General features: G+C 42.6%; 2 protein-coding genes across 2 annotated transcripts; both read right to left on the reverse strand.

Annotated features, from left to right (window-relative positions):
• Positions 1-3,591: 3,591 nt before the first annotated feature.
• Positions 3,592-78,507, reverse strand: FAM149A (family with sequence similarity 149 member A). The gene is made up of 14 exons (XM_060246432.1): positions 78,112-78,507; positions 37,059-37,169; positions 35,490-35,622; positions 33,559-33,701; positions 33,216-33,341; positions 31,961-32,137; positions 31,366-31,556; positions 30,758-30,912; positions 23,295-23,398; positions 16,391-16,615; positions 15,215-15,335; positions 11,312-11,440; positions 8,184-8,262; positions 3,592-6,189 (listed from the first exon to the last, which is right to left on the reverse strand). The coding sequence occupies exons 1-14, from the start codon at positions 78,498-78,500 to the stop codon at positions 6,116-6,118; spliced, it is 2,157 nt and encodes a 718-aa protein (XP_060102415.1). The 5' UTR covers positions 78,501-78,507; the 3' UTR covers positions 3,592-6,115.
• Positions 78,508-86,961: 8,454 nt separating this feature from the next.
• Positions 86,962-103,708, reverse strand: TLR3 (toll like receptor 3). Its single transcript, XM_060246433.1, has 5 exons — positions 103,552-103,708; positions 94,681-95,125; positions 92,523-92,714; positions 89,633-91,476; positions 86,962-87,774 (listed from the first exon to the last, which is right to left on the reverse strand). Exons 2-5 carry the CDS (start codon positions 95,119-95,121, stop codon positions 87,546-87,548), a joined length of 2,706 nt encoding a protein of 901 aa, XP_060102416.1. The 5' UTR covers positions 95,122-95,125; positions 103,552-103,708; the 3' UTR covers positions 86,962-87,545.
• Between the last annotated feature and the right edge of the window lie 40,471 nt (positions 103,709-144,179).

Below are 144,179 nucleotides of genomic sequence, written 5' to 3' on the forward strand. Positions count from 1 at the left end.
TGTCTTATTTTGGATACAGCATAAGGTGAGAGAGAGGAGTTATTGGTTTGCAGCCAACTTATGGGGAGCCCAGGAAGGGACTTTCAAGGCAAGTGAGAAGCTGAGAGGGGGGTTGCCATTGCCTTCTTCTGCATTGTCTTCCTTGATTGCGTCCCTTCAAAGTACCAACCCAGGTTAGCTTCTGAGATCTGATGAGATTAGGCCTTCTCTTTCCATGATTATTATGGTGGTGGTGGAAAGTGCTATCAAGTCACAGCCAACTTTTCAAGATGACAGACTAATAGAAGTGGTTTCCCATTGCCTGCCTGGACTAAAACCCTGGACTACCTTAGTGGTCTCCCATCCAAAAACTAATCCAAGCTGAGCTGAGATCTGAAGAGATTGGACTAACATGATTATTATAGGTACTCCTAAATTTCCCTAAGTAGGAATGAAAGCAACTGGGGGTAGGAAAAAATTTAGTGGAAGATTAAAAGAATTCATTTTCCCCAGCAGGGGTCTTCCCCTTTACATTAAAGCCCCACGTTGTCACTCCTGTGATCTTTCTAGGATTTCTAGCATACCTTCAGGACCACCTCTCCGTTTTTGAACCCTGTAGGTCTTTAAGATCAGCAACTCAACATCTTCTGGTGGTCCCTAGCCTCAGAGATGCCCAACTAGGCTTTGAAGATCAGGGCCCCACTCCAGTTCCACAGGACTTTGTAGCTCTTCACCAGGCCTTTAGTTGAGGCAGTGGATGTCACCTGCTGTTAGGATTCCCCCTGTTTCATTCCAGCAATCAGGATCTGTATGAGCTGGATCAATAGGTCATTACTATCGAGGCAGCATTTTTTAAGCCTAGTTTAAATTTGGTTCTAATATCTTTGCATTTTTTGCCGTTCTATATTGAAACTATAATGTTTTTAACCACTTTGTTTGGTTTCTGATGTAACCCACCCTGAGTCTGCTCTGCGGGGAAAGCGGGATATAAGCAAAATAAATAAATAAATCTGTAAAAAATAATCATGGAACTACATGAAACCAGTAATGCAAAGAATACAATGGTAGCCCAAGGAAGGACTATGTCTCAGTAGTTAAGTATCCTTTTGGCATGCAGAAGGGCCCAGGTTCAATCCACAGCATCTCCAGTTGAAAAGATCTTATAGTAAGTGGTATAAAGATCTCACCCCTACAGACCCCTACAGAACCACTTGCCAGTAGACTAGACAATACTGAATTTGATAGATCAATGGTCTGACTCCGTAGCTTTGGGTCCCCACTGGGGAGGAAAGTAGCATATAAATGCTTACATAAATGAGCAAAGTGTCAGGAACAAGTCCCTGTCAAGTATAGCTGGGGATGGCACTATTACCTGTTTGCTGGGATGATTAGCTTTGCTTATTAGCAACTCATCATTTTTAAGATGTACTAACTCCATATTACAGGGGTGGCCAATGGTAGCTCTCCAGATGTTTTTTGCCTACAACTCCCATCAGCCCCAGCCAGTATGGCCAATAGCTGGGCCTGATGAGAGTTGTAGGCAAAAAACATCTGCAGAGCTACCATTGGCCACCCCTGCCATATTACATGTGTATTCACAACTACTAACATCCTTTGTATTTCTTAAACATTCAGTGCTTTGTGTGTAGTGGGATGTTTCCAGTTTGTAGGTGAAAAGGGAGCGCAGGGAGACAGCTCTAATCTGGTCTCTCTGGGCAACACTGATATGGGTCAACTGAACTGGGATGAGTCTGTGGAATGTGACTTTGATAAAAGCAACACTGAGGCCTTAGAAAAGACTTTATAATAACTAATTCAAATGACTTTGGTGGGCATGGGAAAAGGGGAAGCCGTTATTTCAGGCGATATAATTATGGGGAGATCAATCACCCATGTTAGTCTGTCAAGACACAGTCTTGCACTTGCATGCTGATAATGGTTGCTATCCAATCAGGGCAATTTTTGATGGCAGGGACTCCTTTGCATATTAAGCCACACCCCCTTATGTACCCAATCCTCCTGGAGCTTACAGTAAACCCTGTACTAAGAGCCCTGTAAGCTCTTGGAGGATTTGCTACATCAAGGGTGTGTGACCTGATATGCAAAGGAGTTCCTGATACAAAATAAGCCCTGGATCTATTAATAAAGCTTCTTCTGCATATACTCAATGAGTCTTATGATAGTATCTGAGCAAAACCTTACATAAAGGGTCAAAACACAGGTAGAAACATTGGTTCATGCTGTATAGGATTCTCTTCCAACTTGAAAAGCCAAAGCTAGCACTAGGTTGTACCTATGGCCTTCTGGGAAGAAAAAGCCATCCAATAGAAACATAAAATGGAAACCAGCTAACTGGCAACATAAAAAAGCTGTACTTGATGAGTGGCATGTTTTCAATTGAATGGAGCACCATATGCAGGTTGCAAACAAGAAGCCTTAAGATTATGGTCTGAATTTCCCACCCTGCTTTTTTTTTTAAAAAAAAATGTGTAGCCTCATGAAGAGTTTTGAAGAACACAAAAAATTGCATACTGTATTGCTCTTGGTCTTAGTAAAAAGTATTATATAGGGATGAACCCATAAACGAACCCTGGTTTGAGCACAAACCGTGCTGGTTTGTGGTTTCCGAACCTGGCATTCAGGAGAACATGCCTTCCACAAACCCTCCATGGAAGTAGCTCAACTAGAATGAGCTCTCAGAGAGCTCCAAAGGCTTTTATAGGCCTTCAGAGCCCATTTGTGGGTGGGGCCTGCCCATATAAAGACATATAAGACCTATAAAAATCTTCAGAACTCACTGCAAGCTCAGTCGAGTTGGACCATCCAACTACTAGACTGAACTCCCAGAGTGAGCTCCAAAGGCCTATAAAGGTTCAGTTGAGCCAACCTGACCTGGAGGTGAAATTCATATTTCTCTCTTTTTCCCACAGACTTATAGTAAAGTAGAAAGTGATTATTATGAAATGCACAAATTATTGCTGTTGAAGCCAAGCTGCTCACTGAATCCAAAGTTAAACCTGCCTTTTTATTGTTTTCATTTTTTCCTGTTGTGAAAAGTCTCCTCCTAGCCAAGCTTTGATGTCTCCTGTCCTTACTTCCACAATATTACCCCAGAATCCTTCACACATGTTGTACATCCCTTCTTCCCACCCTCACACTCCAAACAAGGATTTAAGTCAATAATTACTTGCTCTGAAAATGCAGTTTTTGCAGAAAACAGTAAGCCTGGTTGCAATGGTGCTGCAAAAGAACTAGACTGGCACTTGGCTTATTATTTTTTCAGCTTACGTAACACATACAGGTCAGGAAATCAAACCCTGTCCTTTCCCTCAGGTACTGCCTGGCTCCTCTACAGTGCCCTGAGAAGGAGTGTTAAGTGTTTTTACAGGACACACTGTGAAGAGCCAGAAGGAGTAGCAGCAGCTTTCAGAGCTAATAAATTGCCCAATATTGCCCAACTGTTTATTTCACATCAGGAATGATAAAGGCTGTTCTCAAGGTTCTCTAATTTACCAGTTCAATTTCCATCTTATTAGAAGAGCTGGATGAATCTATCTGAACAGAAGTAGGTGTTCAAGTTAATTTTTTTAAGAATGCACCTGAGAATTTGTGCATACTGAAATGTTTATTTTAAATGTACAACATTGGCAACCATTTTAGATAAGTTATTTTGTTCAGCAACTTGAAGACAGACTGATGCCTATCAACAGTGATAACATTCCAAGTCCCACCTCCCACTTGATAAAGCGTACTACAAACTTTGGAATTTGAGCTGTAGACAGCAACAGAATGTGAAAAAAACATACTGGTTTGAGATAGTGGCTTGGATTCTCTGAAAAATGTCTCCTGATTGAAAGGATTTTCATCAATGGAATGGGACCCTCACCTCCTCCTCTAAATGCAGTTAAAAATGCACCCCAAAATACTACATTTGGGGGAGAGGGGACGCCCGGGAACAGAATGTGTATGTGAGAGGGGGATTCAGACTCTGCAGTGGAACAAGAGAATCAACAAAATTTACCCCTGCCTTTCCATTGGTGAAATTTAACACTGGATCCAAACCTAGAATTTCTCAACCTTACTAGGTTGCTGTGAACACAGGATGTGTCAAGCCCATAAAATACTTGAGCTCCTTGGAGAAGTTCTAAATAGTTATCAAAGTCTTCTTGTCCTCTGTGTGTGTGTGTGTATACACCTATTACACAGAGAAAATGAATGGGACTTTTGCATTGTTGACCCATAGTTCTTTAAGAAAAGCAACGGCTTGGCTGAGTGATCTACTGAAGTCTCTAATGTTATGAAAACAGCAAATATATCAAAATAAAAGTCTTGGTATGAAATGATGCTTTGGCTTCTGAAGCAAACATTTTAATCAGTTTGCTAAAACAACAGATTAAAAGATCCGATTGTATTAGCATGTGTTATTTTTAAAAGTTCAGGAAGATAAAAATCCCATATCTATTATGCATAATCCAGAAAATGGGCTCAGTTCCTGACAGTTTATGCAACAATTCTGCTAGATGGAGCAGTCTTCTTTTCCAGTGAATGATTCTACTGGAGCTGCTTTAGAGCACTTGGTATGCTAGCTACTGGCAAAGAGTGAATTCTGGATCTCTAATCACACTTCAAGGAGGTGATGTCAAGGAAAAAGAAAAGCCAGGTTAAGAGGTAAGACAATACTTTTAAAACAAAGGAGTGGGCATAAATAGAAAAATTAGGTAAGAACTTGAAATCTTCACATAATCAATATTCATGACAGTCAAAACACTGGTAATGCACGGACAACTCGAGGGAAGTGTAAACCAAGGATGTTTACAAAATTATCCCCATCTAAATTCCTCCATGGATGCTTGTGTTCTAAAACACTTCACTGTGTTTGCAAAATAGTACTTTAGCAACACACTGGTCTTCTGTTTTTGATTTCATGACTGGATTTATGACACATGAGCTGCAACTCCAAGAGTGCTTCCCTGGGAGTAAGGCCCACTGAATAAATCTGGACTTATTCCAAGTAGACCTGTTTAGGATTGCTTCCACATGCACACACATTTTTGATGCAGTTGTCAGTTGGTGCCTTTCTTGTATAATGCATAAACCCTGTAAAAAAAGGGAAAGAAACATCTACATGTTCTTGTTTTCCCTGGTGGACAAAATGGCAGCCTGAAGGATGTTTTAGATTACAAAAAGGTTGGCAGGGGAGGGAGAGGAAAGAATTAAATCCCTTCCTTTCTCTGTGTCAAAGTCCAACATGGCTGCAACCCAAAGATTTAAAAAACAGCAGGAAAACCTGCCACAGAGATATCATTACAGTTTGGCCCTTTAGTTTCACTTTCATTCTTTTTTTCATCCCAATCTTGGATATCATAAAGGAGTGTTCAAAAGTCTCCTAAAGACTGATTTTCAAGTCCTCTGCCCAGCATGTGAGGCAGAGCTGGTGCAAGATTGTTAGATACGACACAGGGCACAAAGAAGGTAAACGGGGCATATCCAAAGGCACTCTGTGTAATTTTTATATCCGTCAGTCAGGTTCTTCCCTGAGCTTGGTCAATAAAATCAGGGATTACAAACTCCTTGGCTCCTGAGGGACAGCAGTTTGCTAATCTCTTTCATGCAGATTAGTGCAAGCACTGCAGAGAATCCTGGAGTCTTAAAATCAGTCTTTGGAGGCTTTGCCTGACCTTTTGAAAAAAAATTGGATGAAAAGCAGTGAAACAGTTGACTTTCATGCAATCTGCTTAGTATTTAACTGAAAGATGAAACATGAATAGCCCAAGTTTTGAGGGGGAGACCGAAGCTAATGGGAAATTTTGGCTCAGTTTTTGTTTTTACTTGCATTTGTCCACAAAGAAAGCAGATCCAGGAAAGCACTTTCCTATAGAAGCTAGCATATGCCCTTAGAAAGCAAATATCACTAACATTTATTCTGCATTTCAGACATTAGCTTGCTGCCTCCATTTGCTTTTGTTAATGTTCATTTAGAAGACGTTTTTGGTGACACAATGTTCAATACAAGGCCGTATGCAGAGACAATACTAATTTACAGAACTGCATGACTCGTTCTTCATCCTTCTTTACGCTAAAGCTGGACATTGTAGTTTCCCACCAAGTACTGATCAGCCCGTTGTCATCTGCCACATTAGGAAGCAACCTGAAATCTCCTCCTAGAGATGGATGAATTTCTCTGAAATGACTTTACATGGAATTGTGAACCTGTAAGCAAAAAACAGTATTGGATGTCCAGTGATACATTTCATTTAAGCATTTAAGAATTATGCTGAAATTCTCTCCACAGACAACCTTGTTTTCAGCCTTGGCCTGAACATTTGCTCATGCACTTTCTTTTCCTCCCAATGCCTTGCTTGCTGCTTTTTATAAGCTACTGCCTCCTAGCCACTTCCTCCTTGACTGTCCACTTTTCAAGTCATCATCTGTTCATTCCCAGATCCCACAGCCACTCTATCTCCCCCTGCTCCCCAGGTTCTCTGTCTTCAGCGTCCCTGGCTATCCAGGGTATCATTGTTTACCCTTTATGGTCTTGTTGTCCTTAGCCCTTTGTGAAAGTTTTCCCAGACTTTACCCGGAAAGCTTATACCCAGAATTAAACTTCGTTGGTTTTACAGATGCCACTGGGCTTAAACTTTGTTTTACTCCTTCAGATCAACACGGTTACCTATATGGACCTAGTTTTCAAAGTTATGAATAAAAATGTATCGTTTGTTCACTTTTTCCTTTAAAAAACACTTTCCAATATACATTTTATTGCAGCTGAGGACAACACGCTTGCACTATGAAGTATACAATCATGCATGACAGAGATTATGAACTATTAGTAGCAACACAGAATTTTGCAGAGAAATAGAAGCACAAAGCTCTTTGTCAGTGCTTTCCATTCAGAAGGCAGCCCTCTGGTGGTGCTTTGGTAGCACCACAGGGACATTTCTACAACTCTGCAAACACCTGTGATCAGAACAGAACTCAGGGCGTTTTCGCACTCACCTTCAGCCGGCGCGACCCCCCTCTTCACCGCGCAGGATCTGCACGGATTTCGCACTAAATGCCGCGGAGCAGCCAGAAGAGCCGGAAACTCCCGTCGCAAAAGCCGCGACGGAAACTGCTTTTTGGCGGTTTACGTTTGAGCGGCTTTTGCGCCGGGAGTTTCCGGCTCTTCCGGCTGCTCCGCGGCATTTAGTGCGAAATCCGCGCAGATCCTGTGCGGTGAAGATGGGGGTCGCGCCGGCTGAAGGTGAGTGCGAAAACGCCCTCTGTGATTTTACAAACAGCCCATCCATGAACAGCCTTTTACTACATCTTACTGCAGAAGTGTACCTATGCAAAAGGACACACACTATTGTAAGTGAAACTATACCCAGATTATTTCAGCCCAAAGGGTAACGAAGGCTATCATGCAATCTCAAGCAGAGTTACTCCAGTCTAAACCTACTAATTTCTTTTTTTATTTTTATTTTATGAAAGTGAGAGTACAGAAAAGGGAAGAAAAGAAAAAAAAAAGGTTATACAACATAATTACATTTTTCAAATACAATTACATAGTACAGAGAACATTTTCACTTTAATTCCCTTCATTATAATTTTTAAGGCATTATCTATAAAGTACAATTGTTCTTATTTCTGCAAGCTCATCAAAACAGTAGCTGCATTCAGATGTCATGCCAGGCACAGGCACTACCTGACTGCCATCCTTGCATATTTCCTTTCCCCTCTTCCTCATGCATAAAACACAAGGGAAAATATGTGTTATCTGTTTTATTGTATTTTATGGTTTTAGCTTGTAGTTTTTACTTGGTTTAACTCTTGTTGTGATCCACCCTGAGTCTGCTTGCGGGAAAGGGTGGAATACAAATTAACAACAACAAAAAATACTGTCACTTGAGAAGACCCCCAGTCTGAATGCAGACACTTGGACAAAATGGAGCTTGCTTCCTCCCATACGCTAGAGATCTAAATCCTCATTTAAACCCATTTGAGATTCCCAGTTTGTGGGAAGACAACAGCCTCCAGCTTGCTCAGGCACTAGCAAACAATCCATACCTATGTCGGCTGTGAACAAGCAGAAATTTTCTGTGACATCTGAATGCAGCTGCTATGAAAGGCATTGTTTTATTTTTCACTCAGGCCAGTTTAGCACTTAGATGGAGATGCTCTCTCTCTCCCTCTTTTGATAAAACAAGATAAAAGAATCTTACCTGTCTGTACTCCTTGACCTGTCCATATATGATTAGCAAAATCCATAGAAGTCAATGACCTTTTATGAGATGCATCTAACTGAAAGAAGTACATAAGAGAAGCCATGTTGGATTAGGCCAATGGCCCATCCTGTCCAACACACTGTCACACAGAGGCCAAAAAAAATTATACACACACACACACACACACACACTGTGGCTAATAGCCACTGATGGACCTCTGCTCCATATTTTTATCTAACCCCCTCTTGAAGCTGGCTATGCTTGTAGCCGCCACCACCTCCTGTGGCAGTGAATTCCACATGTTAATCACCCTTTGGGTGAAGAAGTACTACCTTTTATCCGTTTTAACCCGACTGCTCAGCAATTTCATGGAATGCCCACGAGTTCTTGCATTGTGAGAAAGGGAGAAAAGTACTTCTTTCTCTACTTTCTCCATCCCATGCATAACCTTGTAAACCTCTATCATGTCACCCCGCAGTCGACATTTCTCCAAGCTAAAGAGCCCCAAGCGTTTTAACCTTTCTTCAGATGTGAGCTCTACGAGCTTTATGTGTTTTATGTAATTCATATGTATTTTAAGTATTTTATTGTATAATTATAATTACTAATGTATTTTAATATATTTAAATTGATTTTGTTGGTTTTATGTTGTAAGCCGCCCTGAGCCCGCCTCGGTGGGGTAGGGCGGGATATAAATCGAATTAAATAAATAAATAAAATAAAAATAAATTCATAGGGAAAGTGTTCCAACCCTTTAATCATTCTAGTTGCCCTTTTCTGCACTTTTTCCAATGCTATAATATCCTTTTTGAGGTGTGGTGACCAGAATTGTACACAGTATTCCAAATGAGACCGCACCATCGATTTATACGGGGGAATTAAGATACTGGTTGATTTGTTTTCAATTCCCTTCCTAATAATTCCCAGCATGGCGTTGGCCTTTTTTATTGCAATCGCACACTGTCTTGACATTTTCAGTGAGTTATATACCACGACCCCAAGATCTCTCTCTTGGTCAGTCTCTGCCAGTTCACACCCCATCAACTTGTATTTGTAGCTGGGATTTTTGGCCCCAATGTGCATTACTTTGCACTTGGCCACACTAAACCTCATCTGCCACGTTGACACCCACTCACCCAGCCTCAACAGATCCCTTTGGAGTGCCTCACAATCCTCTCTGGTTTTCACCACCCTGAACAATTTAGTGTCATCTGCAAACTTGGCCACTTCACTGCTTACTCCCAACTCCAAATCATTTATGAACAAGTTAAAGAGCATGGGACCCAGTACTGAGCCTGCGGCACCCCACTGCTTACCATCCTCCACTGCGAAGACTGCCCATTTATACTCATTCTCTGCTTCCTATTAATTAGCCAGTTTTTGATCCACAAGAGGACCTGTCCTTTTACTCCATGACTCTCAAGCTTACTAAGGAGCCTTTGATGAGGAACTTTATCAAAAGCTTTCTGGAAGTCAAGGTAAACAACATCTATTGGGTCTCCTTTGTCCACATGTTTGTTCACCCCCTCAAAGAAATGTAACAGGTTAGTGAGGCAAGATCTTCCCTTACAGAACCCATGCTGAGTCTTCCTCAATAACTCGTGTTCATCCATGTGCCTACTCATTCTGTCCTTGATAATGGTTTCTACCAACTTTCCCGGTATTGAAGTCAGACTGACTGGCCTGTAATTTCCCGGATCTCCTCTGGAACCCTTTTTAAAGATGGGGGTGACATTTGCTACCTTCCAGTCCTCAGGAACAGAGGCAGATTTCAATGAAAGATTACATATTTTTGTCAGAAGATCCACAAGTTCAACTTTGAGTTCTTTCAGAACTCTTGGATGTATGCCATCCGGACTTGGTGACTTATTAGTTTTTAATTTGTCAATCAATTGTAGGACCTCCTCTCTTGTCACCTCAGTCTGACTCAGGTCTTTCAACACCCCTTCCAAAATTAGTGGTTCTGGAGCAGGCAAACACTTCTCATCTTCCACAGTGAAGACAGAAGCAAAAAATGCATTCAGCTTCTCAGCTGTTTCCCTATCCTCCTTCACTAATCCTTTTACCCCTTGGTCATCCAAGGGCCCCACTGCCTCCCTGGCTGGTTTCCTGCTTCTAATATATTTGAAGAAATTTTTATTGTTGGTCTTTATGTTTTTTGCAATATGCTCCTCATAGTCCCTTTTTGCCTGCCTGATCACAGTCTTGCATTTGATTTGCCACAGCCTATGTTCCCTTTTATTAATCTCATTTGGACTAGCTTTCCACCTCTTAAAGGAGTCCTTTAATACAGATTTTTATTCCTTTACAAACAAATAAATCAAGGCTAGACATTGACCAGGACATGAACCATGAGCTAGGGGGATCTAACTATTCCATAAGGAGGGCTAGAGATTAGTCAAAACCACTTCCAAGGGTAGGAACAAATGTGTAGCTTCACCTATTGTGTAATTAACTTGTGGTCTTTACTGCTACAGAAAATAAGGATGGTCACTGGTTTAGTTGGCTTTAAAAGCAAAATGGCTTCCATGGAAGACAGCTCCAACAGCAGGTATGAGCCAGAATGACATGCGCAGTGGTAGTTACCCTCTGAATGCCAGTGCTGGGACAGACTTGGGTCTCTGGGCCCTTCTTGTAGGCCTTCTAGGGTAATCTGGGTGAAACAGAGTACTGCACTAGGTGCTTTTTATATTGTTACATTCCTAATCAATACTGGGGAGATTGAGCTGGCAGTCATATTGACAGCAGCTTTTGAGGCAATGTGAAAGCAACCCAAAGCAGGAATAATCAGAGTCCGGCTCAGGTCTATTCAATGGGGCTTACTCCCAGAAAAGTATTCTCAGGACTGTACTGTGCAACTAGTAGGCCAGGGAAATGGTTTTGAAACTGAAGCCATGGATTAAAACCACAGTATATTGTAGAAGACATAGCTTAACTATAACGCATGCTTCCAAATTAGGCTTTTGATACTACAGTCTGTGGAAGAAGAAACAGCCTCTTTGACCCTAAGCCAGCAGGACCAGTCACACAAGAATATACTGGTACTAGAGTGGTTTCTTCCATACTTGTCCTCATTTTTGCAGGGGAGGGGGGTATCTGAAGTTTGCAGGCTTTCAAGAACTTACCCGGAATGTGTGAGTGGTATTGGGTCTTGAAAACTGATCAAGTACTACAGTGCGCTCTCTAAGCGGCTGTCGTTCAGTAGCATCAGGTACTGCACTGGATATTCTGCTGGGAGGGTATCTTCTTCTGTGCTGAAAAGACAGAAGAAGAATCACATCACCAGACACTCTGTTGAGAACAATAAAATAACCATGCTTTAGTTTTTAATGGATTTACTTGAAAAAGAGAGCTAACTTTCAGATACACTACTTAAAATACATGGCAATGAAATCCCACATGTTATATAAAGCAGAAAAGGAACAGTGAAGTTAGAACTCCTATTCAAGAATAAAGGTGAGTACGAGGTGCAATTCAGTACAGATTTTCTTTATTTCACCTCATTTATACCTCCACCTTGCTCCCCCCAGTGCAAACTCAAAGTGGCTTACACTGTTCTCCTCTTCTCTATTTTAGCTTCACAGCAAACTCTGTGCTCCTGTCAACATCCTGGTTGACCTCTAGAATGAATACATTACCCTGGCAGTTACACAATCACTCCCAGGCAACCTCTATCAGGTGTTAAGAGCCCAGGTAGCCCCCTGGTTTTACTGAGGAATGGGCAATGAAAAGAGGGAGATGACTACAGCAACAGCAGAGGAAGACTCAGGCCAAATCTGAGTCATGGGCAAAAGCTTACCTTAAAGCATATTCTGTGGCAGTGACGGTGGCAAAGAAACAACATATTTCTGCCACCATTGCATTTGCATTTACACAGTGTAGGCCAGTGGAGATATTCTGGTGGTCAGAGGCCTATTTGGCCTGCAGAAGGTGAACTGCTTGGTGGCCCTCTGTGACTATTTTGCTCAGTACTTTGCAGATAAAATCCCTCACATCCATTCCAACTCGGGCTCTAAATTAGCAGTGACAGGGCTGGATAGCACAAAGGATGCCAACTTGCCCAACTGTGTGGATATATCTCAGTATATTTAGTCTGACGTTGTGGACAGGATCCTTGGAAGTTTGAAGCCTACAACTTATTCGTATGACCTTTGCCCTTCCTGTGTATTTAAATCTGCTTCTGAGGGTAGCTGACTGGGTTTGAGTAGTAGTTATGGGGGTAGTCACCTCTGCCTTAAAAGAGGCTGTGGTGTGTCCACTTCTAAAGAAGCTTACCCTAGAGAGCCAGCTTGATGTGATGGTTAAAGAGCAGCAAACTCTAATCTGAAGAACTGGGTTTGATTCCCCGCTCCTCCTCCACATGAAGCCAGCTGGATGACCTTGGGTCAGTCACAGTTCTCTCAGAGTTGTTCTCTCAAGAGTTCTTGAAAGAGCCCTCTCAGCTCCACCTACCTCACAGGGTGTCTGTTGTGGAAGGAAGGCAATTGTAAGCTGCGCCAAAACTCCTTCAGGTAGTGAAGAATGGGTATAAAACTCTTCTTCCTTGACCCAGGAAATCTCAATAATTATGAAATAGTCTCAAAAGTTCCATTTTTTAGAAAGGTGATTGAACGCAAGGTGGCTGGACAACTCCAAGCCTTCCTGGATCAGGCAAATTGTTCAGATCCATTCCAATATGGTTTCAGGCCCAGTTATGGGACTGAAACAGCACTGGTCACGTTGATGGATGATTTGTGCTGGGAGAAGAACAGAGGGAGTGCAACTCTGTTGATTCTCCTGAATTTCTCAGTGTTTTTTTACACCATAAATCACAGTTTCTTTCTGGACCACCTATCTGGACTGGGATTGGGAAGCACCATTCTGAGACAGTTCTACCTCAAGGATAGGTATCAAAAAGTGGTGCGGTGGGGGCTGCTGTTCTGCCCCTTGGTCTTTGGCCTAAAGCAGGCATGTCGAACTCATCTGTTATGAGGGAAGGATCTTCACCTTGTCAGGCCAGGCAATGTTTCTCCTCAGGAAGATTCCTCTGTCCCCTTTTGTTGCTGTCTTATGCCATTGGGTGAAGACTTTTCTGTTTCATTTAGCATTCCCTTAATGATCTCTCCTTCTTAACTAATGTTTTTGTCTCTTGTATGTATTGGTAACTTTTTTGTATCTAATTTTTACTGTTTTTAAAAATCTTTTAAAAATTGTTTTAATTATAGACATTTGGAAGGGGGCTGACTTTTATAGTTTTATAATGTAACTTTATCATGTATGTTTGAATTATTAACAGCCTTGGTGGTCCTTGTAAGGGTGAAAAAGCAGGGCTACAAATGTTGTAAAAAAATGAACTAAATAAATGCTGTGAAATGGGTTCAGCTGTGTGTGACTGGCTCAAGTTACCAGCAAGTTTCTATGACAGAATGGGGTGTGTGTGTTTAGAACCTGGGTTTCCCAGATCCTAGTCCAACACTCTAATGACTATACCACATCAGCTCTAGTGAAATGCACTACACTGTAAGCTGAGTGAGCTCCTGGTAGATCTTTAACCATTTTTGCTGTTATGCTAAAAGCATTGCAGAGAGGTACAGGACTTGGTAAATACCGTATATTGCTGAAGTCCAACACAGATGATCATAATCTAAATTCACCCACATGTCAGAAGCAGAAAGGGAAGTAAAATGAAGAAGAAATCTTGCTAATTGCTGGCAACTGTAGGATTAGGCCAAAGATGGCTAGAGAATAGACAGATGTCCACTGGTGAACAACCAGCCTGCCACCTGTTTGTCACTGATTTTTTGGAACGAACACTGAACTGCAATAGATCCTTGCCATTCACAGGGAGCCATTCTTAGGATCACTGTGAATGGTGAAATCTGCAGGTACTAAGAGGCAGGGATTACCTGCATCCCAGTAATGAACAAAACAGTCAGTATCCCACAAAATTTAACAAGGCAATGATTACCATGAGGGTGCAGTGGGAGTAAAAAAACCCCAGCCTGATGACCACATCACGGATTATGAATAAGTGAAAATGAGCATCAGAAAAACAGACAAAGGGTGAGGATCTACTCTATCTACACATTTGTATTCCACCACTCAAAAAAGTAAACTATGGTATCCCATTTCTAGCTAGCTAACACCAGAGTATTCCTAATGTTCTGGGGAGAAGTCAGTGGGGAAACTGTCTTTTTCAGCATATGTTTTTTACTTTCCAGTAAACTTATAAACTTCATATAATAATAATCATAAGTGGTCATTCTTCTCCTTATGCACTTTTTGTTGTGCCATTGAACAGTGTGAAATGGCAAGCAGTCTCATTAATTGTGGGGAGGGGGTTTGCAGTTAATGGGCAGCCAACTTCTTATATCTGCTGTGTCCAAACTGAATAGCCTCATATCTACAATTCTAAGATTTGGTGATACAAAACCAGCACAGGAAGTGTGGACTACTACATTATCCCCCCTCCCCCTAGTAAATTAAATCGGAAGAAAAAAAACCAACAAGCTGCTATATCAAAGTACATGCAAGAGGCACAGAAGTGAAATTGCTAAAATAAAAGGGAACAGGATCTGATGCAGGAATTGCAAGTCAAAACAGGAAGCTCTCAGTGCAGCTGTAAACTGAAAGAAGTTCCTTTAAAAGTTACAGAAATATGCAGGTTACTGAAGAAAATAACTTTTTGAAATATCTGTTTCTTGTCCTTTGTTACAACCACCTTTTCAGTTACTGAACAAACCTGTGAAGTAGATTGAGCAGAGAAATAGTGACCTGTGTAAGAACATCCATTCAACTTCAAAACTGAACAGAGATTTGAACCTTGAGCCCTATCCTAAGCACAGTTATGCTGAACTCAATGGGCTTACATGGGTGTAAGTATTTAGGATGTTGCTGCTAGTCACCCAGGTCTAAGTCTAGTGCTCTAACCACTGCACAACCCTGAGGGATTCAGTTATTTATGATCAAACAGACTGACTGACGATTCTTTTTGTATTTCAGCTAAAGATACAATGCTATTTTAAAAAGTGAAGGACTGTATCTCTTACAAAGCCTTGCCGGGATCCTGGAACGGAAAGATATTGATCAACAACTTCTGAACTTATTGGTGGCAACTTGTTCCGTGTTGTAGGTGGAAGGGGAAAGGAAACGCGATCTAAGGCTGTGCACCTGAGGAAAATCCACATGAATAAACACAATTATGCATTTTTAATTCCTTCAACTACTGCAGGAGTTGTTGTTCTTAATTTAATTTTACATGGACAATGAAATATCTGTAATGCATATCTGCAAGATGCCCATTTACAAATTGACAGTGCTCCTGAAAACATTGCTTACTGCTTACAAGGCCAGATCCACAGCTCACATTGGTATGGGATATGTATATTTATTTTCCTTTAATTCTCATGTAAAAAAAATAAGGTAAAGGTAGTCCTCTGTGCAAGCACCAGTCGTTTTCGACTCTGGGGTGACGTTGCTTTCACAAAGTTTTCATGGCAGACTTTTTTACGGGGTGGTTTGCCATTGCCTTCCCCAGTCATCTACACTTTCCCCGCAGCAAGCAGGGTACTCATTTTACCGACCTTGGAAGGATGGAAGGCTGAGTCAACCTGGAGCCAGCTACCTGAACCAGCTTCCGCTGGAATTGAACTCAGGCTATGAGCAGAGGGCTCTGACTGCAGTACTGCAGCTTTACCACTCTGCGCCACGGGGCTCTTAATTCTCATGTAAAGCCTTTCAAAAAGCTAACAATTAGTTCTCTAATCATGTTCAATAAGGCACCAAACCAGAACTGTATATAATATGAGCTTCATCAAACCAAATCTTTGTATTTTGGACTGGCATGCTGTTTTGATCTCTTTGAAGGACTGCTATGCTGTTTGTTTTTTTCTGTCCTGTAGCTCATTGCCCTGTTAGCTTCCTTGAGTGTAAAGCAATAAGGCAGGATATAAATATTCTAAATAAATAAACAGTACTTCAACAGTGCTAGAATGGCTGAATTCTGTAGCTGGTATTACCCCCTTCTGGCTTCTAAAATTTTTACCAGGCTTTGCAGACTTACTTTCAAGGCTTACATGGCAGTTTTAAGAATAACACAACATAACATAAAAACAGGTGCCATAAACACGATAATTAAATAGTGAAATAGCCGTGATAAAGCCACATTGCTAAGCTAAGTAAGCTGCTAAGATCACAGCAGCAACAAAGAGAAAACAATGTCTTACAGTTTTGTCCCCCTAAGAACTTCATCGCTGTAAACATTGGAGGTTTTTGAGCGCAATGGATCAGGGATGATAGATGGCAGCCTACGATGGCCTGGCGTTTTCCTAGAGGATCCCTGCAACACCCGAGAAGACGAAAGAACACTGCTGTCAGTAATCCGCCCCAGCCGATTTCTTGCTGAGTTAACACTGGGACCTGTTGGTTGTAGCTTATCTTCTTGCTCGATCCTGAAAAAGAGAGGGAGTTTCATAAAGCTGGTTGCCACTTATACAGGACTTGTTTACCACCTCCCCCAAAACAGAATATGCTGCATTGATATGTTTTAAAGAAAATAGAAGTTTGCATAGGCAAAATTACAAACGTAGCATGAGACTGAGGACCCCGAGTTCATAAAGCATCTATGAAATCACCTAGCATAGGGGTGTCAAACTCATATGTTATGAGGGCTGGATCTGACATAAATGAGATAAACGAGTTGCTTGCCTGTATCTGATGATCTTCGAGTGGTCATCTGTGCATTCACACCCATGGGATAAGGCGCCTGCATTGGTACATTAAAAAATCTGAGATTTTCGCGCCCTGCTCCCAGTGGGCCTGCGCAGAACTCCTACTGCGTGTGCCCACTGGGTGGGGCTCGGACATCTCGCCAGTTCCTTCTAACCGCTGTCCAGGCAGACCAACAGCAGTGGGGAAGGAGGGCGGGAGGTGTGAATGCACAGATGACCACTTGAAGATCATCAGTTACAGGCAAGCAACCTGTTTATCTTCTTTGTGGTCTTCACACCCATGGGAAAATAGCAAGCAGACCTACCTGGAGGAGGGAGCTGGAGGCCAGACTGAAGAAGCCGCTTGCAAGATCAGATGTTCCAACTGCACCCTCTGGTGGCAATGGACGTTCAGGACATAGTGCCTCATGAAGACATGTGGCGAAACCCATGTTGCTGCCTTACAGATGTCATTCAAGGAAGCACCCCTGAGAAAGGCCGTGGATGTGGCCAATGCTCTAGTAGAGTGTCCTCTGATAGGGCCTGGCAACGGTCTCTTAGCTAGAAGATAGCAAAGTTTAATTGCCTCAGTCAGCCACTTAGTCAGTCAGACAACCTCTGCGCAGAGATCTTCTGACCCTTCTGTGGTGTGAACAAATGAGGGTCACTCCTGTAAGTCCTGGTTCGACTTAGGAAGAATAAGAGAGCACGTTTCACATCCAGGGAGTGCAACCGTCTCTCTTCAGAGGAAGAGGGGTTTGGAAACAAGGTAGGTAACTCGATCTCCGAGTTCAAGTGAAAGTCTGACATGACCTTGGGAAGGAAGGTAACATCCAGCACAAGAGAGACTCCATCCTCGTGAAATCTCAAATAAGGACGATCACAACGTAGCGCCATGAGACCCCAACTCTTCTAGAAGAGGTAATGGCGATGAGAAAGGCAATCTTCCAAGACAGCAAGTTCAATGGACAAGTTGCCATGGGCTCAAAAGGTCGTCCTGAGAGTTTATCCAAAACTAGAGGTAGGACCCAAGGTTCAAAAGGGTGCCTTATCGGGGGGTGAAGGTGCAACAACCCCTTCAAGAAGCGTTTTGTCTGTGGGTGCGCAAACACGGAGCAGTTGCCAATGGTCTCGTGATTGGCAGATATGGCAGCCAGATACACACGAAGCGATGAGTGGTTAAGGCCAGAGTCCACTAAGGAAAGCAAAAAGTCAAAAATCAAGGGTAACCCTGCACTCACCGGGTTTGCAGTGCTAGCCCTAGCAGAGTTCTGAAACCTAGTCCACTTATAAGCATAGGCCCTACATGTGGACGGCTTCCGACTATTTAATAGCACGTGTCGGGCCATTGCTGACAGGTTTTCCTGCTGATTCTCCATGCTGTCAATTTGAGGTGGGGAACATTGTGATGTAACAACAAGCCCCCCTGGACCGACAGGAGGTCAGGTTCCGCTGGGAAGAGATGAAAAGCCCCTTGGCTAGTTCCAGAACGATAGGGAACCAACTCTGACGGGGCCACCATGGCGTTATCAGAATGTAATCTGGGCTCTCCTTCAAGATCTTATTGACTACCCTGGTCAGCAGAGGAAGAGGGGGGAACAGGTACACGAAATGTTTGTTCCAAGGGAACAGGAGACCGTCTCCCAGAGAGTCCAGATCCCCTCCACTTCTGGAGCAGAACAGAGGACATTTCCGATTCTGTGGAGTGGGGAAGACATCCACCTGAGGTTGAACCCAACAGCTGAAGACCGGAGTCAGATAGGTCTGGTTGATTTCCCTTTCGTGCACCTGTGCCGCTCCCCTGCTGAAGGAGTCCGCCTGCACATTAAGTTCCCCTGGTAGATAGGATGCCACCAGGAAGGACTGGAGGGAGATGCACTCTTCTCAAATGTCAAGAGCTAGGGCACAGAGCTTCCTGGACACAGTCCCCCCCCCTTGTCTGTTCATGTAGCTGAGGGCTGTTGTGTTGTCTTTTATGATCGCTAAAACCCTGTTATCGATGAGAGGCCTGAAAGATCTGAGGGCATACTGAATCGCCAGCAGCAATAAGAAGTTGATGTGATTGCAAGCAAAGGAAGGGGGCCATGGGCCTCCGACACAAAGGCCCTCCACATGAGCTCCCCATCCCCATAGAGACGCATCTGTCGTGATGGTGACTACTTGTGAGGGAAGGTGGAATGGGGCTCCTTGAAGCAGGTTTGTATCCTTTCTCCACCAGTTCAAAGACCTCAGGACCGTGTGGGCGATCTGTAGGACTGTCGCAGGTGAGTCTGTGGAGTTGCAAAAGTGTTGCAGGAACCAAAGCTGAAGTGTTCTCATGCAAAGCTTTGCAAAAAAGAAGAACACTGGTCGTCGCTGCCATAAACCCTAGTAGATGCTGGATTTGTAGGGCTGTGCCCTTCTTGTTCAATTGTAGAAATTCCAATAGAGACACGATGTCTGCTCTCTGTCTGTGAAGGAAGGCCTTGTGGAGAGTGGTGTCCAAGACTGCACAAATGAACTGCACTCTCTGCACTGGTAGTAATTGAGACTTCTTTTGGTTGACTCACAGGCCCAGTGTGGCTGGGAGATTCAGAGTCATCTCTAAATGGTGGCAGAAGAGAGCCTCCGAATCTGCTACAACCAACCAGTTGTTGATGTTTGGAAAAATGACGACGCCCTGTAGACAGAGGTAGGCCACAATCACCACCATGGTCTTGGTAAACACCCTCGGGGCCATTGAAAGGCCAAAGGGGAATGCTTAGTATTAGAAGTGGTCTGCTCCAATAGTAAAACGGAGGTATTTCCTGTGCTCTGAGTGGATGGTAATATGGAAATATGCATCCTGTAAGTTCAGCATGGCCATCCAGTCTCCCTGCTGGATTAGAGGAAGGATGCTCTGCAAAGTTGACATGCAGAATTTTTGGTAAGCGATAGAGTCGTTCAAGTCCCGTAGGTTCATAATGGGCCTTATGCCCCCGTCCTTCTTGGGAACTGCAAAATATCAGGAGTAGAACCCGTGACCCTTCTGAGAAAGAACTCTTTCTATCGCTTGCTTGCACAACAGATTCTGCACCTCTTCCAAGAGGGCCGGGAAAGGAGGTGTCATTACAAACTTTGAGGAAGTTGGGAGTTGAGTGAACTCTATCACATACCCTTCCTTTATGATAAATAGCACCCAACGATCTGCCACACTGGTAGGAAAGGGAACAAGCACATTGATCCAGAAGAAAGGGGAGAGGGGCAAGGATAGCCAACGCTACATAGTCAAAGGCCCTGCTTGGGGTTACGAGACCCCTTAGCCCTGGGCTGTTGGGTAGACGCTGAAGAGAACTTGCCCTTAGAGTCAAATGCTGACTTGTTGCCAGGATAAGAGGAATGCGGCTTCCAAGATTGGCTGGAATGATCTCTTATTCCAGGGTTTATGCCAGAGCTTGGGCTTGGAGGATCTGGTAGTTGATGGTAACCCTAAGTTGCGAGAAGTCTTAATACTCTTGTCCATTTCCTGCAAGACAGAGTTCGTAGTAGAACTGAACTATCCTTCACCTTCAAAGGGGAGGTTCTCCACATAAGCCCTGGTGTCCAGTTGCAGAGTCGTGGCGCGAAGCCAAGCATGGCGGTGTACAGTAATGGCCGAGGTAAGTGTTTTGGAGGCCATATCCACCATGTGTTTGGATGCTGCAAGTTGTTGCTTGGTCAAGAGCATACCTTCCTTCTGAAGCTTCCATATTTGGGCACATTTGTCATCCGGAATCCCTGAAATGTGGTCAGAGAGCTGTTCCCACAGGGAGTAATGATATCTTGCTATGCAAGCTGCATAATTAGAAATCTTGATTCCCAGGGCTCCAGCAGAGTAGAATTTTCTGCCCGCATTGTCAATTTTTCTATCCTCCTTGTCAGGAGGGATGGAGTGTATCTTTCTGGATTCTGAGGACAACCGGACCACTACCAAATTAGGCTTAGGGTGGGTGAATAGAAACTCAGCTCCCTTTTCCTGGATACGATACATGTGGTCAAGCCTGCGTGAAGAGACAAGAGTGGAGGCCAGCTTTGCCCAGGGTTCTTTGACTGTGTGAAGGACTACCTTGGTGACCGGCAAAGCCATAGCAGTAGAAGTGTCACGCTGCATTATGTCAAACACCGTACCGTCGACTGTTGGTTGCAGTTGAATGATAGACAAGGAGAGTGTCTGGGACATCCTCTTCACCAAGTCTCCATATGATTTCAGGTACTCAGAAGGAGAAATTGGAAGGTCAGCTGAAATCTGCAGGTCTGGAGAAGGTTCGGCTGGTGATTTTTCAACTGATTCATTGGCCTCGGACTCGACATCAGGAGAAGTTCTTCCATTGTCCGAGTGCTCAGAGAAGTGTGGTGTGAGTGATCTGTCTGACTACGGTGATGGGGGGGATGGCTCCATCCTTTTGCACGGACGGGGTTCTTCCCTTTTCTTGTCTACAGAAGCTTGAGGTGGTACCGACACTGTTGCCAATAGTTTGCATCAGGGCGTGGAACGATACGACACACGCGACCTGCAAGAAGTCTCTGAGCACTGGTCGCAATCAGGCAACTCTCTCGGCGGATACCAGGCATATGTCAGGTTGCATGGGTAACCACTGTACAGATAAGCCGATTGGCGCTGATCCCAATTCGGGGGCGGTAGCAGCTGTCAAAAGGATGAGCAATCGACATCGCTGTCGATAGGGTGGTCCTTCGGTGTTTTATCTGGCATTGATGGCTGCAGAGCCTCCTGTTCGGATTGCAAGTCTCTGTTGCTGGGTCCTCGAGATCCCAAGCGCGAAGAAGAGGTGCGCTGCATGAGATTGATCTCCTGGTCCGAACCGCACAATGGAGTACGCTGAGTGAGCCGCTTTGGCATCGGGGAGCTTCTCTGACTGGATGGTGTGCAGGATGGTGGAGGTCCCCATCGAAGCCAACGCCGAGCCCTTCAGGGTTGGTGAAGAAATGCGGCTGGTAGGAATGCACTCCCTGCGATTAGCTTTGTCCTTCTTGTGCTTCTTTGGCTTATCCGGTATAGATCCCTTCTCTTCCCTGACTTTCTTGGCAGATGTCGAGGATTCCAACCGAGATGCCGAGCCCACATGTTTAGGGGGGGCGAACGACATCAGAAGGCAACTGGCTCGAAGAGTCTCTATCAGTTACCAGGGTCGTGATCGATGCCGATGTCAAGGGCGTGGTCGATAGCGCCGTCGACGCCAAGGGCGTGGAAGACATCTTGCTCGGTGTGAGGGCTGATTCCATCAGGGCAACCTAAAGACATGCCACTCAATTCATTCTGGTTTGCTTAGAAAACTTGACACAGTGCTGACAAAAGTCCACACGATGACTTTCTCCAAGGCAAACAAGAAACAGCGAGTGTCCATCCGGAGGGGCAATCTTGTTGCCACAATGCGTACAGCATTTAAAGAACCCCCAACACTTTTCCATAGCCGAAAGCATGGGGAAGACGAAAAGGGAGGGAGGAGATCCTGGGGGGTAACTAACTAACTACTAAACTAACTAACTAACTCTCTCTCTCTCTTTTTTAGGAATGAAGAACCGGGAAAGGGGGAAAACACTTAGAAATTTCTAAGAAGGGTAAGTACCAACCAGAGCAATGAAGAAATGAACTGTTCGACGCGGCGGTCAGAAGAGAACTGGCGGGATGTCCAAACCCTGCCCAGTGGGCATGCGCAGTAGGAGCTCTGCGCAGGCCCACCGGGAGAAGGGTACGAAAATCCAGGGCTTTTTAACATACTGATCGAGAATGGCCCAGGCGCCTTATCCCATGGGTGTGAAACATAGAGACCATGAAGAAGATCTTGTTGGGCTGGGCCTTGTCAGGTTGGGCCAAGCCATGTCAGGCCGAGCCATGTGTGTACCTATTTAAGATTAGGTAGCAGAGATATAAATTTTACAAAGAACACAAACACAAATATATATTTTCAAAAACTTAAAACATGCTTAAAGCGTTAGCACTCATTGGTCTCAAAGATGCTTTCTTTGTATTTCTCCCATGGGATTCAGGGAAGCGGGCAAAGGAAGCTCTAACTCTTTCCTTCCTTCCCCAGGGGACTGGGGTGGGGGAACCTCAGCCAATAGAAAGTAGAGAGGCTTGGCTCAGTAGCTGTGCTGTGCAATTGAGAGAGCCTGGCAAAGCAAGCTATGCCTCCCCAATGGAGGAGCCTCAGCCAATGGAGAAAATAGAGGTTTTGCTCTGTAACTCCTGTGCAATTGAGCAAGCCTTGCAAAGCAAGCTGTTATTCAGAAGGAAGCGAGAGGGAGAAGGAAGCAGATGACAGCCAGTTACTCGGGGGCCTGATAGGAGCCCTCCGGGGGGCCTGATTCGGCCCCCAAACTGCATGTTTGACACCCCAATCTAGCAGAATAATTTTTCTTTGTTGCAAAAGTGAAGTATGATCTCATAAGTCTTTCTAATACTCACTGAGTCTTTTCTGCTAAGCCAGAGTGCCTCTGTTGCAGTGGTTTAGCTTGAATTGTCATAACACCATTCAAATCGCTGTACAAATTGCTAGGAAAACGATGTAGCTGACAAAAAAAAATACAACCAACTGTATTAACTCTTGCAGAGTCATGGCAGAATGCTGCCAAATACTGGTGAAAACCAACACAGCTTAAAGATTATGCATGAAAGAATCCAATATGAATTTTGAAGGGAATTCCAACCCACATGAAAAACTTGTGCAAAAAAGTGGTTTAACATCAACACTCTTTGAAGAGCTAGAATGCACACCGCAATTAATGTTTAAAGAAAAATCCACCTCTATATAAATATCCACATGAACATTTCTTAATGGTTGAGGCATTTTACAAATAACCAGTATTTTAAGATTTTACTGACCTGACAAGTCCAGTTTGCACAGTACTTTCGTAATATAGTTGTTGTTACAAAATTTCCCCTATGCTTGGCTAGAAGGTACATTACACAAGTCACCTGGATCTCAGAGGTGCTTCCTACACATGCCACAGATAAAACTGTGATCCTGGCATAGGAAGTACCTATGTCATCTTTGTGTACTATGGTGTAGTGGTTAGAGTATCAGACTAGGATCTGGGAGACCCAGGTGTGAATTCCCACTCTGCCATGAGAGTTTGCTGGGTGACCTTGGACCTGTCACATGCTCTTAGCCTAACCTGCCTCACAGGGTTGTTGTGAAGCTCAAATACATAAGAGAATTATGTGAGCTGCTTTAGGATCCTTGCTGAGGAGAAAAGTAGGTATAAATTAAGTAAATAAATATCATGGGGGATGCCCGTGGAAAAGCAGTTTTGTGGTGGCTACCATATTGTAAGGATAAAACACAAAGTAGTTACGCCAATCACCCACCATATGTTAAATGAACCCCCATTTTATGAAAACATATATAGAAGTGTTCCAAGGGTTTTAGCAAAGGTCACTGAAGTTATTTCTCCTTATCTTTTAAATCAAACGCTGTACAGCCTGGGGCAAGGCGTGCAATCCACTCGCTCATACATTCTCCACTGCTCTTTTAAAATACAAGTTTGTGATACATTGTATGAAATACCATTAAGGAACTGCAGGGTGTTACATTTCTGTTATGTTAGCTACACAAACATATCTAAATAATTCCCCAATAAACCAGGAAAAGCTTCCATTAATTGCGGAGATTCATCTGTATGGGTTCTTGCAAGACCAGCTGCCGTTATTACAAATCAAGTCCCTGACCCATCTCCCCATGCATCCACAGTTACAAATTGCTTTCTTTGCCCACTGAGGCACGCTGACTCCTTCGGACGTCCAGAGTGTAGTGGCGAATGAAGGTATGTGATGTTGCCCACGTGGCTACTCTACAGACATCTTGCAACAGAACCCCTCTAAGAAAGGCCGTGGAAGAGGCCACCGCCCTAGCGGAGTGCGCTCTCACAGGACTCTCACAGGACTACAATCCATTTTGATAAGTGCTGGGAGGAGATGCCCTGTCCGAGCATATTGGATGTGTACAAAACAAACAGTGAGGTAGATTTCCTGGACCCCTTGGTGGGATGCAGGTAAAAAGAGAGCGCCCTGCGTATGTCTAGTGTATGTAGACGACATTCCTCAGTAGTCGTAGGGTTAGGGTAAAAGGTGGGCAAGTTGATGTATGCAGACAGGTGGAACTCGGACACCACCTTAGGAAGGAAGTCCAAATCAGGAATCAAGCAGACTCCATTCTGTGAGAAGGAGATGTGAGGTGGGTCGCAACGAAGAGCTCTAAGCTCCCCTACTCTCCTGGAAGAGGTAATTGTGACTAGGAACGCAGTTTTCCACACCAAGAGATGAGGAGAAGCATTCGCCACAGGTTCGAATGGAGGCAATGTGAGGCGGTAAAGAACCAGTGAGAGGTCCCAAGGGGTGGTCAGTGCATGGGGCCAAGGCGTGCAAGACCCTTCAGGAATTTCTTGACGGATGGGTGGGCAAAAACAGATAACCCATCAACTAAATTGTGACCCGCTGAGATAGCTGCTAGGTACACAGGAAGGGAGGAAAGAGCTAGTCCTCTGTCCAGCAGAGAAAGGAGGAAGCTGAACACCAGTAACAACAGCGTGTCTTTCAAGGATGCCGGCAGAGTGTCTATGCTTCAGGAAGGCTCTCCATTTGTACTCATAGGAGCGCCTGGTCACTGGACGCCTACTGTTCAAGAGGACGTGGTCAATACGCTCCCGAATGGACATCACCAAAGCTGCCACACTGTGAGCTTCAGGTGCAGAACACTGTGGTGAAGAAGGCGACCCCCGTGAGCCACCAAGAGGTCTGGTTCCAGTGGGAACTGAAGGAAGTGCTGGCCGGACAACTGCAGGAGGACTGGAAACCATGACTGACGCGGACACCATGGTGCGATCAAGATCCCGGTAGGTCTCCGTACATGGGCCTTTGCGACTACCCTGGTCAGCAAGGGTAACGGAGGGAAAAGGAAGAGATACTTCCCATGCCATGGGTAGAGTAGTCTGTCCTGTAGAGATAGGGGGTCGTATCTCTGGAGCAAAAGTTCAGGCACTTCGTATTGCTCTTGGTAGCGAAGACATCTATGTCCGGTCGGCGCCACTCTTTGAAGAGTGGACCGAGATACTTCCAGTTGAGCTCCCACTTATGGAAGGATGAGCTCCCCCTGCTCAGGGCATCCGCTGTAGTATTCTGAATACCCAGTAAGTGTGTCATCACTGGGAGAATGTTCCAGCAAAGGCAGTCTTCCCAAATGCTGAGGGCTAACTGACAGAGTGTGCGGGAAACCGCACGCCCGTTTGTTCATGTAGTAAAGGGCGGTGGTATTGTCCGTCAGGAGGGATACCACCCAGCTGTGAAGGAGATATTGAAACGAATGCAGGGCATACCAGATCACAAGTAGCTCCAAGTAGTTGATGTGATGACTCTGACAGTGGGGCTCCCAGGGATCGCCAACACAGAGGTCGTTCAGGTGAGCCCCCCAACCCCACATTGAGGCATCTGTCGTTACCACTGCGGCTGGGGCTGGCCGTTGGAAGGAAGCACCTTTGAGTAAGTTGTGAATCTGTTCCCACCAGGTGAGGGAGTTTAGCACATAGAGTGGGAGCGTCAGACAGCGAGACTGTAGATGTCGAGTCAGCTGGAAGACCCTGACAAACTAAAGTTGCAGAGGTCACATGTGAAGGCAGGCGTGGAGGAGGACAGCCATGGTAGCTGCCATCAGCCCCAGGAGCCATTGTATTTACAGTGCTGACGCTTCGCCCTGTCCCCGAATCGTGGAGATGAGGTCGATCAGTGCATCCACGCGTTCCTGCAGGAGGAAGGCTCTGCAAAGGTGGGTGTCCAGGATGGCTCCTATGAACTGTACTCTCTTTGATGAAGTGAGGTAAGATTTCAGAGTGTTGACCTGGAGCTCCAGGTTTCAGAGGAGCTGTAGAATGGTGTCCAGATGTGACTGCCGTGTGTCCGCTGTCTTGGCCACTACCAGTCAATAGTCTATGTAGGGAAATATGAGAATCCTCTGCAGACAAGGGTAAGCTGCAATGACTACCATTGTCTTTGTAAAGATTCAGGGGGCGGTTGAAATTCCGAAGGGAAGCAAGGTGTATTGGAAGCATTGATTCCCAATGGCAAAAACGGAGGTACTGCCAGAAATGGGGATGAATAGTAATGTGGAAGTACGCATCCTTCAGGTCCAGGGTTGCCATTCCCATCTTTTGCCCTAGGAGAGGAAGGATGTGTTGCAGAGATGTCATGCGGAACTTCTCGTAGATAATGAACTCGTTCAAGGCCTGTAGGTCAAGAATGGGCCGGAGGTCCCCATCTCTCTTGGGGACAATAAAATAACGGGAGTAGAATCCATACAGGGAGTTTGGGGAGACCGGTTCTATGGCCTGTTTTGATAAGAGATTTGTAACTTTCTGCAGGAGGACTTCTGAAGGAGGTATTGCTATGAGACGTGATGGTAGAGGTTGTTGGATGAACTCAATACAATAATCGTGCTCTATGATGAACAGAACCAAGTTGTCGGTGGTGATGTTTCTCCATGCAGTTAAGTACTGGTACAGGCAGGTGGGGGAGGGTGGTGGTATTGGGAGAGAGCCAGAGGCCCTGCTTGGGCGTTTTGCCTCCCTTACGTCTGCTTTGGTGGTGTTGTTGCGGGGAGTCCACCATCCCACTTGGGAATCATGAAGTACCTGGAATAGAACCCCTGGCCCTTGAGATGATCGGGAACGGGTTCTATTGCTCGCTTGCTGAGCAGATTTTGAACTTCCTCCAGCAAAACCACTGTAGGGTGTGTGATCACCAATCTGGGATACAAAGGGTGCTGAACAAATTCTATTGCATGACCCTCCTGTATGATGGACAAGACCCACTTGTTGGTGGTAATCTGCCGCCACGCTTGCAAGAAACTGTGGAGGCGGGTGGGCCCAGAGGAAGCCGGGGGGGGGGGGAAGGGGATTTGGCATGGTAGAGCTTCTTAAGCCATTGTTTGGACCATGGGTGACACTTGCCAGGGCGAGAGGAAGATGAAGGTACTCCCAAGTTATGAGACATCTTGATACTCCTGTCCATTTCCTGTAGAACCACGTCCGTAGTGGAGCTGAATAGACCTTCATCTTCAAAAGGAAGATCCTCAACCCAGGATTTTGTGTCTAACTGGAGAGCGGTGAAGCCAAGAGTGACAACGCAACATAACGGACGAGGTAAGAGTTTTAGCTGCAGTCTCCACTGTATGTTTGGAAGCCTGCAGCTGTTGTTTTGACAGGAGCATTCCCTCCCTCTGAGCCTTCTTGGCCAAAGTGCGCTTATCCTCAGGCAGAGAAGCCAGGAGCGATGAAAGCTACTCCCATAGGGAATACTGGTATCTTGCCATGCAGGCAGAATAATTAGAAATTTTAACACCCAGAGTGCCCGCAGAATAGAAGCGCCTGCCAAACGTATTATTCCTCTTTCCCTCTTTATCTGGAGGTGGGGCATGGGTCTTCTTAGTTTTAGAGGAGGACAACACTACTACAGAGTTGGGGCGTGGATGGTTGAAAAGGAACTCTGCACCCTGTTCCTGGATCCTATACATGTGATCCATATGCTTGGACAAGATAGGGCTTGAGGCAGGCATGGACCAAGGATCCTTGATGGCTTGCAAGATGACCTTAGTAATGGGAAGGGCTACTGCTGTCGAAGTGTCCTTCTGCATGATGTCAAAGACTGTGTCATCAATGAGGCTGGACCACAAGCAAAGACAAGGAATTGGCTATCCTTTTAATGAGTTCCCCATAGGACTTCAAATCTTCCGAAGAAGAAATTGGAAGGTCCTCGGCTATTCTGGATTCTGGGGACGATCCCTCCTGCTGATGGCCCGACTGCTCTTCCCCATCGTCATCGGAGGTCGATGGTGAAGAAGATGCGCTCTCAGCCAATGGTAAACTGGGGCGTCAATGGCAAGCCTAGTCGAGGAGGTTTTCTCGACGCCAGGACCACTGGAGTGTGCCGGCTTCCTGACCAACCTGGGGGTCGAAGTCGGCATTGATGACTCTCGGCGACCTGGTGGAGAGTGTGCCGAGACTCTAGAGTGCTGCGAAGCCTCCGAGTGCTGATCACAATCGGGGTTCTGAAGAGGGTACCAAATGTATGTTGAATGATAGGGATAGCCCCCAAACGGGTAAGCCCACGGTCGCGGGTCCCAGTTGGGCAGAGGATGAGGATGTCTAAAAGGGTCCGAAGGCTCCCCGAATCTCTTGGGCTGGATCTGCCAACCGTTCTATAGGGTCGACCTCCTGGTTGGAGCTGGAGAGAGAGGTCTGCGGAACATCCGTCGAACTCAAGGGGCTCTTAGGTCGAATCAGTGAAGCGAGGATTTTCTCCCAAGGCTCCTCCAAAACGATTCCCAGGTCCTTTGGTGGTGGAGAAGGGGTCTGCCTGTCTTGGTGTCTTTTTTTCTCCTTGTGCTTCCTGGGCTCAGCAGAGTGTGAGCCCCGGGCCCCTTCGGCCTTCTTGGCTGTGGTCGATGGTTCCGAATGGAATGCCAAGCCCGCACGCTTGTGGGGGCAGTTGGCTCCCTGGAATGGTTGGGTCAGTTGGCTCAACAATGAGGCCGGAACCGATATCAATGCCAGGGCGGCCATTGAAGTGCTTGTCGACTCCAATGTCGACATCTGCAGTGCGAGAGCCGATTTTACCAGCGCTGCCGAAAATCTCACTGCTCAGTTTTTCCTAGTCTGCTTGGAAAATGTTGAGCAGTGATGGCAGGATTCCACCCGACCTTCCCCAAGGCACAGCAGACAAAGAGAATGTCCATCCAGAGGAGGGATCTTGCTCCCACACTTAAGGCACCGCTTAAAAAACCCCCAACGCTTTTCCATAGATAGGGATGGCAGGAGAAGGGCAGGGGGAAAAACCCCGAAGGGGTAAAACAACAGTCTCTAATTTTTATATATATATAACAGGTGAAAAAACGAAGAGAAACCCGGAGAAGGAAAAAAGGTAAATAACTTCCGACCGGAGTGATGAAAAACAAGTCTAACCGATGCAGCAGTAAAGAAGCAACTGGCAAGATATTCACGCACACCAGGTGGGCATGCGCACTGGGGCTGTTACTCATGCCTACCGGGGTCGGGCAGCGAAAAATCCTGGACTTTGGCATTACCGATCTGGGATCGGCACTGGCACTTCATCCCATGAGTGTGAAGCACAGAGACCACGAAGAAGATGTGCTGCTTCCGTAAGCACTGTGTGAAGTCGTGCAGCACGATTTTTCCGCATCTGTTTGGAAAATTTCACACAGTGTGTTCAAGTCTCTGGGCGGTATTCCTCTCCCAGGCAAAGTAGGCAAAGGACATGGCCGTCGGGAAGAGGGAATTTGCTGCTGTACTTCTTGCAGCACTTGAAGCAACCCCACAATTTTTCCATGCACCCTTGAAGGAAAGATAAGGGGGCTTCCCCCCCCCCCCCCGGGGAGGAAGCAAAACTAAACTCACGCACTCACAGTGTCCGTGTTCTTTTGCAGGTAACGTTGAACGAAGAGAAAACAATGATGGAGGAAAAAAGGCAATGAAGGTAAGTACCAATGAGAACGGTAAGGAAGATTCTATCCATGTGGCGGTCAGAAAGGAACTGGTGGGGTCCTCGTGCCCATCCCACTGGGCATGTGTGGTGGGGGCCGTGCATGCCCGGTGGGAGGGGCGTGAAAAACCTTGTTTCTAGGCTTTGAAGTACCAATCAGGATCATTGCAGGCACACTATATCCCATCAGTGTGAAGCACAGAGTACATGAAGATTAGGGGTGAATGGAGATGGAGCTTGCAAGAAAGAGACTCTATGGGTGGCAGCCCAAGAAGACAGGGGAATACAACCGATCTAATGCCAGAAAAGGATGTCTACTGCTAGTGGGGAAAAGCTGAATTTCAAATTCTGGACTACCAGGACTCTAGTTGGAATTTATTTACCTGTGATGGGACAAAGTGTAAGCCAAAAGATGCCACTCGAGCCTCTGACCCTCTTGATGGAGGTACGCTTGATGTATCTACGGTAACACGAGGGACAGACAGATGTGGCAATTTATTTCCAATAGCTTTCAGTTTCTCCATCTGTTTGTCATTCTCTAGACAATCATTAAAAAAAATTGAATCAAACATACATATGAACTAGCAGTGATGTGCAACATTACAGTTATTCAAATATGTCCAATCTAAATACAATGCTGGCTCCTTGCAAAGCAAATTCAGTCTCAGGATTTCATGTTCCCTTCTCCATCCCAACCTACAAAGCAATTTCTCTTTCATATCCCAATTTTAACCATGATTTTCTGTTGCATATGTACCAATGCAAACCAGTAGGGCTAATGCAAGCCATCGTTCCCAGCATGATGTTTGCACAGGACAACAGCAATGCAACAGAAGCAAGGCCAGAGACTGATTCGGAAGTATATTTTAGCACAAACTAGCTATACATTTCTCAACCACAGTTAGAATGGTTTGAATTTCTAGCCATGAACAGAAATTAATAGCTTTAAACAATATTTCTAAAGCGCTTTCCACAGAAACATTCCAATTACCTGCAATAGCTGATTCCCAGCTTTTTCTTATTAGTTCTTCCAGTACTTCAATCACACTCTTCCAGACGTGATCAAATATCTCTGCACTGACAGTATCTTTGATGCAGGCATTGGGGGAAACTGGAGGAATGCCACGCTTCGTCCTCTTCTGAGCACGCCGAGATTTCTTTTGCTCCAAACTCTCATCATCACTAGTTCAAGCAAACTGAAGCTTTATTAACAAACATTATCTGTTCTTTATTAATAGTTCATTAACTTGTATCGTCTACTGGATTTGCTTAAAACTGACCAGCTGTTTCACATCTAAATTCTAATGAGATGTAGAGATCTTTCATATATTAAAATACTTATATCTAATGCTCCCTCTAAGCTGTAGTGTCTTGTGAGCATAAAACTGTACTCAATACGCGTAGCATATGTTTTTCTGTTTACATGTTATCACTGACACTGGGTTTCATTTCACCACTTTGTAAGTGGCACACATGTATGGTGCTGCTTTGTAATATAGAAATCAGCTAGTACACAGAAGCCTGTTCTTTCCCTAAAGTTCTTAATCATTTTTATTATGCTATTTTTTAAAAAATTGAGTACTTACAGTTCCTTGTTGTCAAATGCAAGATACTCTTCAATTTTCCCCTCTGCATCATAGATTTCTTCTTCCAAAAATGAATACACAGATGACTCAGCTACAGGAATCCCTGATGAATCAGCGCTGAATGCCTTGTGCCCTGGAGATGCTGCGGGGATCAGTTTAGAGCCCGAAATGCATAACCTAAAAACATTTTCCAGACACAAGAAAAAGCGCCTTATTACAACTGAATGAAAAGTTCTTCAGAATGAGCTACTTATGTTACAATTTGGAATATGTTGGGAGAAACATGAGTTCCCTCACTATGCATTTGTTAGATCCAGGTGGGCAGCCATGCTGGCCTGAAGCAATAAAACAAAGTTGGAGACTAGTGGCACCTTTAAGGCCAACAAAGTTTTATTCAAAGCGTGAGCTTTCATGTGCCAAGCACACGTCCTCAGACAGAATGAAACAGAAACAGAATCTTACATACCTCGCATATATAGAAGCTGGGTAGTAAATTGTCATGCAGAATAGTGAAGATGTTTTTAAAAGAGTAAAACAATAAGAAGCTTAGTTATATTGCTATACTGGTAGAACTGCTACGCTTGCAGTTGTCCATAATTGGACCTCCCTGCCTACAACATCCTTCTCTCTTTCAAGGCCAGTTTCAAGAATGTGATAATTAGATAATCCTGGGAACTTGTGTTCAGTTCTGTAACTAGATAGGAGGGGGGAAGCAGAAGTCATCATCTTCTAGAGGGTTCCATCAAGTGATCTCCTTGATTGGGTTTGGGAGATCACCTGATGCCAGATGGCCAAAGATTATTATTAAGCCATAGAAAAGAGACATGCTAACTTAATCATTCGACTGGGTCGTGACTCAGGCTCTGCTAAGCTGCATTGAAATGGACTGCTACATAGATAATGTGTAAGCCTCTGAAAGGTGTGCCACCTAATACCTGGTATTAAAGTATTAGATAGCAAAGTTAGCTTTTCCTACTTTCTTGCAGGATAGTAGAGACTTTGTTGCCTAGTGATATCTTATTTCATAAATATTAAATAAACTTTAATATGTTTTATATATATATGGTTCCTTGTGTGCAGATAACCTTGAGGACCCAGAGCTCTGAGCACTGCATGCTTTCTCAAGGGGGTAGTGGCTCAGAGGGACCCAGCATGGGTCCTTGACATAGTTCTATATAAAAATACATATTACTTTCAAACATCATATATAAAGAATATGAATTAAGTGACAGATCACACTGAAGGGTCAACATACTCTTTCATACTGCTGGTCATTTCACTCAAACTAGGTAAGGATCTGGAACATACAGAGTTGGCATTTCTTCTCTGGTAGTGCTGAAAGCCTTCATCATTAGGAAGAATGAGCTGTTTTCCCAAGATCCTGCAAAAGATCAAATTAAGAATTGCTACTGAAATGGTCACTAGAATTTCAAACACTAAAATTCAGTTTGGTGGCTACAACAGACATCATACAATGTTCACTGCTTAAGCTAATGAATAAAAAAGCAAACTGTATACATGTTTGAGAAAAATAGCTCTAGAAAGAAACAGCCCAAACATCAAGACAGATAAAATAATCAAAGTATATAAAGACTTGCCTTAGGTGAAGAGATCTGTTGGTCCAATCTTTACATTCTGCCCTCAGATTCTCAGTTTGGGAACTCACTTTGCCTTCGAACAGCATTTCATCCACATCCCAAAATAACTGATGCACTCTTTGTGTGTTAGCTTTATCAAATTCCTAAGAATGTTAAGATTGTCATTTCTATACGTATTCAAAACTAAAAAATGCATTAGTCACGGAGATAAAATTGAATACAGACACAAATAATTCAAAATATTGTTTGGACATCAAATTCAATACCACTAAAATACATTTTAAAGGTGGGTAAAGAGAGTCCCCTGTGCAAGCACCAGTCGTTTCCGACTCTGGGGTGACATCACATCATGACGTTTTCATGGCAGACTTTTTACGGGGTGGTTTGCCATTGCCTTCCCCAGTCATCGACACTTTCTTCCCAGCAAGCTGGGTACTCATTTTACCGACCTCGGAAGGATGGAAGGCTGAGTCAACCTTGAGCCAGCTACCTGAACCCAGCTTCCACCAGGATCGAACTCAGGTCGAGAGCAGAGAGCTTTGTCTGCAGTACTGCAGTTTTATCACTCTGCACCACGGGCTCTTCTAAAATATGGTTTACAGTAATTTAAATTAGGTTCCAGATACCATAAGCCTATGAAAAGGGAGTAGAAACATGCATTAATTAAAATGCTAACAGTGCCATCCTAAGAACACTTTCTTGAGAATATACCCCACTGAATAGAAGACTAACAGACAATAACAGAATGATCAAGGTTGTATGAAGTCAAATAAAAATTTACAGTGTAATTTACATGGACAGTGGAAAATTTACATGTAAGAGATTATTAAAAATGAAATACAACTAGTGTGACACCATGACAAGAGCAAACCAGACTAAAAGAAATATAAGAGAAGCAGGAGAAAGAAAACTGAGGCATTTTGAGTAACAGCAAGACATTAACGTTTTCATAGGGAAAGATCATATAGAATGACACAGATCAAATAGGATGCTAGTAATGGAGAAAACAATGGCAAAGCAAGGAAGGTTAAATGAGAGAAGAGAATCCAAAATTAAAAAGATGTAACAGAAAGTAAAACTATAAGGAGCAATAGATTTTAATAAAGGAGAGAGGCTGATGCTTACAAATAGCTGGTTTATAGGAATATAAACAGAACAAGATTGTCAAAATAAGAGAAATGAAGAAAAATATTTCATAAGTGGAACAACAAAGAAAATGATTAGAATTAGGAAAGAAAGGAAGAAACCCACAACATTTGAAATTTGATCCACCAAGCACTGATAATAAATGGAAAATTGGATTAGAAGAAGGAAAAAAAGAAAAAAATACTGGAAATAGATAAGCTTAGAGAAATATGTTTACTTAGCGGAAAGTAGTAAGGCATTAGAAAGAAACAAATCCTTGAATATAAAATTATCAGAAAGAGGCTGGCTCTCACAGCACGCATGAACATAGAGCTGAAAACAGGAAAGGAGAGGCAGCGAGGGTGCCATGGTTCAAGAAAGAAAAGCAAACAAGAACAGAGATCAGGCAGACCAACAAGATCAGATGTTGATGACAGTGCTGGGGAAAGCTGAGTAGCAGCAGAGTCCAAAGAAGATTAATATGAGAATGGGAAAAAACAATATTTGTTTACTAATATAATCATAAAGCGTAATCTTAGGAGACTGAAGATGAAGGATCTTTAAAAGTGAAGATAATAAAAAGAAAAAGGGTAGCTGAGATATCTACACTAAAATGCTTTTTAAAAATTTTACCACACAGCTTCTGATCTAGTTAAGCTCAAAAAGATGATTGACCTTCCCAATAAATACAGCTGGCATCATGGTGTAAGTGTATTTATAAGGCAGACACTTTAAAATATTTTTAGAGATTTTTTTTCCACCAGGAGAAAATACATAAAAGTTATTAACAATACATGATGACATACATCGTCCCTCCAGGAGTATACTGAGCTTCTCTCTGTAGATGGGCCAGTATTGTAACTCTGTATCCCTGACCAGGAACGATTCAAGTCGGTGGGTGTTGTCTGCCCACTAGATGAGAACGTTGAAACAGAAACACTGTGGGCAGAAACAAAATGTAAAATTAATGTTTCACACTACATTTGTTTAAGAATAGTGGGTTGGGTTCAATGGAGTGCAACCTCTGTGTCTGCCTCCTCCCATGATAGGTTGAAATGACCTCTGAAGTACTGCTTCCGGGAGAGATTCCCACAAACAAGATTTTGGGTGGTAATTCAGACTGCCTCAGGAAGGGGAAGCCATGCAAGTTACCTTTCATGGGCACAGTCTTTAGTCTTCCATGGGCACTACACTTTAATAACATGTGGAATTGAACTACTTAAAACTTTTTTGCAATTAAAATATATAAAAAACAGTTGACTGATACTGGTGGGAAAAGATGAGTGAACAGGTTAAGGCACAGTTTCAATATACAATACATTAAAAAAAATACTTTACGCAACTTTTCTCCTGCTCTGTGAATAAGCATTAGCTACCTACTCCATTCACAGATACACTTTGGACTACAAGCACTCTTCTGCCACAGTAATGGTAGGTGGAACAACAGTTCTATTGGCAGAGGGATGGAAGAATTTTGTCAATGCCCCTGATACTGTAAACGGAGCTCCTCTTCCCTTACCTCTAGAATTGGGGGGTGGGGGAGAGGCTCACTGGGCTGTAACAGAAAGAAGGAACTAGGAAAGTCTTATGCTGTTTGCTATCCAAACCAGGTTATTTTATACCATTGATATGGACAGTGGTATTTTGTAGAAAAATAGGTGGTGGAGCTCATCCAGGGATTGTTATGCATCTGCACATACTATTCAATGGACAAGGAACTCTCAGGAGGAGGAGGAACTCTCAGAAAGGTTTAGGAGCTGCGCTCTTGTGAGCTCCCACTGAATCTGAGGCCTGTGAACAGACTTGTTCCATCCTCTTTCATTGTTCTGCTGGTTTCTTTTTTTAAAATATCATGCGCATGGCCAGAAAGCTTATTCCCATCACTGTGTTTTCTAAAATACACTCCAGTTCATACAAGGGAACTGGAGGTTGTTAATTGGGAAAAATAGGCCTAATGTACCCTTGGTCTTTTATTATTGATTTCACAGTTCTTTGGATCCTAACTAGAATAAATTCAAAGGCAATTATTAAATGCAGCTGATGATTTCAGACATGTAGAAAATATACAAGGAGCTCCATGAATCTTAGAAACAAAAGAAGCCCAGAATCAAGATACTGCAAAGCATTTGCTATTTTTTTCAACATCATCAAATTTAAAGTTTGGGTGATTTTTTAGTAATACAAAGTCATAACCAAGACCTTGATGATGAGATGATTTTTAATACATAACAGGTCATGCTCCAGTTCTAGGCTACTGAAAGCTAATTTCTATGTTTTCAAGACATACAAAGTTACACTGTTCTTTTCAACTCTTTGAGGCCATACTTTACATGTTTTATTTTTAAATCAACATGATTCCAGAAGTTAACTCATACAAGGTATAGTTGTTAATTGCTTCTTGGATGCTTTTGGTGAAAGGTGCTGGGAGAGACTCTTCACTCTTTTCTTGTAACCCATGGTCTGAAGATCCTTTGGACAGTCCTCTTCTGAAAGAAATAAAGAAGGTGTGGGGTGGGGGGAGAAGATTTTTTAAAAATGGATGTGATTAATTGCACTTTCTTGCACAGAATCAAAATTTTGACACACACCCCCCCGCCACATGCTACCACCCACCCTGAATAAAAGAGTGTATCAAGATTCAAACGAAGTTTATAGTTGCAGACATCTGCACACTCCACTTAAAAGTCCACTTAGGCCTAGTTTATACATGATACCAGGCAGCTAAAATTGAATAATGTTCTACAAGGCCAGCTTCTCATTTAAAATAGGCTCTGAGCCACAACTTTTGCAGTGTTGGCATACTAGGAATGTATGGCTCCAGCAGAAGTTGTTTTGGCATGTTTTACACTACACATATAATTTTGGAGGGCCAATTTAAACAGACAGGCAAGCAATTTTAACCCTCCCTGCCTTACTTTTAAATTGAGCCACAATCCCCACCTCCATGTCATCAAGTGGTCTGCCAGCAAGTACTTTATGCACATTTTTGTGTAGGGTTTGAGTGGCTTGGGCTTGACTCTCAGAGGTTCTACCTACTGGACCTTCAGTGTTTACAATATTTTCTGAAGGATGCCAGCACAATAAAAGTATCCTCAATGTATATATTTTTATGCAGAACGGAATAACACTGTGCAGATATTCTGGTAATTTCACAAACACAATGCTTATATCGATAATTGGTGAATGGTGTTTAAATCCGATACATGTACCTTACGTGCTCTCTTCCATCCATTTGTGTGTGATAAAACATACATGCAGGTATACAGATAGAGCAAGGATGGAAAATTCTTCATGTATCTTTTCAAAAACAAGGCCCCATTAAGAACTCCAAAATCTAAGAAGAAATTCGGATAAGAATCCTGGAAACACATTGTATTTAATTGTAACAGCCCAAAATAGACAAGCAACAAGGTTAAGGATTTGTTGCAAGGGGGGGGGGTGTCTCTTATGCATTTGCTGAAAGTCACTAAGTACCTACCAAAAAAATAAGGTCTCTGCCCCCAATTAACAGGTTTGCACTTAGAGGCAACAAAGAAGGCCATGCTTTTTCAACAGCTAAGATAAAGGACAGAGCATCCCTCCGGGATCACCAAGGCAAAGGCCTGGAATCTGGCATGAGATCCAAAGCTTAACCTTGAAACGTATAAAGTAATAGGGTTTATAGTTTTTCCACTGGAAAAAAATGGAGGAGAGGGCTCTGAGTCTTGCCTGGAAAAAAAAGACATGTGAAACAGTGGCTACAATAAGAAAGGGAATTGGCAGACTGAGCAGAAAAGAGGGCTGGATCTAACCTGCAATCTAGAACAAATTGTTTTAGAACATGTGCTCTGTGAGCTTAAAAAATCCTGGAATAAATTTAACTTCTGACAAATGCATTGAGTGGCCCAAGTGCCCAGGGATAATAATACATGTCTACCTTATAAGACAATTCTAAGGATTACAATCTGTATGAAATGCTTTAAAGCACCTTATATGATGTATGCTAAGTACTTCTTAACAATTAGAAAAGAATTGGGAGGAACATCTTTTCCAGCAGTCATATATTACTGAGCATTTGCTTTTCCTTTCCTGTTGCAGGTACTATAAACCTCAGACACAGCAAGAGGTGCAAGCACAAAAGCATGAGACATATTTTGTTGCTGTGTTTGCTTTTTGGTTCATTTTCTGTAAAGAACATGTATTCTTTACCGATGTAATCTGCTTTGAGTTTGTTCGGGGGGGAAATAGGAAACAAATGTTCAATAAATATTTAGCCAAAAATGAGTAATCTTTTATTTTTGGATCTATGATTATTATTTCCATCACAATACTTTTAAAATTTTAATGCAATCTTTTGCAGGGGAAGAAAAATCTGTTTGAATCACCTTCTCGAACATTGCAAACTAAATCTGAAAATTATAACGCCTGAAAATTATAATGAAAGTTATTCTCTTTTTTTGCCCCTGCAAAGAGACAACTACACAGTCTAGGAAACAAATGCTTGTGTTTTGGTTTTTTTTAAAGTATATATGTATATACCTGCCAGCTGCAGCTCCTTAATCCTTTACCTTATTGCATGTATATTTTTAAATACAGATGTCTTATACTATTTTAGCATAACCAAAGCATGTTTTGGCCACTGCTACAAGAAAAAACAAAACACATAAAAGGCAGACACCTCCATAAAATACAGTAACAATGCCACCAGTATAATGCATACTGAGCAGGTTCATGGCACAGGTTTCTGTTTTCTGGGCTGTTTACTTCTACAGACTTCTGCAGTCTGTTTATTCATTTACCTACAAGGTAGTTACTGATTAAAAGCTTCTTCCAGTGGACACTTTAAATGAAAATACAGTATCTACCACTTGCTTACAAAATGCACATATTGCTGGAGGTGAGAGGATGAATTTGAAATCTCAGCATTATTTTCTTAGAAATAATACATTTTGTTTTTCTGATGGAGATCCCTGTGGCCCCAAAATAGAGGAAATACATTAAGGCACATGCAAACTGTTTCAGCTAAATTTTCTCCTGAAGAAATATATGTGCCTGCTAATTATTTGCCCATGCCAAACAGGCTTTATTACCACTTACGTAGGTTGGCTTGCCTTATGAAAATATTCCAAAATGGGAACAGCAGCCTTGCTGCACTCTTAGAGCAACAGCATTAGTATGTTGGCACTGCAATCTTAAAAACAATTTCCTGGGCATAAACCCTGTTGAATAGGCATGAGGAGGAGCCCAAGATCTTCAAGAGTGGGCAGTGTAAAATGCAACATAAAAGGGAAACAAACCTTTTTTTAAACTTAAACTATTTTTTTACAATATTACTATGGACATTGTGCGCATGCACTGTGATATATATTTTACCTCCTGGTGCAAATGCAGTATTTACAAGCAAGCACTGTATTTACATTTAATCACAGCTACTAGATGAACGCAGGTACGGAGCTATACAAAGCATCCTCTCCCGACCCCACCCCCTGCACAAATTCTGCTTAAGGCTTGCACACATTAAGGCTGAGATTGTTGCTATTGTAAGTGGGCGTGAGAACGGCCAGAGGCCTGACAGCTGAGAATATATCCATATACGCACACACACATTCTGAGAAATTTGACATTTCAGCCCCAGAACTTCAGACTTACCCTATGACAACAAGCTCTGGCTCTAGCTTTCGCTGCCGAGGGTTGGAAGCCACAGGCAGCTCACAGGAACACCGGACCCCTCCAACAAAGCGCATGAAAAGCCTAGGGAGGCTCTCTGCCCCTCCCCTCCTCAGGAGCTCTGCTCTGCCTCTCTCTCTCCCACAAACAAACACACACCATCATTTCTTTTCAGCACATGATCTTCCATATCCCTCCAGGAGAGAGGGGTGTGTGTGTCTGTGCGTGCTTTTATATGAAAGAGAAAGGGAGGGGAAAAGAAGGATATCTGCAGAGGCAGTTCTGGCTCTGCTTGTGTCTCATATGCTGCTCCTGGAGCTTCCCAGAGAGCTCCTGCCAGATATAAACACATCTTTTGGCAAGCTGAATTCCAAAACAGCTGCATTAAAAGGGAACAGCCCTTCTACAATGGAAGCAGAAGCTGTAAAGGTCATGTTTTGCTAATATTAACAGAGTATCAGCTCTGCAAAAAAAGCGCCTCCTGTCTGACCCTGTGCTGATTTACTATCTGATTTACGATCTGATGCTGAGTGCACACGAATATCTGTTGACTAACCAAGAATTATATTGTGTTATCAGTCAGCAAGCAGTTTCATCACTCAGAGAGAAAAAGCAAGGATTCTTTTCAGTGTATATTAATATTATGGCACCTTCTACCCATCATAAACTTCCTAAGTGCTAATGACCATTATATAATTACTCATGTAGCTTCTTCGCTCATCTGTGAACCTTCAAAATACAGCAGCACTTGTACCATGGCAGATATGAAGAAAGAAAGGGGGGGGAGGGGATGGATTGACTATGGAAGATGCATGCTGCTACAGCAAATTCCCTTTTTGGAACTAAAGAGAAGCTAAGGAAGGTAGAAGTTGTGCATTGTATTAGCCAATTTCTCTTCAAATATTTAACAGGGAATAGAATTGTAGGGAGATCTGCCATTCCTTAAAATAATACATTATGTGGCCATACTAATTAGGTTTCTAAATGAGTCCGGTCTGGGGAACTCACTTTCCCTGCAGGCATAAAGCAGCTGCAGGAACTACTTTATGGCATCACTGGGACCATGACACAGGGGAAGGATGCACTTCTGTCCCCCTCCCATACACCATTATCCTGAGCTCAAATGGCTGTGAGGACATTATCTGCTCCATTTGAATCTGCAGTTTATCATTATTATTTATTACATTTGATGAACTGCCATATCCAGGCTAGTAGTCTGTGTATATAGATATCCAAAATGGGGCAAATAATCCACCCAATGCCAATATAAAAATGTCACATTGTGTTTTGCCCCTATACTGATTTCCATATGTTACAGATATGGATGACACTTTTTAAAAGCATGGTGGACACAAGGCAGACATTTATTACAATGCAGACATTGCCATGTCTTTGATGTACAGAGCAAAAGTCTGAAAATGGTACTTATGGTGATGTAAACCTAGGGTTTCCACCAAGTTTTCCTCCAACACAGAAAGACCTTCTTTGACAAACCCAGTCTTTTCTCCAATAGAGAAATTCTCCATCACAAAAAGTCATTCTTCATTCAAGGAAGTCTTTCTCTCGAACAATACATAGCAGAAGAGAGTGATAGGCTAACTCCTAGCACATTTATTTGTTGCATAAATGTATTCTAATTCCTTTAAATATAGGTTAAAGTACTAAAAAAAAAAAGCATACATTCATGTGGATAATTAATAGCAAACCCCACTCTTTTCTGACAACATTGGGTCCACCAGGCCAAAATTGGACCAAAAGGAAGGTAGTTAAATCTCTTTTCTAAAATTAGGTTATACAGCCAGAGAGTAGATACTAGGGATACTTTAATTGGTTTGGAGCATAAGAATTGATTATCTGCTGCTCTAAGAAACACACAATGCCTTTATCCATATGGAGGAAGATTAAATGCTTCCATGTGATAGTTCTATGCTACTGATTTACTGCTTTATGTGGTCTCTGTCAATGCCCCAAACCCTAAGTGATACTGATGTGTAAACACACCAATCAGCTGTCCTCTATGGCTTAGTGGAAAAGACAATAATGCACCAATACTGATTCCTCACTAGCAGTCACTCCACCCCCAAGTTTCTGCTTTCCCCAGTTCAAGTGATCAATTCTCCACCAGTTGCTGCATGTGCGCATTTTGATCCATGGTTCCCTCCAATTTCCCCTGTGGATTCCTGCTCGGTTTTTTTTTTAAGATCCAGAAGTTACAAAGGAAACAAAATCCTGCAAGTGTGGTCTTTCTCAAACAGAAAGAATTCTTTCTTGCATATTCATGCCCCAGCTTTTAAAAATACAGTTCCCAGAACCTGCAACCAAATTATTTTTCCACACAGGAAAATAATGTAACGCCTCTTGTTGATGCTATATTTATTTAGTGATTTACACCAGTGGTCCCCAACCTTTTCTGGCTTCAGGGACCGGCCCCAGGGCCAGCCCGCCAATTAGGGCCCCAGGGCCGGCCCACCGATTACAGCCCCAGGGCCGGCCTGCCGATTACGGCCCAAGGGCTGGCAGGCTGAGGGCACCCAATTCAACCTGCTCCCCTGCCCCCCGTGGTGCCTCCCATTTCCTTCTCCCTTTTTATCCCCCTGCACAGCCTCGCCACCTCCTCTCCCCCGTGTTCCTCCTTCCTCCTTCGCCGCCCCTCCCATGCAGCATCGCTGCCACCTTCGTCCCCCGTTTTTACCATTTTAAAGCCGGGGAAGGGGCTGGGAAGTGCCTCCCAGGCCGACCCCCCCCCCCCAGCCGATCAGCTGATCTGTGGGAAAACCACCGCAGTAGTGGCGAGCGATGCTGCCCTTGGCTCCTTCCCTTCCCTTAAAATAGTGAAAAGGGGGGGGGGAGGAGGAAGCACCATGGGGGGGGGCAGTGAGGCTGCATGGCCCATTGCAAACGGGCCACAGCCCGGTACCAGTCCCCGGCCCAGGGGTTGGGGACGCCTGATTTACACCACACCTTTCTCTCTAGCGGAGATCCACATCAGCTTACAAATTCTTCTCTCCTCCATTTTATCCTCACAACAACCCTTGTGCAATAGCGTCAGCTGAGACTGAAACAATGAATTTACAGTGAAGGTTCCTTCTTCTCGAGGGTAAGGACATTCCAATGTGCCTGAGCTCCTCTTCCTGCAATCACTGGAGGCAGGAAATTGATTGCACTTTCCATATCCAGGGGTGGGAGGGGGAAGCCCACTCTAGTCTGGAGACTTCCACAGTCCACAATGGTTGACAGACAGATAGACAACAAGGTTTTCAGAACCCTATGAAACAAACCATACAGGTAATAATAATAATAATAATAATTTTTATTTCTATCCCGCCCTCCCCACCTCGGCAGGCTCAGGGCGGCTAACAACATTTTATAAAACATACAGTGGTTAAAAGCCTTTAAATTTAACAATATAAAACAGTAAACACTAACTTAACAACATTAAAACAATCTAGAACAGTGAAAGAAAATGAACATGGAGATTGGCAGTCAGTCACCCCTTAGCAAGTGTAATAGGCAAAACAGAGACCCTCCAACTTGCATGGGTCCAGAGTGTCCTCCTCACCCTCGATAAGAAGGAAGCTTTGTGTTAAGTCCAATGTTCTGTTCTTCCTCAAGGGGAGGAGAACACTCTGATATGGTGGTTATGGTACGAAGCCCATCTTATCCGGGAAGGGGAAAGTGACTGCCAAGCACAGAGATAACAGTAGGACTAGACCACTTGCTATAGGACTCTCTGCTCAAAAGCTACATCAGTTAGAGCAATAGCGTCCAACTTGTAGTGCCTGATAAATGTTGACACTGAGGTCCAAATAACAGCCTTGCAGGTATCAGCAGAGGATGCATTTGTGTCGAATGCTGCTGACGGAGAAGCACATCTTGTTGAATGAGCTGTGATCTCCTCTGAGAACTGAAGATCTTGAGATTCAGATGCTAAGAAGATGCAGTTCTTTAGCCACTTGCTTTTTTCCCTTGACTCCTGGATGAAAAGCCACAAAAATGACTTCCTAAATGGCTTGGTCCTTCTGATATAAATGCAAAGTGCTCTGCAAAGATCAAATGAGTGCCAATTCTTCTCAACAGTATGAGACAGCTTTGGGTAGATGAGCTGTGAAAAGGTGGGAATACATTACCCGCATAATACAAACATGAAAATCAGGATGAGTATTTTGATTATTTTATTTTAATTAGTTTATACCATGCCTTTCTTCTCACTAGGGACCCAAAGGGGCTTATATAATATCTTCTCTTCCATTTTATCTTCCAGCAATCTTGTGAGGTTGCTTAGGCTGAGAATGCGTAACTGACCCGATGCAGCAAGCTTTCAGAGTAAAGATTCAAAACGAGGTCTTCTATCAGGGGTGTCATACATAAGGTCCAAGGGCTAGAACCAGCCTACAAGCTATTGGTATGTATGGAAACTTAAGGGACTTCCTCCTTTTATGGTACCCCTTGGGAAAAACCTAGTATTGCATATGATTAAATATATTTATTGGAGCTTTTGTGGGCTTCCCAGTAAATCAGTTGGTTTGGAATCAATTGCTTTTGTTGTATTTTGAGTGAAAGAATAATATCGTTAAATTGGATTTGCCTGTATCCTTTATAAACTTTATATCTCCAGTTCATGGAGTTACATTTTACAGCACACATGGGCTTGGCCAAGAAAATGACATTTATGTCAGATTCAGCTTCATAACAAATAAGTTCAAAACCTATGTTTCGATTCTAGTATAACTCTTTAACCACTATACCATACTGACTATACCATACTGACTCTGGGAAGGGTTAAACACATAGCACGCACAAATGCCCCACAAGAAAACTGGCAGCTTAACTTGGCAGCATTTTCAGTTAACTGAATAGTGATCAAATCGTTGATCTCTGCTGTAAAGTACAGTTTGGCTCCCTTCCACTGTGTTACTTTGAATGGGTCTGCGTTGCTACTAACATTAGGTGTATTGTCCCCGAAGTTTTTAAGAATAAGCTTCAGTCTTAGAAATCCTTTATGATGGTGAACCAGATCAAGTTCCTTGATATGCCAGAACTGGACATAATCCAAAAACAAATGTAAATCTTTTACTCACCTTAGCTTGCTGACAGAACAGCTCCTGCAGAATTTAGCTGAAGTTGGAATACTTTCCAGGGGTTTTTCCTCTGTACAAACTATGCTTCTGAACTTTAAGCTACTGAGAATAATTATAGGGCAGGGGTGGGGAACCTCTGTCCCGAGCCATGTGGCAGCCTTCCTAGGGCTTGGCTGGCCAGCGAGGATTGTGGAGCCCAGCCGTGCTGTGCAGTAGCCTCCCCAGGGCCCAGATGTACAGTGCAGCAGCCTCCCTGGGGTCTGGTTGGCCAGCCAAAATTGCTGCAGGGCCTGGAAAAGTTACTGTCACGGTTCAGGTAAGTTTCCCCCTCATTTCTTTATTTCCCTTTCTTTCCATTTCTTCATTTGCCTTTCTTTCCATTTCTTCCCCCATTTCTTTATTTCCCTTTCTTTCCATTTCTTCTCTCCTTTCTTTACATTTATTACTCCTTCTTCCCTGCACTTCATTTCCCTTTCTTCACCTCATTTCTTTCGGTTCCTTTCTTTCTCTTTCTACCCTTTCTCTCTCTCTCTCTCTCTCTCTGTGGAGCCTGTATGGTGGGCATTGTAAAGGACTGCTGCTGGGGTATGTGGGTGCCTTTAAAGGTCTACAGGGAGCAGCTGCAGTTTCCGCATGAAAGGAGGGAGGAAGGGGTGGCAGGGAAGGGGGTGGGAGTTATCTACCAATTTAATTTGCACTTGATTATCCCAGATGGTGTGACCTAATATTAGCAGATGTGGTCTGATATGCTACTGAGTTCCTGCTGGGCTTTTTCTACATAAAAGCCCCAGACCTATGCATTTGTCTAGGGCGGTAGGCCATGTGTGTGAACACCAGATTAGGCTCTCCCCACATGACTTCAAATAGAAAAACAATTATTTGCATTAATTTTGCTGGCCTGAATCATTCTCTCTCTCGGCAGACCACAGTTTTTTAAGTTGATAATTTTGTATGGCCCGCAAATGATGTTATAAATATCCATATGGCCCTTGGCAGAAAAAAGGTTCCCCACTCTGGAAAAAAGGTTCCAGTGACTCTGGAAGCTTGTTTTGCTACAGTCTTTCTGAGGTAATACCTTCACCACCACTAGATGTCTCCCTTTGTTACAGATTCTTTACACAATTTCTATTAGTCTAACTATTCCCGTTATTCCTTCCTTTCATTTTGAATTAAGAAGTCTCTGATCTTTCCTGTTTGTTGGTCAAACAAGCATCCATTTATCTTCCAGACCCAGGATAACAACAAGTATGTCTTCCAACAAGTATGTTTGTTTTTCCAACTGTTTTGTGCAATTTTATTTCAGCAATGCCAATGGTTAATAGCTTGCAGAATGAATACCTGGGGAAATTTGTATATGAAACAACTGGTATGAGTGTCTGAGCAAAGACCTGGGTGGCTCCACAGGGCCAGCCACTTATGTCAAACGCCTCCCAAACAAGTTTAATCAAACCAATGAAATGCGTCACCCTCCCCCATCATGTTTTGCAAAAAGGTTCAATGGGTTAACTATACATGGCGTTTAAGGTTTTTTAGTGATCTCCAGACTCATGGACACAGATTCGGATCAGTACGGCTGTGGCATTGGAGAAAGGGCTGCTCTTCCCACTTTACCATTTCTTCAGTTGAAAATGCATTTCTTTAGGCTGCTCCAAGACCTCCAAAGGGGAAAATGCTGTGTCCAAACTGTGTGTCTGTTTGAAACAACCAAATCCTTTTCCCTCCAAAAGTTGTAAACAAAGGTCAGTGCAAGTATAACAGGAAGACCACAAGTTCAGTTGCCCAGTTCTCCACTTAAGAGGCCATTGTCTTCAGCAGAGACATCTTTTATTTAGACCATTAACTACTAATCCTTCCTCCTCTACTCCCATGCAGACTAATAATTTAGCTGATAGCTTTTCTGGAAAACATGCAAAGGAGCTGTCACTTCAGCCAATAGCACAAAGAGTACTTACCAGCTCAGTTCAAGTTCCTATTAGGTAGCAGTTGCCAACTCTTATCAAAATCCCAGTAACTTGAGATACAAAAACTGCTAAATGATAGGGGAGGGGGGGACTGCTGAAGGAGTGCTGCACTTTTCAAATAAATCCAATCTTTTAAAATCTATCAGTTCTTAAGACGTAAGATCTTAATACACTGGTGTATTAAATTCTGATGTTCAGTATAGTATATTTTTAAAGCCCTATGCTCAAGATTATATTTTTATTTGAAAATAAATAAGTACATGCTTGTGTCTGCCTGATAACTTTTTAAAAAGGTTTCGAAACAAATATATGAATAGAATTTTTGGAAAAATTAGATGAGCAGGAAAATTTACCAAACACATTAAGATATGTCATACTCCACATCCTTGGGGGAGGGGGGTCCAAGATTGGTGGGCTGTCCAGCCGCCTCCTCTCTCTGCCCCCACCCCCGCAGATCTAGCACAGGAATGAAGGGAGGCTTACAACACCCATGGTTCTCACTCCTCAGTCCACCCTATGACTACTTAGATGTGGCTGGGCCAGTCCTCCAAGAATGCCTAGGGTTGTGCCTACTAAAGGTATGTCTCTGGCCAAGTATCCAACATCTCTGTGTGTGCTAACTGACTCTTGGTTTACATTAGCACACAGAGATGTTGGATATTTGACCAGGGACAGAATAATTGGAGACAGACACTGTCCTCTTTGTTGGTTGGCTCAGAATTATATACAGTTTTTATTTTTGCTTGAAGCCCACTCTCATAGTGAATTACTACAAGCCTGCCTGGCCCTTAAGTTTTGCAATTTAAGTGTGTGCTAGTTAAAAAAGAAAAGAAGTGTGCGCTAGTTGGTTTTCGGCTGAATAAGGCTCTTATAGCTAAAACCCATCTGGCCCAGTGGCTTTTTATGTGATACTAGGAATAAGGCCCACTGTGTGAATAAATACAATGGGCTCTAGGAGAAGACTCTAGGCAAAAGCCCTGGGTCTTGGGCACTCCGCGTGAATTTGCTGTGGCATCATAACATGATGACAATAATGCAGATACTGAAGTTTAGCAGTCCTTTTGTCTGCAGTGCATTGTTATACCTTTTCCTGTTATATTCTGCTTTGCGGCATTTAGCATCAGTGTGTGCTTGTGGTGTAATCTTTTTTTTTGGCCTGGCCTGGTTGTGTTATGGTATACCATAGAGTATGCACCTCAAAGTGGCCATTCTCTGTAAAGGAACTGATCTGACATCAGCTTTCCACCTCCTCCCTGCAACCTCTACCTAGGAAAAATACAGTCTTTCTCCACAATGTGGACCAAAGCAGGAGGAAAGCAACCTAAATAGGGTATCATTGGGGAGGGACGGTGGCTCAGTGGTAGAGCATCTGCTTGGGAAGCAGAAGGTCCCAGGTTCAATCCCTGGCATCTCCAAAAACGGGTCCAGGCAAATAGGTGTGAAAAAGCCTCAGCTTGAGACCCTGAAGAGCCGCTGCCAGTCTGAGAAGACAATACTGACTTTGATGGACCAAAGGTCTGATTCAGTATAAGGCAGCTTCATATGTTCATATAATGACACAGAGTCCACCCTGCAAAGCAGTCATTTTCTCCAGGGGAAGTGATTTCTGCCATCTGGAGAACAGTTCTAATTCTGAGTGATATTCAGTCCTCACTTGGAGACTGAATAACAAATGAAAAATTAGAGAAGTCACTCTAAAGATTCATAGAAAAATACAACCATAGGGTTATGGTTATGTAGGAAATACTACTAGACAAGTCAAAATTAGAATTTTGGAACACTGCAGTCACATTAGGGGAGGGACGGTGGCTCAGCGGCAGAGCATCTGCTTGGTATGTAGAAGGTCCCAGGTTCAATCCCCGGCATCTCCAACTTAAAAGGGTCCAGGCAAATAGGTGTGAAAAACCTGAGCTTGAGACACTGGAAAGCCGCTGCCAGCCTGAGAAGACAATACTGACTTTGATGGACCAAGCGTCTGATTCAGTATAAGGCAGCTTCATGTGTTCATATGTTCATAAAGAACAAAAATTTTTATGCTCCTCTGCTTAGCCACTTTTGGGAAAAATCACATACTTTTGATAAACTTTAAGTCTGTGGTTCTATATAAACAAGAGATGCTGAGTAATTTTGAAAATGTTCAAATTAAACTACTACAGGAAGAATGTTGATGGATTCACAAGTTTAATACTATATTGCCTCATGGTTTGAATAACTGTTTGGATTTAGCTTGCTTTTTGTAAAATGTATCCATGTGTATGTATAATTGCAGCATAAGCATATGTCCAGATTTTCTGCTTGATACATCAGGGAAAGGGTCCTTTAATAGAGAGTACAGGTGTTTTTGATTAAGGTTCTTTGTACGTGCTGGTCCGGAGCGTGTTGCTGCTTTGAGCCATTTTGGAGCATGAGCCATTATTGACATACTGTTTGGAGACTTTGGGTCCCTATGAGTTTTGCTTAGAGTTGATATTGTCTAACTGTGTAAATATAGTTGCCAATTTTTGCTATGCAATGATTGTAACAGTTTTGGGTTAAGCATTGTATGGGTTAGTATGAGGCTTGTCTTTTCTTATTGTAGAAACTCAGTGGAATATCCCCTGTTGATAAAGACTTTGAAACAGGTACAGCAGAAGTCAACAACCTGTTCAGGGAATTCCAAGGAATGTATGCTCTTTGTTTATGCTAAAGGAATTTATTACATCAAGAAGACATCCTCATCAAGTTCTTCAGGAACAATTTTACATGAACTTTTATTGGGGACTCGTTTCTCCTTATTGTTTGTTTACTGGTATAATATATTAGTAATTGTGTCCCTATAACCTCACTTGGGGATTGGCAACAGTGGTTCCCCAGGAGGAAATGGCTGGCTTGGAAGGTGGAGTCTATGGCATTGTACCTGTCTGAGGTTTCACCCATTCTCAAGTCCCACCCCCTCCAGGCTCCACCACTCAAATCTCCAGAAATTTTCCAGCCAACCATCTGCCCCTCTGACTTCAGCTTTCCATCTTTTCCCCACTCCCTGCAGCCTCTACCTAGGCCTCTCCCCTCCCCAAACTCTGGCTTCTGTACACACTACCACAAAATCTCCAGGAATTTCTCATCCTGGAACTGGCAACCCTAGTCAGGACTGGCCCCAATGAGTTCTCCCTCAAAGGCCAAAATAGGCCTGGAAAGGGCCTCCTCCCCTGATTTTACTGACAGAACCAAGCTTGGTTGCCTAGCAACAGTCACTGCCTAGGAGTTTCCCCAGTGGCCCAATCCTTGTCTGTCCTGGGGCTGGAGGGTGGAGTTGCTGTTTGAGCACCACACGGTTCAGCCAAAGGGAGGGTAGACAAGTCATCCCTAATACAGTTAGGCTTTTATATCTATAGAATTTTGTTATGTGATTCATGTTCAGTTGATTTACAATTTCTATAGGTTGGATTTTACTATTTCTAAGTATCTATCTTGTTTTTAATTGTCAATTGTTACACTGTGTAATAAATACTTTATTTTTAAGGCTGTTACACTCAGCCTTCTGAGTACCCATGCTGCTCCTAAGAATTTACTATCTCCTGACTCCATACCAAACCTTTAATGGCATAATAGATTCAGATAAAAATACACAGAATATAAAAATTTAAACATTGGAGATAAAATCAAAATAAAACCGAGCTTACAGATACATTCAAACATGGTCAGAATTAAATTTAAGGATGTCAGCCAGAAATTTTGCCACAGCCTCACTAACCACCCCCTCAGTATCACTCAATAAATAATAACAGGGTGGCAGAATAGACAAATCTGGAGAAAAAGAAAGCTTGCCAAATAAATCTTTACGGAGGTTATGGTAAAAAGAACAATCAAGCAATATATGCTGGATTGAGTCAGGGGTATTCGCTCCACAGGAGCAAAGTCTGTCGGCTAAAGGGACTCGCTGATATCTCCCTTGTAAAACTTTGGAGGGAAACGCGTTTAGTCTGGCCAACATAAATGCCCTGCGATGACTTGGAGTGGTTAGGTCTGATAGATAATTGGGCATTTTGCCACAAAAAGCATAAAGACCTAAGGAAGCTGGAGAGCAAGTATAAGGGAGAGTTGGCCGTAATTTCGTTTCCTCCAATTCCCACAGTCTCAGTTTAATACATCTGAAGATATATGACTCTTCAGAGGTAGAAAAATCATCTACCTCTAACCCCAATTGATTGAGTTTAGACAGAAGCACTGCTGTCCAGGACGAAATATATGGGTCTCTTTTCATACAATCAAGAAGGCTGTTGGGATCTGTTCTAAAATGAATTTTGAGCCAGAATTTAAACACTGCAATCCAGGCTTTTGTCTCCACCAAAGACTGACCCACTTCAGAGCAGAGAGCAAAGTAGGACACACATTTTGGCAAACCAAGAATTTGTCTAAAGAATGAGGCTTGAATGCCCTCCACTTTCCTGGTAAAAGCTGAGATCCATATAGGGATACCATAGAGGATTTGGGCAAGCGTTTTGGCTTTGAATACTTTAATAGCTGCTGGAACTAATTGGTTGCCCCTTGCAAAAAAAAACTGTTTAATTTGAGCAGCTGAACACTTAGCCAAGTTGATGGTGTTGTTACGATGTGAAACCCAGCTTAACTTGTGGTTAAAAGTGATCCCCAAGTATTTAAAATTTTTTGTTTGCTCGATTGTTGAATTGCCAATAAACCATCTCTGTGGGCCCCAGCAATTTGAAAAGACAACTACTTTAGATTTGGTATAATTGATAGTAAGTGAATTACAATTACAGTAGTCATAAAAGGCGTTCAAATACCTTTGCAGGCCCACTCTTGTACAAGAGAGGATGGTAGTGTCATCGGCATAAAGTAATAAGGGGACCGCTCGGCCTGCAAGTTTAGGCGGATGACCATTGATAGGGGTCAAAAATTGTGCCAGGTCAGTTAAAAATAAATTAAAAAGATGTGGGGCCAGCACACAACCTTGTTTTACCCCCTTTAACACTGGGATTTTACTAGTCAAGTCACCGCTAGAAGAAAATTTCACTTGGCAAAAGGTATTAGAATGAAGTTTCCTCAAGAGAAACAGCAAACGAGGGTCCATTCCCAGGTAACCTAGCTTGATCCATAGTTGGGCTCTATCTATTGAATCAAAAGCACCCTTCAAATCGATGAAGGCAGCATATAATTTTTTTGACCCGGTATGCATATATTTTTCAGCAAGGAAGGCCAGAGTGCAGCAGTGATCCATAGCAGATTTGCCTTTGGAGAAGCCAATCTGTTCAGGACCTATGATGTTGCCTAGGCGCATCCAGTCAGTTAATCGGAGTTCTAAATGTTTTGCATACAATTTGCCCACTATAGATAATAAACTAATGGGGCGGAAGTTTTCTGGTAACTCCAACCCCCCCTTTTTGTATATTGGGATAATTATAGAGTCAAGCCAAGAGTCAGGGATGGAGCCATGCAGATCGATAAAAGAGAACAATTTTGCAAGGGGCAAGAGCCACCAATCGGCAAACTTTGTGAATACCTCAGCGGGAAGGCCATCGGGGCCAGGTGCTTTACCCGCTTTTAAATCCTTCAATAACTCACTGATTTCCTCTAGAGTTACTGGAGGCCAGACCGGCATATCAGTAACTGAGGGGTTTGCTAAGATAGGAGGGGATACACATGGGGCAGCAAAAATGTTAGAGAAGTGATCAACCCATGTTTGCTCAGAGATATTTGGGTCAGTAACAGAATTGTTTTTTAGATTACCTGAAATGATTCTCCAGAAGGCCTTATTATCGTTAGATTTTATCGAGTGGTAAAGTTGGTCCCATTTATTCTGAAAGAAAGCTTTCTTTTTGGATGTAGTAAGCTCCAGGTAGGCTGTCTTGTAAGCAATGTAGGCCTTAATTTTTGATTGGTCTACTATCTCCTGACTCCTTGTGGCTCCAGGCTACTCCTGCTGCTCTTGCTTCTCTAGCCCTGATGTTGCCATGGTCTCCCAGTCAGCCTCCAGAATTGCAGGCAAGTGCAGGGAGGGCTTTATCCAGTTCCAGACAAGGCATCTGTTGATGAAAGGACAGCCACTTATCAGCTGAATGGCCGGGGGGCATGGGGAGGATGCTCCTTTGGGTTTGGGCAACATTAAACTGAGGGATGTTGGTAAAGTTCACAACCTCTCAACACAATTCTGTGTAAAAAATAAATATGACGCTGAGTTGTTCCTGCCATTTTCATTTTAAGAAGAAACGGGAGTGGGGAGAAGAGAGGAATTTTGTCAGGAAATTACAGGCAGACAGTGAAGTCCTTTAAGCACAAAAGAGAGGTAGGTTGCTTGTAATTGACACCTGCCAATAGCCCTTCTGCTGCATTTTGAATTAACTTTTCAAGCCATTCGCAGAGGAAACTTCACTTACAGCACACTATAGTAACCGAAACTGGGGGTCACCAATTCATTGCCAGTAAACACGGCAAGTTATAAAATAAAAGTCTATCAAAGCAGAGTCTGAAAATGGTTATTAAGATTGCAAAGACTCTTAATTATGGATTTCTGTGACATACCAACATATTCCTGGCTTTTTCTTCAGCAAAGGTCCCAAAAACTAGACAGAAGGTAAGAAAACCAACTGTTGAGGCAAACCAGGGTTTGGGTGATCATCTCTGAGCTCTATCCTGTTTTCCGTTTTGTTTTTTAAATCCATTGTATAGGAGCAGAAGAAAAATCTTAGCCAGGGAAGGGAATTCTTGGGATGAAGGAAGAACCCAAAACTGGAACCCACCATGCATGAAGTTGAGGATCTAAGCAAGGGATGAAGATCCAAGATCCAAAAGAGAGGGTTCCATGATTCAACAAAGAGATGTGGTTCCAAGAAATAAACTGACTGAAACGCTGGTGGTGAATGGTTGGGAGTAGAACCAACTACAAAGTTGGACGGGTTTTGGATTTTTTTAAAAAAAACCTGTATTTATCATTTTTACAACTCCAATAAGAAATAAAAGTTGTATAATAATTTGCATTAAATTAAAGTACCTGCTTCTTCAAGAAAAAAATATTAAGCTCTTCTGATAGTTCTGGCCAAATATGTGGCATGAGAAATAAAATAGTAGAAGGGAAACTGTATAACAAGAGTAAGCATACTGATCTCTTAAGATTTTTTTTAAAAAAAGAGTCAACGTTTGCAATATAATTCACAGAATCCGTTCTCATTAATTCAGGTTGAATCCATTCCTTCTTCCAAAGAGCACAGCACAATGTCATGTTGAGATATGGTAACTTAGTTGAGAAGACCTTCCAGACCACAGTTTCATGAATAATTTTTTAAAAACCACAGTTGTACATGTTCCTTCCTCCTCCTCTTTCTTAAACATGGCTTCCTTTTCAGTTTCTTTTTAATACATAACCCAGGCTAGCCTGATCTTATCAATCAATCAATGAATATTTATTTCAGTCAAAGATCAGAACAACAATAAAGGAAGACAACAAGACAACTCATAAGAGTACAGTCGATAAAATCAAGGCTCTTCCAAATATTTCATCTTACAAATTACAATGTAACAAAATTTTGCTACTGCCTGAGTTACTGAACTCTGCATATCTTCCAATAAAAAATTCTGAAATACCTCAGTTCTAAAATTTATATAAAACTCCACGGGTTTGAATTTAGATAAAAGTGGGGTAATAAGATGCAATCTTTCCTCATGATAAACTTCACAGTGGAGAAGGATATGCAAGACCATTTCAACTACTTTTTCTGAACAAAGACAACATCGTTTCTGCATTGTAGATGGGAGAACCTACCAGCTAATACTGCAGATGGAAAAACGTCAAGGTGAGCCCTTGAGAAAGCCCATCTATGTCTCGCATATGTTATATTTGTTAGATAAGGGGCAGATATATAATCTGGCCATTTTAATCTGGAATAATTTGTGGGGAGCAGTGTTTTATCATTTTGGAGCTCAATCTCACTCAGTCTCCGAAATACCAGAGCTTTTGCTTCATTCAGGCCCCTATCAAAATGTTCTTCTGGATTCAGCCCAATTGATCTGATTTTTTCAATAATCTTGGCAGACCAGAAAGGATAGGGATCTGCTGCAAGAAAAAATGGGATTAGGCCCTGCGGCTTTAAGTGAACTCTTAACCAAAAGAAAACTGCAAGTTTCCATATTTTTAACTCTACTCTAGGGAGGCCAACTTCCTGTCTTAAAATGGCATTAGAGGTGCCTCTAGAGACATTAAACAATGATCTAAAAAAAATTGACTGTACGGTTTCTAGGGTTTTTACCTTGCTGATTAGGCTAATTTGTGACCCATGCAGTAACTGGGGGAGAGACTTGGCTTGAAATAGTTTTAAAGCCACAGGAATAAAGCCTACGCCATCTTTTCTGAGGAATCTGAAGATAGCATTAGCGCTCTTTTCCACCGTGTTTGCTGAAATAATTGTATGCGATTTGAAGCTGGCATTGTGCGAAAAAGTGTCACCTAGCTATTGGAAAGTTTAACCTGTTTGATAATGTTACGGTTGATCTTCCAGTTAACTTTCCTATATCGTCTAGTGAAGTGCATTATTTTTGATTTAGAGTTATTAGTTGGTAAATGCTCAATATCACATTGTTCGCTAAAATTTTTAAGGGGGCATTTTAGGCCAATTTCCGACACGAGGACAGCATCGTCTGCATACATCAAGATTGATATATTTTTCCCACTTGACAGACGGGGGAAGGGGCATGGGTATCAATAGCATGTAAAGATTGAATTAGGGAATTCATATATATATTGAATAAAAAAGGTGCTAGAAGGAGCCTGATCTTATCAGGAGTCAGCAGCTAAGCAGGGATGGGAGACCACCAAGCAAGTTCAGGGTTGCTACACAGAGGCAAACATCTTCGAATGTCTCTTGCCTTGAAAACCACCGTGTCACACTAAGTCAGCTACAATTTGATGGCACTTTCCTCCAACACTACCACAAGTTGAAGAGCTTTGCTCAATACAGAATGTCACCTAGGTACTATAGGCTTTATTGTAAAAAAAAAAATCACACACAGTGCCGCATTAAACTATAAGAACAGATTTACAACAAGAATAATTAAAATTAAAACATAAGAACAGATTTACAACAAGAATAATTAAAATTAAAACATAAGTCATAAATACAAATGATATAAGAGAATTTAAATGCAATAATTGAATTGTATAGGAACATAGTGGTGTTATTTATCAAAGTATATTAGATTTTAAAATTATTGTTATATTTCTGGCAGTCACATCTTGATAAGGAAAATCAACAGGACAAATGATGGGCCATATATTTTATATAAATAATTGATAAAAGTCAAGAAAAATGCAATCAGCTTAATTAACTCTCACAAAAAGAAGACTAATTAGTATCTTGGTAGAGGTGTTTTATTTCTTTGGGATCTGTTAGGAAGCATTTACTGTAACAGGATCAAGTATCCATGAAACAGAAGGGATAAAGAGTTGAATAAAAATCTTGGAAATGGTCCATGTGCCTCTAAGAATTAATAAGAATGCAATTTATCAAGCCCCAGGTATCAAAAATCTATTATAGTATACCAAGATCTGCATTAAAGAGGGACTTTACTCAGAACCTTTCTTTTATGGCTGAGACCAGGACCAACAATCACATGTTCAGAAAGTACAGTTTTAATTCAACCTTCCTAATACAGCCATCAATTCAGAAACTAGGTACAAGTACTTAGAACTACCTTCCTGTTTTAGTGGTACAGAAAGGACTAAACAATGCTTGACATGACACATGTGAAGCCAACCCAAGAACCAGAGCCTTTTCTTTCAGAATGAATAAGTGGTAGTTCTATGGAAATAAATACATGCTATGGGAGTTTTTTTTAATCTACATCTACAAAGAAATATATATTTAGAAAGTTTTTTAAATCTGAAGTTACACTGCCTAAGATGTCATTTTAGCATTTCAGTTACTTCTCAAATAGTGGGGGGGCACTACCCTAACAACTCATGTTACAGTTTGTGGCAGGGGCAGCAGACACAAGATATTTTTGGTCCCCCCCCCCCAGTCTAATGACACTGTCCTCACGATGGCAAAGCGTACTGAGGACTATCTGAACACCTTACCCTCCCCTGTCACAATACCAAGCACACCTGTGAAAGAGGCCAAAGCAATGTTTATTTAGTAACCTATTAATGGTGGGCACTATTTACTACTTGTCATCCTGGATGTCAGAAAGCTGACAGGAAGAAAGTTGATTTCTTTGAAATGTGGTGTTGCAGGAGTGTTTTAGTGCTACCATAGACTGCCAAAAATACAAATAAGTACGTCCTAGATCAAATCAAGCCTGAAGCTAAAATGACTAAACCGAGGCTATTGTGATTATGTTCCTGAGGTACTCTCTCTCCCCACCTTTACACACCTGATTATAACATTTTCCACCCTTCACACCAAGGAACAGAGTGGACACTGAACACAATAAGTTTGATTTAGAAGAAGTGATTGGATTTATATCCCACCTTTCACTTAGGCTTCCCAACCCTCTCGTCCTGGCGGGGGACCCCAGAATTTCCAGCCTCTTCCCCCGCTTTCCCAAAAAATGGAAGCGGGGGGAGGGGGAGAAATGGCGCCAAGGAGTGTGGCGAGCCGCCCCATCTCGGAGCGGGCGACGCCGCTGCGCAGCTGCCGCCTCTTCTCCGCTTCACCATAGCTGCTCCTCCGAGATGGGCTCAGGCTGAGCCCATCTCAGAGGAGCAGCTAAAATGAAGCGGAGAAGAGGCGGCAGCAGCGCAGCGGTATCGCCCGCTCCGCTCCACCTCTGAGGTAAAATCAGAGAAGGGGAGGGTGGAGGCAGGCCAGGAGCATGGCGAGCCGTGAATCTGGGTCCTTCTAGGACCCGGACTCGCGGCTCACCACGCTCCTGGCCTGCCTCCACCCTCCCCTTCTCTGATTTCACCTCAGAGGCGGAGTGGAGCAAGCGACGCCGTTGCGCTGCCGCCTTTTCTCCGCTTCACCGTAGCTGCTCCTCCGAGATGCGCTCAGGCTGAGCCCATCTCGGAGGAGCAGCTACGGTGAAGCGGAGAAGAGGCGGCAGCAGTGCAGCGGCGTCACCCGCTCCGCCTCTGAGGTGAAACCAGAGAAGGGGAGGGTGGAAGGAAGGCATTTTAAAAGTTGTGAGGTCCCTTTAATTGTGATGGACAGAACTCCCTTTGGAGTTCAATTGTGCTTGTCACACCCTTGCTCCTAGCTCCACCCCAGTATCTCCTGGCTCCACTCCCAAGGTCTCCTGGCTCCACCCCCAAAGTCCCCAGATATTTTTGGAATTGGACTTGGCAACCCTACTTTCATTTGAGAGTCTCAGAGCAGCCTACAGTCTCCTTTTCCTTCCTTCCCACAGCCAACACCCTGTGTGGTAGGTGGAGCTGAGAGAGCTCTCCAAGACAGCTTTGGAGCAGAACAGCTCTGAGACAGCTATGACTGACCCAAAGATCACTCCAGCAAGTGCATGCGGAAATCAAACTCAATTCTCCCAGACAAGGTTCCATGCACTTAACCACTACACCAAACTGGCCCCATTTACAAAGGGGAGTAGAAATAAACTGGAAATGGTCAGAGTCAACTTTTCAATAGCCCAGAGAAAAATTCAAGCACCATATAGGCCCAAAAGGAAGACAATCCTGAATGTAAGATGACCCCCAACTAAAAAAAAAAAGTTATACACAAAAAATGTTTTATTATTGTACATACCTATAATGTGTATGTGAATGTAAGACAGTGGTTCTTAAAGTGGGTGATATGTGAGGGGGTGTGGTGTTACCTAAAGAGGCACTAAGAGGCAGGGGGCATTGGAGCTGAGTCCCTTCAACAAAATTGTTCACTTGTCTATTATTTGACCAGGCTATGGCACCATGCTGGCAAATTACACTCCAACTTTCTGCCTCTGCTTAGTGTTGAAATTTGGTGGCAACTATCAGAACTTTTAGTAAATACAGCATCATAGTTCCAGTCAGACCAGTATATTGTATTGTGAGAAACTGTCATCACTGTGTGTTGTTGCCTCTTTGTCATTTTTCAAGTTTTTGCTGGTAACCATGGAGTGTGGCATGTATTCTCCTTTGTTCTTAGTTACTTAACCTGTTGATTATGAAGTGTGCTTTTTAGCTATATCTTATTTTTGGCAGTTTTTCCAATTTTAACATTCAGAATTCAAAACTTTGCAATACTTTTTTTAAAAACACACACATTTTAAGGGGAAAAAAGGGGGGTAGAGGGAAAAATCTGGGTAGCTGAGGAAAAATGTATAATGGTCGAAAAGTTTAGCTCAAGGGATATTATTTGCAAGACAATTAAGAACAGATACTAAAGGCGAGTCAATATTTTGTGCTGTTGAGCAGTTCTCCAAAGGTAAGGTAATTCTGCTTACTAACATACTTGTTTGTGCAACTGATAGAGCACCATGAATGACTGGTTGCTACCATGGATGTGTTTGTTACTTGAAAAAGCAGTGCCAAAAATCTCTACCATTCACTGTGTCATTCACTGGCAACATCTGGTTGCAACAAACCGCCATCATCACCTGCACAAGTCATTACACAATGTGATTATTGCAGTGAATAAAATTCAAGCCCATGCTCTCAATGATCAACTATTCTGGGAGCTCTGTGTCAAGATGAAGACTTTAAACATTTGCTGCTTCATACTGAAGTTCACTGGCTATCAAAAGGCAACTGTGTTTCCTTACATTTTTGACACTGCTGTATAGTTTCTTGAAAACACAAATTCTTTGCTCAGAGATATCTCAAAGAGATAAGGCATGGCATTGCTTATTTATCAAAACTGTCTGCAAAGTTCAATGTAATTAATTTGAAGTTGCAAGGAAATAAGGTCAATCTTACTGAGGCCAAATCTGTTGCTTTGTTTATTTCATAGTTTATTCAAATGCAATATAGGCTGTCACAAACTATACCAATTTTCAAGCCTGTCAGGGGAGAAATGTGGGATACAAAATGATGATCTGAAAGTTTTTTGTGACCATCTGACTATGCTGCATTAAGATACGTATGAGAGGTTTCAGGATCTTCTTTTGATGGAAATTCCAGATTGGATGATAAATCCATTTTCGGATGCTGAGGAAGCTGGAGTAGTGGAGGAAGAATAAATTGAGCTGCAAAATGACACTGAACTAAAACTAAAGCTTAAAAAATTGTACCAAAAGTTTTAGATTCACAAGGAAACGTCTAATCACTACCCAGCACTAAGGACAGGGGCTGAGAAGCTCCTTGTTGCATTTCCTACATAATATTTGGTGTAATGTGGCCTTAGTGTAGCCATCCAACTTCTCTGCAAGCAATGAAATTGACTCCAGATTTTAAAGACTTATGCTAAGCAGCAAGGAAACAGGTATCACTTCATCAAGCCCATCCATCACATTAAGAATTTACTGAACAGTTAAAAAATTACTACAAAGATTCTCACTAAATGGCTGTCAGACCTTGAAGAGCTGGGTTCACTGGTTAAGTTCATTCATGTTGTTGAATAAGTTAAACCAAAAAAATTTAATTGGATTTTTAATAAATGTATAATTAATTAGATCCAAGTGGGCAGCTGTGTTGGTCTGAAGCAACAGAACCAAGCAGTAGACAAATTGCACCTTTAAGACCAACTAAGTTTTATTCAGACTGTAAGCTTTCGTATGCTCTAAGCAGACTTCATCAGACAAAACTGGAATGGCAAGTCATCTTCAAATATAGAGAAAGCGGGCAGTGAGTTGGTATGTGGAATCATGGGAATGTTTTTAGCAGATTAAAAGAATCACAAATTGGGGTCTGTGTTTGTTTGTTAGTATTGTTAACTGGCCTGTAACAACAGTGGAGGGTGATAAAAAGCAGACATGTCATAGGTGTGAAGTGCCATAAATCTGGGTGTCATTCTGGCTTCATTAGTTGTGGGTTTAAATGGAGGGCATTAGTACCTCAAGAGGTTATAACATCATATAGTTTGCCATTAGAAAAAAAGAATACATTAAAATATAGTGGAAGATGGATTAGTATATGTAATAAGATAAACAGCCAATATTCCTACTTGAGTATGTCAATACAAAAAACCAAAATATTCTGATACACTGTTCTAAAAGAGAAATACATTCTAGTTTGCCATTAGAAAAAAAGGGTACATTAAAATATAGGGGGAGATTGTGTAATTAAGTCAAGAAATCGACACATAGGAACTGAGAATCTTTTATGAACTTTATTTCTATCCTTGCACATTGAATTTCAGATTTATGAACTTTTGTAGCATTTAATGAGTTGCATTGTAATATTGGTGAATCACAACAGAACAATTATTAGAATCGTTACATACTTTCAGGATTCCTTTGTTATTTTTCCACAGTATTTTTGTTGTAATTTCATTCCTATTTTGTAGAACTCTAGGCTTTATCATCAGTCTCCAGGGAATACCTGGAAATTTCCCAAAAATACAACTGATATCCAGACTACCGAGATCAGTTCCCCTGTTCCCCTGGACAAAATGGCTTCTTTGCGGGTGGACTGTTTGGCAGTACATCCTTCTGAATCTCTACTCCCAAGTATCCAGGGATTTCCCAACCTGGAGTTGACAAAGGCTAAAGTTGCCATTTCTATCGATTCCCCCTTCCCACTGCAGACCCGTAATTAAAGACTGTCCCCTCCTCCCACACTGTCCAGCCCACCAGCTAAGGTCTTTCTCACAAGCCCTGCTCTGGCTATCTTTGGAAACAAGAAGGGTGGCAACTGGAAACAGGGCTTTTTCACTGATGGTACCTTGCCTATGGAAGGCCTTTCCACTGAGGCCACCTGACACCTACATTACTTTCTCTTATGAACCATGCCAAAATGTTTGTTTACCATTTATTTACTCAATGAAGAGGCTGATATTTTAAACATTTTATAATTGTTTATACCTTAAAATGGTTTAAATTGAATCACTGTGTTCTGAATTGTGGGTTTTAATAACTTTCATGAGGTTTTATGTCTTTATCAGGGCTTTCTTTGAGCAGTTCCAGCTGGCTTGTTATCAGGGGGTGTGGCCTAATATGCAAATAAGTTCCTGATGGTTTTTTCAACAAAAAACCCTGTGTGAAACAACTGTGATGTCAGGGGGTGTGTCTAATATGCAAATGAATTCCTGGTGAGTTTTTTCTACAAAAAGCCCTGTGTGAAACAATTGTGATGTCAGGGAGTGTGGCCTAATATGCAAATAAGTTCCTGGTGGGCTTTTCTACCAAAAAAAAAAGCTCTGGTTTTTATCATATTTTGTAAGCCATCTCAGGCAGGTTCACTGAAGAGACAGCACATACATTTTCCAAATAAATTAATGTTCCAAATAAATTTCATCCTCAGAGTCCTCTATCCTGCCTAAGCAGTCTTTTGTTGAGAGAAGTGAGCTGCAGTGGGGAGAGGAGGAAAGTTCATTTCAGCCACTGGAAAATTTAATCTGGATCCAACCCAAATATGTGAAAAAAAAATATTCTTCTCTGGCTTTGCCTACTTTCAGAAGGCAGTCTTCTGTTAAAGAACAGCTCTTTGCCATTTCGGTTTTCCCAACAGTGTAACATTTCCTGAGAGATGTTTCACTTGATGTTTTCTGTTGTCAGATTCTAGGTTTATTCATCTTCTGGAAACAGACTGTTTAATGTTTTCAGCACCTGCCTTCTAGCATAGTAGAAAACAGTGCCAGTACAATGGCCCATCGCTGCAACAAGGAATCTGCTACTCCCCCAGCACATCTCTAAGTACTCTGGACAGTAGAAAGTAGCATGCAGACAGTAGCCCTGGGCCTGTAGTGTTGGAGGGGCTTGCACCAGCTGTGGGAAGCAACCATAAAATTCTTTTGCCCACCAGCTCTTCCCAAAAGTATCATTTCGACCAGCAAAAGGAGGAACTGGGATCTGAGACTTGTGTTTTCTTTGACGGCCTTTCCTTTTCCTCTTTCTTCTCTACAAATGTAAGGAATTCTTCTAAACGTATCTGTAGGATTTCTGAATTTTATTAAATAACGTCTGAAATTAACAGTTTCTGAATTCTGGTTATTTGCACACTTCCTCCTCTTAGCAACTAGGTTTCCACTAAGGCACTCTTGCCAGCTTGTGAGCAATGACAGCCTCTCCCCTTTTCTGGCAACTGCCCCTGTCCCTCACACCCCCACATAAATAAAGGCTGGTGATTAAGCCAAGCCAAAACACATAGACCTCTGTTAGTAACCCAATCGAGAAGGCAAAAGCTGTTGTGTTTATTACCAGTCACAAGAAGGGTGTGTGTTTATAACTCAGTGCTGGAAAATTACACAATACGTGCCTAGAGGAAAGGAATCTCAAGAGTAACATTACCGGAAAAAACACATGCATACACAACGTTCTATAATCACATCAACTGTTCCCACAGTGTTCAAAGCAGACAGCATTTCTCTCTAATTGACTTTCAGGTGTTCAAAGCAGACAGCATTTCTCTCTAATTGACTTTCAGGTGTAATGTTGTGCTTACCAGAGCCAAACTTAATATTTCTCATAAGCCTGTTACTAGCAAGCCAATTACCATAAAATGGTATAGCTTTGGAGTCAGGAAGGAAGGACAAAAGAAGTGAAAAATACAAAACTATTCTATGGGAATTGAACTATGAATACAACATCAATATACAGTTCACAAAAAGATATATAGATATTATCTACATATTGTCATTTGTTCCTTATTTAAACAACCAGTTATTTATTTATTTCAGAAATACACATTGTTTCAAAAAAACAATTTTGTTTTATTAATAAAGATGTTATAATATTCTGACACACACAACGTATTTTCTTACAGTCTCTTAATATGTTCCTTTGGAAGCACTCATGGTGGCAGCCCTAAATATACAACACCATTTTTATAACACTATTGACTTTCACCAACTCTCATATATCTTGTTGCTTCAAAATTGCTTCTTTAGTAAGAAAGAAACTAAGTACCAGATACCAGCTTAATATTTATAGGATTTTCTCATTATAATTCTTTCTTTTGTGGGCATGACTACTTGTTAGCCATCCTGAATTTGGAATCTTGAATTACTTCTTCACTATCACAAGACTGACACACTGTGGACATTAAAAATTAACCGCACCTTTATTTCTTCTCATTCAAATGATGAAATGTTTTTGAATCTTTATTCATCATCTTTAATCACATACATTTATTAAGTTTAGTAAAATGTTCATCCAAACAGAGCTATCAACTTTGCTGAAACATCTAAACAAGCTTGTATGTATGGTACAGACATACCAGTCAGCTGTCTTTCTAAAGCAAACAACTCAAGAGAAAACTGGCTATAATCCTACACAGCGTCTAATAACGGTTTCCTATTTTTATTATTTCTACAGTATTCTTATAAATTCACTATAATAAATACAGCATTCTTATAAGACAACATACACAAGTCAAATGTGAACTTGTTTAAAAGAGATTTACTGCCAATAAAACAGTATCAACAAAAGAACACAGATGGCATGATAGCCAACAAATAAAACTAATCCATATGGTCATTTTTTGGCATACAAAAGCCTATGAACCTCACTGTACCTCAGGATATTCTGCAGATGCCTGCCAGAAATAACCATCAGAGTTAGGTTGTTACCTACAAGAACTGGACCTTTCTTCTAGTCTTTTTAACTTCATTCCTAAGAGCAGGGCTTTTTTTCTGGAAAGAGAGGTGCTGGAACTCTCAAGAGGGAAATAAAGTAGAAACAAATGAGCGTCCCTCATGAACATTTAGACATTTTTTGAGAATTTTGTTTCTACAGAGAGGTTCCAGAACTCCATTCCGTTGCATTCCCCATGAAAAAGGGTCCTGCCTAAGATCTGTATTCCTTCAAGCTTTGCAGGAGACTTTTTAAAAATAATAATAATAATAATAAATACAAATTATTAGCTAGGCCACATCAGTTTAGGAAAACTCCTATGTGGCAACATGAATTCAGGCACTGGCCAACAAGGTCCTTTTAAAATTTAAAATACAGAAAATGTCTTTCCAAAAGGTTTGTTTTACCAGACAAGCAGACACATTCCACACATGACTGAATAACAGTTGAAATATATAACATGTTCTGTAGTCCAGGTTAACCTGAATTGGAACTCAGGGTAAGGAGGACTGCAGTAATCAATAATTCAATGGGTGCTCCTTCTAAAAGCTTAAGTGGAATTGTCTAATTAAAAAAATGCTAATGAGAAGGTATAGCCTTTCCTCTTCTAAGACCCATATCTTATTCCTCCTTATAGAGAGACAATACGAGTTCACTACATACCTCTCTGGTATGAATAAAATATTTGATCTGCTATTAAACACATGCAAAGGAACTTCATCAAGAACAGGATGTCTGAAAGGCAACTGAACAAACCCAAACAAGCATTTCATAAGATATGTCTGTGGTGAGCCTTAGGAAGGAAGCCCAAAGCTCTAAAAGAATCAAAAATACATTTGAAACTGTTTGCTGATAGACTTACAAATTAAATTATGTGTCATTTATCTTTCCCCCAAGAAGTTTAGGGACATGTACAGAGTGCCCTGTCCCTTATCTCCACAACAACCTTATAAGGTACATTAGGCTGAGCAATGAGTTATTTGTCCAAGGTCACCTGGTGAAAAGAGTTGCCAACAGATCTTGAGAAAAGGTCTTAATGTGTGGAAATGGACAGAAGCTTTTCCTGGTATGGAGCTATTAAAAATCCCATTAAAGCTCTATTAATAAGGGCAGGACATTTTTTTCTCCACAGGCAAGCCTAACAATGAATGGGCACATCTGAACCTGGGTCTTCTGAACCTTGGTGAATTATTTGAGCAGTGCATCACACAGCTACTCAGACAATTCTAAAAACATGGTGTCTAATGAACTCTTCTTCTTGCGCAATGGACAAATGAATTCAGAAGAGCTCAAAATGAAAAAAAAAGATGTGATTGCTATTCTCAAAATTAGGATCAATGTGAAATAAAGAAGTCAGCAACTGGGAGGCAGCTGAGCTGAGCGTGATCCTCCAATAAAGAGGTGCAGGGAACAGAAGCTATGGTTACACATCTTGCTGCAATCCACTGTGGAAGTTGGAGCTTCTTCAAGTATTCCTCTGGGAAATCTGTTTGGTATCCAGGGAAATCGGGAACCAATGAAGTTTACCTTGTTTAATCAATAACTGTAATACAATACTGATCTATAATCATTCTGCTGTGCAGCTGTGTTTAGTTGAAGGGACATTCATTCAACTTACTGATTACCCTAACATGGAAAAGTCAGTTTGACTTTCTCCTTTTACCTCAGCACTCTGTAGAGATGCAGCCAGTCCAGGGGCATAGCCAGAATTGTTTTGGTCAGGTTTTTAAAAAAAAAAAATTCAGGGGGTACCTGAATTTTTTAAATGCCCCCTGACAAAAAAAAAATCCTTACTATGCCCCCCAACCTTCCCTCCCCACTGCCCCACCCCTACCACAGTTTGAAGGTCTCAACTGCCCCCCACCATTCAAATTGCATGGGAGGGGCAGCAAGAGAACAGCCTCCTGTCTCCTCGTGCAATTTAAATGGCACAAGGAGGCTGAGGCTGCTCTCCTGCTGAACCTCCGGTGCAATCTGAATCACAGGGGAGGGAGGAAGAGGCAGCAGAAGCCCCACAGCTAGTTGAGGTTCCTGAGTTGGGGGGCCCACAAAGAAGTTGGGGCACAGCCCCCACAGTCCCCCCATGAGGCCCAAAGCACAGTGAATTTAAGCATTTAAACTTATTGAATTGTTATGTACCCTCTTGCAAAATATTTCTACTTTTATTTTCCCTAGCATAAAATCTTACATCAGTTTGCAGGGAACAAGTTTATTTTTTTTTTCATGTTCAGTGTTTATAAATATATAACATAACTGAGATGTATTACATGGACATTTTGCACACTATGCAAATTCACCACCAAGTCTCCCAGAGCCTCTTCTGCCAGACATACCCTGGTCGTTCTCTTCGCTCCTGGCCTCACAATAGAATCATGACCCACTTTTGGTCCTCACCTATAATTTGAGAACCACTGCTTTAACACATGGCAAGCCCATTTACTAACCTGTTCTATGCCTATTTATATGTCCTAGGAAATGTCCTAGATAATAGCATCAGCCTTGTTCTGACACATGCTAAAATGATTGCACAATTCCCCCTCATGTCTGGCTCCAACATTTTCTAACAGTGTTCTATGAGGAAGGCAGAAGTGTATCAGAACCATCTGATTTCTGTCTGAGCGATCTTCCCGATTGGCCCCCTGTAGATTCTGATGAGACAAGGGAATTAATTGTCCAACTAAAGGCTGGGAAAGCCTTTGGTCCAGATGCGATAACCCCTGCAATTCTAAAATCAGACCCAGATTGGTGGGCCCCCCTACTCGCTGCCCTTTTTACAATGGTTGACAAAACTGGTTTAATGCCTGAGGCTTGGACAAATGCAGTAATAGTACCAATCCACAAGAAGGGTGATTGTTCTTCCCCCTCAAACTTTAGACCCATTAGCCTCCTCTCTATAATTGGTAAATTGTACGCCAAGCACTTGTTAGCCAAACTTACTGCATGGATGACTCAACAACAAATCCTAGGGCCAGAACAAGCGGGTTTCCGCCATGGGAAATCCACACTGAATCATTGTATTATATTGTCCCATCTGGTAAATAAATACACTAGGAGGGCTAAGCTTAAGTTATATACTGCCTTCCTAGACCTTAAAGGAGCTTTTGACTCCACAGATAGAGGCTTACTTTGGGACAAACTGAACAAAATGAATATTGATAAGCAATTACTTTTTCTTATTAGAAAATTGCATACCTCAACAACTTGTCAGGTTAAATGCTCTCTAGCTGGAAAGTTAACGGTAAAAATTCCATCTAATAAGGGTGTTAAACAGGGCTGTATTCTAGCCCCCACCTTATTTAACCTTTTCCTTAATGATCTAGCTCCTGTGTTGTCTGGCGCTGACGGTCATAGCCCTAAACTCGGTCCCACTCACGTGCCACTGTTACTGTATGCAGATGATGCTGTATTAATGTCTTGCACGCGTGTGGGTTTGAAGCGCCTTTTTAGCTGCTGTCTTGAGTATTTTGAAATCAATAAGCTCCAACTTAATTTTGAAAAAACAAAAATCCTTGTCTTTTCAAGAACTTGGAAATTATTCAAATGGGATTTTAATGGAAATAGAATAGAGCAGGTCAGACACTTTAAGTACCTAGGTATTTATTTTCAACATAATGCATCATGGACTGTACACCGAAGGTCTGCAACCAATATGGCTAAGGCCAGTGCCCAGGCTATCTGCCGTTTTTTCTTCAATAAGGGCAATCAGTTTGTGCTGAAAGTTTTTAAGGCCAAAACTTGTGCTCAACTACTATACTGTATCCCATTATGGATTGGTGCGTTTGATTATTCTTTGGAACGTATCCAATCCAAATTTCTTCGTAAAATTCTGGGAATGCCTTGTTGTGTGCCTTATGCAGCCCTATGCCTAGAATCGGGGCAGGTTCCACTTGAAACCAGGGCATGGCTTTTAACTGTCAAATACTGGTTGCGAATACACTATAACTCTGACCCTTCTAGTCTTATTACTCAAATGTTATCAGAATCTAGATACTCTAGTTGGCTAGACTCTATCGAGAAAAAGATTCGCACTGTTGGTTTGTCAACAGAGTCATTATCTATGCTCTCACAAACAGAGGCATTGTGCATGATTAAAGCCAGAATCCTGGATATTGAATTTCAAAATCTCCTCAGTGCCGCTAATAAAACTTGCTCTCCTGTGAGTCTAGGGCTTTCGTTCAATGTCGCCCATATGGCTTCTTATCTCTATTCTTTGCAAAGTCCTCAACAGCGTAGGGCCTTTTCACTGGCAAGATTTGATGTTATGCCATCAGCAGTTCTATATGGTAGATTTCATAATATACCCTTCTCGGCTAGATTATGCCCGTGTAAGTCCGGATCTACTGAAGCCATTTCACATATTCTTTTGTACTGCCCTTTTTATGTAAGTATTCGCTGTCGATTTTTGAATCATATTCTTCTAAATAAGATGGGTCTGGCTGATCCTGATAAGGTCCTGCTTCTTCTGAAGGATGTTACTCCTGACATAACTGCGAACACTGCCTCATTTCTGTACTGGGCCAAAAAGATTCGTCAAGACAAGGACCAGTTTTGTTGTCTCATTTAACCGTAATCCTATGTAACTGTGTTTTATTCCTGATATTTTGTATCTTAACCTATCCATTGCCTCTTAACCTATTGTTTCTTAACTTTTTAATATGCCATTAAAGGTTGATTTGATTTGATTTGAATGATTGCACAATTGCTTTACAGTGCATCAAAACTACCATTTTTAATGCACAATATGGTCACAATCCAACTTTAGGCAACTAGATGCATGTAAGAGCTTCTCTCCCCCAGATGTAACTATACATACGAAAAGTGTTGCTGGATCAAACCTGTGGTCCATCTAAATCCAGCATCCTATCTCACACAGTGGCCCATTACTCTGGAAGCCCAATAACAAGGTATAGAAGTTGAGGCCTTCCTTTGATGTTGCCTCCTGGCATTGTTCAGAGGTTTACTGCCTCTAAATGTGGACGTTCTCTTTAGTCACTGGCACTGCAGCTGGTAGCCACTATCCTTCATGAACTTGTCTAAGTTATTTTTAAAGCTGTCTAAGCCCGTGGCTATCACTACATACTCTAAGAGCAAATCTAAGAGCAAATCACTGTAATCAGACCCTCACTGAATAAAGAAGTATTTCCTTTCGCTTGTCCTGAACCTACTGCCCATGAATATCATCAGATGCCTTCACATTCATGTATTTTGGGAGAGGGAGAAAAAAAGATCACTCTCTATATCCTGTACATAATTTTATAAATCTTCCTATTTATTTATTTACAGTCCTAGTTACCTAAAAAAAAAGTCACATCTACCAAGATCTCTAAGGTACATCTCCAGATACACGTTGGTATGAGGACCGAAATGTAGGGAGGACTACTTTTATAACTTAGTGGGAGATCTACTTTATGAAACCCTAGTATATATAAAATGTCCACTAGGAAAAACAAATATAATAAGCCCTAGACTAGGGGTGGGGAACGTCTGTCCCAAGGGCTGTTTAAGACCCTCAAGACCACTTGGTCTGGCCCTCGGGGATGGCTGGGCCGGGCCGGGCCAAGCCACATGCCAGCCTCCTTGGGGCCTGGCTGGCTGGCCAGGATCGCTGCAGGTCCTGGAAAAGTCCCTGTCACAGTTCAAGTAAGTTTCCCCCTCATTTCTTTATTTCCCTTTCTTTCTATTTCTTCTCCCCATTTCTTTGTTTCCCTTAATTCCCCTTTCTTTATTTCCCTTTCTTCCCCATTTCTTTATTTCCCCTTATTTCCCTTTCTTCTCCCTTCTTTATTTTCCTTTATTATCCTTTCTTCCCCATTTCTTTATTTCCATTTCTTTCCATTTCTTCCCCACATTTCTTTATTTCTTTTTCTCCCCCCCCCCCCATTTATTTCCCTTTCTTCCCCTGTTTATTTATTTCCCTTTATTCTCCTTTCTTTCCCCCTTTCTTTATTTTTCTTTATTTCCCAGCTACCACATGTTCAATTTGCACTTGATTATCCCAGATGGTCTGGCCTAATATGCTAATGAGTGTGTGACCGAATATGCTAATATTAGGGGATGTGGTCTAATATGCTAATGGAGTTCCTGCTGGGCTTTTTCTACCAAAAAAGCCCAGGACCTAGACATTTGCTTAGGGCAGTGGGTGTTTGTGTGCCAAATTAGGCTTTCCCCACATGACTTCAAATAGAAAAACAATTATTTGCTTTAATTTTGCTGGCCTAAATTGTTCTCCCTCGATGGAGCACTGTTTTTTAAGATGATAATTTTGTATGGCCCGCGAATGATGTTTATAAATATCCAAATGGCAGAAAAAATGTTCCCCACCCCTGCTCTAGATTTAGGAAAATAATGACATGATGAATCTCTTGCAAACAACTTCAGTCCACATATGATCAACCGCAGCTAAGATTCAAAAAGAAAGGAGTTTTTACTTGTTTCTCCACATATCTTTGTCTACTGAGGGGTGGTGGTGGAGGGGAATGAGCAGCAGTCACATATCCCTGCACTGCATCAAGCCCCGCTTACAGCCGGGGAATACCTCATCAACCCATCCACGCAAATTAATTAATGCATTCCCAGCTGGAAGAAAAACTGAACAGTCTGTGGGCTTTTCAACCCTTATTCACAATGACCAGTCTGCCTACCAGAAGCAATTTGCGGGACGACACTGGAGATGGACTCAGCTGAAAACTCTTTTACACAGGAGTCTATGTTTGTTATCAAACGGAACTCAAAGTTGTAAACACCAGGCCAGGCCACAGTAAACCATGCTGATCACTCAACATTACTAGGAGGTCCTAAGAAAAAGATTGTAGTGAATTATGGACCTGCACTGGAAATTTCTACTGTACTCCTTACTTTAGAAAATGTAATATACCCCTTTCAGCTGGTAGCTCTCTACACTGCATACTTATATATCAATTTAAGATTAAGGATGATTAAGAACCGATCCATGATTCATGCATAACTTGGACAGTCCAAATCCAATCTTTGCCAAACTTGGAGAGCAGGTAGAAGAGAGCCTGCTGAAGACTTCCAGTGAGTTTTACACCTTCCAAACCAAATGAACCAATGAATTACAAACCAGTTCAGGCAACCATATGAATCACTAAATGAACCACCAGTTCAGGCAATCGAATGAACCACGAACCAACACAAACCACCATTTTACCATTCCATGCTCATCCCTTGTCAAGACTATTTCAAAAATCCCTGAAGTCAGTAGTACATTGAGGATGCTAAGAGGCCACTGTTAGCAATCTGTAGTCCTGTTCACTAGAGTTATCAGGTCCAACTCAGGAAACACCTGGGGACTTTGAAGGTGGAGCCTGGAGACTTTCCCATTTCCTAAAATAAATTTTAAAAAGCAGTGCAGTTTCCCTGAATACAGTCTTCATTTCCTAATCCTCTTTTTTATCATCAAAGGATTCCTCAACAGCTGCACTTCCACAAAATAAAAGTGTATTTTGTCATATTCCCACAATTCCCGTGTCGAGCCTTGGTAGCATTTCCAAGCTTGGCTTTATTAAGCGATACACACATACACAAAGCAGCTAAAATAAACAATGAATGATTCCCCAAACAAAAAGTCCATACTTCTGTGATCTCACTGCGTAATGGTACAAATCATTTTACTTACAGGAGGTGTTGAATGTAGTAACCTTCTTTACTTCAACCAACTTCTTCAAAGTAACACAGAAAAACAAAAGCAAGAAAGTATTCTAGGGGGTGGAGTGTTCTAGTTGATGCTTTAGTATCCATTGTAACATAAACAAATGCAACATAAACAAATGTAACATAAACAAATGCAAAATATACAGAGAGACTGTGCTCTCTTCCTTGCTCACACACTTCACACTGGAAAGAGCCATGTGACTCTTCCTGCTGCTCACCCCCCTCCCATGCAGCTTTCTCCTACTGAGATTTAAAGGCACACATACATTCCAAAATACAAGCAGTTTGCAAATATCCTACTGAGATTTAAAGGCACATCATGGCTGCTGGGACAGGGCTTCCCCCCACTGGCCATTTGGCCAGGAGCAGGGAAGAGCCTGCAAAACTGGGTAATCCCCCACCCAGACCTGGGGGCTGGCAAGTTCACCAAACTAACATTTATCTTACTACTGTTAGTAAAAAGGTCCCAACTGTGTAGGTTTCTGACTCTTTGATCACTTTTTTTCAGAATATGGAATCAAAGGCTTCACAGCTTCAGACTTGAAGGAACACTATTTGTTGTATAAACTCATGTGCCAAATCTTTTCCACATAGCATTTTATCTCTTCTCTTTTTAGGATGCATTCTACTGCAGCCTTTACTTGGGGCTTTTCAATTTCAGAGTCTGCTAAGCTCCCCAAAAACAGCTGTCTAGGAGGGTATTCAGGGCCTGTTTAATAGCAATCTGTGGGTAAACTGAGTAGCTGTTTCTCAGCAGAGATACTGCAGATTTATATGCATACACTTAGTGATTGTGTGATGATTTACTGTTTGCTATTCTAGGTTATACTGTTAAAGGCAGTGCTTTAAGTCTCTTATTTTGATGGGGAAATTAGCTAAGAGACTTGGTAGAGCGAATTAGGAGTGAAGATCTTTGCTTTCAATAATACGAAGTTTGGATTTTCAGCCAAGAATAGACCAAGCAATTGTAATTTTATAGTGTTTACTTAAGCTATGTATCAAGAGGATTTTATACACACGCATATATCTTTGTACAAGCAAACAAGAGCCTAAGAAAATAGAGGTTATCGATAGAGGAGTTCAAGGGTCATTGAAGCGGGTAATATTCACCTGATCCAGAAAAGGAGACATCCGTTATAAGGGAAAAATACATGTAGAGGAATGCGAATGACCAGCGTAACGCGCCTTATAGATCCAATTACAGGAGTAACGGGTGGTACAGACTGCAAATGGTGTCCGAGGTGGGTTTTTGACCTACACTATATAGGGGTTTGACAGATGGGGGTCAGTAACATCAAAGGGGCTTTGATGTTCCATTGACAGCTATCCTGAATTGCTATGTTGGGAAATTTCGCACAGGATGATAAGCTCGGAGGAACTGCATCATCTGTTACCGGGTTTTGTCTGACACTGGGAAAAGGGATCAAAAGACTTTTAAGGGTAGGATCAAGTTATGCATTTGATTGGATTTAGCAAGGTAAAGATGATAGACTAGAGGAAGAGACAATTGGCAAGCAGCAGAAGATCAGAGCGTGAGTAATACTTACCCACAGTTCCCATGTCATTATGCATCCCATTTGGGCAAGGACGCTGGAGGGGGAATGGGTGAGACTGTCAACGGCGCACAAGGTCAAGAGTTTGGGGGTACTATTGGAGCCTTCCTTAACAATGGAGGCTCAGATAGCAGCCACTGCCAAGTCTGCTTTTTTTCATCTTAGGCGGGCGAGGCAGCTGGCCCCTTTCCTGGAGCATGACTATCTAGCAACGGTGATTCATGCCACGGTCACCTTGAGGTTGGACTACTGTAATACCCTCTACATGGGGCGGCCCCTGTGCCGAACCCGGAAGTTGCAGCTAGTACAGAATGCCGCTGCCTGGCTGTTATTAGGGCTCCCAAGATGGGAGCACATTCGGCCGGGGCTCCAGGAGCTGCACTGGCTGCCAATAATATACCGAGTCCGGTACAAGGTGCTGGCTATTACCTTTAAAGCCCTATATGGCCTAGGACCTGCCTACCTTAGGGACCGTCTCTCCCCACATGTTCCCCAGCGAGTACTGAGATCGAGCTCTCAAAACCTGCTTATAATCCCCGGGCCAAAGGAGGCCCGTCGGAAATCCACCAGGGACAGGGCATTTTCGATAATGGCTCCTTGCTGGTGGAACCAGCTGCCGGAAGAGGTGAGGGCCCTGCGGGACCTTGGGCAGTTCCACAGGGCCTATAAGACAGCCCTCTTCCGGCTGGCTTACAACTAACTGACAGTGGAAACTTTATGGAAGGTTGTAGTGTAGCATTTTGAGATCGTTTGTTCTATATGTTTTCTGTTTTAAATTGTTGCAAATTTATGTATTTTTAAAACCAAACTCTATGTTAGATTTTATATGTTGTGAGCCGCCCTGAGCCGCTTCGGTGGGAAGGGCAGGATATAAATTGAAATAAACTGAAACTGAAACACACTGCGCTGAGATACAGACTCCAGGCACCAACCAAAAACAAGCTCTCTACTGGGTCCACTCCACCTGTTTAGATGGAGTGTTTTCCTGGCCTGTATTTGGTCAGACTCCATTTTGTTTACCAGAAATAAGAAACCCTGGCCGTTTTCCCACTGACCTTACCCCAGAGCGACGTCCCTCTTCACCGCGCAGCGTCTGCGCAGATTTCCCACCAACTGCTGCGCATAACCAGGAAGAGCCGTGGCTTTTGCGTCTTATGAGTCCTTTGCCACTCACATATCCTTTGAAATTCACAGTCTTTTTTATCCCAGTCACACAGGACTCCTTTGCTTCAACTGTCAGCAATTTCTCCACATGAATGATCTCAACCATTCTACTAATTCATAACTATCAATAATTGCCTCAAGTCTTCACACTACAGGCCACATATAAACTGTCTGTAGCTAACACCATTCCACAACTATGGGACACAACAGTGCACAACATCTGAAAAACGTGGCAATCCACTCACATTTCTTCTCATATTTCTTCTGAATAACCTCCAGTCACTACTTAAAGGATGCACATCGAAGTTCACTAAGCAGAGAATAATTTACTCCTTTAAACATTTGAAGCAAGCTTTTATACTAACAACCAGTTTAGTTAGGAAATGATACAATATATTTCCCTACTACTTCAATAGGAACAGAATGGTAACTATTTAAGTTATTTTTTCCACTAGTAGCTTACTGTTCAGATCAAGAACCTAAAACCACAAGGAACAGTTCCATGGTAGATCGGACCAAAGGTCCACCTAGACCAGCATTCTGTTTCCAAGAGCAGCCAGTCTGTGGGAGGCTCATTAGCAAGGCAGGAAGGAAACAGCCATTGTCTCCAGTTCCCACCCACAGCATTGCATTGTCACCTGGCTGCACTACAGATAAGGAGGGCATAACCATAACTCACAGTGTCTGGTGGAGTCATGGCAGCAGGCAGCTTGATCTTAAAACACAGAATTGGAAGCACAGTGTATTTGCACTGCAGGCATATTTAACACAGCAGTTTCACAAGTAACATAAATAATACCCAAAGCCTTCCTGACGCCATAAATTATCAATGTGATAAACAAAATGGAACCAAACAATTCCTGAATCAGTCTAACGTGATATTTCACAGAACTGTTATAAATTCTGCAAGACAATTCCAGAATTTATTGGCTCTTGGAAAATGCTCTTAGTCATGGGGTATTTTCACACTGTACTAAACAGTCTCTATGATGTCATTTGTATTCAAAAGTAAATGGCAGAAAAGAGCCCTTCTTAAAGAGAATATAGTTAGTAACACCGGAATGTTTTTACATGCCAGGTTTAAACCACTTTTGTTTTAAGAATGCCCCTATTAGAACATAACACTCCTATTAGAAAATAATATAGCTTGGTTGTAGTATACATTCTATTTCTCCTTTAAACAATCTTCCTTCCTAACAACATTTATAGGGGCAAACTACACACATCACTGGGAATCTGATTAAGGACAAATGACCTTTAGCTTTAAAAAGTCAATATGTAAAAAAGCCATACTGGAAACCTGATAGGAATTGTGGCTGCAGAGCTGAATAAGGTGGAATTTAACTCTTTGCAGGGGATGTGGTCCCCAGGGCCTCTTTAAGTCCTGCTAGGGTGAAAAAGGCAGGAACGATACAGGTGCAGTCCTTCTGTGCCCCTACAGTGACTACAATATTCTCAGGGCCCCAGTTTTGGTCAGGGAAACAACAAAAGGACACAGTTTAAATGTAAAACAAACATCAAATGCTTTGCAGAATTATGGCACTACACTGTGGTCATTTCTTGAAGACCATAACTGACACCAACAGAATGTATTAAAACAATATTCTTATCAGATATGCAGACAAGGGGCAGTTTTATAGCCATGTGTGAAAAAGCATCCAGTAAGTTGAGAAAAAGGAGCTATGACAACTATTCCAAATTTCTTAAAGCTGTGGTCTTTTTCTTTATAAATTTATGAGCAAAAATAAAAAGGACAGAAGCCAGCACTGTCCCCAGAAAATGCAGAATGGAGTTGAAGTTCTTTCCAAATAAAATCCTTTCCCAATTAACCCAAGTGCAAAGGGTGAATACAGATAATCACTGGCCAACTGCTAATTTACCACCACATGTGAATAACCAGTTTTCTCCTGCAGATGTTGCCACGTATCTCCACCAGATCTCCTCACTCTCCCAAAATAACCCAGGGAATCAGGGAAATAGCAAAATGATACAAGTGATGAAGCCAGTCTCGTTACCATGAACACAATAGTAAATTGGGCCTACTTCACAAGTGCAGGAGAACAAAGAGGTAGAAACTAGTTCAGAAAGTCTAATGGACGGTGCTTTTCCAGACTGTAGGTGGAAGATCATGGGCAGGTTCACATTTTGGAATGTTCCCATATGTCAAAGCTTGCCTGCAAACAGAAAGCCAGCAAAGTGAAAGAAGAAACGGAAGAACCTTTCTTCTTGCTGAACTAGCTTTCTATTCTTACGAAGGTGCAAATAAATATTGTAGGCTGGAATCCACTGCCCGCAGTCTGCCCTGGAGCAATGTAAACAGCCATCCATGTTCCCGCTTCACTTCCTCAGAGCAGCAGAAATTCATATCCCCGATCACATTTGGAAATGGGAATGCTCCCCTACAGGAAAAGGCTCCCATCCCGGTAAATAGAAAACTAGCGCAGCAAGCAAAGAAAGGAGCGCCATCCAACCCCATGAAGAGTTCTGGAGAACTAGAACGCATGTGTGTAATAAAACGTACTATCTAATACAAAGTACTACCTGGTAATAGTAATATCTGCTTGGAGTTTCTTAAGAAAAGAAATATTCAAGGGGGCTGAGATCCACCGCCAAGAGTACGAAGGAGAATACAGCACTCCATTCCCCCCCTTCCCCAAAAGCCTGCACGACCCGCTCTTCAGTCAGGGCTCGTCTGAAGTCCCCACCCCTAGACAGAAACCGGCGGCTCCTGAGCTGGTGTCGTGCGCAGGACACCCACTCCCCACTTGCCTGGGCGCCGCGGCGTCCTCCTGGGGGTCGGCGTCGGGCGCGCCCTCCTCCCCGATATCGGGCAAGGTGAAGAAGAGCAGCTGCTTCCCCGCCGGCGCGGCCCAAGCCCCCGGCTCTCTAGGCAAAGGCGGCGCAGCCAAGCGTGGGGAGCTGGTGGCCGGGGCGGCGGCGGCCTTGGCCCGAGTGGCGCCGGGGATAGACGAGCCCCCTGCGGGCGCCAAGGCAGCGCTGCGGCCGGGCAAAGGAGGGCACGGAGAGGGAGGCAGGAGCAGCAGCGACTTGGGCGGCGAGGCGCCGGCGGCCGGCGAGAAAGGGGGCGAGGAGGACGAAGCGGGGGGCTTGAAGAGTTTGGCGAAGACGGTGCCAAGGTCCAGCACGGCCACTTTCATGGTGTCGCCGCCGCGGGGTCTTTTTCTGGCCGCCTTCTGGCAAAGCGCCTTCTTTGCGCTGCAGCGCAAGACGCGACCGACGGCCGGCCGCAGAGAGAGTGTGCTCTGGTTGCCTTTCAGGTGCCCGCAGAGGGAGGAGGAGGCAGCGGCGGTTGCTAAGCTAAACAAAAACGGAGCAAGGCGCAGGCATTGGTGGGCACTTAGCAGCAGTAGCGGCAGCTGCTGGGGCCGTTGGGAAGGAGGCAGGGAGGGAAGGGGCGCGCGCCTTGGACTTGAAACCGGCGGACTTTCGCCTGGCGCGGGAGCCTCTTGCCGGCAACAGCAGAAACGAGAGCAGCTTGCCACATGGCATTGTATACAAACACGCGCGCAGCCCAATGCTGGCCCGTTTTATGTGCAAGCAAAGACTAACTACAGAATTTAATGATATTAACGTCCAGATCCCACAAAACAGCCGATGAGGCGCTAAAGGTTCTGTTGTGTGTATTCTTTAAAACAATTTCAGACTGCAGACGGAGGTTCACGTGATTTAAGGAGTCTGCAAAAATCCCCCCAAAATACTGTGGAGTGCTTTAACCTAGCTTCTCTGGCTGCCTTGCTAGTTTTCTTCACATAGGATAGTTTTTCTTGTGTGGAAGAACATTTACTGACATGTAGGCCTTCACCTGCAACTTGAAGTGGTTGAGTCCGTAAACAAATTTATCACCTTATGTGCCTGTATAAAACGAGGCCTCAGTTGCTCTCATGTAAGTGCACGGGGATTGCAGCTTTTAAAACCCCTACCACTGGGGAGAAGTTTTGTGGCCAAGTTTTGTACAGTGAGAAATATCATAAAGAAGTCAATTGGTTAAGAAGAGCAGTCTGGCAGCTGTAGCTCTCTACCAGATGTGCACAGGATTGCCAAAACACATATCTGCCTCATAATGCAGAATTATATAAACCACAGCAGCCCTGTGGCATGTATCATTCTGCAAAATAAGTTTGACAATGGAGAAGGAAGAAAGACTCAATAATACTCATGGGTGGGTTGTATATTCATACCAGGCATATACAGGCTAACTAATAAAAATTCAACCTGTTGTGTGTATTCTTTAAAACAATTTTGCAGTAATTTCCAATATTCCGTAATAATTTCACATGTTTAGGTCTGAGTATCATTCTGGTACTTTGCTTGTTTCTGTTCTCAGGAAAGTAGTGAGAGGAAAGTCACACAGCAGATGTGTACCTAACAGAGATGGTCCCAATTGGCATTTTATTTAATTAGAACATTTTTATGCTGCCTCTCAAGAGTCTTGCTTGAGGTAAATTATAAGGAAAAACAATGCCATAAAATCATAAATTATCAAAATAAAAATGGAACGAGCCATTAAAAACTGGCTAGAGGGGCATTAACTCAACAGGCCAAAACAAAGGATGGGAACAATGTACTGAAGAAATATATAAAAGAGATGAAAGGATGACAGATTTCTTCCAAGAAGAATCTTCTGAAGGAGAACCCATAGTTTTAGAAAGCTTGGAGAAGCAAATCACTAAGGCCGGCTCTGCTACTAGGAAAACTAGGCAATTGCCTAGGATGCCGGCTTTCTGGGGCACTGGATTGGGTGGCCCACATATGACTCAATGATGTTATCAGTGCGAGGGGAGGGGGGGGGGTGCCAGAAGCTAGCTTTGCCTAGGGTGCCAGTCAGTCTAGGGCCAGTCCTGCAAATCACCAGAAATAGTTGGGATACCAATAGAGCTATTTCAAGCCACAGAAATGGAATCACCATAATATTTTGTTCCTAGAAAACTACATCACTTTGTTCCTAGAAAACTCGTACTGTGTAAAAATGTGTTTCTGCAAGCATCATAGGCGCCTGTTGCACAATTCCTCTGTTATTACTAGCAATCAATACAACTCCGCTCATATTCATACTATTTTCTGGAATTTTTATCTTAATTTTTGAAAGGCAGTATAATTCAAATTTGCTGTAGAAGGTTTCACTCCCCAGCACCACCAGTTAAAGAAATGAGCAGTAGGTGATGTGAAAGACCTTCGCCTGAGACCCTGGAGAGCTCTTGCTGCTACATAGATAGACATTAAGGACCCTGTTAGACCAATGATGTGACTCAGTCCTTGGCTAGGCACAGGTGTACCACACTATATCAGTGTAGTGACACTCAATCAGATATTGGTATGTGCAGGAGGAAGTGGAATCATGGCTTCTCAGTAAGGTTGCCAGCCTCCAGGAGGCACTTTTACAACTGATCCCCAGCTGGCAAAGATCAGCTCCCCTGGAGAAAATGGCTGCATTGAAGGGTGGATGAAGCAGGGCTGAAATAAAAAGGTATTAAATAAGGTGAATTGAAAGCCATCAATTAGGCACAAGGGCAAGAAAACAAAAGGTCAAAGAGATTTTAAAAGTGCTTGCTAGATGTCTCTGTGAAATTATCCTTCTAGACTGCGAAAGTAAGTAAAGAAGAAGTTAGTTCTTCACCCATTGGCTTTGCCGCAACGGCGGAAAAGAGGAACTAGAAACTGGCTGGAATAAGCATTGAGCAAATGTCTTGGGAGCAGGTCAAAGGTGCAAATGTGTTTTTGATGAAGGATATTGCTGCAAGAGTGTTAGCAACATCAATGCCATGATTGGAAAGACCCTCCCTGTCTCCTCCTCGTTCCTTTAGTAATATGACGCTTGTAATGATGTATGGGATATGGGGTGGGCCTTTCCTATAATCGTGCAACTGTTTATTATTATATTATTATTTACTGGAAATGATTGTCTGTGACTATAAAACTGTAGACCTTCTTGAAATCGGGGCTCCCAGATTAGTTTAGACACGAGTCTGATCTGGGGTCCATGTACACGTTAAATAAACGGCTGTTTCTTCCTGATTTTGCCTGTGGCCTCGTTTCTGCCTGACCAACAGCTAAGGTTGCTTCTACGTGGACTCTATGGCATTGTACCATGCTGAGGCCTCTCCCCAAACTCCGCCCTCTCCCAGCTCCACCCCCAAAGTCTCCAAGTATTTTCCAACACAGACCTGGCAACCCTACTTCTTAGTCTGAATGTGTGCAGAGTCAACCAACTATCATGAGATTACCAAAAACATGAAACAGTGAATAGTGTGAGAAAATCCATACAGCTCATTGCAAAAAAAAAAGGTCTGATTTGTTGTAATAGCAATCATTTCTCCTATATTTATAATTATACCCAGGATTTTTGGCTTTTACTTTTAATATTTATTTAAAACTCAGATTATTTACAAGTGGATCCCTCCCCCCAATTGCTACTGATTCTCCTTGGAGGAAGATTCTCAGGGGTGGGGAGACTGACAGTGCCGATTCATCAGCCTGGTGTCAAGGGCCGACTCGCTCACTAGGCAAACTAGATGCTTGCCCAGGGCACCGGGGGGGGGGGTTGCTGAATTGGGCTCCCTCCCTCCTGATGGCCATGACAACCGCCTAGTTTGTCTGCCTGCCACCACATCACCACCCCCTCCCTCCACAGCACTGCAACGCTGCGTCGCGCTCTTCCCCCCCTCCTGCATCAGAGTGTGCCATGGCTGGGCCCTACCAGCTTTGATGTGGGTGGCACGCCATCTAATGCTTTGAAGCATGTGCAGGAGAAGGCTTCTCCCCTTCCTTCCTGGAACTGGAAGTGGGAGAGCGAAGCCTTCTCCCGCATGCACTGCAAAGGATTAGATGTGCACACCACCCACTTCAAAGCCGATAGGGCTCAGCCGTGGTGCGCTTGATGAGGGAGCAACAGAGCACAGCATTGCGTTGCAGCACTGTGGAGAGAGGGAGGGTGGCAACAGGGGGGCCACGGGCAGGAAGTCTGCCTGGGGTGCCACACGCCCTAGAGCTGGCACTGCTGGTGTCCTACACTGCCACTACCAAGCCCAACACAGCTGCCAGGCATCCTTTGCCGCTATGAGTGGTAGGGAGGGGAATACTATGTCCCCCCTTCACAGCTCATAGCGTGGCTCTCAGGCTGCCATGTTGCCACCACTGTGCCCAGCATGGCTCCTGGGCCGCAAAGCCTCCACCACGGGGCCCACCACCAAGACTGAGGTATGTCCATTCTCTGTGCTTGTGCAGAGAACACTTTTATTTGGGGGGAATTTAACTCCTCTTTTTAAAAAAGTTTAAAAGGTCACCCTGAATTTGCAGAAGCATCTGTTTAGCATTCATGTAGCTCCAACCCACAGATTTAATTATCCGTAGATGGGAGGGCACAGATCACTAATAATATACACAGGGTCATTTTGTAGAAAAATAGGTGGTGGAGCTCATCCAGGGATTGTTATGCAGCTGTACATACTATTCAATGGACAAGGGGGTGGAACTCTCAGAAGGAGGGGGTGGAACTCTCAGAAAGGTTCAGGAGCTGTGCTCCTGTGAGCTCCCACTGAATCTGAGGCCTGAATATATAGATTCACTTAGTTTTATATTTAGAGACTCCTTTATAGTATCAGTATACTCAGAATTCAAAGGAACTGATACATGTACCTATTCTGCATATCTTTTGCAACAAATATGAATGCATTTATTGCATTTATAGTTCATAGATGAGATGTTAATGCATGATCAGCAGCATGCAAAATCTGCTTTGTACCAAGTGACTTGAACCCGCAGCAATTAGATAAACTGAAGCATGCCCAGTGGAATTATTTTTTCTTTTGAATGGCAAACATTCCCTTCCCCCAATAATTTATCACAATATGCTCTCAAAAGTTCCCTCATTTCAAAAAAGATTTATTTTGCAGAATCGGGAGAGGTTGCTGTTTGAAAAACACAACCTCAAGTACTTTTGGGGATGCATATCTAGTTGTACAGTTGTTTGTATCCAAGCTAAGATTTTACCACAGGGACTTCACAAAGCATCCATTAACTAGTTGAATCTGTTTTACCTGGGGAAAACTTCACATTACACATGAACACATGAAACCATCTTTTGCTACTGGTCTATCAAGATTGGTCTTGTCTTCTCTGACTGGCCACAGCTCTTTAGGGTCTCAGAGGTTTTGCATGTTACCTACTTATATGATCTTTTTAACTGGAAATGCCAAGGAATTGAATCTGGGACCTGCATGCCAACCAGATGTTCTACCGCCAAACTACAGCCCTTCCTGGCCATCACATGAATAATTACCAGTTACCCCCCTGAAGCCTCCTCATCTTTCATGGCTTAAGATAGATGAGAGAATTTGTCACTTGTACTGAAAAGATCCGAAAGGTGAGATGAGAACATCACGATGAACATAATCCAATTACTGTAATTAAGGAATCATCACATACAAGTTCATCTGTAAATAACATTCTTTATTTTCACTTTAGGTCTTTTGTAAACTACCCTTTAGGCTATAATTTTATGCATGTAAAACTGCTCCTGTATATTAATTTTCTTCCTAATTTTATACTTAATTTAATTTGTATAATTAATTTATATAATTAAATATAAACATAATTCAAAAATTGAGCTTTATTTATATTTACCGCTGGCATATTTCTCAGCAAAAAAAAAAAGTACCACGGTGTTTGTGAAAACCTATGAGATGGCAGTGAAAGCCACTAAGAAGGTTTGCCCTTGGGGGTTGAAGGAGACAGTGGTGCATCTGCTCTTAAATAAGCCCTCTTTGGACCCTACAGTCCTAACCGACTTATTCAACACTATTAAATACCATATAACTCTGGGGAAAATATGAATCTCATAAATACTAAGCAATGTATATGTGTGTTACCTGTAATCAGTGCAAACAAGAAAATTAAAACCGGTTTGTACAAAGTCAACATCAGTAACAGTCCATATATACAACATACATATTAAAAATCCAAACACAGTCCATTCAAAGCCATACAGTCCATTCCAAACTACATTGTAGAAAAGTCCTTTAAGGAGTGTATCATACAGTAGATAGTAGACACTCTCCACAGTTATTGAAGTATTCACTCCAACCAGACTTCTTGAGAATAAAACAAATAGAAAACAAGGATCCAAGAACCCAATGAACTATCAGTAAAAGTTGTTTTGAAAACTCTCTTTCTCATGAGTTTACAATCCTTCACCAAATCAATCTATTGGGACAAGGTTATCAGACTGAACATTCCAGCCTTCATAAATCAACAGTGGAATTCCTATGCTTTCTCATTCAGCTCCATAACTTTTATCGATAGTTCATTTGGCTCTTGGATCCTTGTTTTCTACTTTTCTTACTCTCAAGAAGTCTGGTTGGTGTGAATACTTCAATAACTGTGGAGACTGTCTACTACCTATGCGTTCCTGAATATGTGCCCCTGGATTAGCTGGGTGAGGGAGCATGTATCTATGTTAAAGTGCATTGGGGAGACAATTCCCCCCCAAGGGATGTCACCATCCAATAGATATCATAGAGAAACCCTCTCTCCCAGTGCCACCCTCTGTCCCCGACCTTGGAGAAAGGAGAAGAGCCTTTGCAAGACAGACCTCCATCAGCGAGGTGGTGTGGCAGCAAGTCAGAAAGTCATGATTGACTGTGTTGAATGTTGATGTCAGATCATTAAGCAGCAGCAGTGCCGACCCACTTTGATCCAGCTGCCTCCAGAGGTCTCAGCATGGTCTGTCCCATGGCCAGTGCGGAAGCCAGACTGGAAGGGATCCAGGACTGAGGCAGTAGTTGGTTAGGACTGTAGGGTCCAAAGAGGGCTTATTTAAGAGCAGATGCACCACTGTCTCCTTCAACCCCCAAGGGCAAACCTTCTTAGTGACTTTCACTGCCAACTGTCAGGGAGTCTGCTGGTTGCCTTTTATCGTAGTTCCATTGAGAGCATTTTATCTTATTGCCTCTGCGCGTGGTTTGGGAGCTGCACGGAAGCAGAGAGAAGGGTGCTCCAAAGAGTGACGAGAAGAGCACAAAAGATTTGTGGATGTTCTCTCCCCTCATTGGTGGATCTGTATAATATGGCATGTAAAAGGAAGATACAAATGATCCTAAGGGACCCTTCACATCTGGGCCATTTGCTTTTTGAGATCTTACCGTCAGGTAGACGATATAGAGTGTTGAAGGCTAGGACAAACAGATTTAAGGACAGTTTCTATCCAAGTGCTGTGGTTAGGTTAAATGCAGGGTTATGAAGGATTATCTGTTTTAGATGTATTTAATGGTTTAAATGGTTTTAATGGTTTTATGAATGTTTAATGGTTTTATGAATGTTTATTTAATGGTTTAAATGGTTTTATGAATGTTTATCCGTTTTAGATGTATTTAAATAGTTTAAATGGTTTTAATGGTTTAAATGGTTTAATGGTTTTAGATGTATTTAAATGGTTTATGAATATGTGTGTTTGATGCGTTGGTATGTTTGTGGAAGAGCACCTCATTTCGTTGCTCTCTTTTTGTTGAGAACAATGACAATAAATTCATCTATCTATCTATCTATCTATCTATCTATCTATCTATCTATCTATCTATCTATCTATCTATCTATCTATCTATCTATCTATCTCATAGGTTTTCACAAACACCCTATAGCAGAGGTGACCAAACCCCCAAGGGTAGTGTTGGGGATAGATTTACAATCTCACACAGGGGCCACCATATCCCATCTCTGCAGGTCTTAACCAGCCAAGATGTACATGGATCAAGGAGGCAAGTGATGGGCTTCACAGCTGCAAGAATCTTCTCAACCTGCTCCTGGGGAAGGCGACTGAATGGTCCAAAACAGAACAAGAAGATGGCCAAGGGGCTTCCAGTTCCACTATTGTTCCAACTGTGGCAGGGAGGTCCCAGTGGAGTGACAAGACTTTATCTGTGAAATGGCTCACAAAGTCTCACAGCAATGTCCAATTCAGGACTGTTTGGTTTGCCCTGTGGCAATGATGTCAAGGATCGAATTATTCTAAATAATTGAATAATTCATGTATGTACATTACTATCCTTGCTGATTATATAAACTGGAGCACAGATATTATCCATCCCACATTTTGCTATTATGTCTCATTCTTTATGGGAAGAAATGAAAGGACACACAGATCATGCTGGACATGTAGAAGGGTGGCTTTTTCCAGTCAGGGTTATCCCTTTCAATGGGTAAAAATGATCCCTGCCACAGACTTTGACAGAACTTATTTTCTTTCACAGCATGGTAATAGGTTTCAGCTCTCACCCTGTTGGAAACATGACAGGATAAAAGCTTTTCTTCTTTCTTGTTACCTTCCACGGGGTAGGAGTGGAGGGCAGAAGGCATAGCATGGGAGGTGGGTTCTGTTTGTCCTCTAGTACAATTTAGAAGTTTCTGGGGACCAAAAAGACTTTCTGTGGTATCTTCCCCCAAAGTTGTTCTCAATTAGCCACAGGATAGGTGAAGAAAATGGTGCTAAGGGGAAGGCTGAATACTCATTCCCTGAGCATCTCTTCCCTAATCAGATCAGCTGCTTCCTGTGGCTGCTTTTGAAATTAAAACACACATGAACATATAGACCAGATTTCATAACATACCTACTGTATAATAGTTTTTTATTTGTGTTATTTCAAACATGTAAAAGCCTGTCTTTCTCCAGTAAACTGGAACTCAAGAACAATAATAAAAACACTAAGAGCACCAAAATTAAAAACACTGTCAGAAAAAAGTTTTCAAATTCAAAGCACCCAACAAAGCGATCAACTAGAGGAGCCAAAGTCTCTAAAAGGAAAAAGCCATCTAAAAATTAAGAATAAACACAGACCTTCTGATTTCCTCCAGAAGACTATTTCCATAACATTGGAGCAGCCACTGAAAAAGCTCACAAGCAGAAAACAGCAGAATGTACCCTTGCCAGTGTCAGATTGATTAAAAGTCATTGAACTGAGTGAGGTACAAGATCATCCCAGAAGTGACCACTCAGGTATGTGGGCCATATCCATTTTGGCCCAAAGTTAGATGCAATTCACTATTTTTTGTTTGGTGGCACAGTAAGAAAATTCCTGGGAGATAGTTGTATTATTTCTCTCTATTCAAATCATAATTTTGGAATAGGATTTTGACTGTTAAAATGAAAAACCCAAAATAGTTCAATACAACCTTTTTAAAAAGCTTTAAAAATTTCACCATATCCGACTGCTAGATTTAAGTGCTGATTTTAATTGCTGATAAAATGCATTGACTCGTTCATTCTGCGCTGGCCACTCCAAGATGCAGCGAGATTTGAACATGGCTCTCCGTAAATAAAGAGCACTATTCAGCTTATAATCAGGAATGTCATGTCGAAAAATCAGTATGATGGAGTCTCGACTTTGTTCAATAGCTTGCTGTATGGCATGATGTACCTTGAACCTGTAAAAAAAAAGGAGCATAATTTCTTTAGTACATTCAGTATTTCACCTGCTTTTAGAAGAAGAAGAAGAACATATTGGATTTATATCCCACCCTCAACTCCAAAGAGTCTCAGAGTGGCTCACAATCTCCTTTACCTTCCTCCCCCACAACAGACACCCTGTGAGGTGGGTAGGGCTGGAGAGGGCTCTCACAGCAGCTGCCCTTTCAAGGACAACCTCTGCCAGAGCTATGGCTGACCCAAGGCCATGCTAGCAGGTGCAAGTGGAGGAATGGGGAATCAAACCCGGTTCTCCTAGATAAGAGTCCGCACACTTCACCACTACACCAAACTGGCTCTCTTATAAAGGGGACTCTAAAAATGTTTTAAATCCCCAGATTATTTACTGATAACTGATTGATTTTTTGTTGTTGTTGTGAGACATCCTGGGCAGTCTTTTGTGAAGAGGAGACAAAGAAAGTAACAAATATTAATAATGAGATCCTGTCCATGTTGCTTACATTATTATGCAATGCCCCATTTATAGTCTTGCACTATGTAAGCCAGCCGATTGATTAAGGACTAGCCAACAAAGGCTTCTGCTAGTTCCATCTTTTTACCAAGTTATGTAATAGTGTTTTCAAAGTGGCTCTGACCTCTGGAATTCTCATCCATAGTAGGTTAGCAGAAACATTTCTTATTTTGATTACTGCTTAACTGAAGAATTTTATGCACCCTTACAAGATGAGGAATACAACATTGGGCTGGCACTGTGGTAATAATAATTTATTCCATTGTTAGAATTTTATTTTCAGGTTTATTGGTTACTATATATTGATTGTTATGTATTGAAATATTAAAATATATATAACCTCCGATTTAAGAGAAATGTAAACAAATCAAATAATGTAATAGTTTTGCACTGATCTTGCAAGGATAATTTTAACAATGCAAATCTGGCCAACGCATGGACCATTTGGAGTCATGGTCAGTACAACCTTATCATTATTTGTTCCTGTTCACAGTAAACCACAATTTACATAGAAATGTAAGTTCTAATTACATTGGAAGGACCATGGATGGAGAAAGGACCATGGATTCAGGCAGGAGAAATAACAGGAATAGAATTTGAAAATGAAGTATTACATTCATTTTTCCTGCTAAATCCAATTTTTTCAGTATGAGATTTAAGAAAACAAGTGAAAAAATGTTCTTAATTAGTATTTTTTTAACTATCCTGGTACAAAATCAAAGGCAATTGTCCTAATCACATGTTGAAGTACACAAAAATCAACTGGGTTCCAAATAGATACTTTTTGTTTTATTTTGTAAGCTGCTGGTGGTAGTTTCTCCAAAGAGGCAGTATGGTTTCTAAGTACATAAATAAACAGTACTTGCTATAGGACATGCACTGGATCACAGCCTACTGAGCCAAATGACATCAATGTTTTTTTAAAAAAAAATACAATGTTAGTTCTTATAACTTTGGGCTAGATACTCTAATACCAATATAACTTGTTCTTTGTCAATCAAGTAAGGTAAATAACAGTACAATCCTAAATAGAGTAACCCCACCAAAATTCACTGAAGTCAATACAATTAGAAGAGTGTAACTCTGTTTAGGATTTCACAGTAGTGCTACTTATTAGCACAATTTTAAACTGCTAAGTTTGGACTCTATAACTGAACTGGCTTTCCTCAGGGAATCGTGGGAGCTACAGCGTTGTCCTGAGAAAGTCTGAAAATTCCTTATTTGTAATAGCTATGACTCCATTTCCCAGGGTTCCTTGACTGAGAAACTAGAAATAGTTTTGTAGGTTTGTAACTAGTTTAAGTGCGTACATGCTCTACAAAACACAAACAGAAACCCAATCTTACCTTTTACACCAGGGATCTTTTAAGAGATGATTGGTGACAATAAACATAGTTTTCCTGCTCTTGTTGATACTATCAACAATAGCTTCAAATTCAGATATTCCAGCTTCAAAGTCTCGTTCCTCTAAGCAAAACCTAATGATGGGTTCATTGTTTGCTTGTTGTTCTTCTAGGGGAATAAAATTCTTGTATACCCAGTTCTTGTCCTTCTTAGCATGGATGATGTAGGCATCATAATCAAACTGTTGCTGTGGTCTGTCTATTTCTCTAAATCCTAGCACTCTATTTACAGACACGCTCCAGAGAAATTTTATTCTCCATCCTTGAAAGTGGATGAGTAGGACCACAATAATGAGGAGCAAGATGACAGTAATACTCACAATGAAGAACAATTTAAATGGGGCATTATCACATGGTGAGGTATCAAAATGTGCCACCACAGTATTATGATATTTAGGTGGAGTGTTACATAGATACTGATTTAAACCTGGGATGTATGTTTTACTCACATTGAGCCAGTTAACAAACCAGGCTATAGTCTCACAAGTGCAGTCAAAAGGATTGGACTCCATGTCTAGTGCTTTCAAGTTTGCAAAAACTGTACCAAACACTTCTTCTTCAACAGCTGTAATAAGATTCTTCTGGAGAAACAGGGAAGTCAGAGATGCCAGGTCATTAAAGACTGACACAGGAAACAGATTCAGATTATTGGACCCCAAATTCAAGCTTCTTAATTTAGATAACCCATGGAAAACATTTCCTGGAATCTCATCAATGCCATTAGATTCTAAATCAAGCAGACGTAGGTTCTTAAGACCTTTTAAGAAGAGAACAGGGCCGCCTGGGTTGGCATGCTTCCAAAGCCGAGCCAGATTATTATGCTGCATATCCAAAATTTCAAGTTGGTGGAGTCTGTCAAACAGATCCTCTCTCACATTAGCAATATTATTGTTGCCAAGATCCAGGACTGTTAAATTCTGCAATGTGTGGAATGGTGAGGGAGAGATATCAAGGTTGCTGCAACCTACCCTCCTAAGCCTCAACTTTCTAAGGCTTGGAACAAATGCAAATGAATCGCTTGTCAAAGTCAGGAGATTGTTGTAAGAAAGATAAATAGTCTCAATGCTACTAAGACCCTGAAATTCCTGGCCTGTGAGATCTTGGCTAATTTCATTTATTCCTAAATCTAGAGTTTTTAATTCTCCCAGCCAAGAGAATGCCCCAGCTTGGATATCAGTGATTTTAGTTCTTGTTAGGTTAAGAAATTGCAAAGGAGAATCAGTGAGAGATGAAAATGTTCTGTTTGTTATTGTTCTTTTTATTGTTCCCAAGGTGATAGCGCACTTGCTTAAACTCAAGTATTTCAGATTTTCTAAACCTGTAAATGTTTTAGGAGTAATCTCTGGAAATGTATTTTCATCCATAATAAGAGTCTCTAAATGTTTTAGTGACTGAAAAGCAAAATCATCAATTTTTTTGTTAATAGAGTTTCTCAAATTCAGATAATTGATGTTGCTCAATCCATCTAAGGAATGAGAAAATAGACTAGCAATCTTATTGTTCTCTAGATTTAAAGTCTGTAAACTCTTGAACCAGACAAAAGAACCATTTTCAATCACTGTCATATAATTATTAGATAGGTCTAAAATAGTGAGATTTGTTCTCTGCATTCCATTGAAGGTCAAGTTGGAGATGCGTGAAAGTTGCACTTGGCTCAGTGAGAGATTCTGGATGCTTGTGCTGGATAATTCTAAAGAAAGCTTCTCCATTCTATTAGGCCCCAGTTGAACTTTGTTCAAGTTAAGACCAAACAGCTTTCCAATAGCATGGAAACAGCCTGGATAAATCTGGAAAGATTTAAGAAAAAACCCATAAATATATATGAAATATTCCTTAAAGTGTATCAAACAACTGGTCTATTTAATCTGATTGGGCAGTGGGTCCCCAGGTCTTTCCTGGCCTGCTACCTGAAGTGATTTTGACAGGTGATACTGTAGTTTAATGTGGCATCTTTTGCATGCAAAAGATACTCTGGCACTCTTCCAACAAAGAACCCAACAATGTAATGAGATGTGAACAGGACTGGCCCTAGAGTGACTGGAACTGTAGGCAAGGCTGAGTTCTGATGCCCCCCCTCCCCGTCGATAACATCATTGAATCACATGGGGGGTACTCAATTCAGCACCTCCCCAGAAGGCTGGCCCCCTAGGCAATTGCCTAGTTTGCTAGTGGCAGGGCTGGCCCTGGATGTGAAGGCTGCCCGAAGGCTTGTTTAGAAATTATGGTATCACTTGCTAAATCAGATTTCTAAAAAAAAAAAAAAAATGTTATTACAGAGAGAATCTGAAGAAAATTTTCGTTTGCCTTCTAGGAACTGAAAATTTCCCCACCTTTGAAGCTATAGATCTGTGGATGGGTCTCATAGCTAATGTTTAGTCCTTGCTTATAAATAGATTTTAATTAAACAAATACAATTAAAAGCACTGAGACTGCTTTTCAGATAGTGATCCTTTTCAGTTATATACATATAGTACCTCAGCATGGAAAAATGAATAATTATGTATAATATGAAGCTTATTGAGCTGCACCCACTTAATACTCCAATATATTAGAATCACCATTATTGAAACACTGGCTTTCATGAAATTTGTGAAAATCCACACATTATTGTGTATATCCCATATAATCCCATTATACTATCCATTTATGAAAAATTACATTCATTCATCAAACATTTTATACCAGCAGTCATACAAAGGAGGTTGTGGCTGCATTAATATTTCTGAATACACAATGTTAAATTAGCAAGAGACAATTAGATGAATCTAAAATAACTCAATATTATGGTTATTCTTCACTTTCAGGACCACAACCCAGCGATTTAGTATTTTACCTCTGTTAGGGGATTTGATGACAAGTCCAGTATTTGTAATGAAGAGTTACTAAGAAAAAGGAAGTCTTCCTTCTTTAACTCAGTAATTTTATTCTGAGACATCACAAGCTCCTGGAGGCTCTCTAGCTGTTGCTGGGATCCTAATTTAGTAGATGATAGACCATTATGAGAAACATCCAAAGATTTCAAATTCTGAGAAGACAAAGAAAACAGAAGTTCAGCAATAAGAATATAAGAGAAGCCATGTTGGATCAGATCAATGGCCCATCCAGTCCAACCCTCTGTGTCACACAGTGTCCAAAACACGCCCCCCCCCCAACGACAGAATCTTACATTAGCTACAACAGGTCGCAAGAGTGTTTGAGGTTATATAAAGTCTGATGAGTTACAGTAAGACATCACAATGCACTTAGTTTCAAAGGACTTCTGGAAGAAAAGATAATCCTTTGGCATTTACATTAAAGGAAAGATGGAACACTACACTGTAGTGTTATCTACCAATGGCATGTCTACATTACAATATTTAATATCATTTCTTCTTTAAAGGGAATCTTGGAGATTGTAGTTTGGATACATAGATTTCTAGAACAAAATTCTCAGGACCAAACTAAATGAAATACAAACGCAAGAGATCTATGCTGGTTCCCCAGTGCAAATCATCCTATCTCCTTGAGCTAAAATTTATTCCATGGCTGAAAATATATGAGTATCAGTACAATGGTGGACTTTCAGAGTTTAATCTATTTTGCTCTCAGCATCTCACCAAACAACAATTCCAAACTGGAAAGGGGGGGGCATGACATTAAAAATTATGTAAACTCAGTTTATAATAGAGACTGGTGATTCCCAACATGGCACCTGGCGGGGTGTCTGCCACTGTATAATGGTGCCTGTCATATTATTTCCTGGTGTTTTAGGCATAAAATCCAAAGGATAAACAGAAGTTTTAAGTTGCTTCCATGAGCTAACTTACAAAGCACTGACCTTATCCCAGGTAGGCACATCTCAGGCAAGTTCCAGTGGTTGGCCATAAATGTAAAGTATTTCATGTATTTGGACATGGAAACTCCACTCTCTGTGGCTGCACAGGGAGCTATCCCTCCCCTTTGTTTGGAGAACTGAAACCAAACATAATCTTTTCCCCAAAGCAGAGTCAATCCATGCTTTTCTCTGCTTTCTCAGAGACTAGGAGACCTTTGCCTTTGTAAGGAGTACCCATTAGATGATATTGATATATATTATAGAGAGATAATTGGTTTGGATATTCCAAAAAACCATCTAACATTTTATTATTAATTTAGAACATTTTCATGCTACTTTCTTACCCACTTAGGGTCCCCAAGGTGGTGAACATTAAAACGTTAAAACACTTCAATGTTAAAAAATGTAAAACATTAAAACAGTATTTAAAATAGGGTATATAAAAATATTTGAATTCAGCAAAAACATAGAAACATATATAACAACTAGGAAGGAGGGCCAGTAACAGGTATTGGGTTGGGGTATGCCAAACAAAACAAAAAAGTCTTCACATACTGGTGGAAGACAATGATAGAGGGAGACAGACAAATCTCTCTGGGGAGGGAATTCCACAGTTTGGCACCAGTTCTCAGGTTGTCACTGTCTAGCCTCAGCTGACCAGGGCACTCAAAGCATAGCCTCCAGATGTTACCTGAATGGTTGGGTAGGGTCATATGGCAGAAGACAATCCTTCCTGGCCGCATGATATATAGGGTTTTAAAGGTCAATACCAGCACCCTGAATTAAGCCCAGAAGCAAATGGGAAGCCACTGTAGATGGAACAAGACTGGAGTTCCTACAACCTAGTCCAGTCAACATTCTGGCTGCAGAATTCTGTACCAACTGTAGCTTCCAGACAATCTTCAAGAACAGCCCCACAAAGGGCCCATTACATTTTTCACTGCCCTCTCCCCATGGCAGAAATTTAATACCTTCCTCAACATTCCAGAAGTGCCTATTGGCTCAACAAGGTTAGGGACTTCTGATAAACAAATGAACTATTCACAGCTAAGTGATAGTTTCAGCCATAAATGAAAACAGTCTCTACTTGAGAGTCTGGAAAGCTACTGACAGTCAGGAAAGATGTAGATATCTTATCATCCACTCACACTGGTAAAAGGACAGTTGTACACCTTACCTTTAGAGATTTGAAAGAATCCTTTCGAATTGCTATTATGTTGAATCCCAAATTAAGCTCCCTCAGATTGGTACAGTAGGTAAAAACATTGTCAGAAAGTATATGCAGTTGATTGCGCTGAAGGTTCAGACCTTTTAACAAGTGCAAATTTTGGCACAGCTCTGGCTGCAGTTTAGAGATGGTGTTGAATCCCGCATCCAAGTAGAGAAGCTGATTGTACTTTGTGAGGTTTGCAGGTGGCAATGTTCTTAACTGGTTATGAGAAATATCCAAAGTGGTAATGTTTGTTGGAAGATCAGAGGGGATTTCTTTTAACTTTAAGTGGCTACAGTCTGCCTTCCCATGTTTTATTTTACAAGCACTCCCAGATGATCCACAGTGAACACAAAATGACAAAAGGATGAAAGGCAAATATGAGTGGCAAATAAAATGTATCCTCATTTTCCTAGGGAAAAAGGCAAATATTTAAAATGAGCGTTTATTTTGAAAAACACAGAGAAAATCTAAGTAGGGGCTCAGTCATTTGCAGCCATGGGCTTTAAACCCCTCAGGGCACAATATGATCCTGATCTGATAACACCCTATCTCCCCTCTGTTCCCCCTCCCACAAAGATATATTCTAATCCATCCCTTCATTACTGTACTCCTTACAGAGGAGAAGACAAATCAAAAAGCTGATCAATATTACAGATTTCCATAAGACGTCCCCTCCTATCCCTGGAGCCTCTTGGGTCACCTCCCTGGATATCCTGACATTTCCCTCCCAATCTTTCTACTCTCTAGAAAAGGAAAGCAGGGAAAAAACCTGAGGTTCCTATGTGGGAAAAGGATAAAAGAACAATAGGCTGAATAAGTTATTTTGGTTTTTTTCCTATCCCTTTGGAAAGGAAAGTGGGGGGGGGGGGGGTTGGAGAAGTGGTGACTGATCTTTCTGGAAGATTTCCCTGGTTAGGGGGTCATGGCCACCTACCCCCTCTTGTTCATGGTCAAGGTCCAGGATTTATTCCTATGCTTCATTTTTATAAAGAGAACAGGGTTGTAGTTTTCATGTCTGTAAAAAGAAATCAGTCAGTTTCAGGGCTTTTTTTGTAGCATATTAGGCCACACACCCTAATGTAGCTAATCCTCTAGGACTTTTATTTTATTTTTTATTTATTTAATTTATATCCCGCCCTCCCCACCAAAGGCAGGCTCAGGGCGGCTCACAGGTTGGGGTCAAACAATGACCAAACAAAATAAGACAGCAATAAAACATAAAAACAATTATTAAAACATCAGTATTAATAGGTGCTAGTGCAATAGTTCATACAAACAGTTAAAATTTCGATGGAAGCAATATAATTGGATGGTTGGTATTAGATGTTCCAAAGAGGACCCCAGGTCGCCATAGCATAGAGACATAGAGCCAGAGTAATGTTTAGATTTATGGGCCTAACCCGTTGCTATATAAGTTACCATTATGAAAAAGCATGGTGGAAGAGTGCTGTTTTACAGGCCCTGTGGAACTGTGAAAGCTCTCGCAGGGCCTTAACCTCCTCCGGCAACTCATTCCACCAGCTAGGTGCAGCAACGGAAAAGCCCTGGCTCTAGTTGACTGAAGCCTAACTTCCCCGACGCTGGGAACTGTCAACAGGTTTTGAGCCGTGGACTGAAGTGCTCGCTGGGGTATATACAGGAAAAGGTGGTCCCTAAGGTATGAAGGACCCTGGCCATATAGGGCTTTAAAAGTTAAAACCAGCACCTTGAAGCGAATTCGTTACATTATTGGTAGTCAATGCAGTGCTTTCAGCACAGGCTGAATATGTTCCCGCAAAGGAACTCCCATTAACAGCCTGGTGATGGCATTCTGCACTAGCTGGAGTCACCAGATTTGGGACAAGGGCAGCCCCATGTAGAGGGCATTACAGTAATCCAGCTTTGAGATAACTGTAGCATGGATCACAGTTGCCAAGTCATTGCATTCGAGAAAGGAGACCAACTGCCCTTTCGTAGATGGTAGAAAGCTGACTTGGCAGTGGCAGCTACTTGGGCCTCCATTGTTAGAGAGGGTTCCCAGAGCACCCCTAAGCTTTTAACTTTGGGCACAGGCATACGCTGTGCTCCATCAAGGATCAGTAAACAGACCTCTGGTCCTGGACCATGATGGCTTAGGTACAGGCTTAGGTACAGGACCTCTGTCTTCGTCGGATTTAATTTCAGTCTACTCAGCTTGAGCCACCCTGCCACAGCTTGTAGTGCTATGGTCAGATCATCCAGGGTGGCGTCAGACTTGGCACCCATCAGCAGATAGAGCTGGGTGTCATCTCCATACTGATGAAAACCCAGCCCATGCCTCTGGGCAACCTGGGTGAGGGGGCGCATGTAGATGTTGAATAACTTCAGGGAAACAACCGCTCCCTGCGGCACACCACACATAAGTGGGTGTCGTTGGGATAGTTCATCCCCAACCGCCACCCTCTGTCCCCGACCCTGGAGAAAGGAGGAAAGCCACTTCAAGGCCAACCCCTGAATCCCAGTGGCAAAGTGATGGGTCAGCAGCAGATGATTGACCTTGTCGAATGCCGCCAACAGGTCCAATAGCATCAGCACCACTGAGCCACCTCTGTCCAGGTGCCTCTGGAAGTCATCTGTGAGGGCGACCAGAACTGTTTCCGTCCCATGACCTGGGCGGAAGCCGGATTGATGTGGGTTAGCACGGAAGCATCATCCAGAAAAGATTTTATTACAGGGCTTACTGTAGGCTCTTGGAAGATTGGCTACATCAGGAGTGTGTAACCTAATAGGCAAAGGAGTTCCTGCTACAAAAAAAGTCCTGGTCAGTTTTATGACATTGTTTATTGCATTTATTGTTTCTTGCTCTTTTCTTGCATTATTCTGTAACCAACGTAGAGTCTGAGTAAGAAAGATGCAGCATAAATGTTTAATCTTTATGCCAGAACGGGCACTTATGACAACTGTAGCTCTAATACAGGTCATCTTATTAAGAACATAAGAGAAGCCATGTTGGATCAGACCAATGGCCCATCCAGTCCAACACTCTGTGTCACAAAAAAAAGGAGGTTCACAAGTGGGGATAGAAGCCCTTCCACTTTGCCCCCCCCTCCCCAAGCACCAAGAATATAGAGCATCACTGCCCCAGACAGTTCTAATAATATGCTGTGGCTAATAGCCACTGATGGATCTCTGCTCCATATTTTTATCCAAACCCCTCTTGAAGCTGGCTATGTTTGCAGCTGCCACCACCTCCTGTGGCAGTGAATTCCACATGTTAATCACCCTTTGGGTGAAGAAGTACTTCCTTTTATTCTTCCTAATCCGACTGCTCAGCAATTTCGTTGAATGTCCACGAGTTCTTGTATTGTGAGAAAGGGAGAAAAGTACTTCTTTCTTTACTTTCTCCATCCCATGCATAATCTTGTAAACCTCTATCATGTCACCGGGTAATGGATTAGAGTTGTCCACTGAGATGGTGACAAACAGTATGGACTGTCTGCCAAAGTCTCGAGGCAGCAGGAGGAAGGTTGCGGGCCTAGCTTGCCTGGGAAATTATAGATGTTTGTATGCAAATGCTAGAAGTGTTCGAAGTAAAATTGGTGAGTTGGAATGTTTAGTGTTGGGAGAAAACATAGACATTGTGGGAATTTCAGAAACTTGGTGGAATGAGGAGAATCAGTGGGACACGGTGATTCCTGGATATAAGTTATATCGGAAGGATAGGGAGGGAAGGGTTGGAGGTGGGGTGGCTCTGTATGTCAGAGAGTGTATACGGTCCAGTAAGACTGAGGTCAGAGAATTAGATTCCCTTCGAGAAATGCTTTGGGTTGAATTAGAGGGCCTAAAAGGAAATTTCACTATGGGAGTTTGTTATTGCCCACCAAATCAAAAGATGACAATTATAATATGATGGAAGGATTAAAGATAGTGCCTAAACATAAAAACTGTGTCGTAATAGGTGATTTTAACTACCCGCAGATTGATTGGGTCAATACGTGTTCTGGTCGAGAGAAAGAGATTGAGTTTCTAGATGCTCTCAATGACTGTGCTATGGAGCAGATGATCTCAGAACCTACCAGAGGTGGGGCGATCCTGGATTTGGTCCTAAGTAATGCCCAAGACTTGGTGTGAGATGTAAAAGTGATTACACCGCTTGGGAGCAGTGACCATAATGTTATTGATTTCACCATTTGTATAAATAGAGAGTTGCCCCAAAAGACCAGCACAACCATGTTTAACTTTAAAAGGGGTAAATTCTCTGAGATGAGGAGGCATGTGAAGAGGAAACTAAAAGGAAAGGTAAATATAGTCAAAACCCTTGGGGAAGCTTGGAGGTTTTTTAAAACTACAATCCTAGAAGGCACAAACAGGTATAAGAAAAGGCCTGCATGGTTAACAAACAAAGTAATGGAAGCTGTAAAAGGTAAGAAGGACTCCTTTAAGCGATGGAAAGCCAGTCCAAGTGAGATTAATAAAAGGAACACAAGCTGTGGCAAATCAAATGCAAGACTGTGATTAGGGAGGCAAAAAGGGACTATGAGGAGCATATTGCAATAAATATACAATAAAAATTTCTTCAAATATATTAGAAGCAGGAAACCAGCCACGGAGGCAGTGGGGCCCTTGGATGACCAAGGGGTAAAAGAATTACTGAAGGAGGATAGGGAAATGGCTGAGAAGCTGAATGCATTTTTCCCCTCCGTCTTCATTGTGGAAGATGAGAAATGTTTGCCTGCTCCAGAAACACTTATTTTGGAAGGGGTGTTGAAAGACCTGAGTCAGATTGAGGTGACAAGAGAGGAGGTCATACAACTGATAGACGAATTAAAAACTAATAAGTCACCACGTCCGGATGGCATACATCCAAGAGTTCTGAAAGAACTCAAAGTTGAACTTGTGGATCTTCTGACAAAAATATGTAATCTTTCATTGAAATCTGCCTCCATTCCTGAGGACTGGAAGGTAACAAACTTCACCCCCATCTTTAAAAAGGGTTCCAGAGGAGATCCGGGAAATTACAGGCCAGTCAGTCTGACTTCAATTCCGGGAAAGTTGGTAGAAACCATTATCAAGGACAGAATGAGTAGGCACATTGATGAACACAAGTTATTGAGGAAGACTCAGCATGGGTTCTGTAAGGGAAGATCTTGCCTCATTAACCTGTTACATTTCTTTGAGGGGGTGAACAAACATGTGGACAAAGGAGACCCAATAGATGTTGTTTACCTTGACTTCCAGAAAGCTTTTGATAAAGTTCCTCATCAAAGGCTCCTTAGTAAGCTCGAGAGTCATGGAGTAAAAGGACAGGTCCTCTTGTGGATCAAAAACTGGCTAATTAATAGGAAGCAGAGAGTGAGTATAAATGGGCAGTCTTCGCAGTGGAGGTCGGTAAGCAGTGGGGTGCTGTAGGGCTCAGTACTGGGTCCCATGCTCTTTATGTCAAGCATGGTGAAATTCCATTGATAATTGATTGTTGTAGGGTCCTTCATAACACTGGTCTGTGAAGTATCATGGAGGACCAAGCTTTGCTAGCTTTGTTATTCTTTTCCCTCCCCCTTCCTGCTTTATTGTTTACAAAGTAAAAGTAGTGAGAAACGAAACTAACTTGAGAAGAAGTAATCAACACCTTCCCATACATTCCTGAAAGGGAGTGCAACACATCTAGGGAAAGCAAGGACAGAGTCCTGATAACATTATGGGAATGTAGACATTTATGATAGTTTATGTGTGAGAGCTATCCCTCGCCCCCACCCTTTGGAATCCTTTTGAAGTAAGCCTTAAAAGTATTGTATCAATGTATTGGCAGTATCACTCTCAAGAATCTGTTTCACTGAAAGTATCAGTTTATCAATAAATGTAGTCTTTGTATCAACTTCAACTCGTCATTGAACCCGCATGCTTGACATTTTAACTTGTTCATTAATGATTTGGAGTTGGGAGTGAGCAGTGAAGTGGCCAAGTTTGCAGATGACACTAAATTCTTCAGGGTGGTGAGAACCAGAGAGGATTGTGAGGCAAAGGGATCTGTTGAGGCTGGGTGAGTGGGCGTCAAAGTGGCAGATGAGGTTCAATCTGGCCAAGTGCAAAGTAATGCACATTGGGGCCAAGAATCCCAGCTACAAATACAAGTTGATAGGGTGTGAACTGGCAAAGACTAACCAAGAGAGAGATCTTGGGGTCGTGGTAGATAACTCACTGAAAATGTCAAGACAGTGTGCGATTGCAATAAAAAAGGCCAACGCCATGCTGGAAATTATTAGGAAGGGAATTGAAAACAAATCAGCCAGTATCATAATGCCCCTGTATATATCGATGGGGCAGTCTCATTTGGAGTACTGTGCACAATTCTGGTCACCGCACCTCAAAAAGGATATTATAGCATTGGAAAAAGTCCAGAAAAGGACAACTAGAATGATTAAGGGGTTGGAACACTTTCCCTATGAAGAAAGGTTAAAACGCTTGGTGCTCTTTAGCTTGGAGAAACGTTGACTGTGGGATGACATGCTAGAGGTTTACAAAATAATGCATGGGATGGAGAAAGTAGAGAAAGAAGTACTTTTTTCCCTTTCTCACAATAGAAGAATTTGTGGGCATTCCATGAAATTGCTGAGCAGTTGGGTTAAAACGGATAAAAGGAAGTACTTCTTCACCCAAAGGTGATTAACATGTGGAATTCACTGCCACAGGAGGTGGCAGTGGCTACAAGTATAGCCAGCTTCAAGAGGGGGTTAGATAAAAATATGGAACAGAGTGGCTATTAGCCACAGTGTGTATATATATAATTTTTTTCCCCACTGTGTGACACAGAGTGTTGGACTGGATGGGCCATTGGCCTGATCCAACATGTCTTCTCTTATGTTCTTATGTCACCCCATAGTAGACATTTCTCCAAGCTAAAGAGCCCCAGATATCCACAAATCAATTCTCCGTTATACCCCATGGGAATCGGTCTCCATAGGGAATAATGGAGGGGCCAGCAGACATTTTTCCTTCCCCCCTCTACTTTCTGATGATCCTGAAGCAGGGGAAGGGCCTCCAAAATGGGGGATCCCCTGCCCCCATCTAGGGATTGGCAACCCTAATGGGGAAACACTATTAAGTTCCTTTCCCTGTTTCACAGCGGTTTTAAGCTGCTGCTTATTGAAAGAGGATCTATAAGGGAATTAGCAAACTGGCATTTTTTTTTTTGCCTCTCAAAACTTTCAGTGGTTTTAAAAGACAGGCTATTTAAGGGATTCTAAAACTGGAGAAAAACAGAAAACAGAACCCGCCCCCCCCCCCCCAAAAAAAATTTAGCTGGAGAAAGATGTCCAAATTGGATTCTGTTTTTGGTGGCTAAAATGTCCTTGTGCCATTAACTAATGCTACTCGTTGGCTTCTATTGACTTGATAGCTAGAGCCCTTTTCATTTTAACTCCTACCTTAACTTCCAGAAAAGTGTGGGATATATGTGGTCGACCATTTTGTGTGAATAGAACAGAAAATATTATTTTCCAGCTTCAGTACCACAATCAGAAACCCAGATTTTGAGAGTACACATTCATGCACATCAGTGCTGGTAAATATGCTCATATATACCATATTCATACAACATGATGACCACACATATCAAGAGGATCACATGGAGCAGTGTGTCTGAAATGCAAGGTAGGAGAGTCAAAATCATATTAACTCAAAAGGGTACTTATGACTCTAAAATTAAGGACTACTACATTTCTGTACCGTGCTCAGCTATACAGGAACCTGTGTAATTCAAATAGTGCTAAGAGTGACAATGAACTGCTTTAAAAATATATTTTCAAAGAGAGATGCTCTATTTTGCTACTTCACTCCAGGACCTTTTTGGGTATCCAGAAAGCTGATCTGCAACCAGAATGGTGAAGCTTTTAAGAAAGCTACCAATGGCTGACTTTTGTGCCATTTCTAGATTGGAGGCCTCTAACCTCCAGATCTCCAATAGCCTTGGGTACCATTCACACAATAGCCTTGGGGACCTGGGAGGAGGAAGATTGAGATGTTCTAAATTGGGGTAAATGTACTTCATGGATCCACTATACATTGTAGCAAACTAAAGATAAAATTGTCACTGAGGGTTTTTTTTTTTAAGGCAGTTGGGTTTGGCAGTCTGAGAAATAAAGCGTTCTCATTATTGAAATTACCCGGATGTTTCACTGGGGAGGCTGGGTCCTGTATGCAAAACACATCTGCAAGCATTGCAACAGGCAATCTAGCTGGATTTTATGACTGTTGGTTTTGTCCGCCTTTGTAAAAAAAAAAAATGCTGAAGCACAATTTTTGTATAATCCTACAGTTTTGTTGTTCTTCTTAGTTAAAAAAATAGCAATCCCATTCTGTGTATGCTTGCTAGCTACTGGATGTCAAGTCAACTCCCTAAACTACAGAAATTAAAACAATTCTTTCAGGCACATTTTCTTGAGAACTCAAGGCTCAAACAATAAACGAGTTGAGTATGTTGTTCCTATTTCTTACCAGAAGGAGGCAAAAGGCAAGGCGGGGGACGGAGGAACAGCGAGACAGCCCTGCTTTCTCTCTCTCTCTCTCCCCCCCTTTAATTGTCTAGTTTTATTTGCTTCACAGTGTTAAGTTCTAAATATATATTTCTAAATATATATTTCTGAATGTCAGTTTTGCACTGTAGCTGGAAGGCTAAAAATAAATCTGTCATAAATTAACTCCTTGAGCTCATTTCACCATAAAGAACAAAGTTCGAGTCCAGCGGCACTTTTAAGACCAACGACGTTTTATTCAAGCTACGCTTTTCCAGATACAGATACCTCGTTCTGCCGCTTCAGATCAACACGGCTACCCACCTAAGTCTATTTTCACCATGAAGAAAGGGTTATTCATTACACTTACAGGCGAGGCTTCCCGCGGGGCCGTTCCACTCTCTGATCAAGGGACTTCAGATCATGATAAACACATGTGCTGTAGACGCCGGCGTCTCCCCCCCCCCCTTTCAAACTTTGATGCCAGCTAAAAAGGCCCGTATTGTCTTGCTTTGACAAAGCACCCAGGAGAAGCTGGGAGGGAGCAAGGGACTGGGCTGTGCATTGGCACGAATAGCAGGAAGAATTTAAAGTAACCCGCCCCTCCTTTTTCACAGCACCCCGCCTCCAAATGAAGGAGAGTTTCATTCGGAGTTACTCCCCCGTCTCCACAGAAATATAGAGGGTGTGTTTTTTTTTTTTTAAACGTATTTATAAGAATGTACAAAAGTACTCTCTTTTAGACAGCCTCTGAGGAGAATTTGACACCGAAGCTACTTCTGTCTCGTTGTGCACATACTGTAACTAAAGCCAAGCATTCAAACTTAGTAGAACAGCACACAGTTCGATCTGTTGGCAGGGGACAGACAACCTGGCCAGTCCAAGTGTTCCAGCTTGTTTGGGGCAAGGGGTGAAGGACGCACTGTCCGGTATCGCTCAGCATAGGGGGTCCGCTGGCTCCTCAGCCTTGCTGAGCCTGCAGACACCTGAAATTTTGGCAAAGAGTAGTGGGTGCCGTGCCACAAAACGTCCTCCTACATTGGGGGTTTTGCATAATGGTACTGTCTGGGGGATCTTCCTGAAGCACTTTATGGCGGCGAGAAGTCGGGCCTGGCTGTTTGGATTGAAGAAAAAGTGTCTGGGATTAGAAGCAAGTAAACCGCTAACCCACCAATGGGGAGGGGGCAAACCCACACATTGGTAGTGGCACCCTGACTCCCACAGCAACATGGTATAGACCACAGGCCTAGCAATTGCACATTGGAAGCAGACATGGAAAATGTCTTGAAGCTGCCAAGCATGGCAAATTATTTTTTTCCGTTGCCTTGAAGGAAGAGAAGTTGACAAAGCTGAATGTTTATTAAAATGTAATTTTATCATTTAAAGAGATGATATGTAACATTTTCTCAATATTTGAAGTAAGTGTGTATCCAGTAATTTCTTTGTAAAATTATACTGATTTTTAACACAATAAATTATTTTCAGTGGCATTTTGAGCAATGCGCTCACTTTTATTTTAAAATGGTTTAGATTGATGGAAGAACTGAACAGTGCAATCCTATACAGAGATATTCTAGTCCAGGGGTGTCAAACATGTGGCCCAGGGGCCGAATCAGGCTCCAGAGGGCTCCTATCAGACCCCTGAGCAACTGGCTGTCATCTGCTTTCTTCTCCCTCTCTCTTGCTTCCTTCTGCATCACAACTTGCTTTGTCAGGCTTGCTCAATAGCACAGGAGCTAAAGAGCAAAGCCTCTATTTTCTCCATTGGCTGAGGCGCCTCCCTTGTGGGAGAGGGATAGCTTGCTTTGCCAGGCTCCCTCAATCACACAGCAGAGCTACTGAGCCAAGCCTCTCTTTTTTCTATTGGCTGAGGCTCCTCCCCCTCCTGGTCCCCTTGGGAAGGAAGGAAAGAACCAGAGCTTCCTTTGCTCAGTTCCCTGGATCCCATGGGTGAATTACAGAGAAAGCACCTTTAAGATCAATGAGTGCTAATGTTTTAAGTTTTTTTTTAATCTTTAATTTCTAATTTACCGTTTTTAGGTAAAATTATTGAGAGGGCAGTGGCGCTGCAACTACAGGGTTTTCTGGATGACGCTTCCGTCCTAGACCCTTGCCAGTCCGGCTTTCGCCCGGGCCACGGGACGGAGACAGTGCTGGTCGCCTTGGCAGATGACCTCCACCGGCAACTGGATCGAGGAGGCGTGGCGGTGCTGATGCTGTTAGACCTGTCGGCAGCGTTCGACACGGTCGACCACCGGCTACTGACCCGCCGCCTCGCCGACATAGGGGTCAGGGGGCTGGCCTTACAATGGCTCTCCTCCTTCCTCAAAGGTCGGGGACAAAGGGTGGCAATCGGGGGTGAGCTTTCCCGGAGGCGCACACTAGATTGTGGGGTGCCTCAGGGAGCAGTTCTCTCCCCGATGTTATTTAACATCTACATGCGCCCCCTTGCCCAGATTGCCCGGAGTTTTGGACTGGGCTGTCATCAATATGCGGATGACACCCAGCTCTATCTGCTAATGGATGGCCGGCCTGACTGCGTTCCAGTGAACTTAGACCGGGCACTGCAGGCCGTGGCAACTTGGCTTAGGCTGAGTGGGTTGAAGCTGAACCCGACGAAGACAGAGGTCCTTTGCGTGGGGCGCGGCGCTCTGGGAAGGGAAATACCTCTCCCGGTTTTTGACGGCGCGCCGTTGAAGGCGGCGGGCCGGGTCAAGAGCCTGGGAGTCCTACTGGAGCCTTCACTATCAATGGAGGCCCAGGTAGCGGCCACTGCCAAGTCGGCATTCTTCCACCTGAAGCGGGCAAGGCAGCTGGCTCCTTTCCTGGAGCGCCGGGACCTGGCAACAGTGATCCATGCGACGGTCACCTCAAGACTAGACTACTGCAATGCCCTCTACATGGGGCTGCCTTTGTGTCGAACCCGGAAGCTGCAGCTAGTGCAGAACGCAGCGGCCAGGCTGTTATTGGGACTCCCGAAATGGGAGCATATACAGCCGGGGCTGCGTGAACTGCACTGGCTGCCAGTTACATACCGGGTCCGATACAAAGTGCTGGTTATTACCTTTAAAGCCCTATATGGCCGAGGACCTGCCTACCTGAGGGACCGTCTCTCCCCATATGAGCCCCAAAGAGCACTGAGGTCGGCAGGGAAGAACACGCTGACTATCCCTGGGCCAAAGGAGGCGAAATTACAGAGTACACGGGCACGGGCCTTCTCTGTTATAGCCCCGTGCCTTTGGAATCAACTTCCGGAGGAGGTACGGGCCCTGCGGAATTTGGACCAATTCCGCAGGGCCTGTAAGACCATCCTTTTCAAGCAGGCGTTTGTAGAACTTGATAGGATGGCTGTTTAATTACCAACTATTTATCTAGTGACCCCTGCCATAATACAAGTGTACAGATAACATCAGGAAGATCACCGCCGTTTAAACTATGGAATGATCCAGACATTTGGAACTGGTTTTAGATTGTTGTTTTAAATCAATGTATAACTTAAATGTTGTTTTAAATTACCTTATATTGTATATTTTATATTGTATAATTTTATCGAACTCTTGTCAGCCGCCCTGAGCCTGCCTAGGCGGGGAGGGCGGGATATAAATAAAATTTATTATTATTATTATTATTATTATAATTGTTTTTGTCTGTATCCTTTATAGAGTTTATATCTCTGTTACCTAATCTTAAATAGGTACACATCTGGCCTGACCCAACATGACCTGGTCCAACAGGGTCTCATTTATGTCAGATCTGGCCCTCATAACAAATGAGTTTGACACCCCTGCTCTAGTCCAACCCCATCTGCATAGGATTGCACTGGAGAACTAGAATATTGGAACATCTCTGAAAACTCAAAGTAATGTTCTGTTAGAAGACACAGGAAGTTGCTGTTAAGAAGACACGGAAGGATTGTCAAGGTTCTAAGTTTAGTATTTTCAACCATGGTAATTTGATCATGATAGATCACGTAGCCTGTTTTACCAGACAGACTGGGCTACAGAGCAAGAACACTTCAGACTTTTTAGACTCAGAGTGAGAGTTATTTAAAGAGCCATTAACCAAAATTAAAGAACTCTTCTAGCATAATAGCTAAGAGATACGAATTGCTCCTGTGCAAGGATTGCAAAAATGTTTCCTCTTGCTACGCCCCACATAAAGCAGCAGCAAGACGGGTGAAAACAAAAACAGAATCCACATGATGCTTCCCTGTCTTTTCTCTGCTTGCCGCTGCTTCCACCCCCATTCCCTTCTCTACCTTTTCTCTGTTGCTCTTGGTATGATCACACCATGGTCCTCCAGTGGCCTAGCAAGCTGCCAATACCATTTTGAAAGTGGAGCTTTGTTCTTTGCCGCTATCTGACCAGTCAAATTTGTTAAACCTTGCAGCCCAAACTGATTAATTAATAAATTATTATTATCTCAGGGCTTTTTTGAGCAGGAATACACAGGAATGCAGTACTGGCTGGCTTCGCATCAGGGGGTGTGGCCTGATATGCAAATGAGATCATGTTGGGCTTTTTCTACAAAAAGCCCTGTATCATCATCATCATCACCATCATCATTGTTGTTGTTGTTGCCGCCTGAGTGGCCCGTTGGGGCTTGAGAGGCAGTGTAGTGCTTTTAACTGTAGTGTTTGGCTCTTTGGTAAATTGGAGGTGAGTACATGGTCTGCCCTAAGGCCAGAGAGATGCAGCAGACAGGATGTCGTCAGAAGCCTTCTTTAATGTGCAGAACTCCAAGGCAGGGAACAACATAGACTTAACAATGCCAGGAATCCAAACCACTGACAACCCAGTTCCAACTAGCATATTCCAGAAGACACACTCATTCATGAGAAGAGAGGGAGATCCACTTAGTGCCGTTTAAGAGACAAGTTCCATATACTACACCAATGGCCTGGCCAGAAGAAGGCACAGCTGGGACACGGGGATGCTGATGGGAGGACAGAGCCCACACTGGCCTTACTGTCAAAAGACTTGAGGGCTCCAAAACATAAGCTGGCGGGGTTTGTGTGTGTGAGCAGAATAGACAGCTGCTACACAGTAGGGTGCACAGTGCCATTTGGGGATAAGCTGAGAGTGGACTGGGCTGGGAAGGTGCAGCTATCCCAAGGCCTGATAGCTGTTCAGAAGCTGGTGAGAGTGAGCCAGAACCAGAAGTAAGCCAAAAGGCCTGGGGAAAGTTCCAGAGCCTGGAGGCTCCCATGGAGGTGGAGAGGCCAGAATAGGCTTCCCAAATCCCCCGCCTGGGCGGGGGCCCCCTGATTTGGAGCCTCCTCCCCCCGCTCGCCAAAAATCTGGAAAGGCGGGGGGGGGAGAATGGTGGCCCTTCCCACCCAGTCCCGATCCCAGCAGCTTCTCCTTGCCCTTACCTTCCCACCCAGCCCAGATCGCAGCAGCCTTTCTTCCGTTTTCCCAGGCTGCTTCCCGTCCCCAGTCAGCTGGCTGGCAGGGGGCAGGGGGGAGAGGGGAAGCCCCACCCAGCCTGCAAAGTACCATGTGCCTTTGCACCTCCAGGGGGGGAGAGAGGGAAACGTCTTCATTATTCCCTATGTGGAGATCGATTCTCATAGGGTATAATGGGAAAATGTTCTGGAGGTTTCGGGGGCTCTGGGGTAGCTGTTTTTTGAGGTAGAGGCACCAAATTTTCAATATAGTATCTAGTGCCTCTCCCCAAAGTACCCCCCAAGTTTCAAAACGATTGGACCAGGGGGTCCAATTCTATGAGCCCCAAAAGAAGGTGCCCCTATCCTTCATTATTTCCTATGGAAAGAAGACATTTAAAAAGGTGCTGTCCCTTTAAATGTGATGGCCAGAACTCTCTTGGAGTTCAATGATGCTTGTCACACCCTTGTTCCTGGCTCCACTCCCAATGTCTCCTGGCTCCACCCTCAAAATCTCCTGGCTCCACCCCCAAAGTCCCCAGATATTTCTTGAATTGGACTTGGCAACCCTAGGCCAGAAGGCCCTGGGCACAAGGGCAAATGCTCCATTGATCACACCCTCTAAGTTGTGCTAGGGAACCTTCTAAGTTCCCTCTAAGCTGTGCTAGGGGGTGTTGGTGCACAAAATTTTAGCTGGGAGCTCAGGGATTTTTGCATCAGCTCACAAGTGAACTGAGAAGGCATTTTCCCCTCAATTGGAAACAATAGAGGATGGGGGCACCTCCTTCTAGGCTGATAGAATTGGACCTCTAGCAAGAGAATAATAAAATCCACTATTAGTACCCATTGGGGCAAAAGTAAAAAATAAATAATAAAGCTCATCGGGCAAACACTATTCCTTAACAGATAATATATTTCCACTTGTTTTCTTGGAAGAAAAATCACAACAGTGACAAAGCAATAATGTTTAATGATGACTTGGGTAATTACAATATTAAGCTATTAAAAAAATGTGGAACAAGATCTTTCGTTTCCTTTTCTTATAGATGTGTGTTTTAGAACAGAAAGTCTAGGATTAACGCATGAGGAAGTAGGTCTCCACACAGAATTATTTTGGTAGGATACTGTTTGAATTTTTCACTATTTAGTCATGCTTATAAACATAGGTGGGTAGCCATGCTTGCTGAAGCAGCAGAACAAAGTTTGAGTCCAGTGACAACTTTAAGACCAATGAAGTTTTATTCAAGCTATGAGCTTTTGTGTACATGCACACTTCCAATGGAATGGAATTTACTAGTCCATACTTAAAAGACAGAGGTTGAATAGCAAATTAGCATACAACCTAATGAAGATGTTTTAACAGGTGTAAACAGGAATAACAATATTAGCTAAGGTTCAAAATAGATATTCTCAGGGCTTTTTTGTAGCAGGAACTCCTTTGCATATTAGGCCATGGGGCTCTTTTTGGTAGAAAAAGTCCAGAAGGAACTCATTTGCATATTAGGCCACATCCCCTGACATCACCATTGTTTCACACAGGCCTTTTTTGTAGAAAAAGCCCAGAATGGTATTTCCATATTAGGCCACACCTCCTGACCTTGAGCCAGTCAGAACTGCGTTCCTGTGTGTCCCTGCTAAAAAAAAAAAGCCCTGGGCCACACACGCCTGACGTAGTCAATCCTCCAAGAGCTTTCAGGGCTGTTAGCACAGGGCCAACTGTAAGCTCCAGGAGGATATGCTACATGTTGGGGGTGTGGCCTAATATGCAAAGGAGTTCCTGCTATTAAAAATGCCCAGATATCCCCTTTTAGGAAACAGAGATGCTTCACTGATTGTTACTGAATTGAATAATAGGGATAATTGTGATATAGGCACAGACTTGGAAGGACTGACACAAGAGGAAGCTGGGGAAGATGACTGTTCCCCTGAAAACATCTGGGGAAAACAATCAGGCCTCTTGCCATGATTTCAAGCAAATCCCTTTTGCTTTGTCACTGGCCAATGCCTCTTAACGGCAAGCAAGCACAGTCATTTCAATTTTTGAACCACTAACAAAAATATCTAAGGAAAGAAGAGCCTTGAGAAAAGCTATTGAGACATTTATGGAAAACCAGAAATCTATTAACAATCTAGGGATAATAGGGAATTGAAAACAAATCAGCCAGTATCATAATGCCCCTGTATAAATCGATGGTGCGGTCTCATTTGGAGTACTGTGTGCAGTTCTGGTCGCCGCACCTCAAAAAGGATATTATAGCTTTAGAGAAGGTGCAGAGAAGGGCAACTAGAATGATTAAAGGGCTGGAGCACTTTCCCTATGAAGAAAGGTTGAAACGCTTGGGACTCTTTAGCTTGGAGAAACGTCGACTGCGGGGTGACATGATAGAGGTTTACAAGATAATGCATGGAATGGAGAAAGTAGAGAAAGAAGTACTTTTCTCCCTTTCTCACAATACAAGAACTCGTGGGCATTCGATGAAATTGCTGAGCAGAAAGGTTAAGACGGATAAAAGGAAGTACTTCTTCACCCAAAGGGTGATTAACATGTGGAATTCACTGCCACAGGAGGTGGTGGCGGCCACAAGTATAGCCACCTTCAAGAGGGGTTTAGATAAAAATATGGAGCACAGGTCCATCAGTGGCTATTAGCCACAGTGTATGGAGCACAGGTCCATCAGTGGCTATTAGCCACAGTGTATGGAGCACAGGTCCATCAGTGGCTATTAGCCACAGTGTATGTGTGTATATAACATTTTTTGCCACTGTGTGACACAGAGTGTTGGACTTGATGGGCCGTTGGCCTGATCCAACATGGCTTCTCTTATGTTCTTATGTTCTTATCTATTGTAAGAAGGTTCTTTTAACATTTAAATGTTTTATAATTCCAAATATGCTTTTTAAAATGAAATATTTTCTCACTACCCTTACAGACTAGAAGGCAGAAAATGAATATACCAAATCAAACCCAAAATCAATTAGGTGGTACCATCACAATGGTAAATCTATCAGATAAGGCTGAAAATAATAATCAAAATTTGGTCTTATTCAGTACAGAATAGCTGCAAATCAAAATGCATACATAACATTTAGTATCATGAGAGAGGAACTTGAGATGGTGTATTTAAGCTCCTCAGGGAAAAAAAAGTCCCTCAATATGTTATTTATTTGATGTTTACGGCATGATCCAAAAGAGTACTGAGCTGTATACATCCTTTTTTCTCAATGTTAGTCTCATAACAACCCAAAGAGATGGGTTAGATTACAGATAGTGACTAAGCCGAAATCACCTAGTGTACACATTATGGATCTGTTCTGTACCAAAGTTACCCTGTCCCTAGCCCTATACGTGAACCATTATACCACTCAATTTTAGTTAAAACTAACCTCACAAAAGAACCCATGAAAAGAAATGGCAGACTGGGCATTAGATGAGCTCTTGATTGACTGATTTTTTTGCCATCAAGTCACAGCAGATATATGAAGACCCTGTGAGGTTTTCAAGGCAAAAGATGTCCAGAGGTGGTTTGTCATGGCCTGCCTCCATGTCACAACCCTGCTATTCCTTGGTGATCTCCCTTCTGAACACTGACCAGGACCAGCCCTACTTTGCTTCCAAGCTTTGACAAGATCGACCCATAGCAGGAACAAAACAAACTGCTGCTTAATCAGATCAAAAATGTTTTTAATCCAGCACCCCATTTCCAAACCAAATTATTCCAGAAAATTTACAACAGGACATGAAGACAATAGCTCTCCCATATACTTTGCCAGACAAGTGGTATTAATGGTACCCACTGCCTGAACCTGGAGGATTCGTTTAGGTAACATGGCTAATAGTCCTTGCAGACTATTCTACATGAATACGTTAATCCCTTTTCAACGAATGTAAATTTTAACCTGGTATGTATGTGTATACAGTAGAACAGAACAATACTGATGGCATGTGTGTGCTAAGAAAACTGGAAAAACATACCCTAAACTTCAAACAATAAAATAGGTATGTTGTTGTTGTTCAGTCTCACAGTTGAGTCCGACTCTTTGCGACACCATGAACAAAGTCATGCCAGGCCCTCCTGTCTTCCACCATCCTCCGAAGTCTGTTCAAATTCGTGTTTGTTACATCAGTAATGCTGTCCAACCATCTCATCTTTTGCCATCCCCTTCTTCTTTTGCCTTCTGTCTTTCCTAGCATCAGGATCTTCTCCAGGGAGTGCTCCCTTCTCATTTGGTGGCCAAAGTATTTGAGCTTCAGCTTCAGCATCTGACCTTCCAGGGAACAGTCTGAGTTGATTTCCCTTAGGACTGACTGATTTGGTCTTCTTGCAGCCCAAGGGACTCTCAAGAGTCTTCTCCAGCACCACATTTCAAAGGCATCTATTCTTCTGCCCTTGGCCTTCCTTATGGTCCAGCTCTCACAGCCATACATTACTACTGGGAATACCATCGCTTTGACTATACGGACTTTTGTTGGCAGGGTGATGTCTCTACTTTTTATTATACTGCCCAGGTTCGCAATAGCTGTCCTCCCAAGGAGCAAACATCTTTTAATTTCATGCAGATCAGCATCTGCAGTGATCTTGGATCCCAGAAATGTGAAGTCTGTCACTACTTCCATGTCTTCCCCTTCTATTTGCCAAGGTGTAACAGGACCAGATGCCATGATCTTAGTTTTTTTGATGTTGAGTTTCAAGCCTACTTTTGTGTTCTCCTATTTCACCCTCAACAAGAGGTTCTTTAGGTCCTCCTCACTTTTTGCCATTAGAGTAGTGTCATCTGCATATCTGAGGTTGATGTTTTCCCCGGCAGTCTTAATTCCAACTTGTGCTTCATCCAGGCCAGCATTCTGCATGGTGTACTCTGCATATAAATTAAATAAGCAGGGTGACAATATACATCCTTGTCGAACTCCTTTTCCTATTCTAAACCAATCAGTTGTTCCATATCCCATTCTGACAGTTGCTTCTTGACCCTTATACAGGTTTCTCAGGAGATATGTGAGGTAGTCTGGTACTCCCATCTCTTTAAGGACTTGCCACAGTTTGTTGTGATCCACACAATCAAAAGCTTTAGTGTAGGAATCATGGCCTGATAAACTGCTTGGTTCTCAGGTCTCACAAAGACCACAGACAGGAACGTGGGTGCGACTATGTGCCTGGCATACCAGCCTGGAGTCCCACATTCTCCATTGTGTCTGAAGAGTCAAAAGGGCACAGGCATCTCACATCCGTGTTCAACCAAATTCTCACTCTTTATGCTGACCCTTGCAGTATTGACAAATTGATGACTGTATTGAATCTTGCTAACAATGGTCTGCTTCCAGCGAACAGATGGTTCCTGTTATTTGTTTAAGCACTATGGACTAAGGGTAAATTTGGCTTCAAGACAAGATGTATAAATAAATTAAGGGTTGGCTGGCCATCAATATGCAGATGACACCCAGCTCTATCTACTAATGGACGGCTGGCCCGACTCCGCACCAGGGAATCTCGACCGGGCTTTACAGGCTGTTGCGACATGGCTCAGGCTGAGTGGGCTGAAACTGAACCCAGCGAAGACAGAGGTCCTTTGCGTGGGTCGCGGCGCTCTGGGAAGGGAAATAGCTCTCCCGGCCTTCGATGGTGCGCTATTGAAAGCAGCGCGCCAGGTAAAGAGCCTGGGTGTTTTACTGGAGCCTTCACTATCAATGGAGGCCCAGATAGCAGCCACTGCCAAGTCAGCATTCTTCCATCTGAAGCGGGCAAGGCAGTTGGCCCCTTTCCTCGAGCGCCGGGACCTCGCAACAGTGATCCACGCAACGGTCACCTCAAGATTAGACTACTGTAATGCCCTCTACTTGGGGCTACCTCTGTGCCGGACTCGGAGACTGCAGCTAGTGCAGAACGCGGCAGCCAGGCTGTTGCTGGGGCTCCCAAAACGGGAGCATATACAGCCGGGGCTGCGTGAACTGCACTGGCTGCCGATTGTATACCGAGTCCAGTACAAAGTGTTGGTCGTTACCTTTAAAGCCTTATATGGCCGAGGACCTGCCTACCTGAGGGACCGTCTTTCCCCATACGAACCCCAGAGAGCACTGAGGTCAGTCGGGAAAAATCTAATGACCATCCCCGGGCCGAAGGAGATAAAATATCAGAGCACCAGAGCACGGGCATTCTCGATTGCGGCTCCTACTCTGTGGAACCGACTCCCCGAGGAGGTGCGGGCCCTGCGGAACCTTGAGCAGTTCCGCAGGGCCTGCAAGACCGTCCTTTTCAAATTTGCACACCCGGACTGTTAGGAAGATCAGAAATTAAGGAGCCGCCAACGCGGTTGAAGAACTATACCGCAGAATAACTGTATTTATTGAACTGGTTTTTAATGTTATTAAGTTTATTGTTGATGTTTTATATTGTTAAACTTAAAGGTTTTATTATTATTATTGTATGTTTTTATAAAATGTTGTTAGCCGCCCTGAGCCTGCTGAGGTGGGGAGGGCGGGATAGAAATAAAATTTATTATTATTATTATTATATTATTATAAAAGTCAGACCTCTCTGCTTCCACAAGATACATGGGCCGAGTGATCATTCCTTCACTTTAGCATAGTCAATGAAGCAGAAATAGACGTTTTTCTGATACTCCCGTGCTTTCTCCATAATCCATCAAATGTTGGCAATTTGATCTCTAGTTCCTCTACCTCGCCGAAACCCAGCTTGAACTTCTGGTAGTTCCCAATCTACATACTAGCTTGTAGGATCTTTAACATGACCTTGCTGGCATGTGAAATGAGTGCAATGGTGTGATAGTTTGAACATTCCTTGGCATTACCCTTCTTTGGGATTGGAATATAAACTGACCTTTTCCAATCCTGTGGCCACTGTTATGTTTTCCAAATTTGTTGACATAATGTGTGCATCACTTTAACAGCATCATCTTTTAGGACTTTGAATAGCTCACCTCCACTGTATATTCATAAGGGATGTGATCAAGGTCAAACCTGAATGGCCTAATGGATTCCCCAGTTTTCTTCAATTTAAGCCTGAATTTTGCGATGAGTAGCTCATGATCTGAGCCGCAGTCAGCTACAGGTCTTGTTTTTGCTGACTGTAAGGAGCTTCTCCATCTTTGACTGCAGAGTATATATTCTGATTTCTGTGCTGCCCATCAGGTGATGTCCACATGTAGAGTCGCCTTTTAGGTTGTTGGAAGAGGGTGTTCGCTATAATCAGCTTGTTCTCTTGACAAAACTATTAGCCTTTGCCCGGCTTAACTTTGTTCTCCAAGGCCAAACTTGTCAGTTGTTCCGGTCACCTTTTGACTTCCTACTTTGGTATTCCAGTCCCCTATGATGAGGAGGACATCTTTTTTTGGTGTTAATTCTAGAAGGTGTTGAAGATCTTCATAGAACTGGTCCACTTCAGCCTCTTCTGCATCAGTGGTTGGGGCATAGACTTGGATTACTGTGATATTGAATGGTTTGCCTTGGATACGGACCGAGATCATTCTGTCATTTTTGAGATTGTATCCCATTACTGCCTTGCTTACTCTCTTGTTAACTATAAAGGCCACACAATTTCTTCTACGGGACTCTTGCCCACAACAATAGATGTAGTGATCCTCTGAATTAAATTCACCCATTCCCATCCATTTTAGTTCACTGATTCCCAAGATGTTGATGTTCAGTCTCGTCATGTCTTGTTTGACCACATCTAGCTTACCTTGATTCATAGATCTTACATTCCATGTTCTGATGCAGTATTGTTCTTTGCAGCATCGACTGTTCTTTCACCATCAGACACATCCACAGCTGAGTGTCCTTTCGGCTTTGGCCCAGCCGCTTCACTCTTTCTGTGGTTACTTGAGCACTCTTCCCCAGTAGCATATTGGGCACCTTCTGACCTGAGGGGATCATCTTCCAGCGCCATATCTTTTAGCCTTTTGTTTCTGTTCATGGGATTTTCTTGGCAAGGATACTGGAGTGGTTTGCCATTTCCTTCTCCAGAGGATCACATTTAGTCTGGGTTCTCAGCTGTGGCCTGTCCATCTTGGGTGGCCCTGCATGGCATAGCCCACAGCCTCATTGAACCGCGCAAGCCCTCTTGCCACAACAAGGCAGTAATCCATGAGAGGTATAAATAAAATAATAATCAAATCAAATCAGAGGTATAAAATAGGTATAAAGGTATATAATTGCCTCTGACAGTTTGAATACATATGAACAGATCTCTAAAGGTCTGCACCATTGCGCCATCTAGTGTTTTTAAAACTGTGATACAAATTTGTATGTAGGACTGGCAGTTACTATACACATAGAAGTCTTTCAAATTTATATGTCAATTCAGGCCTTTTAACCAAATTAGAGACAAATGTATGCCTCTGAGGCCTCAGTAAGAGACAAATGTATGCCTCTGTTCTAACCAGCAACTAGGTTTTCCTTGAGCACAGAGACTATTCAGTGGATCCAGAAGAGCCACAGAACCTTCAGATATATAGCTGGCTTCTGATAAAAAATACATACCCGAGTTTCACATGCAAAAATTTTAAAAGATGTATATTGGTTTGAATACTCTTTCACATTACAGGTCCTGTCCTCTGAATCATGCTCCAGCTCAAAGTGCCCTGTGTTTAGGAATGCCTCTGTTTTTTAAAAGGCTAAAATCAGACACAGAGTGAAGTGAAAACAGGACCATGGTGCTAAGGGAGAAGGACTTCTCCTTCCCTTGCAGAGTTGTCTGATCTTGACTGCCCTGCCCCCGATAGAGTGGGAGGGGAATCTTGTCCTTTCAACAGAGGCTGAATATGGATAGACGGGCAATTGAAGCTTTTCATGGCATGGTGGTAGGTCGATAATATCACCTGGTAAATAACATCCGGTTTTGTTAAAGGGAGAAAGCATTTTTTTCTAGGCCTGTTAGCAACCCTATTTCCCTGCTGTGGAAGACATACAAATGTTTCCCCTGGTTCCAGGATAAAAAGCAACTTGGGATGGGGAAAGGTTTGTGTAATATACTGAGTTCAATGCATAGAGGAGACGCGGTTGCAATGATTATAGCTCTTCATTGAGTTACAGCATGGTAACTGGTAGCTAAAGAAGACTGCCTAACTGGGCCAACAGGGCCAACTGTATACAGTCCTGAGTTCCCACACTAGGACGCCATTGGATCATTTGAACCAGCAGGGGGCTTCTGATTGGACCAAGGCAGTAGGGATTTGTATCCTACTGCCCATTGCTCTAGAGTCCCCAAGCTCAGTCCTCAAGACTCCAACGAGTCAGGCAGGAACACTGGTAAAAGAACTTAAGCATGTGTCCACATACACAGCAGTTTGTTTTGCAAAAATGCATCCTATTCCTTTCCCATGCACACAATAGTTTTTAGTCTTTGAAGAAACACAAGGAAACTTGATCACAGATACCCTGGGCTGCATCTAGGTTGGCTTTTAGCTGTTGACATGACCAGTGAGTGGGAGAGAGAAAGGCTAAAGGCAATTTAAATTCCCAAGACTGTATCTGCAGTCTCTGCTGCTCCCCAGACAGTGTAATGACAGTGGGGTGTCAGACAATTCAGTACCAACCCAGCTCTTTCAAGTCAGTGACATTCAAGGTGAAATTGAGCTGGGTGCCTGTGACTGATCATGTTGTCAAAATATAAGGGGTATGAGTTGCAGGGGGGGGGGGCGGTGTTGAAGTTGAGTGACTGTACAGTCCTAACCAGCGTACACAAAGGTTACATCCACACAATCATTGGATGTTACTTTATCACTGTGGAATAAAACTGGATCATCCACAAGTGGATTTTTCTGTATGGACACAATAATCCAGTTGCAACTATGCACAATAGTGCAACAATAGCACATACGCTTGAATGCAGCCCCAAAGCATTCATGCAAGCACAACCTTAGTTCTAAACAATTTTTTAGGTACAAAATGCTATCTTAGTTGCCCTGGAATCCCCTTGGACTGTACCCAGACAAGTGTCCATGCAGGGTTTTTTTTCAGGGGTAACTTCTTTGTGGAAACAAAATTCTCAAAAAATATGTAAAAGTTCATGAGGGGCACCTGTGTGTTTCTCCTTCACTTCCCCCTTGAGAGTTCTGGCACCTCCTTTTCCAGGAAGAAAAGCCCTGGTCTGGTGTCATATTTCGTTGCATTCCAACTCCATGCAGTTCCTAAGATCCCTCCTACAAATCTTCTGTTCCGACTAAGAGGTTACAGCTGACTATTCTAATTCACATCCACTAGATGGCAACCTTAACTTTGAACAGGGTTTAGCTCCAGTCCAAGAGATTAGCTCAAAGTGAAGCACTCCACAATTCAGACTGATTGAATGGAATTTTGCTACTAATTGCATCAGATGAAGGGCTTATTCTAACAAAGTGCCTCAATACAACTAGCATTCAGTTTACAAAAATTGGAGCCAGACATGTTGATCCGCGTTGGGGGTGGGGGGGTGGGGGTGGAATAAACCGTAGTAATTCCCATACTAGACCTATTTTATGTTAAGCTTACTTTGTCAACAGCTGGAAGTGGCCCTCATTTACTCCAATGGATTGATTGCTGCTTTGATTAGGTTTTGTTTTAAATTGGTCTCTATTTGTAATGGCTGTCCATACCACCCTCACATCTTTAAATATAAATGCCTCTGCCCTGGGGAGGGACGCTTCACACATCTGAACCGTAGTAATTCCCATACTAGACCTATTTTATGTTAAGCTTACTTTGTCAACAGCTGGAAGTGGCCCTCATTTACTCCAATGGATTGATTGCTGCTTTGATTAGGTTTTGTTTTAAATTGGTCTCTATTTGTAATGGCTGTCCATACCACCCTCACATCTTTAAATATAAATGCCTCTGCCCTGGGGAGGGACGCTTCACACATCTGATGAAGTGAGATCTTATGCCAGTAAATTTTGATTCAAGTGGATAGCCATGTTGGTCTGAGGCAACAGAACAAAGTATGAGTCCAGTGGCACTTTTAAGAACAACAAAGTTTAATCCTGGGTTAAGCTTTTGTGTGCATGCACACGAAAGCTTATATCTAGGATTAAACTCTGTTGGTCTTAAAGATGCCAGTGGACTCAAACTTTGTGCCAGTAAATTTTGTTAGTTGATGCCACTGGATTTCTGGTTAAATCTACCTAATTTATAAATTACACTGTTAACCCACCCTGCTGCCTTCGACTTCCAATGGACTTTGTGCATGCATTTTTCATTTTAACCTCACAACAAACCTGGGAGACAGGTTAGGCTGAGAGAGATCAATGGACCTGAGTTCACCCATGGTTTGACCTTAGACCACTCCATTCCAAGGCTGTCTCCATTGACTACTATAGTCCTGATCTTTTTTTATGAAAGGCCAACCAAAATATTGCAAAATAGTGAATGCAAAATTTCAAGCGCCTCAGAATATACCATCAAGCTGGATGCTATCAAAAACTGAAGTTCTGGTGGGAGGGGGGCAGGGAGAGATTTCAGGGCATGTTGCACAGCCCCAGTAGTCTTCTTAAAATAGGGGTCAGGAGGTGTTGCAATCTATTTACCAGTTACAAAACTGATTGAGATAGGTTTGTGGTTGCCACCTTGCTACCGGTCTTATGCTTTAAGGCTATAGTCGGCAATTCGGTATATAATTCCTTGAGAGAAAATGCCATGCAAGTTTTGACTGGAACTGCTTAAATATTCCTTCCCTTTCTGTATGGTTGCAGTGGCCATGGTATCTGCTCCTGGCCTTGCATGGCCTTATCCTCAGAAACTAGATAAGGCAGCAGAGGCGGCCAGACATGCCAAGCACAGCAGTCTCCCAGCATGGGATCAAGTCTTTAATCAGTTTGGTCTCTTCTCCCCTGCCATTTCTTTCCCATCGTCGCGGGAGGCAAATGGCAGGTGGCAACTCTGACAGTTCAGCAGAATCACAAATATTTTTTAATGGTGACATATTCCACCCATACAAGGAAGAGCTGTCACTGTAGAATCCCAGACTCATCATTACCATCTGATGTATTATAGCTACCGATGTATTCTTTAAAATGACACAAAAAATTCAGCTCTGAAGTGGTTATTGCATCTCTTTTGTTGTTTCAGTAAGTTATCATAAAAATTCACTGTCTGTCATACAAGATGGCTGAGAAAATGCCCCGTGGTTAAAAAGTGCACATCCATATTCACATTAAAGAAAGGGCAGTGGAGAGGCAGAGGGAGACAGGGGTAGTCTGGTCCAGCAGCAAGGAATACCAGAGGCAAAGGAGCATTGATGAACTGGGAATCACAAACTATTCCTGAGTGGTAATTTCCAGTTCCCATATTTTGATCCATGTCACTTTACATCCCCACTTTTCTCCCCAGTGCAGTTTAACAACATCATTCTTCCTATCTCCATTTTAACATCACAACACCAACACTGTGAAGTAGGCAGGGGTGGAATTCTAGCAGGAGCTCCTTTGCATATTAGGCCACACACCCCTGATGTAGCCAATCCTCCAAGAGCTTACAAAAAAAGCCTTGTAAGCTCTTGGAGGATTGGCTTCATCGGGGTGTGTGGCCTAATATGCAAAGGAGCTCCTGCTACAATCCCACCCCTGGAAGTAGGTTAGGCTACAAAAGAGTGGTCGGCCCAAGGTGACACAACAAGCTTCCATGTCAGAGTTGAGATTCAAACCCCTGTCTCTCAGGTGCTAGGATGACTACACCAGTCATTATGGCCATGGTGAAGTGTATGAAGAGCCTGACAAAAGATAGGACCTACACCTAAGCTTATGGAATATTTCTTGACAGACTCTTGGTTGCTTAGCAGCATAGCAGAACTTTAAAATCCTTTTGTGAATCAAAGGGCCATAACATTTTATAACAGATTCATTATTATAATAGAATTGGCATCTGCGCAACTCAAACATTGTCGTAACTTGGATGATTTAAAGTATTAGACTACATTGCATGCAAACTGAAATAAGGGCTGTGCATGTAAACTGAACATTCATACTTATGAATATGCAATAACACAATGAAGTGTTCCCCCCCCCCTTTTGTGCTGTTGGAGAAAATCCATTTGAGAACTTCTCCCAGCCCTTAATATCTCTCTTTTTTAGACAACCACCATTTCTGCTGATTATTAATTACACGGTCATTAATTATCTTCTCCCTGGCACAGTTCTCAACAATTGCTTCAACAATGCTCTTTTCCATATCTAATTCAATTGTGTACTCATTGTCAAGAGAACAAGCTCAAAGCTTGATTATTACAGTTTTAGGAACAACTAGCCTGAATCTCTCCCCCAAACAGCAATGCAAGATAACCTGCTTTGGTGGGACAACTCTTGCTCTGGACCCCAGACTCTCAGTGTTGTTCCATGGAGATGCTGGAGTGAAATGAGGGGCAGAGGGATCAGTGTTAAGTCAGGACCATGTCCACTCATGGTGCAGACCTGGGTGTGATCTCACCATTTCAGGGCGATGTTCTAGGATTCATGTGAAACTTTATGGTAAAATCAGTGGTGTTTTGGTTGATCCTTTGTAAGGCCCACTGAACCCAAGGATGTGTGCATCCAGTGCAAGTCTTGCTTTTTAGTTGTCTAAAACCTGTAAGTTTCATCTTCCAAACAATATAGGTCTCCATAGCTTCCTCATATTAGGATTAGGAAAGTCTCTTCTATCTAATCTCCAAAGTTTTTATAAAAGAAAGGAATTTTATTTATTCCAAATGGATGGAGCCCAAACCACAAAGAAATAATTTTGGATGGCAACTATACCAAAGTAGCCATTTTTGAATTAGATTTTAGGCCACTCTATCCAATTCCTGCCTTTGTAAAGGACATGTAATAGTTCCTAGCATTTATACAGTACTCTGAGAGAGCGCAAAATGCTTCATACACATTAGCTCAATAACCTGGGGTTGCTGTATGAAGAAGGTACTGTATCACTGTCCCCATATTGCAGTAAAGGGGAAGTTAAATGAAACTGAGAGTGGTTTGTTTAAGGACACTTAGGATCAAATTAGACATGGCATCCAGAGCTGGCCCAGTGCCAGACTACCCCCCCCCCCTGTTGGGCAGCTCAGCCACCAGCACCACCAGGCCCTAACATCACTATCAGAAGGACTCAACCAAAACTACCTGTCATCATGGGCCAGCCAGCTGGCACCTCCTCTTTGGAAGAAGAATTGGAGGAGTTGAGCCCTGCACCAGTGGAATACCCACCTGAGCAGCTGGGTCAAGAAACAGACCCAACGGAGGAAGCATTGGGAAGTGAGAACAGTTCCCAGCCATGGTCAGGCTGCTCATACTGGCAGAAGATAACAGAAAAGACAAAGGGGCCAGGGCCTCAGTCTCCACCAGGTTCTCCTGAACCAGTGGAATGTAGAAGGAAGGAAGGATATCTATCTATCTATCTATCTATCTATCTATCTATCTATCTATCTATCTATCTATCTATCTATCTATCTATCTACCTACCTGTCTAACAGAATATGAAATAAAATCATTTCCATTCATTTCACAGTCATTAAAAGTCCAAGATGCATGTTGATGTTTCTGATTATTCTGATGTTTTTGGTTTCAGTTCTCTCTTTAGAGAGAAGACAGAGTACTCGCCTAATTGCATAGCAGTGATCAGAGCAGAGTCTTTACAAAAACTGACATGCTTGAAGAATGAGGAATCCACCTTGAAGAAGCGACACCAGGACTTCAGGGGATGAGTCAGCAAAACGAAGCTGTTAAAAGGAACACACTGTGCAAGGCTCAGCATGGAAGCAACTTTGCTTGCAAGTTGCTCACCACCCCCTCTGTGAACTGACCCACTCAGCAAACAGAGCACTACTTTGCCTTGCTGCCTTGCACCCTGTCTTGTTTAACCTATGATTGCTTTTCCAGTGAGAGACCCAAGACCATGCCCCAGCTTCCAGGTCTTGGATCCCAACCTTTAGACCCTGCTTAACCTTCAGACTGAACTTTTGGCTCCCTTACTCGGGACTGGTTAGTGAACTGTGCTCTTGCATTCTGTCTCACTTGTTACTGTTGGAAACCATGGGTAGAGCTAAAGCACCAGGCTCTATCCTGAATACAATACTACCATCCAGTGAGACAGCAGGGAAAACAGTTCATCCAGTAGGACCACCCAACTGTGAATGAGATTCCTCATGCCCAGTTTAACACTGCAGCATTCTTAGCTCTTCATGGTCCATTGTCACAACTGCACATTAACTTAACCTGGTTGCAATATATGATATAGGAACTGAATAGGAATGCACATTTCTAATAATGCAGAAAAACATAAGGGGTTGGAAGACACAGAGAAACAGAGTCACAAACCAACGCTTCTTTCTGAATTCAGTTTATTAGATTCCAAGTAGAACATGGTAAAGACATGCTCAGAAGATATAAAGATATATGCAGTGTACACTCAAATTTATAAGATTATGATTAAGGAATATATTCCAGTTACTCATCAAGGCCCAGTGTGTTCTATAACCCAAAAGCAGATTGAGAATGGCTATCCAGTCCGATTTTTGATCAAAGACAGAGTCATATAATCCAACAATCCCTTCACAGATTAGTCTCTGTCACATGACAGATTGTGCCATGAGCAAGGTCCACGAGAGCTTCCATTGAGTCATGTAAGAGATTCAAAGTGTAGGCTGAAGTAGGTTTGCCAAGTCCAGGTTCTGGAATATCTGGAGATTTGAGGGTGGAGCCTGGGAGAGCGGGGAAGGGAGGAACCTCAACAGGGTATAATGCTACGAAGTCCACCTTCCAAAGCAGCCATTTTCTCCAGGAGAAGATGAATACATGGTTTAAATAAATGACTTTTGTAGTCTGGAGATCAGTCTACAAAATCATTTTGAGCCAGTTCAGAAACAAACTTTTATAGGTCATCGCCCATTGACTCACCAGTTAGTACATTGGGTGGCTGTGAACATTATGAATAGGTCTCTATTTTTGACCTTGCATTTTGCTTTTTTGTGTGGCTGGAATATAAAGCAGCAGTGCTGCATGTCTCACAAGAATTATGCCAACATAGCAACCTTCTCATTATCTATTGTGTGAAGCTGTTGAGGCACATATATCAGACGGTCTAAAAATGTGGACAGAAGCGGAGAGAGCAGGGCTGATTCAGGCAAACATCTTTTATGTATTTCCATCCCCCCCCCCCCAACGTGTTAACAACTTGGAAGAAGAAAAGTGGGGATGTCAGGAAAACTGTCCATTCCAGCAACTGAAAACTGCACATCCAGCACTAACTCAGCAAATCCACTCTGATTGACCTTGGCCATATCATGGAGATTATTGATTCACACAGAGATGTTTCTCTTGAACATTTTCTCCACAAGCAAGGGCACGTTAGGCTTCTCTGCAAGGAGAATTGTCTTTCAGAGGCACCATTTTGGATACTAGTAAAAGAAAGTAAGAAATATCCGAACTACTTTAAACATCCAAGCTGAGATATATCCTTCAATTAACTACTGCCCTACACTTGGGACTAAGGTCTTTTAAATTCAGAGGGGCTTAGTTCTAGGGAAATATGCCTAGTCTAGGCTATAAGGCAGCAGTTTTATGCACCCCTACATAGTAGTTTCGTGGATTTTTTTTAGTAGGATTTGCTTCACAATAGGTGTAGAAGAGAGAGAGAGAGAGAGAGAGAGAGCAATAAAACCAATATATTTTATTTCTGTATGTTGTAGTTTTAGTTAGTCAGTTAGTTATTGAAGTATTTATATACCACCTTTTCTTTGTGGTTCATGGGTAAAAATACAAGTAATGGGAAAAAATACAAGTAATGCCCCCCAAAAGCCTGCAGCCTATATCCACTAAAAATGTAGTAAACAAAATGATCCTGTAGTGTCTTCTAAAATCTTGTAAGAATGCTCCCCCCTTTACTTCTCCAAGGAGCTCATTAAAAGCTATCAAAAATTCATGGGTCTGGTTGATGCCAAGTGGACTACCTTAAGCATGGGAACAATCAGTAGGTGGCAATTTGGGTATCATAGCTGATACACAGGAACATATGGGAAGAGATGGACCTTTAGATATGTGGGTTCTAGGCTGTGAAGAGGTTTAAAGGTCATCACTAGCACCCTGGATAGAACTTGGAAACAAACTGGCAGCCTGTGTAGCCATGCTAAAATAGGTGAGATGTGTTCCTGTTGACTAGCCCCGTACAATTGGGCTGCCACATCCTGAACCAGTTGCCTTTTCTGCATTATCTTCACAGCTCAGAGGACATTATAGTAATCCAAATGAGAGATTATAGAAGCATGGGCCAACATGGCCACACTGTACAAGTCTAAGAAACAAGAGAGTTGGCAAACCAAATGCAACTGATAGAGAGCACCTTGGCCACCATGTCAACCTGCTTCTCAAACAGTAGTTATCATCAGCATAGGGCAAGTAATTATTTTTAAGCCTGGGAAGATTTGTGTCTGTAACGTGCATGCCTAATACATAAGCCTATTTACGTAATAACAATAATTGTTATAAAGACCCAGAAGTGGCTAGAGATATAACCCAAGTCTGTAGACTGGAAAAACACTTTATAAATACTGTTATAATTGTTCCACTCCTCTGAGCACTGAGAAATTTTGAGGGCTAGCACTCATCCAGGTTTGGTAATATTGAAGATGAGCATACTAGAGCAGGAATCCCCAGTGCCTGTAAGCACTATGGTGTCTGCCAATACTTTTTCTTGTGCCCAGGAGGTTGGTTCATGAACCAAATTTAAACCCCTGCTTTCTGCTCTCTGAGGCTCTTCATGGGTAGGGGAGGGGGCCATTTAAAACCCTGCTTTCTGCTCCCTGCGAAAAGCTGCAAGGAACAGAAAGCAGGGGTTTAAATGGCTCCCAACCATTTAAACCAAACAGCTGAGTGGCAGGGAGCTCCCTTGCACTCTGCTTTTTTTGTGAAGACCAGAAAGCAGGGGTTTAAATCCCTTCTCCCTTGCTTTCTATCATCCACAAACTGCATCAAAATTCATAAAATTTCATGGCAGTTCTTCAGTTCATAAACATTGATTCACGAACCATGAACTGGACAAAATTCATGATGAACTTTAGTTCATCAGCTGGTTTGTGCTCATCTCCAGTACCAACAGACTCAAGCAGTTGAGGGACCCCTGCTTGGGGGACCCCCGTGCTAGAGATTTATAGCATTTTTGTAGTATTTGCTTTCTTTACAAATAGCGAGGTAGAGGCAGTCAAACAGGACAGCAGATTCCCAAAAAGAGACATCCCAAGATGCTTATCTGCTTCTCTGTAGGCCAAACTAGATGTGATGGATACCACCACTATTTTAAAGTGATTTAAAAATAAAGTGTGGGCTTGATCCACAGCATAACAGGCTGAGGTGCTCTTATCCCCCTTCCCATCACTGCCTGTTTTGGCATTTGAAAAGAAGAAGGGGGAACAATGATTGGGTCCTCATGGCATTTTAAAATTGCTTTGAAATGGTGGGTGGACCTATGAACACTGTACGGTCTACTCTGTCCCTTTTTCTCTCTGCCAACAGCAGTAATTTCCTACACACACACACACATCTCTCTCAGCTATCTCAAGGACAGTTTGGTGCAGTGGTTAAATGTGTGGACTCTTACCTGGAAGAATTAGGTTTGATTCCCCACTCTCCGCATGCAGCTGCTGGAGTCATAACTCTCTCAGAGCTGTTCTGCTCAAGAGCAGTTCTTGGAGAGTTCTCTCAGCCCCACCTATCTCACAGGGTGTCTGTTGTGGGAAGGGGAAGGGAAAGGAGATTGCAAGCAGTCAAGTGAAGGGCAAGGTATAAATCCAATCTCTTCTTCTTCTTCTTCAGGGATCTTTCCTTATTTATCATCTCAGACCCTTCCCCTTCTTCCTCACGGAAAATCAGTACCCAAATGCTTCCTGAAAATCTACCGATTACATGTAGATTGGGTGTCAAAGGAGAAGAAAATGTGAAGTGGTGTTCTCTTGACCTGACACGCCAATTATTAAATAGAAAAACTTGTTCTTCAATCTTTGGCCTATCCAGGAAGTCAGTATTAACTTAACCTGTCGGCATTCAAAGAGTGCCAATTAGGCAATTAAACTAAGTTGAATCATTCCAGATGGTCTGAGCTTGTAGTAGCAAACTAAAATAGAAATCTATTGGCACCTTAAAAGGGAATAACATTTATTCTAGCATAAGCTTTTATGAATTAGAGCTCACTTCATCAGATGAATCTGATTTTAATTTGAACCCTTCCAGGGTTTTTTTCCTGCTGGAGCCCACAGGAGAAGAGCTCTGCCTGGGTTGGCCAGGGTTCCAGCTGACCCAACCCCCCCCCCCCCCCCCCCCGTGGGGCAGCCATGTGCTCCCAAGCCAGGCAGTGAGGTCTACTATGCAAAGGAGATCCTGCTGAGCTTTTTCTACAAAAAGAGCACTGAAGCCTTCTAAACTAGTTGTCCCGGTCTATACCATTATGTTTTGTGACATTGTGATAATGTAGCTAATGGTAGGCCCAATCATATGAGCTACTATAGCACTCCTGATTCAAAACATCTACAACTTTAGAATGGTAAACCAAATTTATTTATATATTTATTTGGGATATTTCTTTGTAGCCTCTTCAAAGTCCTTACAATTAAAACAGCATAACAATATAAAAACATGCCATTAAAAATAAGCCGTTGTACATAAGCAGAGTAAAAAATATCCATAAAACAAAGCAAACCATCTTAAAAGCTTGTGAGATTTTTTTTAAACCCTCTCATTAAAGCTGGGTGTGTGTGGAGAAGATGTGCTTTGGCTTTTAATGAAAAACCCAAATAAAAGAGCTTAGAATCATAGCCTTGATATTAGGCCATTCACATCTCAGATTGTTTTTTGTTTTTAAAAAGGTCAAAATGTACAAGTTTAATCATTTCCTTTTGATTAAATAATTATATCTAACGTAATGACTGTGGGGGGAGGCAATGTCCCATCTTTTTTTCTTTATTCATTCTAAATTAGCTCTGCGTGATACATTCCCTCACTCTGGCTTTGCAGTGGCTGAAGGCACTGTGTTCACACTGGAGGGCTCATAACCAGCTCTTTAAGCAAAGCATTCCAAATTCCTCCTTTTTGTTACAGGATGGAATGCAACAGCACTACAGTTGTGCAATTAAGCCACTGGGCTAAGCTTCATGCAGAAAGAATGGAATTTGGCGCTGTAGCCAAAGTCCCTGGTTCTGAGAGGATTAACATAGCCTCTTTCCTAGCCAGGATAACTCTGTGCTGGGAACATAGAGGTCAGGTCTCCCAGGAGCTGTGTTTTACAGGTGCATCTCCAAGGACGACTGCAGAATGGTTAAGTTCCTGACCTATGTACCTGCACTTCAAGGGGAGACAAAAAAACATCAAACTGTGTTATCTTATGACATATATTGTTATTTCTAAACAATGTAGGTTACTCTTAAAAGGCAACCCTAAAGTTTTATGCCAGAAAAAATTCTAAATCCAGGGCTAGAAATCTTTTTGCTAACCCAACTGAATGGTAAAAATCAGAAATAAAAACTGACTGGCCCTATTTAATAGCACAGTCAACCCTAAGTATATATTTATTACATCTACATTTTGTCTTTTATGTATTTGAATGCATAGCAAGTTTACACACATGGACTCCAACTTAATGATCAAGAATGCAGTTTGTGATTGCATAGCCAGTATACTTTATCCCACTTCCCCTATGCATCCTACAGTAGTCTGAGGAGGAATTGTATGCATATGAGAACCTCCCCTCCCTCTTTGTCTGTGGGAATTACTTGTTATCACAGGCCAGAAATTGTTCAGGGCAACCCCAAAAGATGTGCACATGGTTGGGGTGTGTGGCTTCAATTCACTTTATGTAGTTGTACACTCATCATTCACATAGTTTGCATTACTGTTCACGTACAGAGGATGCTGGGTCAAATGCGACAGTCATTTTGTGCTACTATCACAAATCATTGCATCCTTTGCAATATTTTGTGAGTAGGGAGATTTTGTGAGTAGGCATCTACATGAGAAAGAGTAAGGGGGAAAAAACAGATTTAGATGGTACATATAAGGTTTGGAATGAGAAGACGGGCATCAAAAACCATTCCTAGCATTAAGGCTGCAAATGGAAACATATACTAAACTTCTGACAGAGAGTTACATTCAGGACTTTTTTTTGTAGCAGATACTCCTTTGTATATTAGGCCACACACCCCTGATGTAGCCAGTCTTCCTGGAGCTTACAGTAGGCCCTGTACTAAGAGCCCTGTAAGCTCTTGGAGGATTGGCTACATAAGGGATGTGTCGCCTAATATGCAAAGAAGTTCCTGCTACAAAAAAGCTCTGATTACATGGTAGGGTTGCCAAGTCCAATCCCAGAAAAACCCTTCTCTGGTTTTGCCTGCACTGCTGCCACCTCTTGGCTGCTCCTCCGAGATGGGCTCAGCCTGGGCCCATCTCGGAGGAGCAGCTGTGGTGGGCGGGGAGGGGGCGGCAGTGGCGCGGCGGCCTTGCCTGCTCCGGGATGGGGCAGCTCGCCATGCTCCCCGTCGCTGTTTCCCCCCTCCTCCCGCTTCCGTTTTTTTGGGGAGCGGGGGAAGAGGGTGGAAATCCTGGGGTCCCCCACCAGGGCAGGAGGGTTGGGAAGCCTATTACATGGGGAGGGGGATCACATACCATAGAGTTCCCAAGAAAGAAGAAATTAGTTTTGGAATCGCAAACTGTCACTTCTTGAAATGCTGAAGGAAAGAGTGTTTGATTTGTGTGATTGGCATTAAATACTAGGAGCAAATAAGTCTCATTTGATTTTTTTAAAAGTGTAGCTTAAGAAACACCTTCCTATTTGCATAACCATATATCTAATTCTGAGCCAGGATTTCTGTGTACAGATCATTAATATCTCAAACTGGGGTCAGGCATGGACTGGGAGGATATTTGTATAAACTTGGATCAGTCCCCAGGTTTGCACAAAAGTCCATAAGAGAATTTTTTTAAAAAAATAATACAGAGGCAGAAAAATGAAATCTTGAGATGCTGCATCACAAGACCTTGGCCATCATTTTAAGGGAGAAAAAGAGAGGAGGAGCTGCCTACAAGAGCTGACTGAGCCAGCGTGGCAGTGCCACTGAAGGTGAGTAGGAGGGCCAACAAAATGCTGCATGCCAAGGAAGCAAGTGATGGGAAGGGCAGAATTCCCCCCTGACTTGTTCCCCACTTATTAAGGACTGCACCCACATGGTGAGGCTTCCCCATTTACTTGTCATCACCATTGTTTCACACAGACTTTGTTGCACATTTTCCTCCATTAGCTACAATTCACCATACGTTTTTCCCTGCTGCAACACCACAGGACTTTTTCAGACTTTGAAAAAAAGGATTAATTTTAATTGCTATTTTAACAGCTTTAATTGTCCTTGAGTTATAGCATTACATTATAATGATCTAGTGTCATGATCTACTAATTCCTCTGAATTCCCAGCTTTGCTTTTTAAAAAGCAGGTCCTTAGGCCTTTTTGTTGCAGACTGCTACAAAGAAAAAGGCTGAAGATTTTTTTTAAAAACTCAAGCTAGGGATTCAGAGGAACTAGTAGATCATGGCAATAGATTATTACATGATAACAATCAGAGTGGTTTTTTGAACAGGAATGAACAGGAACACAATTCCAGCTGTCATGGTGTCAGGGGTGTGGTCTAATATGCAAATGAGTTCCTGCTGGGCTTTTTCTACAAAAAAAAAAAGCCCTGATAACAATATAGTGATATATCAATTACTCTTTTTAAAGTCCTGCACTGGTTTGGGGAGGAAATGGAAGCTGCAGAGGGCTGAGGCAAGGAAACTGAAACTGAGGAGGGTGGTACCTTCGAAGCTGTGCTCCCCTTGCACATGGCCTATAAAGGCTATGTACCTTCCTGATAGATGATCTCAAATCATATCTGGGAAAGATCACAGCAATGCAGGAGAAAATCCAGAAAGCTGTTGTGATGGGCAGGTTAGGTCCTGCTTCTTTCTAAGAGTAACAAATGGGAGCTGACAGAAAGTTAGTGAGAAAGACAGTTGAAAAATAGCAGTTAAGGGAATGGAAAACAGCAGTGAGGGAGTTGAAAGTGTGTCTAGCTGAGTGAAGCTGTGGCCCACAGCAGCTTAATATTGACTGGAAAAAAGTCAATTTGTAACAAAAGATCCCAAATGCTGGAACAAGGAAACAGTTCAAAAGTTCAATGGCAAAGAAACATTGTAAGCTCTACCTCTCTTTCTTCAGAGTTATGTTCAAACCAGAAATAAAAATTAACTCCTCATTTGTTTCATCTTATGGGCTGGTTGTCTCAGAGAAAGACCCCCCACACACACACATACACACACAAGCTAAGATATTGGTCTATGTATTTTTAGGATATGAATAAATCGTGGCAGCATGTGAATGTAACAGTGTTTAAACCCCCAAAACTGTCTGAGTGAAAGGCTGTTATTAAAAGGGGCTGGGAAAGCCTGTAGCTACAGGGGGGCCTGTGGGGGATCTTCCCCCTGACTTCCTGCTGGGTGCCCCAACTCAGGTACCTCTGACCTTCCCTCCTTTCCCCTTCATCCCATCACCACTATGGGGGTGAAAGCTGAGAGCTGATTTAAATTGCATAGAAGGGGTACCTAGGAGCAGCCATTTCTCCTCCCAGCCCTTTAAATGGTGTGGTAGGGGCAGCGACTGCTCCTGGGTACCCCTCCCATGTAATTTAAATCACAGAGGACGGGGGGTGGCCCTCAAGTGGTGGTGCCAGCAGAGGGGGAAGTCAGGCATCCTGAGTTGGGCACCCTGAGTCGCAGCAGCAGCCAGGGGACGGGAGCCGTTAAACGCCCTCTGACTTTTTTACATGCCCCCCAACTTTTAAAATCCTGGCTACGGTCTTGGGGCTGGGTAAACATGTGATACCCTGACCTACCTGCAACCCTGAACCAGAGGAATAGAAATTGTGGAGGGTGCATTTCTATCTGTCCTAGCAAGTTAGACAAGAGTAGAATCCTATCTGTATCCTATCTAGAATGGTGTTCCTTACAATGGACTCATATTAGTTTTGCAAAGATAAAGAGGCTCCATGTGCAACTGTGTTTCTTGTCAGCACACAGAAACCAGATAGAGTCTATGCTGACCAAATAATCCTTCAACTTTTAGATACTCAGACAGCAGAAGTAGAGATGAAGGGTGTTCCCCCAGTCCCACCCACCAAAGCGCAACCTGAAGAAACTAAGCCTTCAGTTTTTCATTTTTCTACTGTGCAGTTTGTTAGGGGACAAGGGGAAAATAGGGCATTCAGGCAAGGAGAACTACCAGGGAAGGGTGTTACAACCACTTTCGAAAGTCCTGGGGGTGGAGGGGAAGTCCCCTTGGATGTTAGTACTCTTTGCACAAAGGAAGTCTCCTGACTCTGATTCCTTTTTTATTCCGCCAATAGCCTTAAATAAAACTTATGAATTTATCAAGCCAAACGAGAACAGTGAACTAGAAGGAAATCATGTTTCAGATAATAGAGACCAAATCACCCCTTTTTTATAGAATAGCTGTGAAAAAACTTAGTCTTGTATTTGAATAAATACTCACTGAATCTTAGATGTGAAATAGTTGATCTACTAACTTAAATGTGTAACCTATCACTAAATTTAGCCATTTTACCACAACACTGGACAGTAGCAAATGTTACACTGGTTTTTAAAAAGAGATAAGAGGGAAGCCAGGAAATTACAGCCCAGTCAGCCTTACATCTGTCCCAGGCAAATTAGCAGAAACTATAATCAAAGATAGAATTGTTAGGCACCTAGAGGGACAAAGTCTGCTTAGGGAAAATCAGCATGGCTTCTACAAAGAGAAGTACTTTTGAAGTTCTTTGAGAAAGTGAAAAGGCATGATCTGGTAGACATCATACACTTGAAAGTTCAAAATGCTTTTGACAAGGTACCTCACCAAAGACTCCTCAGTCAATGGGGTAGTCATAGGATAAGAGGACTGGTTCTCTTATGAATTAAAAACTGATTAAATGATAGGAAGCAAAGAGTAGGCACCAATGGACAGTTTTCACAATGGAGGGAAGTAAACCGTGGGATCCCACAAAGATTGGTATTGGAGTGGATTCTATTTAATTTGTTCATATATAATCTGGAACTTGGGGTGAGTAGTGTATCGGCCAACTTTGTGAAATTATTAGAGATGGTGAAAACCAAGGCTGATGGCCAAGAGCTCCAACAACAATGTAGCAAATGAAGATCACTGTTGGTAAGTGTAAAATGATCCACACTGGGACAAAAAAATCCCAACTTCAAGTATAGGCTAATGTTATCTGAACTTGCTAAGACTGAGAGTGAAAAATTGATAGATCACAGTGGACAGCTCAATGAAAGTGTCAGCTAAGCGTGCTGCAGCCTTAGGGTTGCCAAGTCCCCCTGCAGCCTCCAGCAGGGTACTTTTTTCCATAGAGTTTTCCTCCCAAATTGCTGGAGCCTCTGGGAAAACAATAGAGTTTTCCTGGAAGCTCCTAGAGCGGCTGCCACACGATGTCGCCGATGCGATGACATCATTTTTGAGTGACATCATCATGCCAGTGGCATCAGGAGGGGATTCCCCCCACCGGCCCACTGTGGCCTGGTGAGCTGGGGACCACCAAAGCAGGAGGTTGGCAGCTGTGTGCAGCAGTGAAAAAGGAAAACTCTTTGATAGGGATTATTAGGAAAGGGACTGAGAATAAAACAGCTGATATTATAATGTCCTTGTATAGATCTATGGTTACTGCCTAATTTGCTCAGTTGAGATATTTGCATTCAGATACCATGATATATTGCACTTAGCTCAAGATTTCCATCTTCAGTCTTTTTGTGCTGTTTTGGGAAAGTGGGAAATTCAGCAGTCAACCAGATTGATGCCTGTTTTGAACACCTCCCCAGGACTGAACAAGGATATTGGGTTTTTATTTCATTATATATGCTAAACCCACTTTCACCAAGTATGGCTATATATCCACTGCCTAATTTGGAATATTGTGTATAGTTCTGGTCACTTGGGGGGGAGGGATAGCTTGCTTTGCCAGGCTCCCTCAATCACACAGCGGAGCTACTGAGCCAAGCCTATATTTTCTCGCAGAGAGTGATTAAAATGCAGAATTCTCTGTCCAATTATGTGGTAATGGCCACAAGAATAACCAGGTTTAAAGGAAGATTAGATAGATTCATGGAGGATAAGTCTATCAATGGCTTGTAGTCATGGTGGTTGAGGGGAACCTCTACATTCAGAGGTGCTAAGCCTCTGAATCCCAGAGCCAAGAGGAAACATCAGGGGAAGGCCTCAGCCTCTATGTTCTGTTGTTGGCCATCCAGGAGAACTGGTTGGCCATTGTGTGAGACAGGATGCTGGACTAGATGGACTATTGACCTGCCCCAGCAGGGCATTCTTTATGTTCTCAGGCCTGGCACTAGGGGTTCTGCTGCTCTCAGCAGACCCTTGCACCATGCCCCCTTTTTTCCCTTGAAAGCGGTCGGGCAGAACTAAAACCCTGTGCTCTTTGGAGGCTTCTAAGGAAGCCTACAAAGAGCACGGTAGATGAGCGGTGCCTTCCAGCCGGGGAAGGGACAAGGCGAGTAAGGAGGTGCCTGGTGGTGCCCCCAGGTGAGGTAGCACCCTAGGCAGCCACCTACCCCACATACTCCCACACGCCGGCCCTATATGTTCTTATGGCATATATTTGCATGTCCAGATAATATCTGAAAATACTGGCCACATTTTCATTATGGAATTTGCTCCCCAAAATTATCCTCAGAATTCATGTCCCCGGTTCTGCTTAGATGACAAGATCACCTTAGCTCTTTAAATCAGGGGTGTCAAATTCTTTTGTTATGAGGGCCAGATCTGACATAAATGAGACCATGTCAGGCCAGGCCATGTTGGACCAGGCCATGTGTCTACCTATTTAAGATTAAGTAGAAGAGACAGAAACTTTATAAAGGACATAGACAAACATAATTAAAGATTTAAAAAAAACCCTTAAAATAAAACATGCTCAGAACATTAGCACTCATTGGTCTTAAAGGTGCTTCCTTTGTATCTTTCCCATGGGATCCATGGAACTGGGCAAAGGAAGCTCTGGCTTTTCCCCTTCCTTCCCAGGGGACCAGGAGGCAGAGGAGCCTCAGCCAATAGAAGGAAGAGAGGCTTGGCTCAGTAGCTCTGCTGTGCAATTGAGAGAGCCTGGCAAAGCAAGCTCTGCCTCTCCCCTTCCTCCCCAAAGGAGGACCCTCAGCAAAAGGGGAAAATATAGGCTTTGCTCTGTAGCTCCTGTGCTATTGAGCAAGCCTTGCAAAGCAAAACTGATGCAGAAGGAAGCAAGAGAGAGGGGGAAGGGAGCAGATGACAGCCAGTTGCTCGGGAGCTTGATAGGACCCCTCCAGGGGCCTCATTCAACCCCTGGGCCACATGTTTGACACCCCTGCTTTAAATGCTCCAGTAGCAGCAAGCTCAAATGAGTAATAGAAGACTCGAGTCTCCACCGTTATCGATGCCATTTATCTCTTCTACCATTTATTTTTAGTGGCTGATTGCTTTCAAAACTGAAACAATAAGGCCAAACAGACTGTTCTGTAACTCTTCAAAACAAAAAGTACAGGAAATAATTCAGCATTCCAAAAGACAGGATATTGTGTTCTGAAATGAAGTTCCGTCTTGCTACTTTGAGAGGTCTTCCCATTATGTTTATCACAACAGTGAAATAAAAGAATGCTTTGAAGGCTACCTAACACCTAGCTACAGTAGTTCTCTACATTAGTCACTGAATAAGTGTCTTCACACTTATTGAGTAACAAAAATTTACACAATGCTGTAACAGAACACAAATTGGCTTGTGCCCAGTGACGACTGCAATCTAAATGGGATAACTAGGACAGAAGTGGAAATGATTGATGTTTAATTTGTTATCGGGCCATGGCATGCCCCATGGAAATATAGATTTTACATGCTTGATCAGTTCAAAACAATGTACTAGTTATGCCGAATTTTTTACACAGTCTCACTGACAACAAGAGGCCTCAGTCACAACTCAAAATGACCCAATGTGTACATAAACAGGCTGGATATTAATCAACCATAGAAAGATTAGGCCAGCAAAACTGTCAACCAGTGTGATTTGATCACTTAGTAAGAGTACTCTTTACTGTGGCATGAAAAGGTCAGCCTGAAAGCGATACAGGTCTATTTCAGGGCACTCTTTTCTTTTCAGCCAGAATCACTACAGCACTTGCATTATGCAACATTTTCTAAACCCCCAACCCCCCAAAAATTGCAAAAACAAGACAAACAAACAACAACAACAAAGCAAAGGTCACAAATCAGAAGGAATTAATCTTGTGCAGACTTCCCTGAGATGAGTGGATGTTTTGGAAGAGAGCATTGTCATTAGCTACTGTCCACATGCTATTGTGGTGGGGTAGGGCGGGATAACCTCGGTGGGGTAGGGCGGGATATAAATCGAATAAAGTAAAGTAAAGTAAAGTATTGTTGTGCAGTGTTGGCAGAAACTATCAGACACAAGGAGATGGCAAGTTATAAACTACAGATAATGCAGAAAAATCATCATACAGGTACATCCCCCAGTATCTACTTTCTTCCCTGTGGCAAAATAAATTGAAGGTTAGCTTAGGTTAACAATCAAAACAGGCCTTCAACTGAGGTGGTGAATGTTTTGTTAATCTGTGGCCTCCCTGCTGCAGGTGCCCTGATGAAATACCTCTGTTGAGTAATCTATTTTATACCAGCTGGAGGATGTATGGGAGGAGTGGATGCAATTGATACCACCATCTGCAGAATTATAGTTTGTTTTTAGAATGTTATATTGCTTTATTATATGAATTTGATTTTAACTTTGTATTGAGAGATTGTTGTTACCCGTTCAAAGCCCACTGGGGGAAGGGTGGGTTATAAATAAATAAATAAAACAGATTCGATACAACTTTTTGCCCAATGTTGGGCCAGTTTTCCTTCTTTAAAGCCCTATCCCATGTGGCATTTGTTCCTACAGGTTCCAGGGTGAGGAACTGCTGTTGGGGACATCTTTCCAGCTGCACATCACCTTGACTGTGTTTTCTTCTCCTGCTGTTGCAGATGTAATGGTTGGACATGGGCAGAGGCATCAGCCCTTGGGCGTGAGCCAAAGATCTCTTGGCCTTTTGGCTCTTAGCCTGTTGCTCACAGTCTGTGTCTTTTTTCCTGTTGTTGTAAGCTGCTATGGGTGCATTTTGGGGAGAAAAATTGTATATAAATTATTTTAATTCATAAATAAGTCCCCAGCATAGCCTTTTTGGTGTAGTGGTTAAGAGCCAGTTTGATGTAGTGGTTAAGTGTGCTGATTCTTATCTGGGAGAACCAGGTTTGATGCCTCACTCCTCCACTTGCAGCTGCTGGGATGGCCTTGGGTTAGCCATAGCTCTGGCAGAGGTTGTCCTTGAAAGGGCAGCTGCTGTGAGAGCCCTCTCAGACTCACCCACTTTACAGGGTGTCTGTTGTGGGGGGAGAAGATATAGGAGATTACAAGCTGCTCTGAGTCTCTGATTCAGAGAGAAGGGTGGGGTATAAATCTGTAGTCTTCTTCTTTTTGATGGGTAAAGGGAATTCCCCTCCTCCCTTTTTCATGAGCAGAAAAGCCCGTTGGATCCAATCCATTGTGTGCATTGCACTAGTATTCAAGAATCTCAGACAGCAATCTATTTCAGCAAAGTTGGCAAAGAGCTCTGAAGGCACATTAACAACCAACAACTGCACTAATGGCATACCATTTCAAGGGCCATAACTTGCCTAGTGGTGAACTGTGGCCCACTGAAGCTCACCATGCTTGCTACAGTCTTGTTATGCATACTTGTATAACAGGTTATAGTCTTTCAAGTGCCATGAAAGCCGTTTCTCATTTTGCCAGCATTTCTACGGAATGGATCATTATGTTTCTTTTTCTTATCACTTCCCCCTCCTTCTCACCCATTTCTTACCACACTTAAGCATTTACAACAAACGCTGAGAAACCATAAAAATAGAGTCATCTGGATTCAGTGCTAGGAACAATCCGAAAATTTCTGTATGTTAATATCCTGGATTTAGGAGATGAGGGGTGATGATTCATTTTTGTCTCTTGACCACCCAACAGTGATTAACACGTCGTTAATGAGCTAGAGGCTCTGACAGGGACTGCTCTCTAAGGATGGAAGCTGCGGTATCTCCTTTCACTCAGCTATACCCTTTGCTCTGGTTCCACAGAGTCTTACGCATCAAGTCCCATCTTCATGCCAGTGACAAGATCCCCTTGTGCCTTGGCCTTATAAGGTACACATTTTCTGCACCTGTCTCACTTAAGCCCCTGTGGATTGGAACATAAAGGAGACAGATTGCCTTGAGCTTTCAGCTTCTTATCCCGTCTAGCAGGGTAGGAGACAGAGAGAGCAATAATTCATCCCACCCTATATTTTAGGTAATCCGGCAGTATTTGCTCTGTCCTCAGCACACCCAGTCTAACTAGAACCTCCGTGCTAAGAATTCTATACAGAAATCGATATAGGAATGTTCAGTGGCCGGTTAGTGGGGCATATCCTAGGTTAAAAGTTCCAATAAAAATCCTTTAAAAACTGCAAAACCCATCAAGATATATAGTCAAAATGTTCCATCAGCCACAAAAATGACATGTAAAAAGATTGTGTGTGTGTTTATGTGTGTGTAAGACAAAGAGAGGGGGACAAAAATAAACACCTATGTATCTCTGCTCTCTGAATACACACCAAATAAAAATATCTAACATCCTTTCTGAAGTAATCGGCTGCCAAGAGCATTTCTTCAAGTGCCCACTCTGCTTATGTGCCTGGCACAGAAAGAGTAATCTGAAGATGCTTTCCTTGGCTAACTGTAGGGATCCAGGGCCAGCCAGAATGAAAAGGGGTATGTTTTGTGAGAAATCTCACTTTCTGTAAAACAACTACTCTCATTTTGGGGACATTAGTTGATGTTCCTAAACATGTATTTATCTCTCCTTTCCTCCAAGCCTCTCAAAAGTGAGACACATGGCTCTCCCCTCCCCCAATTTTATCCTCACAAAAACTGTGAAATCCATTAGGCTGAGAGTGACTGATCCAAGGTCACCCAGTGTGCTTAATGGCTGAGCTTAGATTTAAACTTCAGTCTTCCAGATTTTGAATATTCTAACTATTAAACAACATTGGTTTCACCACATTATCCCCACCAAAAAGTGCTGCTCTCACAATGGTTTGACTTTGTTGTTTTATCATGTAGCCTGCTTAGCTGTGCCATGCCATAAACATATTCAGCACTTTTTTAAGCAGGAACACACAGGAATGCAGTTCCTGCTGGCTTGGTGTCAGGGTATGTGTCCTAATATGCAAATGAATTCCTGTGTGAAACAATGCTGCCATCATGGGATGTGGCCTAATATGCAAATGAGTTCTCGACGGGTTTTTTCTACAAAAAAGCCTTGTGTGAAAAATGGTGGCACCATGGGGTGTGGCCTAATATGCAAATGAGTTCTTGCTGGACTTTTTCTACAAAAAAAGTCCTGGACATATTTATTTGTACATTTATAGCCTCTTCCTTCCCCATGGCTCAAGGAGATGTACAATTAGGGTTGCCATGCTCCTGCTTGGAGTGGGAAATCTCACCCCAACTGGGTCATGCTTGCCAGCACTGCAACAGCTGGTGGGAGAAAGAAAACATGTTTAAAAATTGACATCCCAGAGTAGACCGACATCACTAGTGGGCAAAACCCTGAAGTGATGTCAGTCCTCTCTAGGAATCTCCAGAAAAATCTGTGGTTTTACCATAGAATTTCTGGCAATTCATATAGTGGCATGGCATCACTTCCAGATTTTCCCAGAATTTGCATTATGCCATTGCTGATGGACATTTCCCATGGTCCACCCCATCCTGCTGGACCTAGAAAGCAACCATACTTACAATACATGACATGGCATAAAATTCCCAAAGTAACAATGTAACTCCAAAAATCATGCTGGGTAGATGGATCCTGATTGGTTAGCACATGTAGCCGGCAAGAACATGCTTTTCCCACACTGCATATAAAATTTTGACTTAGTCCTCTACTACCAAGCATATAAAGTTTATGAAGAGTCAGGCCCATGACTTGAAGTTAGAATTAACAACCCTTGCTCCCCAACACTACATTTTTTTCTGTACATGTTCTTGCTTAGAACAAGAAAAACCAGGGGTTTTTTTTCTGGGGCTTTGCCTGTTTTCTTCTAGTGTCCAAAACTTGGATTGGAAATATGCAAACTATCAAAGAGGCAATTGAAAGCGCACCAAAAAACAGAAGCACTTTTTAGTAATAATGAAAGTTCAAATGGAATTAAAAGACTGTTCTCTGCTATTAACCATTATTAGGGCTACCAGCTCTCAGCGGAGAAATACATGGAGATTCGGGAGATGGAGCCTGCAGAGGGCAGGGTTTGGGGAAGAGAGAGACCTCACTGGTATATAATGCCATAGAGTCCACATTCCAAAGTGGCCATTTTCTCAAGGTAAACTGATCTCTGTCACCGGCAGATCGCTTATAATCCAAGGAGATCTCCAGTTACCACTTGGAGGCTGGCAACCCTAACCTCTCTGCAGATCTCCTGAGCTTCTTCAGGGCTTCCAAATCATTCTTGTTCATGGAGGCCTTCTCCTGATCTTGTTTTCTGTTGGCTTTTCTGGAACTTATCCTCCCATTCACTTTTTATGTTCTATTGATTATTTGTGGATGATTTTATTATCCTATATATAATGTTTTTATATGCAATTGTTGTTTTATTGTTGTAATCCTCCCTGTAAAAAAGGTAGTCCCCTGTGCAAGCACTGAGTCATTACCGACCCATGGGGTGATGTCACACCATGACATTTTCTTGGCAGGCTTTTGATGTGGTGGTTTGCCATTGCCTTCCCAGTCAGCTACACTTTACCCCCAGCAAGCTGGGCACTCACTGTACTGACCTTGGAAGGATGGAAGGCTGAGTCAACCTTGAGCTGGCTACCTGAACCCAGCTTCCACTGGAATTGAACTCAGTTTGTGAGCAGAGCTTGGACTGCAGTATTGCAACTTTTCACTCTGTGCCACAGGACTCCTGACTCCTCCCTGAGCCTCTGGAAAAAGGTGGAATAGAAATCTAATAAAGTGTTCCCCACCCAAGGAATCCTGGTTTTCTCATATATTTGTTGGGGTGTCCTACAGGTGAAGATTACTTGTGGTGGACTATGCCACATAAAGAATAAAATGGGATCATGCCATTTAAAGGGTATAAATGATGGATATATGTATTCGACTTGCAGTGGAGACTTTGACTTGTCTCACTTGCTTCAAACAGGAGCTCTATGGAAATGGTTGGCTGGCGGATGCTTGTGATACTTATGTTTCTTTCAGCTTGGAGGAGGAAGACTTAGGCAAGGAACCTTCACAAACTCTGTAAATAACATTTAACAGAGGTCAGGTGAGAAACAGAGTGAATGTTACTAGTCACAAGGTCTCATGGAGAATATTACTGGGGGGGGGGGCTAGGACTGGGCCCTAGTGACCACTGGAATAAACAGATACAAGTGTATGCACAGGGATAATGAAAGCTGAGAAGAAGGTGAATGGGTTAATGCTGAACAGGGTTCTATATTGTTGCCTTTGTAATGCACGTTTCCGCTTTCTATAAAAATGCACAGCAGTATTGAAATCTGAGTCAGTCTACCACCACAACAAAACACCCTTGAATGATAGCACAAATGTTTACAGAGATGTAACCAGATTTTAATACTTCCAGGTTATGCATTTTACAGTTACCAGAATGTGAACTTAAAGATGAAGGAAGGAACATGAATACTGGTTTATTTTCAAGATTGTAAAATGCAAGGAACATTTAGTGAGTAATAGAATTGTGACTCACTGACTGATCAGGCAATGAGAACAAGAGGAGAATACACAATTCACCTGTTTAATATCTGAGACTTGTTAAAGCATAGAAAGACTTTTTAAAAAGAGGAATCCATGGCAGGCTTATGACCAGTCAACAATATGTGGGCACAAGGGAGCAAATTAGTGTAGCAATTGCTTTGCACAATTCTTCAGTAGCATCAGTTTTACATGGTGAACATTTCTTTGGATAGAAATTGCACTTCGTTTCCAAAATGTGATATGCTGGGGGCTGGGGCCCTTTTACATGGAAGCCATTCCCCAAGTCCCAGATGTGTGGGGGCAGGTTGTAGTTTGCAATGATGAACAGTGCTTTCATAAACTCAGAGGTGCTCTTCACTTTTTTCTATTTCATCAAATTCCAACATGGAACATTGCCACTGAAATTGGATTATTGGCCAGACCTAGCAACCAGCAGGAGACTGAGGAGGGGGCATGGCAGATGGTCTAGGAATTGACTGAAACCCTATGATAAAATCATGTGCTTTTACCACAAAGTTTCCAGCAATTCCTAGAGAACTGTGACATCACTTCTAGGGTTTTCCTGAAGGCTTGCAACCTTAGAACCTTAATTTCAGGGCTGGTGTGCCAGGCCTGGATTTGGATCTCTAGTAAAGTGGGTAGTCTGTCCCTATTTAAGCTATAAACAAAACTGAGCAGTGGGGGGGGGGGGGGGGGCAGAAGTGGCTCTCTAGATGGGGAGCAAGAGGAAAAGACTCATTTTTGAAATTAAAGACCCATTTCAGCCAAAACACCCTTTAATGGAACAATGTTATTCTTTAAACATAAAATCAATGCACCTGATATTATCAATTGCTTGAAAGAGCATCCTGTGAAGATTTTTCAGATGTTTCCTCACAGCCTGCTCAACCTGCCTTCTCATGCATTAAGGTAATTCAAAGATCACTGGCCCAATCTTCAGTCTGCAAAAGGAAAGCTATCAGGTACAGAATGAAAGGCACCGCACAGATCAAGACTGAGCTCTTTCCTAATGAGAATTTAGTGCAGATAATATCACTGTAATCAATCAAGGACTGATCTTCTTGTGCAAAGATAACAAAAGCAATTTGTTTTTCTTTCTTGTATACATTTTCAAGTTGCCTTAGCTGACTTCTGTGAACCTTCTCACTCAGCATATATAGGAATGGTTTATGGACATTAAACTGGTGACTTCAGGCCATATTTCAGATTCTGCTTAAATTCTGCCATTTTCCCAAACACTCTAGTACACTTTCTTTGAGCATTCTCTGACTTCTTGGTTTACAGAAGACTGGTACACTTCTGTAAACAGATCTTGGTTGCCTTCCTGAGGCACAGAAAAATGCAGCCATTGTACCTTGCTATCCTCTCCCTGCCTGCTGCAGTTTAAAACCAGAATCCTACTCATACAGCATCTCAGGGGTAGGTTATGAAAAATAGAAGAATGGAAAGAACAGGGATTGGTGACATCCTCTGGGTCTCCCAAGTCATTTATGGAACATTTGGAATACCAAGATGAAGACCAAGCAACCCTAGAAGTGGATGTAAAGGGCCATATGCACTTTGCAACTCTAAGAGCCAGGTTTCTTTCTCTTACTTTCAGACTTCATTTTAACATAGGGCATTTTCCATGTGAAAATATACAATTAAAAGGTGCTGGCAGGATTTGACTTGATTGTTCAGTGATACATAAGCCTGCTTCAAGCATACTGGCCAAGTTGCAACAAAATCTCTCAAAGAAAGGGGGG

This window comes from Heteronotia binoei, chromosome 9 (genome assembly GCF_032191835.1).
Source record: "Heteronotia binoei isolate CCM8104 ecotype False Entrance Well chromosome 9, APGP_CSIRO_Hbin_v1, whole genome shotgun sequence".
Classification (NCBI taxonomy): Eukaryota; Metazoa; Chordata; class Lepidosauria; order Squamata; family Gekkonidae; genus Heteronotia; species Heteronotia binoei.

What these genes read in the sequence shown, in the direction of transcription:
- FAM149A (XM_060246432.1), bottom strand. Translation starts at nt 78,500, where the DNA reads ATGAAAGTGGCCGTGCTGGACCTTGGCACCGTCTTCGCCAAACTCTTC. An exon ending in GGCTTAGCAGAAAAGACTCA is followed by an intron (nt 16,616 to 23,294) that starts GTGAGTATTAGA and finishes TCTCTTTTTCAG; the next exon opens with GATCGAGCAAGAAGATAAGC. An exon ending in GTTCTTAGGGGGACAAAACT is followed by an intron (nt 15,336 to 16,390) that starts GTAAGACATTGT and finishes GATTTTCCTCAG; the next exon opens with GTGCACAGCCTTAGATCGCG.
- TLR3 (XM_060246433.1), bottom strand. Translation starts at nt 95,121, where the DNA reads ATGAGGATACATTTTATTTGCCACTCATATTTGCCTTTCATCCTTTTG. An exon ending in ATTCTTTCAAATCTCTAAAG is followed by an intron (nt 92,715 to 94,680) that starts GTAAGGTGTACA and finishes TTGTCTTCTCAG; the next exon opens with AATTTGAAATCTTTGGATGT. An exon ending in AAAGATCCCTGGTGTAAAAG is followed by an intron (nt 87,775 to 89,632) that starts GTAAGATTGGGT and finishes TTTTTTTTACAG; the next exon opens with GTTCAAGGTACATCATGCCA.